A 121,896-nucleotide genomic window follows, 5' to 3' on the forward strand; every position below is an offset into this window, starting at 1 on the left:
TTATTAGCTGCATAGCTTTGAGCAAGTCACTTAGTCCTTCTGGGCCTCATTTTTCTCTCTAGAGTTCTTCAATTCCCTAATTTTGAAACCCGGCTGAACTCTGTCTCACTCTTCCTTGTCTGCTTCTGTAACCCGGATGGATCAGGCTCCCCAGTCATGCCTGAGTGGGCCTCACTCCTGGCCCTACCCAGGCCGCCCTGGCTGGGCATCCAGAGTCTTGCCCCATGAATGCCCATGAAGCACCAGTAGAGCTCCCGGTACCCGGGATGGTGCAGGGGAAGTTATCAGTATCAGCCTGAACAGTTCAGCAGTCATCTGGGTTGAGTAAGTGGTTTTGGAAACCAACTGCCATTTACACCTTAGCCCAAGGAAAACCACTGTAAACTGTAAACAGCATATAAACAAGTTCCCTCTTTCCTGGATGCTGGTTCTGGGGCAGAGGTCTCCAACCTTTTTGACACCAGGAACCGGTTTCATCGAAGACAATTTTTCCATGGACAGAGGAGCGTGGGTGGTGTGATGTGTGGCCCGGTTCCTAACAGGCCGCAGCCTGGAGGTTGGGGACTGCAGTTCTGGGAAATAAAGAGCTCTAGGAGTCCAGCTTAGGCTTTGGAGCATTTCTCCCTCTCCCCAAGACCATCTGATTTTTCAATCAGCCTGGCCTTTGTCCCAATTGTCCCAATCAAGGGAGGCTTCTCAGCCTGGCAACTCATCAAGAACAGCTGGGCGGATGCCAATGACAGTCCCTCTAGCACGTTATGAACAAGGTGTGAAGTGCTAATCAAACACACGTGGCATTTTGGTCAGTTTTGAACACCAACACAAAAAAGCACAAAGCCAATTGGAGAGATGAAGTCAATTCCTGCTAGAGATGAAAGAACAGAATTGCCAACATTCTCTTATTTGTACTTATTTCAAATGAGAGTCTTTGGGCAGGGCCAGGAATTTTATTTTATCCGTAGAGGGTATGTTCTAATGGGATTTGATCTGTATTTAAAAATAGTGAAGTGACAAATCTTCTAAATCCATGTTGTGCATTTAGGACTACTGTGTGTTTGTTTTGGTTTCCTTTGGTTTTGCTCTTGATTTTAAAGAGTTCGTGGACTGGCCTTGTTATTTGTGGAGTTTCCTGGGTGTTGTGTTAGAGTCCAGTGGGACCCAACACACTTGCAAGTTGCCCATTAGGTTCACCATCTAAATCAGTTGTCTTTCATGACAACACAGGATTCACAGAGCAGCAACCTGTTTTGGGGCCAGGCAGCAACCTTTATTTGTGCTCTACACTTAGCCAGCACATGGTTTTGTTGGGATATTTCTCCAAACCTGCTCCTCTTCTTTTGTTTCATGGCCCTTCCTTCTCCTCCTTCCCCACATCTAGGCAGTCCCCAGCCTGTGGCTTTTCTTTCTCACCTCCACAGCCACCATTGTCTTGCCCCTGCACTGACACCCCGCTCACCCCACCCCCTCTACTTCACTGTCACACAGCACCTAGAACCACCTTTTGAACACAATGATGTGGCCACACCATTTCGCTACTTAACACTCTTCAATGGCTTTGCATTGCTGCTAGGATTGAATCCCACAGCCTCAGCCTGGCTGCAAGGCCCTGCCTGAGTCAGCCTATGTCTACTTCAGGCTCCTCTCACAGTGCTCCAGCCACACCACCCTGTGTTTTTCAGTTTTTTCAGGGCTGATGGGAGCTCCTTTCCATCTCAAGGCTGCAGGACACACTGCTCCATCTGGTGCTCCCTGCCCTAGCCCCCAGACAGTGACCTTTCCCTCGTTCTCCAGGTCCTGGTTTAAAGGCCCCCTCCTCAGAGAAGCCTCCCCCCCTCCCCCAACCAGGGGATCACAACCAACCATGATCATAATTATAGTCAGGTAACTGTGAAATATTTCAGGCGGGCCTCTCCCTTGAGAGAGCAAGCTCCATGAGGGCAGGAGTATTCTGTCTTGTTCACTGCTGGGACTCCACACCCAGCAGAATACTTTATACCCTGTAGGTGCTCGATATATACTGACTGAATAAAACAATAGTTTCTCCTCTATGGTTCTGCTTACTCTCTGAAGACCACTGGTTATTTGTTTTACTTTCCCTCTACAAATTCATTTATTTTCTCCCTGACATGATTCAGTCTCCTCCTGAACTGAGGGGCCTGGTACAATTCCTTCGGGACTGACCCCTCTCTGGAGGAATGAATCGTCAGGGTACTAGTAACTCAACAGCATTATGCCACTGAGTTCCTGTTCCCTTTGTACCTCCTGACACAGGCAGCCATCTTGAGACCTTCGGGAACAACGTGTTTCAGCGTTGCAGGCCCCCCGAGGGCAGAGTTCTACCGCGGAGTCTGGCCGTTCCGCTGCCCCTGGTCTCCAGGGACCCACACCAGGGCAGGGTTAAATGGGGGAAGTGTCGCTTCTGCTCACACTGGCTTGTGACGTCTGCACGCCAGCTGCACATCACTCCTGTGCAGACATCGCAGAGTCCGTGCCCAGACTCATGGGCAGTGAAGAGTCTAGAGTGAAACTTTGCATTAGCACAGACGGAGATCCCATGGACCCTTGCCAACATGGCCGCCTGCAGCATGTATTGGACTTGGTGAACTTATGCTTCGGTGTTCTGACCACTGGCATGAGCATTTCCCCTAATGGTCATGATTCTTTTAATTCCTTGAGGTCTGTTTTCCCTCTAGATCATAAACTTCTTGAGTGTAAAGGATCATGCTTTTTCTTTTGTTTTTGAGACAGGCTCTTGTACTGTCTCCCAGGCTGGAGTGCAGTAGCGTCATCACAGCTCACTACAACCTCAAACTCCTGGGCTCCAGTGATCCTCCTGCCTCGGCCTCCTGAGCAGCTCGGAATGACAGATGTGCACCACCACGCTCGGCTAATTTTTCTAATTTTTTTATAGAGAAGGGGTCTCGCTCATGCGCAGGCTGGTCTCGAACTCCTGGCCTCACGCAATCGTCCTGGCTGGGCCTCCTAAAGTTCTAGGATTACAGGCATGGGCCACTGCGCTCAGCCAGAGAGCATACTTTTTTGGCATTTTATTTCCTACCCCACTGCGTGGCATGTGGTAGGTGCTTAAGTATTTATAAAATTGAAAAGTGTCTAGCAAACGGTGACAGACATGACTAGAAAATCTAGGCTGGGCAAAGGATTTCCTGTCTATGACTTCAATTTTGTTCAGGCCTATTAGGTGGTCCATTCCTGTTCAATGACCCCCCAAAATGGGCTTGCCGTCCTTAGCCTTTGAGTAGCTGCTCTTGTTTAGATTTCCCAGAGTTTTTCTTTACTTGAGGTTAAGTTTTACAAGTCAGAAATCTGCTCAGACAGCAGCGTCCCTAATTTTTATCTCTGTACAGTAAATTGCACAAAACTATTTCCATTCTACAGTATATACTGCCTGGGCAGACTGATTACACTTTTTGGGAAAACAATTCAGTTATCTTCAAAATCATTACCTCCCCTCCTGTCTTCCATTTGCCAGGCAGAAAAGAACTGGTCCCCAGTATTATGGGAGCAATTCAGAAGTACTCGAGTTCATTGTTAATGTCTGGAAATGTATGCAGATATCTCCATTTTTCTTTCATGTTCAGCCTATTTTTGTTACCCTTTGAGTGAGTACATTCATAATATCCTTAAAATTTGATGCAATAGCCTGTTCTCTAGTTTTACAGACCTTCAAAGGTCTCCATCGGTCACTGGATATTTAAATTTCTCACCCTGGAATTCAAGTGATAGGTAGCACATGGTGGTAATAGGTCAGACTCTGGAGCGAGACTCTCCACATCCACCACTCAGGTATGTGACCTCTATGCAAATTTTTTAAACCAGCAGAATTGGGATAGTACCTACTTCATTGGCTTGTTGTGAGGATTAAATGAGTTAATACATGGACAGTGCCTGGTATACAGTAGACACTGGGGACATATTAACTATCACCATCTGGTTCTGGTCTGTCAAGAATGTAAACTCCATGAGGGCAGGAATTTTTGTGTTTTGTTTATTACTGTATTCCCAGGCCTAGAATAGTGCCTGGCACATCTAAGACACTCAAATATTTGTTGAATGAATTAATCCATTATATATTTATACCTCAGCCAACCAGAAATACTCCCCATTCCCCAAATATTCTTAGTTTTCTTGCTCTTTTCTCTGACACTAACCACTTCTGTTAGGTTAGTCATAACACTCAATGCCCAGCTTAAATAGCACCTCTAAGAGGCCTTTCCTGATCTTCCCAGGAGGAAGTCATCTTCCCAGACCATGCTCTCATGGTACACCATATGAACTATTTAATACTTTTAGCATTCAAGTCTTATCTTTACTAGTTTATAAGCCCCTTAAAGAAGTTACCATGACATTACTCAAGACCAGAATATTACCTGACAGTGTAGTGTGCTTGCTGAACAAATGTACATGATTTTGAAAAATGAACAGATTTAATAACCCATTAGAGCATTGTCTTATTGTGGCAATCTTCCTAAGATTCCATCTGTCCCAAAGTCCTACCTGCAGTGGGGCGATGGGTAGAGAAGGTCAGAACCAAGAAGACAATTTTGACCCCAGTGAGTATGGTTAGCTTTGTACACAGAAAATATTTCCCAGTTACAGGATACACCTTTAGCTTCTACTAGTCACCCCATAGCCAGTGTGGCATTTGGATTTAGTTTTGAGGCATAGTAATAATAACCATATCTTACAGGATTTGTTATAATCAAATAAGGTCTTAAGTAGCAGTGTTCTGATAATTATAGAATATTAAAATATTGTTATTGAAAAACAATTAGCCTATTCACATAAATTTGGAGAGGGGTAGGTTTCTTGGTGTGCATGCTAATGACAGAGCAAGGCAGAGCCTCATGTACCTATGCAGATATCCTGAGTAGACCCACTCAAGTCTGAAGGACTACTTTGAATTGTTCAATAACAGTATGTCTCTAAACAAGATGATACTGAGAAAAGATCATGGTCATCTTAAAATACAATATTGCTTTTAAGGAATGTTAACAGTTTACCAGCTGCACTTACATTTTGTTTTGGTCCTCACAATTAGTGTCTGAGATGGTGTAAATTGTAATATTTTACCCGTTAAGGAGAAAAAGTTTCAGAGACTTCAAATCCCACAGTAAGTAAAGGCAGTGGGACATCAACTTGATTGAAATAATTTGCTTTTCAAATTTGCTATATTTAGCAGATAGAACTATGGGAATATTGGAAATGCTCAGACCTTGAGAATTTTGTTTCGATGGCTTTGGAAGACTAATAGGAATTTGGTCAATAATTTTTTGTTCAAATCAGTATTAATAAATTTCTTATTAAACAATGTCCTTAATTTGGCCAGAGCTTTCCACTCCATTCCAAATCAAAGATGTGCCCTCAAAGGGGAGCTTGGAGCTGGTTGTTCACACACACATACCCCGATGAAGCATCAGCTGTTTTCTGAATGGACAGTACATAAGCTCATGGTGGTTTTCTGAAACGCTCATAGCAGAATTCCACAGAAACTCCTTTGGCCTAGAATATAGAAGAGATATATTGTTGTTCAGTGGTTTGGATTGTAAAAGAACAACTAAATCTCAAGTCCACATTCTCTGCTGGGCAGTCCCACTGGGATTACTTTATAGGGCTCAAGAGACTTACTAGTGCTCAGAGACAAAATACCACGGCAAATGGTCTCCCTTCAGAAGATAATGCACACGTGGTTTCTGCAGTGTGACTTCAAGTTGTCTAGTGATCTGGTTGCTCCTCAACATGAGTCGTCCTATCTCATAAAATCTAAGGTCTTAGATCATGGTCACCCCAAGGATTAGAGTCTCATATAGTCCCGATCATCTGAGCATCATTTACATCCTGAGTCACAGCCCATCAGATGCCTCTGTTAAACTCTGGCTGCAGATGTGCTTACTTCTTCATTCAGTAGAAAGAAGTGCTTAAACACAAGTTGCTACAAGGCTCCCTGAAGGAGGAGAAATGACCTTCAGCCAGGTTTCCAAGGGCTGCATCACTGTGTTACTTTGAGTAGCTGGCTTCAGTAGCTCATGGAGTACTACTAAAATGCAGATCTTTTCCCTCATATTCTGCCACTTAATCCACATCTTTGAGAAAATTAATTTCTCTAAGTTGGGCAGATAGGCCATCATGTGAATTCTGTGTAAATCCACCTTAACACAAGAACCTGATCTAAAACTGAACACATGCCTTAAAAGGAACCGAGATGTGGCTTCTAGTAATACCCAACAATAAAAATTACAGCCAAAAGGTGATGTCTAACTCATAGATTATTTTATATAGGTTCTATGAAGGTCAGGGGAATTATAGTCTCATGATAAACTATACTTGGGAAATACGGGGAAAGGTATGTCACAACCCTAAGAAATAAGTTTTTTTTTTTTTGAGACAGAGTCTCACTTTGTTGCCCGGGCTAGAGTGAGTGCCGTGGCGTCAGCCTAGCTCACAGCAACCTCAAACTCCTGGGCTTAAGCAATCCTTCTGCCTCAGCCTCCCGAGTGGCTGGGACTACAGACATGCACCACCATGCCCGGCTAATTTTTTTTTTCTATATATTTTTAGTTGGCCATATAATTCTTTCTATTTTTAGTAGAGACGGGGTCTCGCTCTTGCTCAGGCTGGTCTCGAACTCCTGACCTCGAGCAATCCACCCGCCTCTGCCTCCCAGAGTGCTAGGATTACAAGCGTGAGCCACTGCGCCCGGCCAAGAAATAAGTTTTAAAAGGTTTGTTATATCACAGCTTTCGTATCCAGGTAATACAGCAAAACATACTTCATGTGTGATTTGGAAAAGCTGTAATACTAAATGTCATAGACTTCTTACCTGATTTTTGATTCAGTAAACTTTAAATTGAAAAAGACTGTTTATCACAAGTTTCTCATGACTAAAGTAAAGAGACTAAATGCCAACAGTTTAAAGTGGAATAGGCAGGGGCCACCATGGATTCCAACAGCATTAGCACAGGTGGAACTCTGGAGCCAAAGGAGAGCAACACACGAATTTACCCAGAAGAAAGCCAGGTTTTCAGGATAATTGAGGGTTGCCAGGACCAGGGAGGTCTGGTTGTTGTTAAGGAAGGTAAAAACATGTGACTGAGTCCTTGGGGCTGCTCTTGCGCAACCTCAGCTGTTAAGAAATGAAAATCGGGGGATTAAACATAACCCACCGGTCTACCGGCCACTCCTGTAGTAATCACCTAGGTTTCCTTTTTATTACTAGTTATTGTTCCTTCTTTTCCACTGAAAGACTATTTTCCTGCTTATTCCAGCTGGGCAATTCATTTACTGAGCTACTGAACTTTAATTTTGGGTCTTAGGAAGACCCAAAGAAATGTTATGTAAACTACTCAATACCAGCTACCAAGTAAGACTACTATACTTCTCAAATATTTGGAATGCTCCTCCAAATCCAAACATATTCTGAGTATTCTGCTAGATTCAGAGTTAACTTAAAGGTTGTACAATTCTGGCTTACAGGACCCAGGATGAAGGTGGACTCGTATTACTGGACTGCAAGCCATCCAACATAAAGTGCACTGCTCCTTGGAGCAAGTCCCCAGTAAGAAGTGAAATGTATAGAGACACAAGGTATGGTTTTGAGGTAAAATGTATGACCACCATAATTTGTAGTAGAAAAGGGAAACCATCAATTTCAAGCTCTACAAAATTAGTGTTCTACTAAATTATATGCAGCAAAATGTTTTCAGATTTGCCTTCCCAAAATGTGTCAACAATTGAAGACATTATACATATACACACAAAGAAATAAATCATTTTCAAAGACATGTCTACTTCTTATTCAAAGTTCAGGACCTACCATTTAAATTTATGAACATTTTTATTTATAAAACAATAAGTAATATTCATCACTACAAGTGTTCTGTCATTTGGAGACCATGAGAGAGTATTTTGGAGAAATAAAATCAAAGGATATTTTGTCATATTCTTCTCAATTTCCTCTGTGCTGTTACATGTAGTAAAGTCATTTAAGAATGAAGCAGACACAATTCTGCCTAGACACTACCATTGAGGGGAATGGTGTATGTGAAGAGTACAGAATATAAAGGTCAAAAAATTATACCCATACTTCAAAAGTTCTACATACCATACCTAACTTTAAGAAGCAAAACTAACCTTAAATTTAACCTGTCCACCAGTTATTACTGTAATCACCTTTATTTCTAGTACTTGTTCTACTGGAATACCATTAAGAAGCCAAAAAAAAAAAGTTTCAAATATCAATTGTTAAAAACAACGAAGAAGAGTTTAAGGAAAGAATGTATTTGAACCACATAAACAAACAAAAAGGTATTACATAAGAAAAATAATGTAACAATTTATGTAAGTACCTAACATATGAGCATGCTCTTACATCTAAAACAAAAAATAAAAAGGTAACATTGGTACTATATATATATATTTGACAAGTGTGCATTAAAGAATTCTCTAATATAAAACATTTAAAACGTGGAGAATACTTTTCAAGATACAGAAAACAATTGTTATGATAGGCACACCCACAATTCTTATAAAAACATGCTTGCAGAGATAAAATTCATCTGAGCACTCATTTCTCAGATGTACAAAAGCTATGAAATTGTTAATCACTGGATATTGCCTCCCACTTTTGCACTGTTTTGAGTTTCAACACTGATTGGTATGAATTCTGAATTACACAATTACTGTTATTTTTCAGTCTTTCTACCATGTTCCATATAGAATGCATCTATTTAATATGAATACTTAAAATAGCAACATTATTTGTATCAAGGTCACTTCCTTATGTTCATTTTTCTTTAAAGGCACTATATTTAGAAAATAGTTATTACAACAAATAGTGCTTGGAAGATCTGAAACTCCAAATCAATGTGCTCCATCTACTACAAGAACTAAGAAGCTCTAACTGAAAAGAACACAAATGTAAAAAGCTGACAGATTTAAAGATTATAAAATTGGTTTATTGTAAAAGCAATCCAAGAATACCCCGTTAAAATCTTATCCCAATGCTACCCAATACAACCAAGAAGCAATTATACACTTTTACATTAGGAACAAGGACATAGAACAAGAAAGACCACATCACGGCTGTGATTCAAACTCAGAGAAAGAACTCTTAGGTATCCTTCAGTCAGCACTGAGGGTACAAGGTCAAAGCACTGTGTCAGGCACCACAGTCCTGCTACAACATTGAGGTATGACTGGGCAAATTAAAGTCGAGGGGGAACAAAGATCTCCATATTCTTGTTTTGTGGGTGTACTTAAGTGATTGAAATTTTAGGAACAACTGCCTTCAATGACAGCAAGATGCAAGATAAGTCTTTATTGAAGAGAAACAGTTTATAAAGTTCTCCATCAAGGTCCCACTAAATCTTCAAAACCCCTCCCCACATCTTCCCACCCTCCCCCTAAACTAACACTATTCTGCTGATACATAAGATGCATTCTTAATTTGTGGCTTATTGGAAAATTACAGGCACTCCTTCCAAGTAGCTCTGATCTTCTGCACATTTAGGACCCCCCCCCCCCCCCCCCGCAACAACATGGTATCATCTGTATACTCCACTTTGCATCCTAGGTAGAATTTTATTATCACTCTAAAACTCAATGCATCTGCACAGAGGCCATTTCCCCCCAGACTTAATTCAAGATTTAATCTTTCTGTTGTTTTCTTAGTAAAAGCCTTGGAGTTAATTATTATGAACGACTGACCTATGAATTATTATATACAACACAGTGACTGCATTTTTTTTAGCACTGAAAGTACTTAAAATAAAACTTCTTACTTCCAACTTTTGCACTCCTCCAAATTGAAGGGCCAAAATACTTAGATTTTGTAACTGAAAAAAATCTATCTTCCTAAGCTGTGGCTTTTCATAGCAGCTCTAGCCAGGAAAGATTTTATATCTGTTATAAACCCTTGAAAATAAGGGCTTATTCTAAAAACATTGAAAGACCCTTAATCATAGAGGTGCTTAGCTGGTGCCACACTTTTAATTCACAACCATTACTTCATAGCTTATACTGAAGAGTTAATTCATGCTCATTTTGTTCCTTTAAAAAATACTCTTTGGAAACCATTATTACTCCAGTAGACACATACTCTAGTTATATCTCTTCCTGTAAAAATAAAGGTATAATCATGATTATCTCTATTTCTTTGCTAACTTCAACTACCAATATACATTTATCAATCTGATCACTTTACCAGCTAACTCATGACCTTACACTATTCTATATACTATCCAGGGTCAATTTTCAGCATACAGAAGTAGGAGCAAGTCTTATAAGTAAGAAGAATGTTGTAGGCAATATTTCAATCTAGTCTCTAATGTATTCATTACAAATGAGAAATAAAGTACTAGAATTTACTTCCAAAACTAAGGTGAAGGTAAACTCGCAAAGCTAAAGAAAGGTAAACCTCTATAAAGCTTACTTTTGTCATGTAAGTTATGGACCTACTCAGTGATTTCCCATCAAGACTCAAAATTAGTCCAAGGGAGTCTAAGGAGGAAAATAAAGCCATTTCTTGTTTGCTCCTTCCCAATTCATCAGATAGTATGTATTGTGTGCCCAGAGGGCACAGAGCACTATGTGTAGTAATAGCTCTTTATAGAACACTAAACTACTTTAAACATCTGCAGACTGCCCCAACCAGATTTAAACTACCTGTGAAATATAAACTACTAGTCATGTATTCTAAATGCATACATTCAAAGCTACCATTTTAAAAATAAATTGGAAAGTAGGAAAACCTTAAAAAAAAAAAAATTCTGCTATCACACTATTATAAACATTATGTGTGTGTGTGTATGTATACAAGAGAGAGCAGAGATAATCAAGATTTAAATAAGATGGTTAAAAAACCAGGAAATGTAGGTTTTACCAAAAACTCCAACAACAGTCCCAAGCTACAACTATAAACAGATTCACTAATATGGTAATTTGCCTAGGTTCTGACAGAACCAATCAATCGACGACAACAACAAAACACCCACCAAAATATCCACCAAAACCTATACTAGAGTATGTGGCAATAATTAATATATTTCTATGGAAATTGTCTCATGCCTTATAAGCTCCTAAGATAAAATCAAGGTCACTACGTGACTAATGATAGCACTAGAAGGAAAAGAAAACACTGAAAGTCAAACAGTCTTCAGCCTTGGTTTCAGCTATCTCTTCAAATCATCATTAAGTTCTTAATATCAGATACAACATTTTTGGCTTGTCAGACCAGTAAGTCATGTTTTTCCACTGGCCAAAGGCAGCTGAAGAAACAATTGCTTGAACAAACTAAATGCTGTGACATGAAGCATTTGACTTCCAAGTCTGAGTATTGAGTTAAAATGATTGGTGAACATCTAACTGGGCAAAAGGAATGGCATCCATCATCCAAACAGGCTCACTTCCCCCAGCCCCCAAAACGAACAGTAGTTATAATAGCAAAAGAAACAAAAGTTTTTTTTTTTTTTGATTCTTTAGAGCCAACTGTGAAAGAGGTCAGCAATATATTAACAGCAGCAATGGACAAGGAAGAGCAAAATAGTGGATGAAAGAATCTTGCTGGACGTTTGTTCATCTTTTTCTGTATTAGCCAGAAACTGCAACTGGCTTATTTGGAAATTTCAGGTATACATGTCTTATCTCCTTAGATCCTTCACAGATTTAGAATTCAGTCTACCTGAGGGCTCTATAACCATGTAAGAAAGCTTTCTTTATCTAGCTTGGTGGCAGCCAAAACAGACTCCATGTCATTAAGGATGTCAGAACTCAAAGCTTCCTGCAGACTTGGCATTAACTCCTCTCCTTCTATGTTCATTCCATCTCCTTCCAGTGTTCCAAGGTCCACATTTGTCCCAGGAATGGCTTCAAGGTAGTCTGGGAAACGGTTCTGCTGTGAGGGCAGGGTGCTTTGGTTAATAGTATCACCTAGTTGAACAGAGAGAGAGATAATAAGGTCCTTTTTGAAAAGCTAACATCAGAGATGTATCATATCAGCATACAGAAATGCATAGAGAAAGCAAAGCACTCCTAACCGACCTGAACTGATGATGCCCAGAATTTATTTCAGGCCAAACAACCCAATGATAACAAAATATCAATGCCAAGTTTACTTTTGTTTTAACATTTATCCAGATATTCAACCAATAGGTTGATTGCTCATTATTATGTATTGAGTATGGAAGACAATCATTAAAAAAAAAGAAAAAAAAAAACCCCACAAGCCTTGAAAAATTATATCCAACAGGGGGTGAAAGAATAAGTACCCTACACAAAAGCATCACTATCCTTCTGTCTTCCAGATATGCACCACCATAATAAAATTATATATAAAAATGAATGGTATGGACTCGCCTTGCCCTTACACACATTTTGGGAAGCACTAAAATAAAATAAAAAGACTGCATGAATACTCTATTTGACCCTTGGAGATTCATATTTGTAATAGCAAAACAAGCCTCCCAGAAGTCCTTGAATAAATAAATCTTACCTGTGCTTCTAGGTTTCTCAAATTTACCTGGCCACAGAACCTTTTTAGCATATGACAACATTAACATTCCTCAGAGCTTCAATAGAACATTCTTTAAAAAAACTAATATAAACTATTAAGTGCTATGGAGATTTAGTGGAGAGAGAAATGAAGATTGGGGGCTAAGGTACAACACCTCTAGGTGTTATACATGAGGCACAAAAGACTTGCTAAACACTTTCAGAAGAGAAGTTGTCAGCTAAAGAACTAGACAGCCAGCAAAGGGAACTACTTCATTTCCCTCCCGATACATGTGCTCTGGCAGTTGTCAAGTCCAGGGCAATGGTCATCAGGCAAGCCACAGAAGAAATGCTTCCTTAACTACCTTTGTGAGGGAGGTATTTCTTAGCTCCTGCAAGACCTCTACAACTATTCTAACAACAAAGTAGGTGCCCCCCCCCCACCCCAATCTACCCTTTCTCACCTGGTTTCCTGAGACCCGTAACACCTGAGCTGGACTAAAAACCCTCAGAGAAGAGAGGGAAGGTGAACTGAATCACATATAGAAATCTCTCTCCAAAATTAAGAACACAAATCTATAAGGATAGAGACTTCTAGTAGGGTTCTCAGTTGCCTTGCCAGTTAACATTAACATGCTAAAATAAATCTTGTTACCACAGTTTTATTCAAATAGAGCTAATATATCCAATCCATGATATTTAAAACTAGGAAAAGACTTAGATTTTAACCAGTTTTCTTCTGAATAATCTTTGCTCCCAATAACTTTTTAGACCTGGTGATAACATGACTACATCTGACTAAAAGACAGGTTATTAAGAGGAATAAAGAATACCAACCTGTATCCATTTCATCAACGCTGTTCAGAAAGTCATCTGGGGTTCGAGGGACACTGTAGCTGCTCATGCTTAGTCCACTGTCTGTACTCTCATCTCGAGAGTGATAGGTGCCACTACAACATATGACAGTTAAAAACCAACACAAAAATTTTAAAAATCAATTCAAGGTAAAAGTAAACACCTTGTGGCTACCAACATAATTCTCAGAGAGGATTAGTGAAAATTCCTACCCTGCAATGTCTGAAACAAGCACCCTCCTTCAGGGTCATATACAGCCCTTGTGCTATGAAGTAAGACAGACAAGTTAATCCTAATTGAAGCTGGCAGCTCGAAGGGGCCAAGAGCTCTCCTAAGGTTCTGCACTTGGTGACAATAAGGGCAAACAGATATACTCAGTTTTCCTAGCAAACAAAAAATTCTCTGTATAGGTATTCTCTCAGTAATACCATTTGAATCTGAAGGGTGGGGGCTGGGGGATCCACAGAGCTCACTTGTTGCAAAGTCTCAATTCCCCAGGTGGTGGTAGCACAGGCAGAGGTCAAAACACAAACTCCAGGTGGGCGGTGGGACAGGTCTGCACTAGACTCATGTTAAATTCCTAGCTCTCTTGCAGAGAACTTAAGCCAAGAAAAAAAAAAATCAACCCAAAATAAAGAACTAGAATTCCTTTTCGGACTGGCCAAAATAGATCAGTCACCGCTGATAAGACAAGAATACCCGTAGCTTGATCTCCTTGGTTCTGGTCTTGGGGGAAAAAACCCTAAATGCCTCAGCTCAAATAGGAGGGTGCACAGCTCCAGTTGAAGGCAAGATCAAAACAAAAGAAAACAAAAAACTACAAGGTATATCCCTTGAGAAAACATGACCCAAGATTAGATTTTTACTTTAGGCTAAATGAAAAGTCTCCCCGATTTGCATACAAGTATGATAAATATTCTCAGAACATGACTTTCATAAACAGAACACTTTCCAAAGCTAGTAGCACACAGACATCAGCTGGCACTACAGTAAAATTTTAAGTTTTACTAACTAGGCAATCTTATGGAAAAGTGTAAAACCAAGGTTACTATTATTCTTCTTAAGGGTCTCTGAACATGAATGTGAACTTTCCCAACAGCTTGGACGTTTATGCAGCTATTTGTTTAACTTACCTAAAAGTTAAAAAATAAAAAAACTAAGCTTTAAAAGCAAGCTTTTATAATACAATTGCTCAAGGTTAAAAACTCAGTCACTATCTCAAATTTTTGCCTTAATCAATGCATTTGCCTTGTCCTCTCTCCCCCACTCACTCTGCAATTATTGGTGTATTCTAATGCTTCTGCCACATTTTGGCAAGATTCAAAAGCCTCACACAGATCCAAGAAAACACAAATTTGTTTCTGAGACCACTTGTATACAATGCAGTCATGTATGAGAAGGCTTCAGGATGTGGTTTGTTTTTATTTTGCCTGCCCTGATCTGGGACAGGGCCTGGTCCTAGTCATCACTCTATTCCCACTGCTAAGCATGGAACACACATCAGACATTTGAGTCTGTCACCAAACTTACAGAGTTCATTCCAAACCACAGGGAAGCACATGGGCATTCCTGAGGACAGAGTTTACAGGGCCATCTTCCTGACTAGGAACTGCTCCCTACAAAAACCCACCTCCTGCAGGCCCCACTCATTCAATAAGCATTCACTGAGCATTTGCTACTGCATGACAGGCATTAGATAAGGCTTGAGGACAAAGAGGTTCACAACCACCACCATTCCTACCTACAAGTGATGCTTTTTGAGAGGCTCACAACTTCTGGGAAGGAGATGAACAAATACCATGATGAATCATATATAAGAACTATACGAGCTATGTGAACAAAGTGCTTTCAGAACAAAAAGGGAGCTTGAAACGTAAAGGGGAAAGGTTTCATGGACGAGGATGTCTGAGCTGGCCTTGAAGGATCTCGAGAGTAAAAAGGAGATAAGGAGATGTTGCACCACTATCAAGAGTTAACTTCACAGCAAGTTAGAGGAACAAGTGTTTAGAGTTTAAGGAATATGTATGTATAAATCAAGTAGTAATAGAGAAACCATCAAGAGTTTTTTATTTTTTTTAATTTTTTTTTTAAGAAAAAACCATCAAAGTCAGATATATGTTTTAGAAATTGGGGGTGCTATAAAAAGTAGATATATGATTCTGCCTTTAGACTAATGACATTGATTATCAGGCACTGTGATCTTCCCAGAAAACAGAATCTCAAACTACAGCCCAGCTCTCACCAGAAGTTTTAAGAAAGAATCTTCATAAACAACTGTCAGAAGGATATGCAGCTTATCCATTTATTAAAGTCTAACAGGCCTTCAATAATATAGGTACTAGAATTATACTGATCTGAAATTTTCCTTGTTGGGGGAGAAAAAAAAGTTCTGTGGCTATGACCTTTTCTAATCAGTCTAAGTTCAGAACTATAATCTTGTATAAATACACTTAATTTCAAACAGAACTTTAAATTGCATGTATGTGTGTGTCAGAAGAGTAAATAAAAGCTAAAATGCATTTTAGATGGCTTTGAAAATTAAACCTCCCAACTAGGCACCAGCATTAATTTTAAGACCAAGCAAATGGTGACAAATTCTATTGCACTAAATATATTTAATAGGATATTTTTTCTTAAAATCATGAACTTTTCAATTTAATTGATGAGGACTGAAAGGATGGCATAATAGTTTTCCTCAACCAAAATATGTTTAAATATTTTTAAAAGCATGTTGTTTAAGCTATGTTAATTACAAATACTGCCATTAATCTTAATGCATTTTTTGAAAGAGGCACAACCTTACATTTTATCTCCTTGAACTACCTTAAGAACATGAGGCCTCACAATGCTGCTGGGTGAAACCTCTCAGGTTGAATAGCTATATGGAAAATTCCTTCCAGTGATCCTTACAATGCAATCCTAAGTAAGTTTAAGATGCATTTCATTTGCTTTCACAGAATGGCATGCACATGTTCCTTCATGATTCTGTAATTTTAAGTAACTGTTAGTCAACAGTATAAAGCAGAAGCAAACACGTTGGGACTGAATAAATATCCTTTCTGCAAGTCTGAACAGCTCACTTCCTCTCATAGGAGACAGCTTTTTAATCCTCAACTTTTATTGTGCATGCCATTTGTGGAGAAATTCATTTACAGCTATAGTTTTTGGCCCACACAGATGTTCAAAAAAATCTACTAAAAGAGCTAAGCAGAATGGTCTTAAAGAGATGATCTTTTCCAGATATTCACCAGTAGCAACTCTCACCTGTTAAGGAAAGGATCTGAGCTATTGGTCGTCATTGTTCTCAATTCCTGAGACATCCCAGGAGAAGATACTGGATTTTGAGTCCCGCCATCCTGCTCCAGCGTTGGCAACTGGCTGCGGAGAGCTAATTCCTAAAACAAACAAACAAAACAGAATCAATCTGATTAACAAATTTATTGTTAGGTTTCAAGAAATAAAATGCAGATTAAAGCAACTGTGTACATACAAAGCTGAAGTATTAACATCCACTTTACAGTTAATACTCTTCCCAATAAAAAAAAAATACATTTTCCAATGAGAATGACCAAATTCTTCTATCCATTTCAACTGATTGAAAATTACATAAATTTAAAGTTTGTCTAGTTATATTAATCCAAAACCATATATACTTTGCTACTTAGTTTCATTTTCTTATTTTCTTTATTCTGGCAGATAGTCTCAAATACTCCTTTGAGGTAGAATGGCAAGTCTGGTGTTTAAAAAGTAATTCTTAAAGTTTATTTTTACTCACCAACTCTCATATGGTTTTGGGTGTTTGACATTAGCAATAAAAACAAATATGAAGAACAACATTTGATGATTTATTAGTATAAGACACCAATTCTCCCCTCCACCCCCAACATTGTTTTTACACTTTGCTATCAAGTGTCTCACTTAGACTTCAGGTTTTTCTATCTTGAGCTGGGAGAAAAAAGATAAAAAAGACATCAAAAGTAAAAACACAAATCCAAAGTTTCTCTGCCATAATAACCATCATATTTAAAATGGGGTAACATTTCTTCAGGGGCACACAACAATTTCTCAGCAGGATTCTACCTGGAAACCTGAGCAAAGGCTATGTGGGCTACTACTCTGATGGTTCCAGAAGGCCTACCTCAACAGGCTTCCAAACATCCCAGATTTCAGTCTATATTTGCCCAGGACTGCAAGGCCAGTTCATCTGACTCTGACCAATCCCTAACACCTTCATTACTACTCCGTCTCCTTTTCTCTCCTTTCCATCTATTCTCTGTTCCCTACCCTCCTAAGAATTTCCACTAGGCCTTTCCAGCTATCATAAATATCATCTCTGATAAAGCATCAGCTTCTTCTCCCTTCATTTTTTGTTTGATTTGAAATATGTATGGCTTCTTTTCACAAAGGACACTGGTCTTAACCTCTCCACCCCCGAAGCTTTCCTGAGCCAAGTCTGCTCACTGAGGCACAGCCCCACCATCTCCAGTACCCTTACTAACACAATCACCATAGGGTCCAGAGGTGTAGAAATATTCTCCTAACTCTATACTAGTGCTTAGAAACTATGCTTCTCTCTCCAAACACTTCTTTTTATTCAGGTTTATACCTTCTAGATACACCATCCTTTAAAGTAGAGTTTCTTAATGAGAGGACCATGAAAAATTTAGAATGTTGCTGAACTTAATGGGAGGAAAAATTACACCTTAATTTTTGCTAATTTTAACTTAAATTTTGCATTTTCACCAATTATGAATATAGGCAACAAACACAGTAGTATTCATTACACCCTAACTTTTCATCAAAAGAAGATACAGATACCTTCATATCACACTGGAGTTGTTGCAAATATCTTAATATACCATTTTGCAATAACTATTTCAATATTATAGCAGTTATAAGACATGCTTCTAGATGTGGTTATTTGTACATTAATAAAGAAGCACATTATATGACAGATTTTTATTTAATATTTTGTTAACTGTATCAACAAAATTCCTTTTCTTGGTAATTCTATATACATTTTTTTAAAACCTAATATTCTGAGGCAGGATCCATGGGCTCAGACAAATACCAGTTTGTGCTCCTCTCCCTCATAAGACTGACTGCTTCTTATACTCAATTAATGAACTTTTAGCTACTCCGTCTCATATATGGGAGAATTTTAAAGCCTGGTCAGAGCCTCTGGCCACTCCAAGTATTATGCCTTTTAACATGCTTCAGTATTAAGTGGACAATTAACTCAAGCTGACAGCTTCTCATACCTTCTGGATTCCAATAATGTTCACCTCTACCTACCTCAATCACCTATTTGCACAGCCAAGACATCTTGTTATTGGAAATCAAACCATCACTAAAATCTTAAGTCACGTTTGGGAGAACAATCAGTATTTCACTTCATTCTAACTGCATCTGTCACACTGAAACTCTCAACTTCCATGCACAAAATCCACACAATAATGCTCTGTTGAAATTCCTGGAGCGCCTTTAAATTGCAATGATACTGACCACTTCATTGCTGTATTTCAATCATTAACTTCCTCAGTCACACTCTGGAAAGGTTTAGAAATTTTTCTCCCAGAAATCTTACATGTACTCATCCCATTTTCTGATCATATTTTTTTTTTCTAACTAGTTCCTATATAATCTAACTCCCACTCTATCAGCCTTCCAATCTCAGAGACTCCAGACCCTTCTCTTCTTACTGGAATAGTAGTTTCTTACTTTTCTTACATTCTATAGTTTCTTACTTTTTTCTCCTTTCCTTCAAGATTGAACTCCTGGCCAATCATTTGAAATAAGCAGAAGCACCTTTCAGATCCCTGATATACATATAATTTTCTCTCAACCCAGCAAATCCCAAGCCTGAATCAATGCTAAAGTGTGCTTGCTTTTTTGTTGTTGTTGTTGAGACAGAGTCTCACTTTGTTGCCCAGGCTAGAATGAGTGCCGTGGCGTCAGCTTAGCTCACAGCAACCTCAGGCTCCTCGGCTTAAGCGATCCTACTGCCTCAGCCTCCTGAGTAGCTGGGACTACAGGCATGAGCCACTATGCCCGGCTAATTTTTTTCTATATAGATTTTTAGTTGTCCATATAGTTTCTTTCTATTTTTAGTAGAGACGGGGTCTCGCTCTTGCTCAGGCTGGGCTCGAACTCCTGAGCTCAAACGATCCGCCCACCTCGGCCTCCCAGAGTGCTAGGATTACAGGCGTGAGCCACCGCGCCCGGCCTGCTTGCTTCATTTTTATACTGAGATTGAGGAGAAATGCTAGGGGAAAAAAAAATTACACAATTATCCAAAATGTTATCATTACAAATTAATGGTCTTTGGCCTTGGATGGGCCCTTAATGGCAGTGATTGCTTTTCTTTCTTTTTTTGGCCTTGGCCAATTCTTTCTCACATCTCATGGTCACTAACTCCAAATGCTGCACACTTTCTCAAGCTCCTATTCCTGTCAAGTCTATTTCCATCTCTTTCTCATTTAAATAAGAACACTGAGATCATGAGACGTAATTTTGACTTTTTGGTTCCTCCTGTCACCTCTTCCTGCTCCCCTCAAAGTTATCTTCATTCACACTCATCTTTATAACTTTTTTTCCAGTCTTGGAAAATGAGTTAGTTTTCCCTTCTCCTGGTTATAGGCCAACCCACTCTCCCAGTACTTCTGGGGATCCCTTCTATTCGTTTTCTCTCTATCCTCTACTTTGGCCCCTTCCCATTCTTATCTTGTAAAGTGAGAAGTGACTTTAGAACAATAATAGTGCACTCCCCACAGGTCTGTAGAATGACACAGCCTCTCAGTACCATGTCTTTCCACATGCTGTACCTGTCTAAAACACTTTCCTCTCTTCCACATTATGAGACCTGGTGAAGGCATCACCTCCTCCAGGTAACGCTCCATGGTGATCCCATCTCCATCCTGAGATTAAATTAGATGCACAGATGTCATGTTTTTAACATCCTGAGCATAATTAACATGATCATAGCACTTATCACATGATACTGTAACTATTTCTTCTGTGCCCCCCAAGGGCAGAGTGAATGGATTGCTTTGGAGCATAAAACATAATTTCTAATACCTTGAAGAATCTGTATCACTTGAAACTATGAGGATGTATTTAGCAATAAACTTTATTTATTTATTTATTTTTTTTTTGAGACAGAGTCTCACTCTGTTGCCCAGGCTAGAGTGAGTGCCGTGGCGTCAGCCTAGCTCACAGCAACCTCAAACTCCTGAGCTCAAGCGATCCTCCTGTCTCAGCCTCCCAAGTAGCTGGGACTACAGGCATGCGCCACCATGCCCGGCTAATTTTTTCTATATATTTTTAGCTGTCCATATAATTTCTTTCTATTTTTAGTAGAGGTGGGGTCTCGCTCTTGCTCAGGCTGGTCTCGAACTCCTGAGCTCAAACGATCCGCCCACCTCGGCCTCCCAGAGTGCTAGGATTACAGACGTGAGCCACCGCGCCCGGCCAGCAATAAACTTTAAAATGAATAAAATTATGGCTCTGAATGAAGCTGATGCTTAGGGTTCTGTGACAAAATATAGGAGCATTTGAGAATATCCTAAAGACTCTCATTTGCTTTTTATCAGAGAAGATATGTTCATGTTTCTATTTGCCAAGTTTTGAACTCCTTGCAGCACAAAACAAATATATGACATTAACTAGTTAAGTCATTATTAAAATAACTGAACTGGCTATAATTTTCATGCTGTTTTTTACAACTTTTTATTTTAGCCTTTTTTTGAAACTTATTTTTCAAACTTATTTTTGAAGTTCCCACTTGATTCACCTAAACTAGACTTGAAAGGATCAATGAAAAAAAAATGCCACTTTATTTACTAGTGGTGGGAAGGTTTTAGCATTATTAATCAAAGAGTCAAGAATTTGGCATGAAAACAAATACAGTCAGTCCTCCATACCTGTGGATTCAACTAACTGGGGATCAAAAATATTCAAGAAAAAAATGGATGGCTGTGTCTGTACTGAAGATGTACAAACTTTTTTCTTGTCATTATTCCCTAAACAACACTGTATAACAACTTTAATATAGCATTTATATTGTATTAAGTATTATAAGTAATCTAGAGGTGATTTAAGGTATACAGGAGGATGTGTGTAGGTTGGTGCTATGAAAATACTATGCCACTTTATGTAAAGGACTTGAGCATCTGTTGATTTTGATATCTGTGGGAGTTCCTGGAACCAATCCCCCAAGAGATGACTGTATAATGTAACAAGGCCAATGATACAAATAAAATATATACAGATTATAGATGCCACACTCAAGGTATGAGTATTCACCTGAGTTTTGAAACTTCTAGTTACGGCAAACAGAACAGTATCGATTAAGCACCCTAAGTTTTAAAAAGCTTTATAGGTGTATAATTGACATACATTACACATAAAGTACACAATTTAATGAGTTTTGGAATTCATGTATACTTCTGAAACTAGCACTATAATCAAAGTAATCACTCCTAAAATTTTCTCCCACTACTTCTCACCTCTCCTACTTCCACCCTTAGAAACTAATGAACTGCTTTTTGTTGTTATAGATCAGCGGGTATTTTATAGAATTTGCTATAAATCAAATCATACACCATCTACTTTTTGACTTATGACAATTTTGAGATTCGTTCATTCTACAGTTCATTCCTTTTTATTGCTAACTAGTATTCTACCGTAAGGATATACTACAATTGTTTATTCACCTATTGATAGATACTTGGGTTGTTTCTAAATTTTGGCTTAGTGTAGATATATGCTTTCATTTCTCTTGGATACCTTAAAAATGTAAAAACCTTAAAATAGTGTGTCTCCAGATTACTGCCTTCTTCTACTGCCTTTCTCCTTATTTTTCTAAATGATGTGAACCAAAACATCAATTTTATATGGGGCCAAAATACTTTAACTACCATATGTATATGATCTTAGTATCTTTTTTATCCTATGGGAAATTATATTGCTATTAAAACAAGAGGAGGGAAATATAAGAATGTCCAGTGGCTTATGGCTGGGTCCTGGGTCCATAAAAGTCCACTATACAGAACAGGCAAATTCATGTTTTTCTTTTTGAACCACCATGGAAAGTTCCCTCCAGACCAAGCTGGGACCACTGATTTTACTTATAGTGCAGATAGCTCTGACTCCAAATGCATCCCAGATTAGCTAAGATTTATAAGTTCAATGGGAAAAGCCACCACATTTTTGTATTATTACAGAATAAAATGAGCTAAAAATACTTGCTTCATTTAGAAAAAGTCAAATACTCTAAAAGAACTATCTGACCTTTGAAATACAGAACAGAAGCATGATTAAGTTTTGGCTGAATTTCCTATAACTTGCTTATTTCCCCAGTGTTGAAAGTCTGTCAAACTATTTATTCTAGTTACCTTTGGGAAAAGAGAAGTTTGACAAATTTATATTTTTAGCCCAGTATTCTAATTTTAGGCATTGTGTTCAGGATAAAATAATTCAAAAACTCCTTAGAGATAGATGTAACTTTCAACTTAAAATGTTTCAACTGAAATCAGTTTTGTAGACAATCCAATTATGTCCCAAGGCTTATTTTTAAAATAGCTATGCCAGATTTACTCAATTACAAAATAATGTTCAAATTCATCCAAAATGTTTTGATAAAATTACTCTATTGCAACAGAATACGTATTTTCTACATAGGTAGATATATACCTATCCTACATATATATAGATATATATAGGCTTATTTTTAAATGCAGTAAAACAGAGAGTTTATATGGAATATATATTTTGATTTAAAAATTTAGGTTAACTTGATTTTATATTTATTCATATTAAAATAATTATTTTTTTCTAAGGTAACTAGCAAAATGTCTATATAGTCCTGAAACAAATTTTTAATATTTTACTCTAGCATTCACCTTGACATTTGCAATCCTTGGCTAAGGATACAAGGCATTATAATGCTTACCACAATGGAAACCCACAATCTAACTGTTCTTCCCTGGAAGCAGGACAGCTTATGGGAGAAACCCTTTTTCAGTTCTAACATCATGTATGCTCTCCTTCAAAATCTGACTAGGTAAAGCATAAAGTAGGATACATCCCTAAATTTCCATTTCACTTCTAAGAATCTGCCTTTTTAAATCTTAATTATCTGAGAGAGCATGTATGTATGTATTTACGTGGGAAGTAGCAGTTGCTGTTTTTCAACTACACTGAACTCCAAAAACATGTTAAGAAGGGGGAGAAAGGGATGGCCTGTTTTCTTACATAAATACATGCAATTTTCCTCCCCAATGTTTATAATTTCTTTCAATATCAATAATTTATGTTCCTTTTTTTTTTTTTTTTTTGAGACAGTCTCACTCTGTTGCCTGGCCGTCCAGTGGCATCATCACAGCTCACTGCAACCTCAAACTCCTGGGCTCAAGTGGTCCTCCTGCCACAGACTCCCAAGCAGCTGGGTCTACAGGCATGCGCGCGAGCCACCATGCTGGCTAATTTTTTTCTATTTTTAGTAGCGACCATCTCTCGTTCTTGCTCAGACTGGTCCTGAACTCCTGAGCTCAATCAAGTGATCCTCCTGCCTCAGCTTCCCAGAGTGCTAGGATTACAGGCGCGAGTCGCCGCACCCAACCTTTTATCTTCCTTTTTGAACCCAGTGAAAAAAATTATGTTCACTGCATATGAAAATATTAACATAACAACTGACGTGGGGAAGGAACTACCAAGTCAACGTTAATTGCTTTCTTAAAGTAATTTTGTCTTTAGCAAATACTGAGCTATATAAAAGTACATCCATTTTTGGATAATATATGGCACAAGTGAAGGATTTTCTTGGGGGTGTGGTGCTAATCAATTTGTTTAAGCAAGATTAGCTTAGTGAACTTGAAATCCAAATTTAGAAATGGAGAATAACTCTAAACATATATGTCTTAGAAATAATTTGTCTTAGTGATAACAGTTTATGTCAACAATTGTAAAAACAGAAAAAACTATTTTTTTTTCATCTGTTCAAGATAGGGGACCTTGCTATACCCCATTTTCCAACACATCTTTAAACAATCACAGAATATTTCATTATTTCTAAAGTCATTAAAACATTTAGCCAATGCTTTTTCACTTTTAATGTTTGTGCCATTTACCAAAGTATCTTCAAATTCATAACAATTTTTTTGACTAAAAAAATTATACCTGTGGATTTGGGGACAGTTATGAAAATAATATGATAATCCCAAACTCTGAAAAGTAAAATCCAAAACAGAGTTGTAGTTTGGTATTCCCAGCATTATGCTGGGATTTAACACTCTTTATGACAGGTTTCTGCAATTAGGTCTTTTGTGTTATATAGGTTTGAAAGTAATAAAAGTTATGATTCCATTGTTCAAATAACAAGGAAGAGGCAAATTCTGGTTAATAAAACAAATGAAATAACCTATAAGAGTATTCAGGGTGTGAGGCTAAGTTTCCTCCCCTATACAAAGTTTTCAACATACTCATTAAAAATAAAATATAAAATATTCACTGGAAAACATCCAAATGAATCTGACTTATTTAATATTAGAACTTGAGAGAGAAGAGAGATGATGTTAGGAAAAGCATTAACAGGATTCTGAAACAGCTTTCTAGAGTCTGCTAACATGAAAGAGTTTGGAGGGAAAAAAAACCAAAGTTTTTCTAAATTCAGGAAAAAAAAAGGGTTGTCAGTAATTGTTTTCACATGGCTCTAAATAGTAGTATTATTTCACTCTAGTTAACTAAAACTGTGAACATCTGAACCTCTTCACCAGTGAGAGGTAATGATGTAGTACAATATCCTAAGCAATAATAGGATTTTATCATTCATTAAACCAGTGACTGGCCCCGAAGTGTATTTATTAATACCCATAAAGAATGGCAACTACACATTATTCATTAGTTGCAAAATATTTAAACTTCAATTTCTATGTAGATTGAAGCAATTATTTGCTCAGAAACAAAAATATCATATCATACTTTTGACCACCTAAATTTGAATTACACTGGCTGCTTAGTTAAGATATCTTTGTTTTTATTTTCTGGGTAGTTTCAAGAATTCTGACAAGCCCACTTGGGGATGAATTTTGACCTAGGCCTTGTAAGAGAAATGAACAATCTTAATTGGTAAGAAGGGAAATAAACAAGTTTCTTACTATGAGAAAAAGCTCGTGAGTAGAATAATGGTAACAACGCAGCAAAGTGCACTCAGCTAATGGAAGAGTAACTGGCTTAACCAGCATCAGTGAGAGAGAGAAGGCTACTTACTGACCACAGACAAATGAGCCAGGCTGCAGAGTTTAGAACTGATCTCATAGGAATTAGAGAATCCTGATATTAAGAACTCATTCTTAGGCATAAGAAAAGGTAAAAATGTTCACACTCAGAGGGACAGACTATCTTTCCTCAAAGTGCTTCTCTCAGAAAGACCTTAAAACAGAAGCTGAAATGCATTCTTAAACCCACTCTCTTAAAATGTCTCTCCAACTTAAAGGAGCACTGATGTGTATGTAACAAAGAGATATGACTAGAAGATTGAGCATTAAATGCTCAATCTCAAAAAGCAAAGATGAGAATAGAAATTGCTTTTGAAATATAAAAATCGTGAATAATCAAAATGAAATTAAAATTTTAAGCTCTACAAGGACAAATTTTTCCAAAATTCTACTAACATACCATAATTAAGGTGATAATTTCCATATTTAAGAAGATAATGCATTTGAAGTTTTACTTTTCAAAATTTCGCCTTTGAATATCCTACAAGTCCCATCTCTTAGGATTTTTCATTAACCTCACCCATAATGACATTAGTGTACAAGACCACAGAATCCTACAATATAGACATGATTTGTTAATCCTACTGGAAATACTTAAAGATAGCTTTTGAAGTTAGTAATTCATACACATTTTGAAGTTTGGTATCTTCTCACATCCCAAAGCATATGAGATATATGATTACAAAATAATTACACTGGTTTCACTGTTGCTTGCTAACTCAGCGACACTAGTATCTATTAGAACAGTGAAACAAATAAACAAAAAACTCTGAACAAGGCACTCAAGTATTGAGTTATGCCTGTTCTTTGAGACTGGAATGCCCTTTCTGGCTTTGATTATCCCAGTAAAACCATCTTGGCTTAAGATATGACTCTTCTTTGAAATTTTCCCTTACATCTACCTTAAAGTCACCCAGAAAATAACAGGATGAAAAAAACACATACACATGCTTTCTTTATACAAATACCACTAGATTCTTTGTATCTGAGTTACTTCAAATTTAACCCTGTACTGGAATTTCATACATTACTGACAATTTTCATAATTGTACCAGGTAAATGCACTGACAACGGAAACATATGTAACCAATCAATATTTTAATCTCCAGCATATGAAAAGTAGATTTTTAAAAGTCTACTTCTTTCAGATTTCTTGCTCTGGCCTAGGCAAATCTAAGTAACTCTAATTTTAATATCTTAGAATTTTTATAACTAATAAGCTTTACCTTTTCTAAAGCTTTACTATTAAAAAAAGTCCATGAATTCCTGGTGATAATTTTAATAACAGCAACTATTTACTCCTTCAACTACGAAATAAAGACCTAGAAGGATATGATTTATTTACCAGATATAAGGTTTAAGATAAGTAGGAAAAAACAGAAAAAGAAATAATTTCAACACCCACTTTTGGCATGGAAGACTTTTTACTTGAATCCAAATCTCCTTTGAGTTAATTTCTGCTCCTATATTAGATTCCACTTCATTTATCATGAATAAAAGCCTTCTTTCAGAAACACTTCAGAGAAAAGGCAAAGAAAAAATATCTTCACTTTAAAGATCCAATGCTATGCTACTCTTCACAGTCAAATGTGGTATCAATGCTCCTCATCCTAAGAATGTCTATGCTCTCTGTTAGTGAAGATGACTTGTTATGAGTTACCCTTTACTTGGTCTTTTGACTACATGGAGATATTTATGAGACAGATCAAAAAAGAAGAGATTTTCCCTCTCAGAAAGTTAACTGGTCTCTATAAGGCCGGTATCTGACTTTATCAGCATGGTGCTCCAATGGACAAGTTAAAAGTATATAAAATGATGCAATTCTGCCAACTCCCACTTCTACAGCAGATTCTAAATCAATGCACTTACTAAACCTAGTGTAGAATGAGCTACACAGAATGTGAGGTGTTTTATGGTTGCTTCTGCCCAAGAGAAACACAATAATTCTCTAGCTCCCAATTTCTTCTAATCTGTGGACCCTAAACACACAGAATCTCTTTAGTTTCAAGAATGAGATTCTTTCCATGAGTCAGATCTGTGTTAGAAGAAAAAATGGCCACAATCTCTCCATCTAAATAATAAGATGCCTTCACAGCGAGTGCTTCCTGAGGTTCATCAGGGAGAAATGTTGATAAAAGCCAACAAGGAAACCTGAAACCCTATCCAGGCAGATCCTTTCTCTTTTGATAATTTTGACATTCTTCCTTTGGAATGTCCACTGGAAAGAATTTTTCTTTTCCTCACAGTATCATGATTCTTACTAAGATTTCCTAAACTACCCTACCCAAGTAAATAATCTGTACTACCTTTGTTATTGTTCAATTTATTAATTCCTTTAAATCATTATAAATACTATTTTAAGCTATTCAAATAATAATTAGGCACACCCAGAGGCTGACAGGATGCACAATTGAGATATAATACATTTCAAATATGAAATAAAAAAAAGACCTCCACAGAATCAAAATAAACACTAGAAACTCTCTGGGAGGAATGGGGAAAGAGCAGATAGTACAGACTTTCTGGGAACAGCAATGTTAAGTAAGTATTTTAGCAGAAAGATGGCTCAAGGTTATACTCTGGGCTAATCTTCAGTGAGCACAAGCCCCTGGAATATAAATTTCTCTCCTTCCTAATTTAATCTTTTTTTTTTTTTTCCAATGCTAAAACATCAGATGAGAGCCTACCTGACATTTTGGAGAATTTGCTGTGCTGGGATTGATATTCCGCATTGCCTAAGAGTAAAAAATAAGATGGATAAAAATTACTTTAAGCTACATGGTTGGGCTATGTAGGCTGACTTACAAATTGTATCCAGACATATCACCATAGCACAGAATTCCCAAGCTACCCAAGAAGCAGACTAAGGAAGATAGGAGCCAATGGAGTCACCACGTAATAAGACGAAACCTCAGAAGTTTTAACAGCATTGAGGATAGGACAGCAAGACTAAAATAAAATTTGATATTGGTCAGGTAGGTTCTTTGCTTCTGAGTATTAGATAAAGCAAGTAAAATACATTTGATGTTTCAGTATAAGAGAAACTGTCAATGGAAGTTCATAGGGAAGCCAAAAGACTTAAGATACATAGAATTTATACTGATTGCTAAAAAACAAAAACAAAACAAAGCAAATCTAAAAATAGACTATTAGTATGAGAATAAAGCAGGTCTATCACTTCAACATAAGAAAAGACAACATAGTATGTATAAAAGAAGAAACACAGAAGTTACCTTTAAAAGAAGTAAAGCTATTCTGTCCAGGACCCATCACCCAGAGTAGGAATAAGATTTAGAAAAATTCTTTGGAAGGAAGAGTTTTACAAGTAGCAGCGTTTTGCCCACCAAAAAACCCCAGGCTGATCTATAGCATACAACAAAATGATGAATAGCTCCATTTCTAAACTTTAAAAATGATCTTAAAACAGTTAAGACTTTAACATTAGCAATGAAAGAATTTTTCTTATTAAAGTTTTTTGATTTTTATAGTCTTCATTCATATGTGAAATTAAGATTTGTATTTATTTAGACCAACTAATAGTAACAAAATGAAAAACAATGAAAACAGGTTATGTAACACATACTGTTAAATTGCCTTATTTCTGCTAATAACCATGTAATTATATTCTTGATGGTGCTACTTTGTTCCAGCACCACTTTTATCTAAATGAAAAATACTCTTCCTTTATAGTAATTTGTTAGAAAGTCAGTTAGAGGTATAAAAAACTGTCAATATGCTTCCTCTCTCCATCTTCTTTATGGCAGATAAAGAAACATTTCTTTCAAGACCACTTTGTAGGAACCAAAGGAAAAGCTTCCCCTTCACCCTCTAAACGTCTGCTGAAAATGAACTGAAAATAGGCAGATTAATACAGAAAAAGGCATACAAATTTATTTAATATACATAAGCATGGAGAAATTGCTTAAGAATGATTACCCGGTAACTGAGTGAGGTCCAAATGCTTACACACTCTTCTTCATAGGGGAAAGGAGATGGAGGAAATGTAGTCATTTTGAAGGTAGTAAATGATTTTTAGAAGGAATGAATGGACCCACAGCACAGACAACAGTCTGTAAATAATTCTTTGGAAATTGAATGGGATCTGAGAACATACAATAATACTTTGGGCAAAATTCGTCTGGGCTCTAGGTGTGGTGCTTAATTTTCAGTCTTTTCTTCTGTGATATGAGTTTCAATCTTCTCTGGTTAACGAAATTTCAGGGAAGGGATAGAAGACAACTATGTTCCTTTTTGGTGGGTCTGGTTTCTAGGTAGATAAAGAAACTTTGGAGAACAGCCTCATCCTATACTTCGGTAGAGAACTTCTGGCTGCTGCTTTAGTTCATCATGTCGAAGCGCCATATTTTGGAGTAGCATTTCCTGAGCCCTGATAACTTCCTGACATTGTATGCTGGCACATACTATCTTATTCCTTCTATCAGGGCTTACCCTTGATGTCAAACACGCTAGAATTATACTGACAGAGCACAGTTTAAAAGTGAATCTGTCTAGGCTTCCATGGCTTAATTTAACTTCTCAGGTACTGGAGTTCCTCAAATCCTGATTGAGAGTTCACAGCTAGTATTGAGTTCATGTTATTTTCTTGGACACTCAAAGTGATACTTTTAAAATATGGCCCTTTTAAAAAATAGATCTTTAAATGCCTACATTCTGGTAACAGAAATGTAGGGCATAATGATTGCTAAATGTCCACAATGATTTAGGTAAGAAAAAATAGTATAGATACATGTATTTTATGTTTTTAAAGACATGTATATTTCTGGGGAGAAAATAATTGAAGAAACTCATAGTTATTTACACCCAGAGAACTAGGAAAACAGGGAAAAGAAGATTCTATTTTCGGTATACTTTTGCCTTTTGTATACTTTATCACTATTATATCATGTTTTTATAATCTACTCAAAAAAATTTTATATGGAAAATTTTAAATATCTATACTACTTAACGCAAGATCACATTCCTAATACCTGAACTTAGATTTAACCACTTTGAAACAAGATAAAGTAAAAATTAATTGTGAGATGAAGAATTATCTACGCTTATGGAACATAAAGACTGATAGTACTTTCTGAAAGAAAACTGACAGAAATGGTGATAAAGGGCTTCAAGCTCCCTAATGTTAGGTCCTACCCTTCTCAATATGAAAAATATCCACAAGCAGGTAATTTTTAGGTATACTGGCATCTTCTAAACTTGGAGATAACTTTTATTATGTTTTAGATAAAAACTCTTAGACTCAGAAATAGTGAAATATATTTGTCATTTGAAAAGTGACATATTGGTATATCCCACACACAAAAATAATTCATTTAAAGTAAAAGGCGTTTTTCCCCAACTGATGTCCCGGAGTTTCTCCCTTAGTGAAAATCCTCAGAAATACAGTAACCTAAAATTCCATGTATATTTGAGGAGGCATCCTTCTTTCCTTCAATTTTTGCTCAACCACATGACCACAGCCAAAACAGTTCTTTATGATACAGGTTTGTAAGATACATTCCATGTGGTCAAAGGCCAGTCAAAAAACTTAAGACAAGGACAGAGCTGGATAGAATGCTTCTGCGTGTCATTCCAGTTTTACAGAGAATAGTCCTCTGTTACTAATAAATACTAAAATGAAATTTGCCCACATTATGTAGGAAAACAAACCCCAAAAAGTGGAAGGCTGGTTTCTAACCTGTGGCCTCACCTGCCGAAGCAGTTCTTGCTGTTTCAGTCGCAGTCTCTCTTTCTCCATCTGCAGTTGTTGCAGCCTCATCTGTTGCTGCTGGTTGGAGTTGCCGCCACCCATGACGCCCCCCTGTGGGCTCTGGGGAGCCAGGGGCGGTGGCTGTTTCACTGGGGCACTCTGGCTGATTCTCTGGTTCATGGCTGAAATGAAAAAAAAAAAAACAAACAAAAACAAAACCTAACAGATCTGTCCTAAAAAACTAGTTAAGGAAGAGAAATTGATGATTTAGTTATTCAAAAGCAATTGGGATATTCAATGTAACTTTTTTTGGTAGTAAGATTGAAGTAACTTAAAAATTCATCAATATCACAATGGCTACATTAACTTACTATTGTCACCATCATTGTTACAAGATACAAGGCAGTTGTAAGAGCAAAGAAACAAGAGATACTTCTAATATGCAACGATATGGAACAGTTTCTAAGACCTTAAGTTAATAGTAAAGTGCGGAATAGAATGTGTAACAAAAAAAAGGGGTGGGGCATATACATTGCCTATCCAAAGGATATGAACTGAAGAACAACTAAGAAACAACTAATATCTATTGGCTCTGGAGATGGGAAACTGATGACTAAAAGACTAAATTGGAGAGACTTACTTAAAACTTTTGAAGTTTCAATGATGCAAATACATTACTTATTACAAAAAATATACAAATTCAGTTAGAAACCCATCCCCCAAAGCAACTGAGAGAGCATTCTGAGCAGTAAATCCTATCAAAATAATCAATGCTTAATATATTCATATTCTATATGTATATCCATAATCAAGTAGATCAAAATGATTTGATGCATGCTTGTATCAAACCGAGTCTACAAGTATCTGGATGACAGAGATATATCTCATTTGACACCACTGTATCACCAGCATACAGCCCAGGTGGTCAAAAAGAAATTTTTTTTAGCTGAATCTGTAATACATCATTTAGGAGTTAGAAATGGACTGGATTTTTATATTGGAGAATTTCTGTCACTGATATGGCTGGCATTGATCAAACTGTGGATTAACCTCAGAGCAGATGGAAGTTTTATGTGAAAATGTTAGTAAGAATGATATACCTTTACAGACACATATTCAACTTTTTAAGTTGAAATTTTTGGGACATTTTCTACTAAATGTTTAACACACACACACTGACCAAAGAAAACCCCAGACCCAAATGGCTTCAAGGAACTGCCTGGGAACTTTTCCATTTTGTCTACTAACATTTCTTATTTGATTCTAATTTTCTGCTTATAAATTCATATAACTCTCCTACACTTGAGTGCCACAGGAGTGAGGGCAGTATCCTATTCATGTATGTGTCCTCAGTGCCCAGCACAGCATCTGGCACAAAGTGTGTGCTAGAAAAAAACAAAACAAAACAATGAACCATTTCTATGTAAGTTGAGTATTTATTCACTGAGGCAGAAAATTAACTATTTAAGACCCACGGTACAGAAATCCTAATTTCTCTTTAGATTGCCAAACTCTTTTTTTTTTTTTTTTTCCCTCCCTCTTCTTGTATCACTATGTTGCCCAGGCTGGCCTCAAACTCCTGGGCTCAAGTGATCCTCCTACCTCAGCCTCCTAAAGCTTGTAGCCAGAACTACAGGTGCATGCCACCATGCCTGGCTCAAGACTACCCAAGTCTTCTATGAGGCCAGCATTAACACTGATACAGAACCAAGGATACTAGAAGAAAGAAAAATTACAGACCAACCTCTCTCAGAATTCCTTAGTTCAATTCGATTTTCTGAGCCACTAGTTAATATAAGATGGCACTATTAATTTATTTCTATTTTTCTGTTCTTAATTTTTCCCTCCAATTTGTCTACATTTTCTAATTTTTGAGTTGAACTTACCTAGTTTAAATCTTCTGTTGGAGGATGTCAGTCAATAACTTTAAGTTCTGCTTTAATTCATGCTATACATTTTGAAATAGTATAATTCAAAATTGTTCTATTCCAAATATTTATAATTTCTACTGTGACTTACATTTAACTCATGAGCTATTTAGGAAAATATTTTTATGCTTCTTGGCTGAGCGCGTGGTGGCTCACACCTGTAATCCCAACACTTTGGGAGGCTGAGGTGGAAAGATCACTCGAAGCCAGGAGTTCAAGACCAGCCGAGGCAACATAGCAGGTCTCTACAAAAAATAAAAAAATCACCCGGGTGTGGTGGCACACGCCTGTAGCCCTAGCTACTCTGGAGGCTGAGGTGAGAAGATCCCTTGAGCCCAGGAGTTTATGGCTTCAGTGAGCTATGATCACCCCAATGCATTCCAGCCTGGGTGATAGAGCTCAACCTCATCTAATTAAAAAAAAATCCTTGTAAATGTCTGTACTAGGCCAGGGCCAGGTCAGCTGTATGCCTGGCTTTTATCATTGAGCCTGTTTATGTATTTCTTCCTTATTCCTAACACTTTTAGTTCCTGATATCCTCAGAAGCTGAACCTGGCAGCCCTCAAGCACCATGCTCAATGCTTTTTTTTTTTTTTTTTTTTTTTTTTTTGAGACAAAGTCTCGCTTTGTTGCCCGGGCTAGAGTGAGTGCCGTGGCGTCAGTCTAGCTCACAGCAACCTCAAACTCCTGGGCTTAAGCGATCCTACTGCCTCAGCCTCCCGAGTAGCTGGGACTACAGGCATGTGCCACCATGCCCGGCTAATTTTTTGTATATATATATTTTAGTTATCCATATAATTTCTTTCTATTTTTAGTAGAGACGGGGTCTCGCTCTTGCTTAGGCTGGTCTCGAACTCCTGACCTCGAGCGATCCACCCGCCTCGGCCTCCCAGAGTGCTAGGATTACAGGCGTGAGCCACCGCGCCCGGCCCATGCTCAATGCTTTGTGTGGTTTTATTTTCTGACCTATAGAGTTAAAAAAAAAAAATTATTACCTGTTGTGTCATTTTGGTTATCTTGTTTTAATATTTTTTATGGAAGAACAGAGAAGGGATGTCAAAACATGTTATACTGCTCAATCGTGTTCCAAGCCTTATTAATCTCTTTCATGGCAAAAATAAGATCATACTGACTCATGAAGACTTTGGAAACATCTTTATAAAAAGAATAAGTGGCTAAAAGTTTCATTCTCATGGTTTATAGTTTAGTATTTTATAGGGGAATGGAGAGGAAAAAAAGCCAACAATTTTTGAGAGCTAACATTTGCCAGGCACCAACAACTTCATTTAATAAAACTGCTTGTATCTGTCACCAACATATATGTATAAATGACAAGTACCATAGTATAATATAAAAAAGATGGCCATTAGAGTCAAGCAAAATGGATTACAGTTGGGTATACCAATTCAGTAACTCACTCAATCCTCATTTTCCTCAACTACACCTGAGGATACTAACATCTCCCTTTTGGAGCCATGATGGGGACTGAGTATTCCATTATATACCTGGAACAGTATGTGCTCCATAAACGTTCATCTGGCTCTCTCCTCCAGAACAGTCCTTTCTAGTTCTTTCTGTAGAAAGACTTCTGCAGATAATCACCCATACTTTGATGATTCCCATACCACCCTGGAATTTCCATACTTCCTTCCACCCCCAGAGAAAGACAGATGGGCGGGCGCACACACACACACACACACACACACACACACACACACAGTCTCCCCCCCACTCCCATTTATCATACCATTCATTGTTTCCAAGTATTCCTATGATTCATGAAGACATGCATGCACATCTTTCCTATAGCACTTAAATAGAAAAAATAGGCAGTAGAGATTGAGCTAATGGGATCTTCCTCTTTTGGTGAAACATGTTCCTGCCATTTCAATAGAACACTCAACATATTTCCACATAGAGACATTTTACACACTGTGCTATGTCAGGTTTGATAGCATGAGTTAAACATGAATTGGGAGACTGATCTGAGACACATTACGTATAGTGAACATGTCATAAATTGAGGCCTAGAACAAACAAGTATTGGGGAAAAAAATTTTCAGTTCCAAGCAATTTACATTAAAAAAATAAAACTGTGAGAAAATACGCTATTAGTAAACTGAGGAGCACTGGAATTATAAAACATGATTGATTTCAAAACAGATCCTAGAGCTACACATTGTTAAATATTTCATCCGTTAAGAAACATTAGAAAAAGCTTTTGAACTTTTCACATTAGATTTTTTATTAACATTTAAGGAATTATTTATAAAGTAATATACATTCTTTGTGAAAACAAATTGGACACTAACAAAAGTGCATGAAAATAAAGAGGTAAGTATCCTTTGCATCTCACCGATTTCCCAGAATTAGATACCATTAGCAGTAATCATTAATGACAACAGTCATTGCTGATGACAAACTGAATTGGTTGGTAAGGTCTTCTTCAAATCTAAGTGTATCTGACTACTCAAAATTATAGAATGAGAAAAATTAAGATATCAAAATATATCAAAAGATGGAGGAAGAACCAGTTCACAGAATTAAGCAGAAACTTGCACAAAGTATGTACCAGAAATAGTTTGGTGACTATGGTGAGCACTTTTGGCTGTGTTTACCTAAATGTTGTTACCTATGGATACAAACAGTACTACAAGGTTTCCATATAAAGAGTTCACTTAAATGACCAGTTCAAACAACCTTGTTTATATACTGAAGCTGGGGTTTATTCCTCTCCAGAAGCATCCAGTTCTTTACCTTCTGAGTAACTTAAGCATTTCAACAAAGCACAGAGCAATGCACCCACATGGGGTGCAGCAGAGACCTCACAAGCAGGCAAGAAACAAAACAGGCTTTGTTTCCTGGGGAAAGGGGGCAGGGTAGCTAGAAAAGAAAAGAAAAGGAAAGAAAAGAAAACAGCATTACCAACTTCTTCCCCTGGGTAATCAACTGCTGTAATCGCAATGTTTCCAGTTTTAGTAAAATTTCTAAAAGGTAAAGAGAAAAAAAACCAAACCCTACAAAATGTAAGAATTCAAAAAGTTATAATATGCTATATTTTTAAATGCAAAGTCTGTGCTTCTTGGACTATGAAATAGTAACTATTTTAAGTTTTACTTAACAAATCAGTACTGACAGCTTTATGGTAGAAAACCAAGGACTCAGCAATTACTGAAAAATAAGAGACTTTCTCAAAAAGAAAAGAAAAGGGGTCATCACCATAGATCTCTTCCCAGGTTTCATTCTAAACATGTGAATTTCCAAACTTCAGAAAACTTTCAGGTTTACATAATTTGTAACCTCAAAACCTTGAAATATTACAAAGTATTACAGATCTGTTAGTGATAAACTTTGGGATAATAAATCCAATTCTAGTAACCTTAAGTATAAATTTAAAATTAGAAATAATTTTCAAATTATTAATCTATGTAAAATCTCTCACAACAAATGCACTTTTTACTTTGTTTAATATTTTATCAAATGTCAGACATTGCATATTTACATGTAAGTATAGCTTTGTTCACAATATTTACAAACAAAATTTGGTTTTCCCCACACCTACAAGTAAACTCAAGATTATAAAACAGACTTACTAAAAGAAATGAATGCTTTTCTAAAAACACAAACTAATAGGCCATCTGTGCATTTTAGAATAGTTAAAAAAAAAACAACACAGGACACTCATTGCTAGCTCCAAGTGTTTACTATATGACCTCAGTGACTGAATCATCTACAAAAAGTTACTATAAATCAGCATAATTTATCTACTTAAGTATCATTTTCCCTTTTTCTTTTGTTTTTAAATATGATTTTAATGATAGTTTTTTAGTGAAAATTACTATTTGATTCACAGTAAAAAGCTGTCTCTTACAAAAAGAGCAAAAGGCCTAATGACTGAATACATCTTTTTATCATCAATATGCATAAGATGTTTCCCAACTAAGTTATGTACCTAAATGACAATGCCATGCCCAGGAATAGTTTTTTTTACTGAAATAATTAACATAAAATTCACTCTTGTAACAGGTACAATTCAGTAGTTTTTATATATTCATAGAACTCTACAGCTATCACCACTATCTAATTTTAGAACATTTTCATCACTTCAAAAAGAAACCCCCATATCCACTGGCAGTTTACTCTCTACTGTCCCTCCCCACAGTCCCTGGCAACCACCAACCTACTTTCAGTCTCTGTGGGTTTGCCTATTCTGGATTTCATACAAATGGAATCAAATAATACATGGCCTTTTGAGACTAGCTTCTTTCACTTACTGTTTTCAAGATTCATCCATGTTGTATTAATAGTATATAACTGTATTACACTCCTTTTTATTGACAAACAGTATTATGTTATATGAATATAGCATATTTTGTTAGTCTGTCAGCCGATGGACATTTGGGTTATTTTCACTTTTTGGCTATTGTGACTAATAGTGCTAGGAACATTCACGTGCAGGTTTTTCTGTGGACACATGTTCTCAATTCTTTTGCATATATACCTAGGAATGAAATTGCTGAGTCATATGCGAATGTTATGGTTAACTTTTTGAGGAACTGCCAAACTATTTTCCAAAGTGGCTGCACCATTTTTCAATCCCAACAGCAATGTATGAGGGTTCGAATTTCTCCACATTCTCCAAAATAACACTTGTTATTGTGTCTTTTTTATTTTAGCCATCCTAATGGGAGTTAAGTGATAACTCACTGTGGTTTTGATTTGCGTTTCCCTAATGACCAATATGTGGGAACAGTTGAGCTGCTCTAAGATCCTGCTTTATAGGTCCTCTCACAAACAAAATAATCTCTCCCATCATACTTTGCACTTCTCTCCCTTCCCAAACACCCAACCCCCGAAAAACTGGGTTACAGTATTCACATCTTTGTGCAAAAATATTGATAAATATTATTAAGATCAATCCAATTTCTTCCTCCTTCAACCATCTATCAAAAGATTAGCATAAAAATTCATTGTAATGGTATATTTCAAACAATACAATTGTGGATGGAACTAAATGAAAAAACCCAACTGAACATTTTCTCTTCATCATCCCAGTAAGCAGTTTTTGGGGGCGGGATACAGGGGTTGCTAAATGAGGTGAGGCAGAAAAGGGAGAAAGTGTTAACTAGCTTTCAGCTCTCTGTCCCCAGAGTAAAACCATGTTTTTCCCTTCCACTATGAAAATAAAGTTTAAAGTCTAGTTTGGAAAGAAAGTTCAGATGATAAGACTACTGCTCTAAAGAGAAGGGGAGTTCCATTTAAAATTTACCTGCCACCATGAATTCATGTTAATGAGTAAACAGGTCCATTAATAACAGCTTCCTTTATAATTTCATATATTTTATTACTATTCATGCTCTTTCACTGGGGGAATTTATAATTTAGAAGAAATATATACCTTAGAGTTTTTACTGATAAACACAAAATTGGTCCTTTCATACAGTCTGTAGTTTGACTGGCTTTTCATCCCTCAATGTCCCTCTTCCTAAAAACCTTCCTTGACCACCAAGGTGCAAGTAGGTTCCCACCACCCTACCTATTTCCTTTCACAGCACCTCTTTTTATTATGTTTTATTGTACTTAACACATTCTATAATGATTTATTTACTTATTTAGTAGGTTGTCCCTGACCCCATGGCTAGTGCAGTGCCTGGTATGAAATTGGCACTCAAACATTTGTTGAATAAACAAATCTTGAAAGAGTTTCTTTCCTTAGTTAGTATTAGTAGGATGCTATTAGCAATACACAGGAGAATCTCCAAGTGGAAGCAAGCCCACAATTAGATCTAAAATGACCTCAGCAACTAGGGTAGCAGAACAAAATGAGTGTAAAACAAAACAAAAAATCTGAACCACTCTCCAATTTGACTTTTCCCTTAGAAACTCCATACTCTCTTTTTCTGTTTCTTGTATCTGAATCTCTGAGTTGGCAGAAAAGGTGGCAAGCAACTCCAAATGGCTCCTCTTCTCCAGCATATTTTGTGAGATGCTTGTTGTTAATTCAGAGCTAATACAAAAAAGCAACTTGAAACATAGTTTTCTTTTAAAACTTAAGTAAGGTTTTTTTGGTGTGTGTTTGATAATAGGGGCTTTAATAACACAAGCCATTATTAGTTTAAATTATCATTCGGTGACTTTGGTGGTCTTAAACTTTTTTTTTTTTTTGAGACAGAGTAAATCACTCTGTCAGCCTAGGAAGAGTGCAGTGGTGTCAGCCTAGCTCACTGCAACCTTAAACTCCAGGGCTCAAGCAATCCTCCTGCCTCAGCCTTCCAAGTAGCTGGGACTACAGGCACGCACCACAACACATGGCTAATTTTTCTATTTTTAGTAGAGATGGGGTCTCGCTCTTGCTCAGGCTGGTTTGGAACTCCTAAGATGAAGCACTCCTCCTGCCTCAACCTCCCAGAGTGCTAGCATTACAGGCCTTAAACTTTTAAGTTTTAAAAATCCCGTGTGAATGATGTACTCATTATGTAAACAAAAACATTTCTTCACAGTATAATTAACTATTTGCATCACAGAAATTACATACCAATTTAAGCTCATTAAACATATGTCTACTCACCCTTGGTGAGCAGAGAAATTGTTTACCATTAATTAATAAACTATTTTGGTACTATCCTACTGAATTGTTTTTCCTGGCTAACCAAAATATTAATTTTTAAATAAAAACTAAACATTTCAAAAATAAAAAGCTAAATTTAAAAAAACACACACAGTTGAGACATACTGTACAGAGGATATAACTAAAGGTGTTTACTTTAGAATATATCCTACTGAATTTAACATAATTTTTAAAAAATGAATAAAACCACGGAACTCAAGTATTGAACTAATTTTGATATTTATTCTATAATCTTGTGTATTAAAATATTCATTTCAGCAAATGCTTGTTTTTTAAATTAAAATGTAGTGAGAGCAACAATTAGCAACAATCTCTAACAGTATGTATTAAATCAGATATAGCTGAACACAGCCTGAAACTATGTTTCAAATCTGCTTATGTGAGACTTTCTGTCATGACAACTTTATGGGCATTCTAAATTTTAGACATAAACTACTAACAATGCACCATCTCTAAGGTAGTAAAGCTGAACCCTGCTAATATGAGCATGTTAAATCTGCTATATGCTTCCAAGAGTTTGAGAGTGTGGACAAAGCTTAAATATCCCACCCAGCACTTCCCACCCCCCCCCCATCAGATTTATCTGCCTGGGCATACTCACCATGTGATAAGGCTTATCTTTAGATTAAAGGTTGAAAGATTTCCCTGTCTCCTCTTCAAAAGTAATTCCCAACTGTGACCAGAGGACCAAAAGCTAAACTTAAATGGTGCAATAAATAGTTCAAAAGTATCTCTGAAACCTCAACACACTCAAATCAAAAAGGCTATTGAGAAGTAACCTTAAGCAGGGGTCCAAAGCAGTTATTGAAGAATTCGAAATCTAGCATATTATATTCAGTTAATTAAGGACTGAAAATATTGTTAAGAGCATTCAGTCTAACCCAGTCAGTCACATTTTACAGATGAGTCAAATTAAGTCAAGAGAAGTTAGGTATCTTTCTGAACCAGTTGGTTACATTGTGATACCAGAAGAACTTGGGTCTCTTGATTCCCGATTCAGTAGGCAATTTTTTCTAAATCATAATTTAATTCAGTTGAATCATGTACATTGTATAATTACCACATGGAAAAAGGATGCTAGCCTCTACTGTAGATTTGAAAAATGGATTTTTGGAAGGCATAGAAAATGCCAGGTCAGAGCAATGTAGTAACTATTTTTCTCACTGGATACTGTATGCATAAAATACCACAGAATATCACATTTAAAGAGGTACTAGTAAAATGAAAGACATGTAGAGGTAAGTGAATTGGTAAAGAGCATAAAACTCTTAAGACATGAAAAACTGGAGAAACCACAGTTAGAAAAGAACACTGCTGGGATTAGAGCTGTATTCACAAATGTGAAGGAACATAAGATTTTGGATAATAAAAGGAAGCAAACTTTCCTTATGTAGAATGGACTACCTTATAATGCAGTAAGCCAGTCAAGGGAAAGGTCAAAGCTAAGAATGAAAGACAATCTCTTAAGAATATGCTAGAAGTGAGGCATGAATTGCATAGACAATTCAACTAGATGGCTTCAAAGTCTGTTCCAATAAGAGATCTTATTAGAAACTCATTACCTATGGGTAATTCCCTTAAGGTGAGTCACAATATAGGATACAAGGGCATTAACCATTGTCATCTTCCTCCCTCTGAAATTTCCATGTATCAGTATTGATATATTAGGTATGTTTATAAAAGATTAACTGCATTCAATCTAAATTTCTTATAAATTATAGGTGTCAAAGTCAAGTTCAGATTTCAGTTCTGTCACTTAACTATATAACCCTGGATAGTTTATGATTTCCCTAGATCTCAAAGGAGCTCAGATTTTGGGAAATATTCCCAACCTCTCCCAGGATTTTTTTTTTTCTTTTTACTATGTGTTGGTAATTTGGGGAGTCACAATGACCAGATGGCTGTATGGCATTTAGTGGGCCAGAGATGTTGAATGCCCTGCAGTGCCCAGAATAGTAGCATTCCCCCCACTGAAAAATGCTGATTAGAGGACTCAAATTCCTTTTCAGGGCCAAATTTTATAAGGTTTATCTGTTAATAATTTTTAGTTAGCAATAGTTCTTTTATCTAAAATATACATCTTTTCTTCTCTATCTTAATTCCAAAACCAAATATTGACAGTTCAGGAGCATCAGGAAAGATTTAAAAGAGTTGGCAAGTGCTGACTCGGGAAAGGGGGGGTGGGGAAAAAAATATGAAACTATTGTTTTTAACTTGCACTGTTCACTTAATAATTTATCATGAACATTTCCCATATTATTTCATATCATTGTACAAGAAATAATGTATACATTATGAGGACATACTGTATCTAACAAGATATACTGTTAGACTATTTGATTCTGTAAAATTAAATAAAAAAAAAAAAAAAAAAAAAGAGTTGGCAAGGAAAAAAAGAAAAAAAAAATCAAGAAACAAAAAATTTGTTTTTAATGTATGTTTTCATCAGGGCTTTTACTGGAAAATATCCTTATGACTGTATTATATAAAACAATAATTCTATAATATACAAGGTAATGTTTAAACTTGAGACTATTCATGTTTATCAGTACATCTCTAGGAAAAAAATCTCTCACGTTTATATGAAATGACTTAATGGTTTTCATAATACTCAAGGACTCATTTTCTTTAATACAGAGTAAAAACATTCCTAATACGATTCCTTAAAAAACAAAGAACAAAAAAAAAGCCCTCTTTTTTCCAAAGCTCAATAAATATCAGTGCATCTTTATTGCTATTTGATATCACTTCATAATTTACTACAAATTACTAATTTCTCTAAAGCAATCTAAATATCAAAGATATAGTTTTTAAATGTTAAAGAACAAAAAAGTCAGATAAAAAAAGAATCAATCTACAACTATTTAATTTCCTAAAATTACATAATTTATTAATATCAAGTGGGATGTGAAGGACTGATAAATTTTTCTAAATATAGCCATGCATTGCTTAACAACCAAGATGTTCTAAGAAACATGTCATTAGGCAGTTTCACTGTCGTGCAAACACCATAGAGTGTACTTACACAAACCTGGATGGCATAGCCTACTACACACCTTGGCTGTATGGCATAGCCTGTTGCTCCTAGGCTACAAACCTGTACAACCTGAATACTGTAGGCAATTGTACCACAATAGTGAAATATTTGTGTTTCTAAACATATCTAAACATAGAAAAGGTACAGTAAAAAAACGATATTATAATCTATGGGACCACTTGTATATGTGGTCCATCACTGACTAAGCCATCATTATGCAGCATATGACTGTATTCTAAATATAATTAATCTTAAAGCATATGACTGGATTCTAAATATAATCTTAAAGCATCTGAAAAAAATAGTAATATAAAAGGTGTTGATGGCTGAAGGTGTAATAAAATTAAGCTTATACAAGGGTGTACATCCCATTCTAAGATGCCAAAAGACACACGTCTATTTGATTTAAGCTGAGAATTGATAAATACTTTAATATAGATTTCAAGAATATAGGAAAGCAAACTCTACAACCATGAAACCATTTGTTTATATTTGCATGGCCCAAAGGGTCAGAAATAAGGGGATAGTTTATATTTCTTTGGCAGAGATAAAACACAATCCACTACATAGAACTTCAGATTTCAAGGAAAACTTCAAATCCAGCAGCTAACAGCCTGTCTCTATTTGCTGTCACTCTAGATCAGAGAAACCCGCACGCTTTTTCTTTGCTGCACCCCCTTCAGTTACACTTGAGCTCTCTGACTGAAAAGGTCTGGAACAGATTAAAAGTCGGGCCACAAAATAAAAAGCTTTGGCATACTGTCAAGCCTGTCTGGAATACACATACACAGTGGGCCCAAAAAGGGAAACTAAATGCAATAAGAGAATTTTATGAAACTTTTGAGCATAACTAATTGTAAGCCTGTGTGTACATACGTGTTGGAGGTAGGGACGGAGTATTCCCCCCTCAAAACAAAAGACCAAGCTATGTGTGTAATCAATAGATCTATTTAAGCTCAGAGCAAAGTTGTTTTATTTTACCATTTTAACAAAGACTATTTTTTTTTAAAAAAAGCTTTGTTCTAATTTTTGATCTCTGCAGTTAGTAAAGAGGTAATCATCATCTTTCATAACCCTATGTTAGAGAAGAAAACTACTGCACCATTGTTTAAAATTCCCAAAATGTGGGCAAACTGAATTCATTTCACTAAAGATGATTTACGGAAACATGGTTGTTATTGTTCCAGTCCATACAAATGGCAACATTTATTAAATTCTCTACCTTACTTGGTTTCCTGCTTCAACCACAAGGGCTTATTCAAATATTAAAGAGAATCTAAAGTTGCAAATTATTAACATGCCACATTACTTTTTTAACACCCAAACAGGTCTTGAAGCTCAAAAAGCCAGCATTTAAACCAAACCGGATATCTGTCAAAATGACAGTTTCTGCCCTGACCCCACCTTTGATTTTATTTGAATAGGAGGTTAAGTCAGTCCATAAAGCTAACCAGTCAGTCAGTTTGGGGCAAACCCAAATAGTGTTTGTTTCTTTAAGGTATACATAAGACACAGGAGAACTGTTCATAATGTTCCTGACAGGGATGTTATTTTACCCAACCAGCTCCAGATAGAGTTTTTCTTTTTTGCCCCCAGGGTTGTGTTTTGATGGCATTCACAGAGTTAATTCCTCCCCCCACCCCCACCAAGGGCCCCGCAGTTGTTGTTAGGTCAACCCCTGTAAAGCTTCAAAGGTTCTGAGTCCCCTCAGTCTGACCTACTCAGTGATCTGCACACTGTTTTCATTTAGCTGCATCTAGTCCAAAGTTTCAAAACCACAATTATCTGCTGCTTTTTAGATCCATTTTCCATGGCTTTGGAAAAATATCTCTGAAACACAAATGAATAAACTGAAAACAGAAAAAGAAAAAAAATCCTACATATATATATAAATATATGTAGATAGAGAGATAAAAAGGTAACAAAGAACTAGAATATCCTTATCAAAATATATACATTTGGGAGGGGAGAGTTCATTCGGGCAAATGGTGATTTATTCTTATAATCTGGAGGGGAATATGGTTTGCTTTTTGTTTCCTAAATGAAAAAAACAGAAAAGGACTTTTATTTTAAAGAGAGAAGGAAAGACACAGAAATAGAGGGAGACACAGTAGAAAGAAAGTGGGGGGAGAGAGGGGAAATTGCTTTCACTGGACCATTTCTGGGGTGACATTCCCCCTTGCCCAAGATGGGAGACACGACAATACCCAGGCATGGGATGGTACTCATCACTCACAGAAGTTAAGCAGAAGCAGACACCAGGTCACTGACAAAAGCCAATCCAGGTTTTAGATGTTGCATGACAGCCTGATTATTACTGCAGCTAAAAGATCATTTTAAATAAGATCACTGTGACTCCCCCAAAATGTGAAAGGGAGAGTGATTCTGGCTAGTCAGCCACTACAATATTCCCCCACCCTAACCCAAGGAACCCAGACTAAAAACCTGATTTAGATATAAATCTTTCAAGTTTTAAATGATAAGTATAAAAATAGTAGTTGTAAAAGTTGGGTGGGCAGTCATTTTCTAATATTGTAAACCAATGCAATTTTATTTAAATGTGCTTTCTCAAATTCACATACAAAAAATAGTAATTAAAAATATCTAAAAAGGTTTTGAGATGAACCTTTACCAAAACGAGGGTCAAGCCTTGGGTCTAGCCAAGAGGTGGTCTTGTTCTTATGGTTTATATAGTAAATTTCTCCATCCTGAGTCATGGCTTGTTCCCATCCATCAGGAAGAGGACCTATAATACAGAAAAAAAATCATGGTTGGTTTTTATTTGGTGTACCTAAAAAAAGTGGAAGGGGTACTAATTTAAAAAGAAAACACATCTTGACACAAAGCAACTCATTAAAACAGATTTAAGCCTGTGTTCAGAGAAGAAAGGTAAACCTATATACCTGATTCTTCTCCACTAAAAAGAAACCATCCAATAATAATTGACATCTCTAAAGACACAAATTAAAAAAAAAAAAAAGATTTTCAAAAAAATCCTTTTGGAAGTTATGACCAAAATAATTATTATTACTGTTAATACAAGACATAAAAGTGCTTGCAGCTCAGGGACCACCCACCAATCCAGTTTTGTGACAGTACCTTCCCTGGAACTCGAAGTTCTTTAATAAGGAATACATGCAAGTATTCTTAGAATATCTAAAGTATCATCATAAACATACAATTTATTATATAAAGCACACCTTAGCTAAAACTGCCAAGCTCCATTTATTTCACTCTTCAGGTGACTGGCTTACATCAGGAAAACTGTAATATCAAAAACTACAGTCCAAACAAGGCTTATTTTTAAGTAGACCAGAAATTGCTAGGAGGTGGGGGTTATGGTTAGAAGTTTAAGTTTCTTAGAAACTTGGAAGGGGGTAGCAGTGCTAAAGCTTCTGGAAAGCAAATTACTCAGGAAGAAAACGGGGAAAGATACCATTTCAAAGTTGTAGAGTGAGGAAACATCATATAAGATGGGACTGAAGTTTAGTTAACTAAAAAGATTTTTTTTACTTCTATGGGGGTAGGGAAACAAGATGATTGCTTTTGGGAAGTAACAGCAATGAAAAGAGAGGCCCAGAATAAATTACTAAAGTATTTAAAAATATTTCTTTCTTTTTTTTTTTTTTTTTTTGAGACAGAGTCTCGCTTTGTTGCCCAGGCTAGAGTGAGTGTCGTGGCGTCAGCCTAGCTCACAGCAACCTCAAACTCCTGGGCTTAAGCAATCCTACTGCCTCAGCCTCCCGGGTAGCTGGGACTACAGGCATGCGCCACCATGCCTGGCTAATTTTTTCTATATATATTTTAGTTGGCCAGACAATTTCTTTCTATTTTTAGTAGAGATGGGGTCTCGCTCTTGCTCAGGCTGGTCTCAAACTCCTGACCTCGAGCGATCCACCCGCCTCGGCCTCCCAGAGTGCTAGGATTACAGGCGTGAGCCACCGCGCCCAGCCCATATTTCTTCATCTCCTTGTCCCTCCCAACACCCCAACTTCCCATTACCACCAGGAGTCAGGAGAGGCAAGGCAAGAGGTATAAACTAGAACAGAGTACAAGTACACTACTAAAATCTTTTCTTCTGTGGACTAACATGAATTGAGTACTTACCACGTGCCACTGTTCTATGTATATTATGTACATTAACTCATTTAATCCTTACAACAACAAATGACATAAGCAGTAGTACTATTTATTCTAATGAGGAAATCAAGGCACAAAATGGTTAAGTCTGGTACAAGATCACAAAGCTGGTTGGTATCAGGGATGAGACTCAAACCCAGGCAGCCTGATTTCTGACCAATCGCTATTCATGACTACACTTCTTTTCATTCATCTCCCAAATTCAAGACTATCCTGTGCAAAAATGGAACAAGTTCCTTCTTTCTATATGGACAGTCCAAGCCAGCCTCATGGGCAATGCTGAGTAAGTAACTTTGGTTAAACTGACCACTCACACAAAGCCTATGGGACCCAAAGCCCTAATTTTAGGCCAGTTTCATTGGTATTAGGAACAGATCAATTTGCTACTGTATTGTCAAAAGTCTGCTTTAATGGAGCAAAATCCTATTAGGAAATGCAGATGCGTGGAACTGGAATAGTCTGTATGTCTAGAGTCCATAGGGGGAAGCCTCCCACCCCCTGTCCTGGATGTGGAGCTCTATATGATGCTAACCAAGTTTAGAGTTAGAATTTGCTGTAGGCACTCTAAGTTTACTAAAAGATGAATGGAAAGCAAAACTGTTTAACATATATAAACACACATATAACACATACAAAGCGTTTCTCACTGGCCTTCACTGTCACTTTAGGCTCTATTTCTCCTCCAGGAAGACAGAACTCTAAAACTGAAAATTAATGGTTTGCTACTAAAGATGGCTTGATTATAAAATGCTTTTGAAAAACAAGTAACTATGTTTAAAATTTAAGTTCCTAAAATACCACATGACTACATGATGGTGAGCAAATCAACAGTCACTGAGCGACTTTGGGAGCCTCAACTCGACTACCCTAAGAGACCTCATTATAGCCTTCAAATCTGCTTGACTGTATGGATTTTTTTTTTTTAAGATGGGGATCTTCCTCTGTCACCCAAGCTGGAGGACAGTGGTGTAGCTCACTGCAGTAGCTCACTGCAGCCTCGAAATTCTGGCTTCAACCGATCTTCCCACCTTAACCTCCCAAGCATTAACAGTTGGGATTATAGGTGCAAGCCACCAATGTGGCTCCTATCTTTTGTTAACAGCATCACTTTCCACTTCAGTTGAGTTAGAAACACAAGAGCTAGCCTGGATACAAACCAAACTTTCCTACGTGTTGCACTCATTCCATACTGTAGAATCATTTACATTCTGATTGGTCTGCCCCAGTCCACCTCTAAGAACTCAGCTATCAATACTTACCAGCTCTTTTTCTTAAGTGATATAGAGCTTCCTTCTTCAGTGACTAACTTATCTCGCCTCACTCCAGCGTCCTCTATCAAACAGCCACCAAGGTTTTCTTCTTAAAATACTTCCTAATCAACTTCTATGCCACTGATTTGCCCTACTAAAAAACATTTCTATTGCTCTCTACCATCAAGAGGAAAATGCCTGCCCAAATCCTTTACCAGTTGGACTCACTTAAATCTTCAGAATCCCAATTTCCCTACCAACTTTTCATAAAATCATACCATCTTCTTGTACATGCTGTTCCCATTGTCAGACATCTTGCACCCCCCAAAAACTCATCCTGTAAGAGACAGCTCAGATGTCACCTCTTCAATTCAGTCTTTCCAGATCACTTCAGACAAAAATTTAGTTTCTCCTTCTATTCTCTATTAACATTTAACACAGAACTGTAATTACTTGTTTACATGTTTGTTCTGGTAATGACTAGGTCACTCATCTTTACAAATCTGTAGGCTCATTCCTGAATAGTTGCTTAATAAATGTTTAATGGAAGAATAAATGTCCAGTCTTTCAAGTAATACTTTGAACTTTCTATAAATAAGATTAAAATCATGTAGTACACATATTATTCTCAATTAACATGTTTCTAAACAGAATGAAAATGACAAATGTTACTAGTCTGATGTCTTTTGCCCTTAAACTTTTATGAGTTAATTTTTACACTTTGTTTAAATTTAAAAAAAATCCTTAAACATTACAGAAATGCATAATAGAAAGCAAAAGTTCCCTGAAATCCACTCCCCAGCAAGAAAATGGAAAATTTCCATTTTTGTGACATGCTTCTGGATTTTTCTCCTGTGCAATCTGTAATACACGCATACACATTGGTATGTGCTCTACCTGTACCATTCCTGCTTTATTCACTTAATATACTATGAGCATCTTTTCTTGACACAACACATTCTTTTTTAATGGCTTCATAGATCCTACTGTACCGATACCCTAAAATTCATTTACCCCTTTCTCCAGCGTTGGATATCAAGACTGTTACTAAATTTTTTTCTGTTATAAACAGTAGTGCAACACACAACCCATGGGGCAGTTACGGCAGCAGCTCCTCCACCATTAGTTCCATTACCACCATCATATCATGATGACACTGTTACATTTAAATCCACACAGTGGCTCCATTCACTGGGTACTATTCTTACATTATACAGATGTGGATTACACAGTGTCACAGATGAACAGTGATGCTAAAAGAGGTTTAGTAACAAGGTAGACAATTAAATTTAGAGCCAGGACTTGAACCCTGGTAGTCTGATTTTAGAGCTTCTGCTTTCATTTTAACTCATACAATATGCTGCTTCCTAAAGATATAAATACATCATTACAAAACTTATGCCAGTGTGTCCATAGATTAAATTCTCAAAGTGGAATAGTGACTTTATCTTTTATACCCAAGTCTTAATCATTAAGTATTAATTTCACTAAAAAAAAGATTTCAAAAATTAAATTCAGGAAACTTTTCACCAATACGGTTCTATAATGTAAACAATCAGAAACAAACCTCTAAACACACAAATTTTGGATAGGAATATATAAAGGAGAAATGAGCTCAGTACAAATCAATAGTGTAGTGACCATTGCTTATTTTCTCATCATATTCCCAATTAGAGAATTACATGTGTATATTTTAGAGTAATTATACAAATAACTGTGTGAGCACTCAAATTTATACCAAAATATATACGCCAAACAGAAAAGAACACTTTATATTTATTTATGTCTTTCATTTAACACTTTCTGGGTAAAAATATAATGTTATGTGGAGAGATGGCCCAAAATAGGATGGATGCTTTCCTAAATTGAAAGAAAGTGGATCAAAGGCAAGGACTAGATCTTTAAATAGCTTTGCTACAGCAAAGTAAACAATCAACAAAGTGAAAAGACAACCTAAAGAATGGGAGAAAATATTTTCAAACTACTCATCCAATAAACTACTTGATTAATATATAAAATTATACAAGGAACTAAAATATCTCAACAGCAAAAAAAAAAAAAAAATAAATGGACAAATGATCTGAAGAGACATTTCTCAAAAGACGACATACAAATGGCCAATAAATATATGAAAAAATGGTCAACATCATTAATCATCAGAAAATGCAAATCAAAATCACAATGAGGTATCATCTCACCCCAGTTAGGATGGCTATTACCAAAAAGACAAAAACAAATGCTGGGGAGGATGTGGAGAAAAGGGAACTCTTATATACTGTTGGTGGGATTATAAACTATTAATAGTACAACCACATGGAGAAAAGTATGGAGCAGTCCCTCAAAAAACTACAACACAACTATCATATGATCCAGCAATGCCACTACTGGGAATTTATCCAAAGGAAAGGGAATATTTTTATTGGAGAGATATCTGCACCCTCATGTTTACTGCAGCACTATTCACAATAGCCAAGATATGGAAATCAACCTAGGTATCTAACAATAGATGAAGGGATAAAGAAAATGTAGTATCAAAAAAAAAAAAAAAACAAAAAACAGAAAATGTAGTATACATACACCATGAAATACTATTCAGTCATTAAAAAAAATGAAATCCTGTCATTTGTGGCAATGGAACTGGAAGACATGAGTAAAACAAGCCAGGAACAGAAAGTTAAACACTGCATGTTGTAACCTGTATGTGGAGGTTAAAAAAAATTGATCTCATAGAAGGAAGAAATAGAACACAGTATACTAGAGGTTGGGAAGAGAAGGACAGGAAGAGATTTGTTAAAGGATGCAAAATTATAGCCAGACAGGAGGAATAAAACTCTAGTGTTCTATATACCACTTTAGGATGACTACAGTTAACAATATGTAGTTTCAAATAGCTGTAAGGAGGATATTGACTGTTCCCAACACAAAGAATGATGATCAAAAACAGTGCCCTCAAACTTCAGCATGCATCACAATCACCTGGTGGGTTTGTTAAAAGCACATGTTGCTGAGGCCAACCCTATACTTTCTGATTCAGTAGTTCAGGGGTTGGGCCTGAAAATTCCCAGATGATGCTGATGCTGCTGGTCTAAGGAACACACTTTGAGAACCACTGATTTAAAAGAACCATATAGAATTCTTTAGCTGGTAAAGAAATGCCTCTTGAATTTATCTAACTTATTCACAACTACATCTACTCACTGTTGGGCACTTCAGAGATCAATCTATTAACATCTAGGTATGGTTCACTGCCACGTCCGCTAGGATGAGGCAAATGTCTCCCATTTATCAGGATAAAGCAGTCACAAGACAGGTGGCACTTTTTCTTTAAAAAAACAAAAAACTTGAATGGCCTCAAGCCATTATTATGAAGAAAGAGACCAAAATTCATTTCACAATTGTCCCCCAATTATCAGATGGAAATAAGGAATAGGTGTTGGGAGGTAAGTTGAGAACTCTTCACTTTCTCAATGCAAATAAAGAGCAGCACTTTCTCTGTGCTGCCAGAATATTTTCTTTATACCTATTTCCTAGCATTTATAATTTTCTTTCTTTCTTTTTTTTTTTTTTTTTTAGAGACAGAGTCTCACTCTGTCACCCAGGGCTAGAGTGTCATGGTGTCAGCCTAGCTCACGGCAACCTCAAACTCCTGGGCTCAAGTGATCCTCCTGCCTCAGCCTCCCGAGTAGCTGAGACTACAGGCATGTGCCACCATGCCCGGCTAATTTTTTTTTTTTTTTTTTTTTGTATTTTTAGTTGTTTGGGTAATTTCTTTCTATTTTTAGTAGAGATGGGGTCTTGCTTTTGCTCAGGCTGGTCTCAAACTCCTGAGCTCAAGCAATCCTCCTGCCTCAGCCTCCCAGAGTGCTAGGCAGGATTACAGGCATGAGCCACCACACCTGGCTATCATACAGTGTTATTTTCATTATATGTGTTTTCTTCCAGGCTAGACTAGAAGGCTAGTGTGTGTGTGTGGACCGGGCAGAATAAGCAAGGAATGCGGTACAGTGGTTCACTTAAGTTTTTAATGATCAAGAATCTACTAGAAAACTTTTCATTTCAACTAGTAAAGGGATGAATGGGTAACATTTAACGGGTATTACCATTACTAAATGGTAATTTCAATTCCCTGGAATTTATGGTCAGAATGGACAATAAACATTTGCATCCCAAGTCACTTTTACATACTCTAAAGCTAGGCCTTCAGACATGGAAAAGATGTGGGAGCTTTTCAAGGCTGGGTTATCATGCCTGACTACCACACCAAAGCCTGCTAGGGAAGCAGAGAAGATAAAAAATAGGCCCTGTATCAAGAAGAGAGAGAGAAAAAAGGCCAGCATTTTAATGAGATGTAACAAGGGGGAGAAATCTAAATTAGGATGAGTAAAAGAAAGCGGTAGGATACAATTAAAATAATTTATAGATTAGAATTACTTATCCTTGGGCAAAATAAGTTTTTATGTAGGATTTACTACTTCTGCTTGATCGATAACTTATCTTCTATAGCAAATATTAACTTCCTGCAATATTTTAAAAACAAATAAAATACCCTATGTCATAATACTGAAGATGACTCAACATCAACTTCCTGCTCTTGCCTAAGGACCCTCTTGCATTAGTAATGACTAACTAAAAACCATTTGCAATGTCTACTCAAACAAGAAAATCTTGATTAACTGAGATCAATCTCTTCCTCTCACCTGCCCCACAATTCAGGAATAAAAGAAGTCACCCAGGACACTGAAAGTTTACTAAACACACCCTGAGTGGTTCAAAGTACAGGACTATCAAGTAGTAGTTTCCTTAGTACATAACAGGAGTAGCTGGAAAAGTAGATTCAGTGATCTTTTAAAGGAAACTAATTCTAAAATTCTGATCAATTTTGGTATTGAAATTCTGGTCTCATGTATTTATGATGAGTCATAAACTGTTCTTACTATATGCAAGGTATTGTTCTAAGCTCTTTGCAAACAAATATTAACTCATTTAATAATCCCATGACGTAGGTTCTACTATTATCCCCACTTTATAGATGAGGAAACTAAGGCAAAGAAAAGTTAACTTGGCCAACATCACTGAGACCAAGTTAATAAGTGGCAGAGCTGAGATTCAAACCCTGACGGTTGAGCTCTCTAGAATTCATGCTCTTGGGTACTACACAAACAGTAATAACAAATTGTTCTGTTTTTAAAAATATTTTCCTGGGACTTTCATGAAATTCCATGGCTTCAGCCATATACATGTAGATGACTCCCACATCTTTTATGCCTCTCACAGGGTCACTAGTCCTTCTCCTCTACTAACTGGACATTGACACTTCACAAAATGTGTCCCCATATTTTGAGTTTTACTTTAAAACATCATTTGCATTTATCCTTCAAATAAAACTTTAACGTAAACTTTCACATTTCCATGACTAAATTTTAGCAAGTAGCCTCCAAACTGATATTATTCAACTCCAACATTAAACATTGTATGTACCACAAGATCATCTTGCCTCACCTCCTCTAAGGAAGTAAGTAGCTCTCAGATTCAGGGCTTCCTAATTCTCACAGGAAAAATTCTCAAATTTTTAGTGGGTTATCCTCTGTAGTCCAGCATTCAGAGGTACAGAAAGCATCCAACACTTCAGGCTCTACCTATTCCTCCACGATCATTTCACACTACTCATTCAATCTTCTTTCAGTCCCCCTAACTTCTCTTTCTCTCCCTGCTCCAGAACCTTCAAAAGTGCAGTTGCTCCCTGAAGGAACTCTTTTCTCCACTCTTGTTTTCTTAGCTAACTCCTACTCATCCCTTCCACTTTGAATACCACTTCCTCCTGATGCCTTGCCTACATATCATTTCCTCTCATACTGCATCGGGTGCTTTCTCTTTAATAAGATGCCTCCATCACTTTATTAATTTAGTGATTATAATTTAGTAATTCAGTCCTCCCAGCTGCATGGCTTGTTCACTCTTATCTTTCTGATACCTAGCAGTGTCACACACTTTCCACTTCCACTTACATTCTCAATGTGCCCACCCCTCAGAGCCTGCCTCCTCCTAACCTCCATTGCTTTCAATCCACTGAAATTCTATTCAACTCTTTTTGTGAAACTTTTCTCAATTCTGTCCCACTCTTCCCCACCTATACATTGAAACTGCACTTGTTTTGATTTCTTGAGTACTTGTGACATACTGTCTTGTGTTCACTCTTTTACACTGAGTTTAACTATAGGCCATGTGGGTATTATGAGAAGAACTTATTCTGCCCTAGAATCCAGAAACAAAATTCTCCTTTTTTTTAATGAGTTGATTTACACAATTTTGCAAGGTTGCTCAGGACAAAGATGGCAACATTTATTAGAAACTACGCCAGGTTAGCCTGTGTTATTTTGGTCTGGAACCTGTACAGACTTGTGACTTTCCAAATATACAGAAACTAAACATATTCAATGGAGTCTGTTTACAGGAGTCTGCCATAAAATATAAAGTATCTGAAATTCATATGCTTAACCATGTAAGCCCTAAATAATCCTTAATAAAGTTCCACTCACACTACTAAAATTTTTAGGTAGATACAATGGAAGAAGTCATCACATAAATTTGAGGAACTTTTAAATACAGTCATGTGCTGCATAATGTTGTTTTAGTCAACAATGGACCGCACAGACAATGGTGGTTCCATAGACTTACACTGGAGCTGAAAAATTCCTACTGCCTAGTGACATTGTAGCTGTCATTAACATTGTGTTGCAACGCATTATCTTTTCCATGTTTAGATATACAAATACTTCCCATTATGCTATGATTACCTACAGCATTCAGTATAGTTAGGCACCGTACAGGTTTGTGGCCGAGGAGCAATAGGCTATACCATATAACTTAGGTGTGTAGTAGGCTATACCATTTCTAGGTTTGTGTAAGTACACTCTATGATGTTTATGTCTGCACAATGACAAAATCACCTAACCACCCATTTCTCAGAACACATCCTGGTTGTTAAGTGGTGCATGACTGTATTATAACTTTTTTTGTGGCCTTAGTAAGCCAAACATGGAATAACAAATGCATTTATTGAAGAAAAAGTAGTTTATAAAACAAGTTTTGGTTAAAAAAAAAAAGGATTTTTCTTCTGGCTTCCCAAGTAATTGCTTTATTCTCAGGGGGGAACCTATGGCCTTCTAGGTCCTTAAGTGCAGCCTTTTGATTGAATCCAAATTTTACAGAACAAATTCTTTTATTAAAAGGGGTACAGCAGAGAAAGAGCTTTTCTTGCCTCCTTTGATGCTTAAAAAAGAACCATCTTGAAATCAGAAGGCTGCAGGTTCCCCATCCCTGATTGAAAATCAGCTTCAAGCAAACAAATACGAGAATGGTGGCCAGCCCATTTACCCACCCTTTAGTTCAGGTGTTCCCATATATTATAGGTAGCTAGAAGATTCTACCACCAAACTACTAGAACATGCTGATGAGTCCAAACCCCTTCTAAAGCACAATGGGCAGTGTAACTGATTATGATAAAACTCTAGACCATACATCTGAAGTCTCACGTTGGAATCCTGGTACTACTACTTAACCTGTACTCTACTCATTAGTATACCATGTGCCCCAATAGCTGTGCTCAAGTCTCCTTTATAGCAGATGCCTCACTGTACCCTAACCATTTGCCTGCATCCTTCTTTTCTCAGCAGGCTCAAAAAGGTCTCTACTTCAAGAGCGTAGAGTCTTTGTTTCTCCAGGGCTTAGTACTGCCACCAAACATAAAAGTTTTAGCTGACATGATTGAGAACTTATCTGTGGAAAGAATGATTGGTCTTTGTCTAGTTAAAATCTCTCATATCCTTAGTTTGTGCTTTTATAAATCACAGATTTAAAGAAGTAGATAACTTTTTTGCAGTTTTTACATTAAATAAGTGTCATGAAATGATGTAGTCATTCATTTGTAGTAGGCACTCAGTAAAAGTTCCATTCCAGCCTAAAATAGGAAAAATAATAGGAAAAAAAAAGATCGCTAATGGTATTTCTATGGCTTTACACTTAAACCATTCAAAAGTCTTCTATCTGTACAGTCCGTGAACCAACAGTATCAGCATCACCTGGAAACTTATTAGAAATGTGGAATCTCAGGTCCCATTATTCCTATTGAATCAGAATTACATTTGAACAAATACCTAGGTGATTCCTCTACACGTTACAAATTGAGATACACTACTCTAGAATACAGGAAACTAATATGTTCACTTGTTTGACTAAACCTTTCATAGAACTACCACTAACTCAAACTTTACAAATATAGCAAAAGTACCATTCACCAGGTTACTTGGTTAAAAAAAAAAATCTTTGATACATTATAAATGAAATTAAATATGATTTTAGTCTCATATTCAACTCTAGAAGACAGCATAAGTTAGAGACCAACTATAAAGGGTTTAATTCAGACAGACAGGTTCAAACCTTGGATCTAATATTTATTAGTCTTCTAACCTTGGGCAAATTCCTTAACCAGCTTGATGCTCACTTTCCTTATCTATAAAATAGAGGTTTAAACAAGTGGTGCTTGACACAGGTCATGGCTCATAGTAGGTACTTAAAAGTCAATTTCCTCCTCTTTCCTGGAATAGTTCTATGATTTTGTTCCAATACTACATTTAACTTACTAAAATTCATGTACAATATATATAAAGGGACACGTTTAAATATAAGAAAATGAAAGATTGGGTCTCAAAGATCAATGACCAATTAACAAAAATAGGGAAAAACCACAGAAGACCCCCTATAGAAAAGTCATATTTTTAATGGTGTCTTAAAATTTTCACGATAAGGCTCAAACTTCTCACCTAGCTTATACACGAAGGCAACCGGAAGATGTCTTCAGCCTCATATCCCCATCATTCTACCCCTAGCTATATGGTGCTAGGGGTTTTAAGCCTCAGCAACCACCCCTAGCTATATGGTGCTAGGGGTTTTAAGCCTCAGCAACCGCCCAAACACTGCTAGCTACTTTTTATCTTCCCTTCCTTTTTCTTCAACAAACTTAACTCTAATTCATCCACTAAAACTCAGGTCCTGAACCCAACCATACCACCATCCCCACTTTGGTCATCCTCTCCCCTGGTTTATTACAACTGCCCCCTAAGCTAAGCTCCCTATTTTTTTTTTTACTTATTTTTTTAGAAATGGAGTCCTGCTCTGTTGCCCAGGCTAGAGTGTAGTGGTGCAATTATTGCTCGCTGCAGTCTTGAACTCCTGTACTCAAGCAATTTTCCCATCTCAGCCTCCCGAGTAGCTGGGAGTACAGGCATGAGCCACTGCACGTGGCCCTAAAACCTCCCTACTTTTAAAAAACTTACTCAGATCATGTCACTCCTCTGTTCAAAACCTACAAGAACCTATGTAATATGGTCTCCATGGTGCCTTTCACTGACTGTACTTTAGCTGCAGTAAGCTCCTTGCTTCCCCCCCCCCCCCCAACACGCCTCAGGGCCTTTAACTGACTACTGTGTTATGTATGGAACATTCCTCCCCTTTACCCCACATATTCACACGGCCCTCACCCTCAGTTCATTCACATTTCTGCACAAAAGACATCAATGCACAAAAGCCTCCACTGGAAAGGCTATCAAAAATATCATCTCCCTCCATCCCCAGCCAATCACTCTGACCCATAAGTGGCTTTTCTTCCTTTCACTTTTAAATATTTGACACATTGTCCATTTGTTTATATTCTTTATTCTCATGAGTTAGAATAGTGCCTGGCACACAGTAAGTATTCCATATTGTTTGAGGGAAACAATGAACCTCTGCCTCCTTGAAGAAGTCTTTACCATTCTCCCTCCTCCCCACTACTGACTCATGTGTTCCTCCCTCTCTACAGTCTCACCACTCAGTACATAACACCTGCCATAACATTTGTTATGATTATATAGAGTCTGTCTTAACTCTGCAATCCCAGTGGCCATCACAGTGCCTAGCACAAAGTAGTGCATTTGATATTTGTTGAATGAATGATATAGGAAGGGGAAAACACAATTGTCTTAAGGTAAATCTAGGAGACAAAAAATCATTTTCCTGTTTGTCATGTTACAGCAGTATGAACTTCTTGGAATAAAAGGCCAAGTATAAGCTCAGAGAACCTTCTAATTATGCAACTCTTCCGACTTTCTTCAGTACAACTTCAGTCTTTTAGATTTTAACTTAATGAAATGGCTTAGAGTTTAAGTAAGTTTATAAATGATCAATTTTCTGTAAAGTTTTACTGAAGCAAAAAACAAATAGCTCATTTAGACTTCAGGGTGCTCAAATTAAGCAACCACCTTTCATTAAAATTTTAACCTAAAGCAAGTTTTACTACCTCCTTACCTTACTAACATCAAAAGAAAATCTTATTCTGGAAAACTGTGACTATTGTGGCAGGACTTATTTCTTTTCACTTATGCTGCCTATATATGGTAGTCTATGGATATCATTTTAAAAGAATTAGCATCTTAATGTTTCACACAAATATTCCTCCAATGAGTCATAAAATTATCGTAGGAATAGAGTAACTAGGAGGATTTAGAAATCACTGGGAAAGACAAAAATAATATTCCAACACTTATCAAGAGAAGAAATAAAACAGGCATTCGATTTGGTTCTTAAATATAAATAATTTAATCTTTCTCATTTTCTCTTCTCCACTGCTGAGCAAAGTTTCCAAAAATCTACAAATAATCACTGAAGGAAAGCTGAACACAGACACTATCATCTTTATCCTCCACTATCTAGTAAATCACTTTACTAAGAAAGCTGTTGGTAATAATCCTCATACATCTAAACATTTTTATTTATATTCTTTAACAATATTGTCTTACTTTTCTAAATTAGTTTCTTGGTTAAAATAACAAGTTTATGTCCTTTTCTTCTTTATTAGGTTCAGTATTTACACTAAAATCTTAGTAACTTTCAGAATGCAAATGAACTTTACTTCCCCAAACGATTACTCCAGAGACTTCTAATAGATTTTTAAAAAATATTTGTTATTTTTGCTCTAAGATCAGGTCAAGAGAACTCAATAACCTTGAGTTTGTGTGTATTTCCCCTTCATTTAGAAGATAATCTCTAAAATAAAGCAAAAAATACAGGAAAGAATTACCTTACCTGAATTAATCAACCATACAACTAAGTACATAAACACAGTACTCCCTAAAACATTTGAGATTTAGATAATTATTTTGGATTTCATGATTCTCAAATTGAAATTATCTTTGTAAAAATGTAGCACTATAAAAATACTGATTTGAAGCTACTGAAAAACAAAGTATCTCTATATACTCACCTCTCAACATAATTTCGGTTTCTTTAAAGAAGGAATGAAAAATGAATTTTTTTAAAAATTATGACTAGAATCAGGTAACATCCAGAGTGATCCTCGTGGAGGAGTGACACGCTCTCAGCATCAGAACAATATAGAAACCACTAGCTGCCCTGACATGAGTGGCATGCTTCACTTTACAGCAAAGTCAAGAGCCATGATTTAAAAGTGCCACAGGTCAGCCACCATTGGGTTTAACAAAGACTTCAGAAGAATTCCTACATTGGAGTAGATACAATAATTGCAAGCTAATGTCATTTGCAGTCTGACTAGATGTTATCACTGAATTACTTTTTCTATTTCACAAATTTTTTAATCTTCACATTCTCTACATGTTACTTATCTGCATCTTTTATTAAAATGAAAAGGATTGATCTACACTTTTAAATAAGACAAATGGTAGTTGTTTCTATATCACCAACCATTTTTCAGGAACTTAATCATCAAATAAATCAAGCCACCAATTATATAAAACAAACCAAACTTCTTAAGGGTTGATTATAGTGATTCTGGATTATTGTGCTTTTTCTTTGACTATTTTCCCTTTTCCCACAGTCATCTTTTCTTAATTTAACTGAATTTCTAGATGGGAAAAAAGAAAATGGCGATTTTGTTTATATTTGATCTTAGTCAAAAGGCTGAAAAGTAACAGCAATTTTGTTTCAAAATGAAACTTTCGAAAATTTTGTTTAAATAACTTTTAAAAAGATATTTGGGATAGGAGATTGAGAATAACTAATGAAATATACTGTGTCTCTTTCTCTTTATTGCTCAACTTTGGGCTTTATTTGTTATAGTTCCACTCCTATTTGATTTCACTTTAGCGTAGTCTTTTTCCATATATCATGATTTCAGATTGACAATTTCCATCTTATAATAATCTAGAACTTTCGGAAGAATCGGGAAAATTCACTTATGTAAAAGAAGAAAACTGTATTCATATTTAACACTGTACCACCTATACCAAATAGAAACTCTAAGTGAATCTAAAAGTCAGAAGATAACCCAATACTTGGATAAGAGTCACCCATATTTGATGATAGAAAGCAAGCTTGCAGAGGATAAACATAGCCTTAAAGACAGTGTGGTAACATTAAGTAACAGTGGCTCCTAGTTATCACAAACTGATTAAGTTGTGATCTTAAAGTATTAATATCAGATCACATTTACTTACCTATTATATATGCAAAATACCATATCAAGCACTGTATATTATTGTTAATAAATTGTAACTATGTCTCAATCTCATATACGGATTGTGTCATTTAATCCTCACAATACCCCTATGAATTCAGTGTTATATTATCATTGTTATTATCCCATTTTCCAAGTGAATAAACTGAGGCACAGGTAGATACAGTAAGTTGTCCAAGATCTCACAGGCAATTAAGTGACAGCTGGGATTCAAACCAGGTCCACCTGACTTCCAAGAGCCCTTGGTCTTAACCCTTATTCTAAATTGTCTCAGTTTCAAAGGTGAAAAGCAGAATTTCAAAGTTTATGAAATGCAACACATAAAGTAGTAATTATCAACACCTAAAACCTGTTGGCTCTGCAACTTATCAGACATCCTTACTTTCTCTGTGTTTTTTAAAGTTAAAAATCTTATATCAATGTTTTAAAATTGTCCTTTTTACATTTCACATCTATTCTCTAGCTTTGTCATTTTTCTTGGTGACAATCTCTCTTTCCTATTTGGTCTTGTGTGCTCTCACAGGGATTACACAAAGCAGGAGTAATACAACAGGCAAACATTAAGGCAGCTCTATACTACTCACTTTGCTTGCTTCTGAAGAACATTTTTTCCCCACTCCAATGAAGGTTCTTAGCACATTCCTCTAACATGCATCACCTTTCACAATCAACAGTGCATTTTCTCCACCCATCTTGAGGTATTTCCTAGGAATTCCATGCAATTTTTCATAATAGAGAAATCTGACAGTGCTACGTTGGCAGATTTGGGAATTAGTCAAATAAATGTCAATAATTTCTAACTTTAAAGCAAAAAAAAAAAAAAAAGAATCCTCTAAAACTGCGGTCCCCAACCTCAGGGCCAAGGACCTGTACCAACCATGGCCTGTTAGGAACCAGGCTGCACAGCAGAGTTGTGAAAGGCAGGCAAGCCAGCGAAGCTTCCTTTGTATTTATAGCCATTCCCCATTCCTCCCATCACTGCATAAGGTCTGCCTCCTGTGAGATCAGAGGCCGCATTAGATTCTCACAGGAATGTGAACCCTACCCCCTACCATAAATTGTGCATACATGCAAGAGACCTAGGTTGCATGCTCCTTATGAGACTCTAATGCCTGATGATCTGAGGTGGAGCTGAGGCAGGGATACTAGTGCTGGGGAGCGGCTACAAATACAGATTATCATTAGCAGAGAGGTTTGACTGCACAATAAATGTAATGTGCTTGAAGCATTCCGAAACCATCCCCACACCTTCCCATCTGTCAGTGGAAAAACTGTCTTCCATGAAAGTGGTCCCTGGTGCCAAAAAGGTTGGGGACTGTTGCTCTAAAATATACCTGTAATAAGACATTTTGGCTTTAGACTGATACCAAATACACATTTTTCCAAGCAGATAAATGGGTTAATTCATTTTGCTTAATATAAATCAAGGCGTATGATTTTTAAATGATCCTATATAGTTATCAACCCTTTGACAGACAGCGATTTCTGGATCATCATAGAGTACAGTTTCTTGACTTTACTATTACTTTAAATTTTAACAATCTTACGGATCAGTATTAACAAGCTACTACTAAAAAATTTAATATATTATCATATAAATAGAGCCAGTTCAAGGAGAAACATCACTTTTCTCTCTCCAGGTCCTTAATTTCTAATGTCAAACACAAAAATCACTAAATGTTTTCCTTATATGTAAAGAACTAATTTCATATGGATCCCAAGCATACATCAAAAGGTAATTAATGTAGTACAAGCATCATTACTTACTTATAATAAAACTTTTAAAGGGCAATCACCTCAAATAATTTAATAGATTAGGGCGTATATATACATGTACATATACTATATATTTAATATAGGATTAAGTAAAATAAAACTATTATCTTACTGAATTATTCACATTTCCTTTTTTCTTTTCCTCACATTTCAAATTCCTTTCACAAAGTTCACTGTCATTTACCTGCCAATTAAATGGCACAGTTAAAGAATATGAATTAATCTTGTTCATGGGCTGTACTGTCTTGCCTTTAGAATGTTTTCCAGGTGCACCTAGGTTTTAGGTGATTTTTCTCAATTGCAGATATTTGGAAATTTGCCCAATTACAAACCACAGATCTCCAGTCTAGTAATGAAATCTAACATTTCAACCTCATATTTTGAAAAAGAACTTGTAAAAACAAAACTAAACTCTGATCATTTTTGCTAAACAGACTTAGACTTAATGAAATAGAATTTCATAAAATCTTAGAATTGAAAAGAATCATAAAAGATCATTGATCCCAGTCAACCATTAAAAATTATGCAGAAAACAGGTTTGAGGAGTCTAACAAAAATGACGGTATTTTAAGGGAACTAGTCTCTTTAGAAAGAAGTCAAAGCAGAACAGAAGCTAGACTTAAATTTTGAATGAGAATTCTTTTTTTAAAAAGAGCAAAACTAGAAAGTTCTTGTTAAATTAATGAGTAATAAAAATGTAAATCAAATTTCATTTAGCTTACTTAACACATTAAAGCGCTTCAAAAGAGCTGTGTAGCTTTCTTTTATCTGAAGGCTTTTTGTGTTAGCAGATTCAGAAGGCATTCCCTTCAAGGTGAAGATTTTCTGTAGGGTAGGCTGGTTAACCGGAAGCCATTTCCTGCTTTGTTACAGTGAATGCCCTCAAAATTTACTTAGATGCTGTCAAAATTCTTGTTCACTGTCTCTAGGCTTGAAAAACTCTTAAAAGATCTTTTATTCCAAGCAAAGAAGTATATCACTCTAGCTGCTTTTCTCAAAGAGATAAAGTCACTTCTACATTCTGTGCCATCCCTAACTTAGAGTAAGATCACTTTTTCTTAAAGCTATTTAGGAAATTATGGGGTACCCCATTGGAGAGTACACAGCCACCAAACACCATGGCTGTTTTCCAGATGGAGAAAGAGAAACCCCTAGATTGAAAACTTATTAACATGACATTATGGCTATAGTTTTATGTGAACATGAGGCATATCAAAGATTACAGTTCCCATGACATTCATTCCAAAGCATGTCAAAAACATGTAGAAGAGTCCTCTATTTACTCTTTTTTTTTTTTTTTTTCAAATTTTTTTTTAGTGACAGAGTCTTGTTCTGTCACCAAGCTGGAGTGCAGTGGTGTGATCATAGCTCACTGTAGCCTTGAACACCTGGGCTCAAGAAATTCTCCAACCTCAGCCTCCTGAGTAGCTGGGACTACAAGAACATACCACAGTGCCTGGCTAATTTTTAGAATTTTTTGAACAGTCTTGCAATGTTGCCCAGGCTGGTCTCAAACTTCTGGCTTCAAGCAATCCTCCTACCTCTGCCTCCCGCCTCCCAAAGTGCTAGGATCACAGGCATGAGCCACCATGCCTGGCCTGTTTATTCTTAAATATCCAGTGAAATGGGAGAAAGGAAAGACAACAAACAAGTGCCTATAATTCGCAGTGAAAAGAGGCATGCACTACATAGATATTACCAATAACCTCAGCACTTGATTTAATAGCTAAGCCTCCATTTGCATTTGTGACCGAATTCAGAATAATCCAAATACAAATTTGTCTGATTTGGGGAATTTTCATATATACTTAATATAATACCTTATTCTCATGTTGAAACTTTTTTTGGTGATTCTTTTTCTTCTTTAGGATCAGTTTTGTTGTTGCTATTCCTTTAAAAAGCTTTATGATTTCACCATATCTGTCAGCCCATCTCTTCCTTTCCTAACTCATCACACTGTCTGACCATCCCCCATGGAAGGCAAGGACCTAGCATGTTCTCTTTAAATATTCTCTCCTCTTTAAGGGACAGTATTTTATTAAAACCAAAGCCTCCTTCAACAAACACCATCTCTACATCCACCACCTTCTGGAGAGGCAGTTCCCCGGTACATCTACTAGTATTTTTACAGTCTCCAGTGCATTAGTAGGTCCTATCACCTTCTGCTTTCTCTCAGGTTTTAACTCTGTCAGGTATTCTATCCCTAGTTAACATACAGATTAAGAGCATGGGATCTGGAACCCCATTACCAAAATATGAATCTGGCTTCCACCACTTAAAAGTAGTGTGAGTTGGGGAAGGTTACCCAAATTCTCTCATATATTAAGTGTGACTAATTAACAGCACCTAGCACCTAACAAACGGCCATTATGAGGATTAAATGAGATAAAGCAAAATGACCTTGCAGAATGCCAGTGAAGTAAATAAGAATTATTACTATTACCATTATTAAATATCTTCTACCACCATTTAAAGATTTTTTTAAGTCTCTTCAGGAATGGCTTTTCCAATTTTAGTTCCTCCTTCCAACTCTCTCCCCACAATGCTCTCTTCATGCTTTCTCTCCCTCACTCTTAACCCCCCATAGTTGTGCTTCTGGCCACTTCACAAAATTGTGCCGAAGCTGCCTCTTTACTAAATACTAAGTAAACATGCCTACTAATTTTTATGTAGTATATTAAAACATTTCATATTTTACAAACAAGACAGAGCTGAAGTTAAACATCCACAATTATTTTAAAACCCATTAAAACGAAGTTGATATATACCTTTGATTTTAAACAAATTTGAGGCCAAATTCTCTCATTTCCTTATATTATGACCATCAGAAAATGAAATAGGACACAAACAATGTTCTAATAGAATCACAATCAACCTTGTTAGATGCAAAATGCTGAATCTTCCAAAATACAGTTTAAATTAATGAGTTATATGTTACTAATTTCCTAGGTATACTTTTAGATGGAGCATGGCAAAATAAATAATGTAAATCATCCTTTTTGGAACATAAATACAAGGCAGATTTCACAACTTTATTTGAAAATTTGGTAATTAAAAAAATAGTTGCCAAGTAAAAAATATTAATAATATTCCCACATAATTTTTGCCTTTAAATTTTTAAGATTTAAATTAAATGTCACATTTTATAAAACAGATTCTGAGAATAAGTAAATGTATTCACATTATGAGTTAAAATAAAGATTTAAGGAATTAATTTTTCTGTAAGAGTTTATATAAATAAAGCTCAATTACCTTGTTCTTTGTTTTTTACTCTTAACTCTTTAGAATGCAAGTGTGTTCAACCCACCAAAAGCAAGAGCAGAGAGTTACGGAATAGCAGAAACTTCTGATATACTGACATCATCTTTGGGAGCAAAAGGATATTTCAAGTTCTGTGAGCTTTTCTAATCAACAGACCCCCTTTGTCAACTAATTGTACCACCCTCCCCATCCTCAACATTCCCTTGCCAAAGGCTGTTGTATAAGAAAATCTATAGTGCCGCTAATATTATATTGGTCAGTTTACTGGATAGGGAAAATGGATGGGCTGTGAAGAAAGCCATCAAAGTCATGTGAGCTCCCCCACTTACTGTTGTTGTCATCTGTGCCCTAAACTAGGGCACTCAGTAGGGGGGTAAAGTGTGAGGGAGAGGGGAGTGATCAGAAGAAACCCAGTCCAAATGCTCCAATCCCTGATGCCAGGAATGGGGTTACATCTTCCCAGAACTACCTAACAACAGAGAAAGAGGCCAGACAATATCTAATTGACCAGGGAAGATAAAGAAACTAAATTTTCACTTAGTACTGATTCTGTAACAGAAGCTTATATATACTGTATTATTATTTCCTTTAATATCTTCCCCTCTACAGTAAGGGGCATTGTTACACACCATTATATAGACGAGAAAAACTGCAGGTTCAAGTAAACTGCCAGAAAAGAGGCAGAAAAAAAGATTTAAATATCTTCTGTGAAAAAGGCAGAAATGTGTTTAATAATATGTGTTAGACATATTATTCTGGGAGTAAGAAAGGTTCTTTGGGGTTTGTTAAGTTACTGCCTTCCAGCTATTTTCAGGGTAGAATGAATAACTGCTTTTAAAGTTAGATTAAGAACACCATAGCTTGGCTTTCCATCCAGATCACAAAAAGAAGTGGGAAACTTCAACTCTAAGACCTCAGACACAAGGAAGTAGCAGAATAAAACACAGGCATGTCAAAATTAGCAAAACTAGGAATTTGAGATACTTATTTCAGAACCAAAACCTTAAATATTGTTGGCTTTCACTTACTGGCCCCCTTATGCATCAATGACTAAAGAAGGCTACAATACAGCATATGCTTTTTTTTTTTTTTAAATAAAATAGGTCTCCTACATGAAACTAGACAGAACATATCACCCATGCTCCAGTTTCCTTAAAAGAATAATGACTATTTTCCACAGAAAGTTTTACTAATGCATAAGCATTACTCCAAGCGCTCTAATTATAGTGTCTCACTCACCTGAGGCTGAGTTCATCATATTCTGCTGTACTGGTGGACTGGTGGGGGCTGTAACATTCATCTGAGAGAGCATGGCCTTCCTGGGGTCCTGCCATGTTGTTGTCTGATCGATGTGACTGAGACAAAACAAACCACTGCATTAGGTAACAAATACGAGGTCCTAAAAACAACAATTCTCCCTATCACAATAGGGTACATATGTAGGCTAATAATCAAAGGGCACTAAATGAGCTCTGTAAAAGCAGCAAGTCATGTCATCTCACTGTTCCCACACTTCCTCTATAACAGAAAATTTTCAACCTTAAATCACTCAACTTTCACCTCTTAGATATTACAAGTGCAAAATTTGAAAAACTTATGCCTGGAATTTTAAATGAAAGAAAATCATCTTCACCTAGCAGATAATGACTACCCACTTCTAACTTAAAGATACAATGTAGTCTGTAAATTAATCATCTAAAACAGTTATCATATGACTAAAACTCAAGATTCACAAAAGAATCACCCACTTATTTTCTCCTAGAGCTAAGAATACCAAATAACATAATTGTTAGGCCTGGAACTCTTTTTAAAAATAAAACACACACACAAAAAATCCCCCAAAACTTATTATAATATATACTCGAAAGTCAAAACAGAAAAACTTCATCTGCAAGTTTTCATTTTCTTCTATGACTGTTGAATAACATGTTCTTACACAAAGCCCTTTGTTATATGCTGAACATGTTCTACATATTGTTAACTTACTGCGAAACACATGTACGCATACAGATTTCTTCATCTATAAAACTGGGGATGAAAACAGCTAAACATAATATGAAATGTAAGACTAACAAGGTATCCAGTAAACTATCTGGTAGGTAAGCATTCGATAAATATTAGTTTTCTCCTTCCATCAAAGTTTCATTGTTTCAGTGAAACAAAAACTAAATATATTATACAAATAAAACTATCTAAAAGATTAGCCTGAGCAACCAAGCAAGACCCCGTCTCTACAAAAAAAAAAAAAAAAGCGCCAGGTGTGGTAGTGCACACATGTAGTCCCAGCTACTCAGGATGCTGAGGCAGGAGGCTTGCTTGAGCCCAGGAGTTAGAGGCTGCAGTGAGTTATGATGATGCCACTGCCCTGTAGCCCAGGCAAAAGAGCAAGATCCTGTCTCAAAAAACAAACAAACACACACCCAAATCCTGCAGTAATAGCCAGAGAAGTACTCAAAGATTCATACTATCATTTGTAACAGTAAAACTTTGAAAGCCAGCATCCCAATAATGGGGGATTGGTAAAATAAATATACTTACATATGACAGAATACTATGCAGCTATTGAAAATATTTATCAGATCATTTAACATGGAAAACATTCATAATACAGTTTTAAAAAGTAGGTTATAAAATAGTATGTACAGTATAAGGCTAACTTTGAAACTATACATGCACGTGCATTGAAAGAATAGACATCAAAATGTTTTAACAGTGTTTATTTTTGGATGGCAAAATTATAAGAAAATTCTACTTTGTTAGGTTTTCCTATTATTAAACAATCATGAACTCCTATTATTTTTGAAATGGGAGGAGAAATGGAAATAAGGATTTTCTTAAAAAAAAAAAAAAAAAAGAACCCCCCTCAAAGCATTTTTTGTTGCTGTTTAAGTTCCAAATCTGAGTTCTCTCTTTTTGAATCATCCCATGATAAATAACCACATAAATGGTAAAGAAATGAAACCCTGTGTCATTAACTATCCTGAAATGGAACTAGGATGCTAGTGGCATCTGGATGCACAGTGGCTCATGCCTGTTATCCTCGCATTTTGGGAGGCCAAGGTGGGAGGATCTCTTGAGTCCAAGAATTCCAGACCAGCCTGAGCAAGAGCTAGACCCTGTCTCTACAAAAAATAGAAAAATTAGCTGGGTACAGTAGTGAATGCCTATAGTTTCAGCTATATACGAGGCTGAGGCAGGAGGATCGCTTGAGCCCAGGAATTGGAGGCTGCAGTGATCCTGCGACCTATGATCATGCCACTGCACTCTAGCCAGGGTAACAGAGCAAGACCCTGTGTCCAAAAAGAAAAAAAAGAAAGCTATCTCATCAATAATTTTATCTTATCATTAACACAGTAAGAAAGGATCATAGACTCTAGTTAAATTTGGACTCAGATATTTGCTGGAAATGGGAGAAGAGTACTTTCAGCTCCTAGGCAAGCACAAAAGGGATGAAAATAGTAATGATAATGGTACCTGTCACTTCAAGGCTATACAAACCAACTATAAATATTCAGAGAAAATATTTATTTATTTAGTAGAGTATATAAGTAACTTACTAGCACCTTCCTCCACCTATCCCCCCACCCCCCGGATATATCTGCTTTTTGGCAGCAGACTATTATTTGCTCAGGTCTAGACAATATAGGCAACAACTTACTCAAATCTTGCTATCTAAACACCTTTTTCCAAAAGATCAAGTCTTCATTCAGCTCAGTAACTGCTTATTCTTCCTCCTCTTCAACCTTCCATATGAACCATTGAATAAATTAAACCATAAAATGTTCTCTAGACAGTGATTCTCATGCTTGCAGACAGATGTAAGCAATACACATGTGATAATTAATACAGTTATACTCAAGGAAAGAAGTTAAAAATCCACAAAATGACCAAAATTTAAGGATATGTTTCTCATTGCCTGTTACAACATTAAGAAACTAGGAAAGAAAATGGCCAGTGATTCATTACTATCGGCTCTTAAATTTCAACGGTATGTGCCACTGCCTATTCCTTGTTTCCAAAACTTTCTTAAATCCCTGATGTGTGGGAGTGAAGAAGTTCAGGATCTTGTCTGTGAAGGTTTTCCAAACACCTAACAGTAGAATTTCTCTGAAAACTAACCCATAATATAAATCATATTAACCCATCTTTTAATGTTGAGTTCTTGAAGCTATGTCACATTAGACAGACCTCCATCAGGGGGTTTTGGAAGACCCCATTCTGATGACTGAACGTAACCACCACATGAATCTTTCCAAACAATGAAGTCAATCCAAAAATCTGTTCTTTCCCCTTTAAATAGAGTTGTGAATATAATGCAAAGAATGTATAGTTTTATTGCTTGCAAAAGCCTATTATTTTGCTAAAATGTTACTTAAATATATAAATGCTAAAATTTCCCCTCCTAAAAAAGTTGCTGAATCTCAGTAAGTTTAGAACCCAAAAGCACTGTACTATGTTCCCTCGGCTAATGTTCCACTTACTTAAAAAAGATCTACATCTCTTTTAAGGAATAAAGATACCATTACATAAATTTCCAACTATGAACACGTGCAACCATTTAGGTGTCAAAGGAAATGTGAAAATTAACTTTAGAATATTGTTTTCATTTATTCTATAAGGTTAAATCATGAAAATTGCTGTTTTGTATCAATTTTTAACATTATACAGTTGACCCTTGAACAATGCAGAGGTTAGGGGAGCCAATTCCCAATCCTGTGCAGTCAAAAATCTATGTATAACTCTTGACTTCCCCAAAACTTAACTACTGATAGCCTACTATTGACCAGAAGCTTCACTGATAACAGTAGATTAACACATATTTTGTACATTATATACTGTATTCTTCCAATAAGTGACCTAGTGAAATGAAAATATTAAGAAAATCATAAGACAAAATGCATTTACAGTACTGTATTTATTGATACCATAAGTTTATGTCATCTGTTTACAAGAAGAATGGTCTGTCTGAAATGGCAGGCAACAGCAGCTACAAACCTCAATATATACGGTACTATCAGGCAATTCAACTTTTTCTTGTCGTGACTTCTCTCTGTTTCTTGGGAGCACTTCCATCATGACTAGTGGCACTTCCAATGGGTCCCATGTTATTCAAGGTTTATAATATTGCACTAAACACAATAAAAAATACTAAAGAACCCCAAAAGATACCTTTATACTGTGATATGCAATTTACTGGAGAGAAGACTAGCTCACATGGAGATGATTAGCATTAAAGGGTGTTTTAAGCAGATACTCACAATACTTGAGCTCACCTCAATAGCAACAGGAGGTGGCTACACAATTATTACAGTAGTACACTATGTACTACAGTTAATTTTATGCAGTTATGATTTAATACTGCATCTTTATGCTTATTTCTACTTCTCTCAACTGCAAATGGCACCATGTACAGTCTTTCAGTGTGTGCGAGCATAAGTTTCAATAAATTTTAACATTTCATAATAGATTTGTGTTTTATGGTAATAAATAATAGGCTAGTATCTACATATATTTTATGTATTCATGACATACTTAACTTTTACTTAATTTTTCTCATATTTCTAGGCTATGAAATTCATCTGCAAGTTTTTCCAATATATTTATTGGAAAAAAAATGTGTAAAAGTGGACCTGCTCAGTTCAAACCTGTGTTATTCAAGGGTCAACTGTACACAAAAATATCCAGTCTTCCCTTTTATCACAAGAACAAGAACTCCATAAAAATATTTCATACCACAAAAAACTATTTTTGCTAAGACCAAATAAATACCTTGCCAGGCCCACTCTTCTGCCAGATACCTGCATGGTACCCTTTCTCACCTCCTTTCCGTATCTGCTCAAATATCACTTTCTTAGTGAGGGCTTCCCTGGCCATATCATCTAAAATCTACCCTACCCAAACTCCTACTTCTTCTTCTCTGCTTTATTTTTGCTTGACAATCCCTTTATCATTATCTCACACATATTTTACTTATTTTGTCTGCCTGTTTCTAACTAGAACATAAACTCCAGGATAATAGGGACTTTTGTCCATTTTATTCACTACTGTATCTTCAATGATTGGAAGAATGTTCAATAAATATTTGTTAAATGAATTAAGAAAAAGAAAGTTATTTTCTTCTTTCTTGCCCTAAAAATATCAAATTGTCTCTAAAAGTCCTTGCAGCCTTACTAACTTTATCAACATCTGCCTTTTCCAAAAATGAAATTACAAGTAAGGATTGCAGATCTACTAGATTCAGCAATATAGAAATTATTGGTGACACTGGCAAGAGCAGTTACAATGGCACAATGAGGGTATAGTGACTAAGAGGTAAGGAAACAAACAAGTTTAGCTGTGCAGGAGGAAGAAAGCAAAACTCAAGTGGATGGATAGGAGTTTGTGTTTTCAAGAGGAAGAGACACAAGTGTTTAAATGTGAATACAAACAGTAGCTGAAGATATGCAAAGGGATTGATGGGGCACAGACATCCTTCAGAGAGTGGGAAGAAACAGGATACAAACACTGCTTTCACTGTAATAGGAGGTAAGAAAGAAAGGATGGTGCAGAAGGAAGTAACCTCACTGGCTGGTGAAAGCTAAGCAAGTTCTAGTGTGATCGTTTCTACTCTCTTATTGAGAAGTATAACATTAAGATGATTAACGAGGCTGCCATTGGTATCCCTGCTATGCAAACAGAAAATTGAAGGACTTGCCTAAGGTCACACATCCAATATTCAGAACTGCATCCAGCACAAAGGAATTCTGCAACAATTTTCTGTATCAGACATATATGTGAAAAGAACAATACTGAAAAATGAAACTTGTTTGTAATATACATTAAACAACGAAGATATGTAAATACTGAGGAGAATAAAAATGCATGGGTATTGAGGATTCAATGTTAAAAGATGCCAAAACATTACAAACACAATTTCTACTACTACTAGATTATAAGAGTCATGAAGGAGGTAAACCTGGAAGAGTGCCTGGTACACAGTAGGGCCCAATAAATATGTGCTGGATTAAATGAATATTAAAGTATTATGCACTATTTAATAATGTTGGAGATTATGTGCTCACAAATACTAATATGAAAAAGGAATGGGGAAAGAATTTTATCACTCAAACTATACCAATCTCGCTCTGTTGCCCAGGCTGAAATGCAACGGCAGAAATCACAGCTCACTGTAACCTTGAGCTACTGGGCTCAAGTGATCCTCCAGCCTCAGCTTCCCGAGTAGCTGGAAATACAGCATGATCTGCTGCACTCAGCTTGAACTACATCAATACTAAAAAAAAAAGTCAAACTATAAATAAGACAATCAAAATACATAAACCAAGGAGATAAAATTAAAGAAAATGTATAAAAAATAGTATTTGCAGAGTTAAAAATGAGTGTCTATATATAACATAGAAAATAATTAGAAAGATTAGTTTATCTTGTTCATAAGGATAGTCTAATAGTCTAACTGGAGAACAGGAAAATAAAAAATGTGAACTTCTACAGCCCCTTCAAGACATGTAAATAAGTTATTCTCTGCTATTATTTTGAAAAAGAAAAGGCAATGGGGTTTATGACCAAGATGAACTCTGTGATTGCACTCTAGAGCAGCTAAGGCTAGGAAACAACAAATTTGTCAAAGTTTAGACTGATGAAACACACAGCTGTACTTTGACCAAGGTCTATGTCTAGCAGCAGTCTCTCCTGTGTAGAGAGTCATCTCTCCCTGTTGGCTTTTGTCTCTTTATTTCACCCTGCAAAGTGTGGTCTTTTATGCTGGATAACTTGGCAAAATATATGTAAACCCCCAAAAGGGGGCAGAAATGCTGAAGTGAACCATTAGAAAATTAACTTTTTGCATAATTCCACTAGTTCATTAAGGGTATGGCATACAGAAATATTTAAAGAACTTAATATCATCCTGTGAGATGTAAATCCTACAAAAGTCAAACCTGGACCTTCAACCAGCAAGGGGTCTGGCCTTATAAAGAATAACAATATTGTCACCATCATCAAATTCCAGAGGAAACCACAAGAACACTAAATGCTACCTGAAACTACCAGGGGGAGACCGAAGGTGTCATCTTCCCAGAACCAGAGTTTAACAAGGAGGATGATAATGTGACATTGTTTCCTGAGTCTCTCACCGGAGTAGAAAAAAAAAAATCACTTAAAAAAAAAAAAAAAAGAAAGATCTGTAATTTGTTAAGATTAAGAGATGTGTCAGCAGGGCTCAGTGGCTCACGCCTATAATCTTAGTACCTCTGGGAGGCCAAGGCAGGAGGACTGCTTGAAGCCAGGAGTTTGAGACCAGCCTGAGCAAGAGACCCCTTCTCTACAAAAAAAACAGAAAAACTAGCTGGGCGCAGTAGCATGCGCCTGTAGTCCCAGCTACTTGGAAGGCTGAGGCAGGAGGATTGCTTGAGCCCAGGAAATTGAGGTTGCAGTGAGCTATGATCATGCCACTGTACTCTATCCCAGGCAACACATCAAGACCCTGTCTATCTGTCTGTCTGTCTGTCTCTCTCTCTCTTACACACACACACACACACACACACACACACACAAGAGAGATGTGTCCAAGGGAAGATGACCAGTATTGTAGAAGAGCTGGGATTTAAACTTAGAACTGACACAAAACCTGCACTCTTTCTACTATGTCAGATATTCTCTTAGGTTGTGAGAGCATTTTGGGTGTCATTGAGAATTCTTAAAAGACTAATTTCTAAAATCATCACCTTTCCTCCTCCAGCCCTTGCAATAATCAAGTACAAGGAGACAGGGATCACCTCTGCAACAACACCCAGTAGTCCAAAAAACCCAGGATCACACATCTTTTTTATCTTTCCCATTTAAAAACAAAAGGAATTTGGTAGTTGAGAAAAGTTCCCAGGGCTTTTAGATGGACCAATGATAGATAAGAGTATCTTCTCATATGGATCAATCTTAAAAACCTGGATACTCAGGGGCAAGAGCCCTCTATGTGAATTCTAAAGTTCAAACATCCCACAGAAACCTTTCTACATATTATATACATGTGCTGCCTCTTCAATGAACCCCTAGGGTTAACTTACAGGACAAAGTTGCTAACTTCTGGTAACTCCTCTCAGGATGCTATGGCTCTTCTGAGAAGCCAATCACAGAGGACAATGAAAAGAGACTAAAGAATCTGGTGTGGAAATGGTGAGAAACAGAGATTGGGCATAGTCAAGACTTCCCCACCTAAGATTGGTTCTCATTCACTTCTCAGAACAATCCTTTAACAAATGAGGACACAGAGGCTCAGAATAATTGAGTAAATGGTCTTCAATCACACTGTAAGTGATATTGCCAGGATTAAAATCGTGTCTTTTAGCTTCTAGCTCAGTATTCTTTTCACTCCATCTTACTGGTTTCAAAATAGAAAAGGATTTTCTAAACTGATAGTTTGCTACCAGCAGAGTAGAATTTGTATAGGGAATATAACTAGAAGATAAAATCAGAATCCTTTTAAATGCTGTCCTTTTCTAATCGGCAACTATTAAGACCAATCCAGAACTAGCACATGAGCTCTGCTGTCAGAACAGAAAGCTATCTTCCATATATAAAATACACAATCATTAGACAATGTTCACTGATTGGTTAACTGATCGTACTGGTAAAGAGATAACTTAGTTAAGGGAGCATTATACTTACTATTTCTACTCCTTTAAATTGGTTTGAAGCTTTAAAAAATTATGCTGGTTTCATGTGCTGAACTAAGATTTCTGGCACTGGTATAAATTAAGATGCAGGTATGATAACCCGCAAGTTGCCTCCCTGCCTAGACATTGTCTTGTTATATTACAGCATCCAATCTCCTGTAGCAGTGTTGGTTTCAAAGACTTCTATGAAATCATCTCTCAGAATCACCCAGAAGTGACCCTCCCTGCTGTTTACTTCAATATGTATCACCATAATGGCTTGTAAACAAACATGGGTTTTAAGATGCGTAGTGAACCCACTTTGGAAGTGGGTCATAGAGAGATGGCTTGGACAACGTTTGTTGCTTTATAAAAAGCTTTTATGTAAATCAACAGTGTTGTCAGCTATAAAAACTTAATATGAATCTTTGATTCTTTTGAAATATCTACAATTATTGAGGCTACTATTCTTCTGCAGGTAATCTTTTTCCCAACTGGCCCACAAAGCACCTAATTATCTATGTAATCTTTTAAAGACCTAGATGCCTCCTTTTAGAAGCCTCCTCTGGAAAAGTAAGGCAGACATATAATAAAATCCTACCTCTGCCAGTGATAATCTGGACTGTGCAGGCAAGATTTATCAATCTGCTCCATCTTCAGTAAAATGGGACTGATTTATTTACTTACTTCCCAGAGTTGTGAGGATTACGTTCAGTAACGTATTCAACAAAGACTGTAGCTCCTGGTACACAAAAGGCCAAAGTATTTTTCCTGACTTCACTCCTTTGCTAGCCCAATTAAAATAGGAAAAAACCTCATGGTGGACTGGCCAAGAATGTGTTTTTTTTGTTTTTGTTTTATGAATAAGATAAGAGTTCAGTGAGAATGAGATCCAGGTAAAGAGCTTTAAAAGGAGTTTGGTTTTCAATGATAGATGAGATGAGGAGATACAGTAGGTAGACTCTACAGGTTTGGGAGCAGGGAACAGGAATGATAAAAATGTTTCTGGACCATTACTTCAAAATGCACAGAGCTATCTGCTTAGAGTAAGAATGAACTAGAAAAGGAATCCAACAAGTACAGATATACTGGCTCCTAGGGAAAGAACAGCATAATAATTAGGAAATAAAAAAAAATCTCATTCCTATAACCAAATGTCTCAAAATATTCACTGTTGAAAACCTCTCCATACAAAACAATTTTTACTTAAGTCATAAGATGGTCAGTTCTCAATATAAACCAAGGCAAAGAATAACCAGTATATCTTATGTACTAGCCAAAGCCCATCCCAATAAATTCTAAGACACTCTTCAAATTCTTATATTTTATTTTCAAATACTGAACACCCATAATCCATATTTAAGGGACACTATGTAATATAATCAAAACGGGTTTTATAGTAACAGAAAAACACCGATGACTTTCTTACACCTATCCTCAAAGTTTAGGATTAACTTTATGGGCTAATTTGTGAAAGCACTAAAATTAAGCTAATGTAGGTTAGTAAAAGAAATTTAGTGATTAACATTGACACTGATGAGAAATGGATAACTTATACCCCTGCTCCCTGAGTATGGGCCTTGGGCCAGCAGCATTGGCAACACCTGGAACTTGTTAAAACTGCAGAACTTCAGGGCTGCACCTAACCCACCTGCGAATCTGCAGTTTAACAAGATCCACAGGTAATCTGCATGTTCATTAAAGTCTGAGAAGCACTGCCTTAGATACTACTTTGAGACCTGATCACCATGCTATTTCAAGGATGACAAATACTTGGAGGCTAAATACTGTGTGTACAGGATGTACTATATAGTTTAAATATAAGACTTAAAGAAAACAAAACCAATAATCTGAGGAGTTAAGGGTCTTCTCAAACTCTCAATTTGTAAAATGATTCAATCTTGGTTAAAATCTAGAACTATTATCAGTAAAATGAAACTATTATAAACTTAAACCTAACTATATTGTTAGGTTTTATCCCTTTTTTATAACCCACTTTTTAAAATGTTTTTCTTCTAAACTAAAACACTTGTAAAACCTGTTTTTCACAAAATCTCAGCAGCGTAATTTTGAATTGTTTGTACCTATCTATGCACAGCTACCTAACAAACTGGCTCTTTCCAATTCTAAGAATCTGTGATGTAAAATGGCACAAATTAGGCACAAGAATTTAACAATATAATCTATAAACTTCACGAATAGAAACTTTTTAAAAATGCAGCTCTCAAGTGTTTAGGCACACATCTTTAAGACCTTCATGTGTTGCAAAAGAAAACACACATATACACACATACTTTTGACAAGAGTGAAGTGGTCAGACACTGATAAAATGCATCTTTGCTGCCTAGACTTGTAATTCAACTACATTATGAGAATTATTTGAAATTCCTAATTTTTTTTCTGATAAAGGTGAACAAAGATTAAATGGTAGAAATGTGCTCTATGTGCCCAAATGAGACATTTGGGCAACCAAACCCCCTTCCCTGAAGAAAAGTGAGAAAATTTTACTTAAATATATATATATAATACCACAAACCTAAATATCTAGTAAGAAATCAAGTAACCAAACTAAAGATTCATTTTTATCAAGAAAAGTTAACTTTTAGGAAACAACAAGAATAAGGTTAAAACTGGGAAGTCAGGAATAATACAAAATGGATGTGAAGAACGTTTTAATTTTAAATTTCTGTTATTGCTGTCAGGCCCTCAAAATACTATGATGGCAGTATTGGGAGCGGGCAGCAAGCCCAGATTTACTGCTCACTTATCAAGCCCATGTTTGTTGTGAAAGTGTTATTTATAGAGTCACATGCTAGAGACTGTTCCCAAACTAGCTAAACCTACACGCTTAATTGACTCTAGGAACAATAATACATTGTTCAATCTAATCCTCCTATGAGCTACAGTTCCTAAGCCATAACCATGTGCGTGTTATATTTGTACACGTCTATCAGGGACTATTTTTAGAACCCTCAAAAGTTCAGAGATATGCACATACTATAATTCCTTGATAAGGATGAGAAGACTTACACATTTTGCCTCCATAACATAGTTTTTATATTACTGGAAATCAAAATCTTACATTGAAATTGAAATAACTGGGCTACCACTGAAGATTGTTAATGAGTTAAAATTATGAACAAGTGTAGGCAGAAACATATGAAAGCAAACATTGGCAATTAATTATACTCTACAAATTGTACATCACACTGTAATCTGATCCTACAGCTTTAGGTTTAATAAAATTAACATCTGCTTACAAGTAATGAAACCAATTTAAACACAACTTAACCATGTTGACATGTAAGAGTGACATGCTTATATAGAGCTCTCCCTCAGAAATGATTATTCCTTAAGGAAGGAGCGAGGATAAGAATAATGCCAAAACTCAAGTGGAAGCTTTCTGAAACCAACATACAGTTCTTGTAATCTTGATCCCAAATGGCTCTTATCTGAAGTTATATTTGGCATCTTTTTCATAATGCCATAGTAACTGAGAACATTTATCCCAAAAGTTCAAAAACTTTATTCTTCCTGATTTCATGATACAGAAAATACAGATGTCATCATAGTACGAATTGAGAACAAAGACCAAAATTCAAGTCTCTTGATTCCCAATTCTATGGTCTACTTAGCTCTTTTCATAAGAGTCACCTTAGAGGGGGAAAAAAAAAAAAAAGTAAAGAAAGAAAAAAGAAATGGGAGAACTGAAAAAACAAAAACAAAAACAAAACAAAAAACAGGCTGGAGAAATTTTAAGTTACAGGAAGACCACTGTAAATATTATTCAAACTGTGGTCCTTAAACAACTTGCATCAAAATTACATGGGAGATAATCTATCATGGGATTAGAGTTTGAAAAAAAAATTACCTGGGAGATTTATTAGCTCCTGGGTATTTTCAAGAACAATAAAATTAGAGAATAACTGACCTAGCAATTTTACGTATTGTTTCATAATCTGAGATCCTTACATAAAATAAGACACTTATTTACCCAAAAGAGCCAGATTGGGAATTCAACCTTTTCAAAAGACGGTTAATGGTTTTCTCATATTCCATTGTTTTGCTTAAACTGATATTCCTGAGTAAATATTGTTTTAAAAAGAACTACTTACTACATGTCAAATATTAAAAAAAAAAGTGAACTTTCTCATTCAAGTCAAAGATATTGGCAGTATTATCCTTTCATTTTAGTCAGTCTAGGAGTAGAAAAAAAAAACCTGTGAATATGAGGAAACAAATGTGTTGAGTACTTTGACCTCATTTGCCACGACAAACATGACAGGCCTAAGGCCCTGAACCAAGGACCAGAAAGGAAGACAGGTTTAGGTCAAACAAAACTATAGTCAGCTTTCTGTGGCCACATCAAATACCAGAGGTTTCCAAATAAGGATCTGTTCAATCTGTTGGCTCATATGTCTACTGTGAGGAATCATATTTAGTTACAAACCTAGAACCATATTCACTCCATATTTACGGCTACATTCAAGTTTTCAATTGTTAATCAACAGAACAGGGGTTCAGCCACCCAAAATATTAGTACAGGATGAGTCTAAAAGCCAGGGAAACATTTCCATATATGGAAATTTTAACAAAAAGAACTGCTGATACTCCCCATACCTCCAGCCATTTGGATGAAAATAATACAAAACAGTGAAAGAATCTTATATATTCTTTACCACTTATTTTCAACAAGTTTGACAACACTATAGAATGTTTTCAATCATCCAAAAAGATTCATATCAAAGTTAGCAAAATATCTTGGAGAGAGATCCCCAAAACCTAAAATAATTTTTACATATTCTATACATTTTTAGGATGAACAAATAGAATTCATGTCAAACACTGAGAGATGGTTTCCATACAGATTTAAATACTAAGCATAGAGTCTTACTTAGTTGTAACTACTCATTAAAAGGCATATAAAATCTATTTTATTTTGATGTTTCACTATTTAATAGTTAGATGTCACTTTAGAAAATGCTGTTTGCATAACTTTGAAATTTGGGGCCTTCAGGAGTTCCACAATCAGAAGAGAGAACAGGATACTGGTGAAAAGGCACTAGATTTACTTAACTTGAGACTTAAGTTACCCAATCTCAGTCAAGTTATTTGACTTTTCTGGACCTCAGCTTCAGGAGCTGTGATATATGATAGACCTCAATTAAGCTAGAAAAAATACTTCACTTACTGATTGCCTACTGTGCTATAACGAAAGATTTTTATCCATATAACCATTTTTAATTAAAGCATAATAAATAAAATAACATCTGATATCAAAACTGTTCAGTCTTTTGGCTCATATGTCTACAGTGAGAGAATCATATTCAGTTACAAACCTGGAACCATATGCTTATTATGCATATTTAAAGTTGCAGTGAAGTTTTCACCTGTAACCAACACATTGGGGCTTAAATTATAAATAAGTAACAAATTAACTAAAAGGGAGTGATGGAACCACTTGGCTAAATTACGGTTACCGGTGATAATAATAAATAAATGAATAAATTTTACGTATAGGACTACTACAGATATTAAGGCGGTTTGCCAGACCTGTGTATTTTGTATGTGGCAAAGGAGTAGTGGGATTCTTTCATTCTTGGCCAACTAGTCACCCACCATTCTTTCATCCATTAAATTCCCTTTGTATGATCATATACTGTCTTTTTTTTTTTTTTTTCTTTTAAAGAAAATGAATGCTAAACACTCATCCAAATCAGGCTTACAGGGCTTGCTTACTTAGAACAGTTAGTAGTCTTTCAAAACTAAATTATAAATATAGATTAAATGCCTCCCTTCTGTCCCCTCTGGGTTTAATATGTTCATTAAAAGAGAGAGAGAGAGAGAGAGAGAAAATCATTTTGTAAATTCCCTAGTTCACCAGAATCAGAACATTTGTTCAGGCTGAAAACTAGGATTCAACTTGCAACAGAAATGTGATCCTGTTAGTTAAAATACAGCTTTCTTCTTTGAACTTTTCAAGTTAAATGACTATAAAATACAATTACACTATGAAATATATTATCACCTTTTTGAGGGGGATTTTTATGGATACTGGTAGAAAATTTTACAAATAGTCACAGTCATGGTCATTAAAAAGAAATTAATAAAAAGGTTATACTGTAAACACTAAGTAACATGATCACTTAAGGACTGCCTCAATCTGAGAACCATGCTAGCAGGTTGGATCTTCAGTGTTACATGAGGATTACCCAAAGGGTGGTTTCATAGGTTTCTAGGTCTTAGGGATTTTTTTTAAAAGAGACTTTCCGTAAGGAGAGGGGCATTCCTCCAGTCTCCCATTAAAATGCCAAACACCCAGCAGCTCATTAAGAATAAATCCAAGCTCTGGGAATCTAAAAAGTAAGTGAAAAGGCTGTTTACTAAATTGGAAGAAACATACTTGAGTGAAGCAAATATATTAGGAGTTTCATTGAAATTCTCATTAAAATTCTTTCAGTAACTAAGATTAATTACTATTGAAAAAGGTTCCTGAAGAACTCAAATTGATTATAGAACTCATTTTGTTCAACTTTTACTTCATATATACACACACACACAGAAAATAACTGATACTTTAATAATGTATCATTACATTTATTATTATATTAATAATGTAATATAATATTAAAATATTAGATTTTAAGGTGAAAAGACCAAATATCTAAGAATCATAAAATAAAGATTTCTTTGTATCTTAAAAAAAAAAAAAAAAAGGAAAAAGACAACAAACCACTACATGTGTAAGAGTTCACATAAACTATTTTGTCCACTACAACTGTGGTGGGAGGAGCCATGGTAGAATGGGCAGTAACTTTTGCCTATTATGAATCACCTTTATCTGTGATATTGTGGAAAATTTTGGTCTCTACTGCTCAAGACTGACATAACGTAGCTGCTACACAAAGATGAACTATTAAAATGACTTGAGGAATGGAACAAAGACTAGGGCCAATTGAAATTGGAACGCCTTAGTCTATAAAGATGAAGTCCAAGTGGAGATATGATTAAAATCACAAGTGGAAAGGAAGATTCTAAAGTTCTTAAATATGAAAAACACTTCACACCTGAAGGAAAACTTCCGCCATTGATCACTATTTCATGTCTCCATGACTTTGCTCACACTGTGTCTCTGCCTTCAATTCCTTTTCCTCCCCTACTCCTCCCCTGTCAAGTCTTTTAGGCTAGCTCAAATGTCCACTTGTAGAAAGGTTTCCCTGACCTCACCCAGCCTCCACACGGCCTCTGACAGATCAAATGCTGCCTCCTGTATTTTCACAGAAATTTCTTTACAGGGCTACAACTATACTGATTTATAAACTCATTAAGGCTCTAGACTCTCCATATATAATATACGTTCATAAATGTTTTACAGAACAAAAGAGGATATTCATGGAATCTTTCTGTAGATTTATGACGCTTTATGTAAGTGAGGCATTATGAAAAAAGTACTATTCCACCATAACAAATATTAAGGCAGAGAATAAATCTAAGGATCTGACAGCTTTATTAGTATTAGGCCAATTTCCGATTTTTATTATATAAATTATTTCAGATGTATACATTAAAGTAGAAACATATCTGTATCATAAGGGCTTTTATGTGATGAGCCAAGTGGTATCAGGTAGAAGACCCAGTATTTGCTAGAAGAGTTTAAGATTTCAGAAATACTTAATTCAACATACTCATGTTACAGATTAGGAAACTGACAGACAAAAAGTAAAACTCACTTGTTTTACAATCAAAGATGTCTAAACCAGCAACGTGACAAACAAGTTTCTGTGGCTGAGGAAGGTAAGAAAGGAGGTGAATGAGCTAGTTCAGGCAACCTCTAAAATCATGTAAAAGCCATGAGAAAATCATCAACACAGGTAGCATTAAAGGATCTGAAATCTGGTAGGCTTGGTGGTTCATGCCTATAATCCCAGCACTTTGGGAGGCAGAGGCAGGAGGAGCCCTTAAGCCTAGGGAGTTCGAGACCTCCAACTCTACAAAAAATTAAAAATTAGCTCGGCATGGTAGCATGTGCCTGTAGTCCCTGCTACTGGGGAGGGTGAGGCAGGAGGATCAATTAAGCCCAGGAGTTCAAGTTCGCAGTGAGCTGTGATCATGCCACTGCACTCCAGCCTGGCCAACGGAGTGAGACCCCATCTCTAAAAAAATAAAAATAAACAAAAGAATCTCAAATCTTCTCCTCCTTTTAATAACCTGTTTGGGCCTGTCTCATAAAAAACCTTAATGACTTCACCCCTTAATAATCTTTTCTTTTCCAAAACTGTTATAGTTGTCACAGTGTGTTACTTATCCAATCATTTAAACGTTCAATTTCCCAATACTAAGCATGGTACTAGGTGCAGGGAAAACAATGATGACTAGAAATGTTTTAATTTTGAGGGATTCAGAGATTTTAAGCCTACTATGAGACAACTGTACAGCTAGCTTATTTCGCCAACTAGATTATAAACCATTAACAAAACTTTACTTTCTCGTATATTATGTTCAAAGTACAGAACAAACTCAAGTCATTCATTAGTGAGGGGGTAAAAAACAATATGCATATTTCCACGATGAGATGTTAAAGTTTCCTTTAAATCACCCAAAGACAGCACAATTTACTTCTACTAATTAAAGCAAATTCTAAAACATATTCAGATTATTCAGTTATGTTCCAGGCATAATTAATGACTTCTTTTCAATGGCTTAATTTGGTGATTAATAGAAATAAACGAATCACTGAAATCAAAGGGCAAACTTACACAGAATAGTATAATATTAGCACTAGAAAGAAACTTAAGAGGCCATCTGACCAACTGTTTCATTTTACAGATAGGAAATGGACAAACAAGTCATTTAATTAAATGCTTGCAATGGCACTGTAACACATTTTCGGACTCACAGAGCAGCATGGTGATCCTTAGGCAAAACCCAGACTTACCTCTCAAATCAAGGGCCTGGTGTATAGGCACTTTTCATGAATGAAAGGTGCATGGACACTGCCTCACAGTCACCTGCCCAACAACTGCTAACATCAAGGTCACTGGTAGAAGCACCATCTACAACTGCTTTGATGCCAATGACTCAGAGGTTAAAAAACAACTCACAACAAAGCTATTCCATCAGCATCTTACAGCTAGGTTGTCATTAGCCAAGTGAGAGATGCTTACTGAAGACTGTGTCTGAACCAGAATCAATACAACAATACTTCACTTATCCAGGTCATCAGTAAAGCAGACAGCGTCACCAAAAGTTCATTCACAGACATGTGAAGAGGCCTCTTCATTTGGACTCCCAGTGCTTAGTATTTACTATTAACTACTGTTTCTAATTTGCTCCCTTAAATTAAGGGGAAAATATCTGGTAGTTACACTGAAGCCTCTTCTGTTTACTCTTAGATACACAGCTGTGTTAAATAAGGTTGCCTGGCCTCAGTTAAGTGGTCTGTGATATAATACTTGCAGGTTGAGTGCTCTTCTTGACCTTGTAGCCCAAATACTCCCTGATTCTATAGATGACAGAATTGAGACTCATGATGGTCACTCAACCATCCTGAGGTCATGACACCAGTGGGTGGTAGAGGCAGGACTAGAATTCAAGTCTCCTGTCAATCAGCTTTTCTCTCTTCCACAACCTCAACTCTCTCCATACTACTAAATAAATAAATAAAATAAAACAGAGGCCGGGCGCGGTGGCTCACGCCTGTAATCCTAGCACTCTGGGAGGCCAAGGCGGGCGGATCGTTTGAGCTCAGGAGTTCGAGACCAGCCTGAGTAAGAGCAAGACCTCGTCTCTACTAAAAAAATAGAAAGAAATTAGCTGGACAACTAAAAATATATATAGAAAAAATTAGCCAGGCATGGTGGCGCATGCCTAGTCCCAGCTACTTGGGAGGCTGAGGCAGTAGGACTGCTTGAGCCCAGGAGTTTGAGGTTGCTATGAGCTAGGGTGACACCACGGCACTCTAGCCCAGGCAACAGAGTGAGACTCTGTCTCAAAAAAAAAAAATAAAAAAATAAAATAAAATAAAACAAACCACTAAACCTAAGCCAAACAATATTATCTGAGCTACAATTCATCTAAAGCTGTGGTTCCCAACCCCTAGCAGCTGACTGGTACTGGTCCTTGGCCTGTTAGAACTGGAGGTGAGCAGCAGGCAAGGGAGCAAAGCTTCATCTATATTTACAGCTGCTCCCCTCATATTCCCATACCCCATCCATGAAAAAATTCTCTTCCAAGAAACCAGTCCCTGATGCCAAAAAAGGTTGGGGACTATTGATCTAAAGCACTTACTGAACACCTAGTAAGTGCCAAGTACTAAGAGCTTATCTTCTAGTGGAGAAGATCCTTAAAGATAAAATTTTAATACAAAATGACAGACAGGAAGCTCAGTGTTTATAGAAAGGTTATTGGTCCAACCTAGGGAAACAAAGGAGGACACATAAAGGAGATAACCTCCAACCAGAGTACTGAATAATCTGTAAAATTAGCCAGTTGGAGAGGCTGGAAAAGCATTCCAGAAAGATGGGGAAACATGGGCTAAATCATAGAGGTATGGTTTTTGTACCACTTAAAGATGTCTCTAGACATTGTCAAGTGTCCCCAGGGAGAAAAGGAACAAAATCACCCTTGTTGAAAAGTACTGCTCTAGTCTTACGAATAAAGATCATGTTCCATTCATTTTTGTATCTCTAGGCCCTAACACAGTCCCTTATACATTCAATACTATTGCTTGAACTAAGCTATCAAGAAAGATTACTGTATAACTAACATGTTATATTAAAGTATATCATTTAACAAATTTAGGCTAATATATATAATAAAATGGGAGGATTAAAAAAAGTAAGAATAGATTTAGGAATACATCAATCACCAGGATCGAGGATGTCTATACTTCTTTAAAGAGCATACTATCTGTAATATTAAAATCAGCTATGTTCAATTTCCATTGCCACATGAAAGATTATTAGTAAGCACTAATGATCTTAATACTTGCTTATTAAAAATTAAATGTTACAACTTTGATTCCGAATTTAGAACTCCCTACTACTTCTATGTGGCACAAACATTTACTGATCAAAAAAACCCCAAATGCTCCCCCATACTTTCTATACCCATTACAGCAAGGAGGAATCTAGTGATTAGTTCACACCAATGGGCCATGAGAAGTGGTACGTTTCACTTGCAGGCCAGTGCACAAACAGGTGTAAATATTCCATGTTTCTCCTCTCTTTGTGAGATGACAATGAAGGCAATGTATTGAAATGAAAAAGACACAAGAGAGATACAACCAGAATGCCTGAATTGCCACTAAAAAGGAACACTCCGGAGAGCCACCAGATCACAAAAAAATATTTTGTAAATGAGAAATAAAGTGTTTAGCCACTGAGTTTTTTGGATTGTTTGTTATCCAGCATAACCTAGCCTGTCCTAATACAAAGTACAGAAAAGTGCTGCTAGTATCTGATGTATCTATTCAGATGTTTAAGACATGATAATACTTTCTGAAGAATTTTTATAGGTTCTAAATTTCTCATATACCACACAGAAAAAAAAATAGAGGTTCAAAATTTTCACTATGATTACAATAATTGAAAAGGTTAAGGGAAAGACTTGAATAGACATTTCTCCAAGCTCATGAAAAGATGCTCAATATCACCAGTGACTGGGGAAATGCAAATCAAAACCACAAGATACCACCTGGTACCCATTATGATGCCTACTGCCAAAAATATGGAATATAAGTGTTGGCGAGGATGTGGGATAACTGGAGCCCTTGTGCATTGCTGGTGTGAATGCAAAATGGTACAGCCACTGTGGAAAACAGTTGGACAGTTCCTCAAAAAAAATTAAACGTAAAATTACCACATTATCCAAACATTCCATTTGTAGGTAAATACACAAAAGAATTGAAAGCAGGGACTTAAACAGATACTTGTATACTAATGTTCATAGCAGCATTAGTCACAATGACCATAAGTGTCCATCAACGAATGAAAAAACAAAATGTGGTATATACAAAGAGTGGAATTCAGCCATTAAAAAAAAAGTCTGTTACAGAAAAGGATAAATATTGTATTATTCCATTTATATGAGTTAACTAGAATAGGCAAATTCATACACAGAAAGTAGAACAGAAGTCACCAGAGGCTGGAGGAAAGCCAAGAACGAGGAGTTATTATGTAATACAATAATACAGAATTTTTATTTGGAATGATGAACACAATCTGGACATAAATATTGGTGATGGCTGTGTAACACTGTGAATGTACTTAATACCACTGAATTGTGTACTTAAAAATAGTTAAAATGATAAATTTCATATTAAGCTACATATGTATGCATGTATCATGTATATATGTATGTTAGGTATCACAATCTTTTTTAAAAAAAGGTAAGGAAGTTAATCATGCAGACTATGTGTTTCTTTTTCTTTCACAGCCTGAGACCTGGTGAAAATTCTTCTAAATGTGCTACCGAACCAGATTTTCAATCCTGTCTGCCAAGAACTGCAACCACATTGAACTCAAAGGAAATTCAGTGAACCTGTTTGCATCTTAGTAGGTATAGGGAATATTCAAAGGAAAATATCAAGATCTCTGTGGAACTTCTGTTGACTTCATAAATACATTTGATACCACTGGCAGATCTGGGCTTTTGCAGCTACAAACAAGTATGGCAAGCAAGTAAGGCAGGAGATACTCTTAATGAATTGAAACAGAGCTATAAACAATGAGCTCTACCCACAAAACTAGAATGGCAGAAAAAGCAGCCTTGTGAACAATCAAGAATGAAATACACCCCCCTTTAGGTAAAGGCTTTGAGCTTATTTCAAACCCCAAGAGGTATAATTTTAATTGACTCTGAATACAGTGGATTTGGTGACAAGTCAAAGTAGAATCTTAAGCTGTACAGGGTGGAAAAGATTGGATACTTTGTTCTGTGACACTCTTACACAATCATCAAAATCAAGTAAACATCTCCTAAATGGAATCCTAAGCCATTAAAATTGACAAGCATGAAGACTATATGCACTTAAAAAAAGTCTGATAATTTCATCATGGTAAAGAAAATAAAATTTCACCACATGATGATTACAACTATATAAAAGAAATATTATTTGGATGTATGTATTTTCGTAAGGAAATGTAGAACAAAATTTTTTTGTTATTTAAAGTTCTGTTAACATTCTTAATCTTATTTATAAAATAAAAACTGCTTTAAGGATCAAAGCATAAACTAGTATACACATACTTTTAATTACTATAGGCCAGGCATAATTCTATAGACTCTGTGGGACTAACAAATAAATAGAAAAGGACAGAACCCCTACTCTCTTGAAAATGCTATCTAAAAGGAGGAAAAGATTTGGGTGAAACTATTAGATAACCAAATACATTATATAATGCAGGTTTTATATAACTAGGTAACTAAAGCTATTTATTAGATTTTATATCTCAACAATTTGCCATGCAAGGTAACTGAGCACTAAGCCATCATTTTAAAAGGTCCCCTGACACTGGCTGGCAATACTTCACTTGGCTAAAGATCAAAACATTCTGAGACTTCTTGCTTGGCAGCAAAGACAAGGGACACTAAAATGACACTCTTAAGGCGTAAAGAAGGAAGCACACTGCGCACAATCTCTTTCTTAGCAAGTAACAGTAGAGGAGTTGAAACTCCAGTAATCTATATTCTTTCATATACTCAATTAGTTAATGAATGCTTCTGAGTACCAACTATGATCAAAATCATCATGCTGGGTGATGTGAAGTATAGAATAAGGGAGACCTAGTCTCTAACAGAATCCAAAGTCTCAACAGAACAAGGGCTAGAAGGGAAATAGATTTCACATAACTGAAAACAAAGGTATTCATCTTTCCTTTCCCAGACAAGTTATTCCCACTTTTCCATGATAAGAAAAGCAATAAAGTCATTTACGTATCATTTCTTTTTTTACTCTCTATACTCAGCAATAACAAGTTTTGTCAATCATTTTACATACACCTTAAAAGACAACTCAACTCCTTGCCTCACAAGCCATCCTCCACATAAGCTGCTAGACCAGCTTCCCTCAAACACAATTCATGTCTAGTCTTTCCCTGTTCTTTACAACAATAAATCTGGCTTCTCCTTTCATCCATTCCCTGGCTTAACATTCATTTTGAACCTCCTAGCTCAGCAGCTTTTTTTTCTCTGTTGTAGATATGCTATCAATTTTTCTTATCCAGCATATATATCACACTCAGCTTATCTCATCCTCCTATGCAAATCACGCCTCTTCTTTCTCTTATCCTATAGCTACTTCAAATTCTGGTTCAAAAACATAGCTCGGCCGGGCACGGTGGCTCACGCCTGTAATCCTAGCACTCTGGGAGGCCGAGGGGGGGTGGATAGCTCGAGGTCAGGAGTTCGAGACCAGCCTGAGCAAGAGCGAGACCCCGTCTCTACTAAAAATAGAAAGAAATTATCTGGCCAACTAAAATATATATAGAAAAAATTAGCCGGGCATGGTGGCACATGCCTGTAGTCTCAGCTACCCAGGAGGCTGAGGCAGTAGGATCGCTTAAGCCCAGGAGTTTGAGGTTGCTGTGAGCTAGACTGACGCCACGGCACTCACTCTAGCCCGGGCAACAGAGCGAGACTGTGTCAAAAAAACAAACAAACAAACAAAAAAAAACCAAAACAAAACATAGCTCATCTAGGAAGTTGTAGATTGACACTACTGGCTGGTCATCTCCTATCTGAATGTGCTCAAGTTGTACAGCATTAATATACCTTTAATTTATTGCTTTATAGAAACAATCTCAAGTTTTCTTCCAAATCCTCCAGTATGGCATTTTGCCCAGAGTGTTCACTTTAATAAACTAAAGGAACTCATACTTCAAAATGTAATATTAAATAAAAACTACACAGCAGCATATGAAGAGGTAAAAGATATCAGAATACCACAAAAAACAATAAAAAATGTCTTTTTTTTTTTTTTGAGACAGGATCTTGCTTTATCACCTAGGCCGAAGTGTGACGACATAGTTATAGCTCACTGTAGCCTTGGACTCCCAGGCTCAGGCGATCCTCCTGAGTAACTGGGACTACAGGCATGCGCCACCACTCCTGGCTATTTTTTAAAATTTTTTGTAGAGATAGCATCTTGCTGTGTTGCCGAGGCTCGTCTTGAACCTGGGCTCAAATGATCCTCCTCCTGCCTTGTCCTCCCAAAATGCTGGGATTACAGGCATGAGCCACCGTGCCTGGCCCAAAATATCATATTCTAATAGGCTGTATCATAGAGGAAAAATAGTTATAACTTTAATAAAGCTGTTTGGCAACATTCAAAGAATATAGTGCAAATAGTCTGAAAATATATAGCCATTATGTTATCAATGAGTGATGAGATCATGAGTAATTTATTTGTTCTTTTGGCCTTTCTGTGTTTTCCAATTTCTCCCCTTACATGAAACCTCTATTATCTGTGCAATAAAAAGTATAATTTGTATTTGTTTTTAAAAGTAGATTAATATAATTACCAAGAAAAGTCAGAAAATGAGTAAAGGCATTTCAGGCACTGATGTGTTGTCCAGAGAACAGTTAAGATACTATTTAAAAATCATATCAAATAAATAATTTATAATGGTTTATAATGGTTCTAATGCTGTATAGCTACCCCAAAATTGGCACTTGGCCGGGTGCGGTGGCTCACGCCTGTAATCCTAGCACTCTGGGAGGCCGAGGCGGGTGGATTGCTCAAGGTCAGGAGTTCGAGACCAGCCTGAGCGAGACCCCGTCTCTACTAAAAATAGAAAGACACTATATGGACACCTAAAAATCTATATAGAAAAAATTAGCCGGGCATAGTGGCGCATGCCTGTAGTCCCAGCTACTCGGGAGGCTGAGGCAGTAGGATCGCTTAAGCCCAGGAGTTTGAGGTTGCTGTGAGCTAAGCTGACGCCACGGCACTCACTCTAGCCTGGGCAACAAAGTGAGACTCTGTCTCAACAAAAAAAAAAAAAAAAAAAAAAAAACCAAAATTGGCACTTACCAATACTAAGTAAGTATCATTAACTCTTATGGATCCTTAAGCCAGTTACATTAATGCCATCCAGAAACCGTCAGTGTGTGGCACACTACAGGATTTACTAAACCGAATGAACCACTGCTAAATGTAGGCTTAGCTGTAGGTCTTGATTTTTCAGTTCTTATCTACTACAAAAGATTTTTCAGACAGAAAAACTGAATCCAAACCTACTTTTTGTGGAAACACAAGAAGTCATAAATGTACACTTATTTAAGCTTTCAAACCAAGGACCTTCTTAGGCTTCCCAAAAGCCCTGAAACCATATATTTATAGACAAAATAGATGTTTACTTGCAAATTTAGAAATCAAAACTGTAATTTCTCTAACAAGTCAACTAAGAAACACCGAAGTTTCCCAAGTTTAAGCATGCTCTATTAATTTCGTATGTTACGAAATGGGCTAGAATTTAAAAAGAACTAAAACCATTCAAAATTCTTAAGTTTCCAATACAGACTGTACTCCGTGTTAATCTTGGTAAATAACTGAGGAGTCTGTGTTAATCTTAGTTAAATAGCTAAGTTAGCACAGACTTAAAAAGTTCACAGAGATTTTTAAAAATCATTCTTAAAGCTTTAACAAAATTCCACAATATGCTCAAATACTTTCTAATATCTACATAGTAGACAATTTTCTTCTCCTTTTTCATGACTATCATTCTAATTTCTTTACTATACCAGTTTTTAATAGTCCATGGTATCGCTGCAGAGAAACAATGTGGCTAATATTAAACACAAATACATAGTTGTGAAATTTCTGGTAATAGCTGTTGAATATAATTAAATTATACGAAATAGCAAAAGATAACTGATAGCTAATGATTGAGTTTTAGGATAATTCATTGGTAGAATAAAAGGATGGTGGGGGGAAAAAAGACTTCCTAAAAACCCTAAAAATAAAAAATACCACAGAGGATCTCCCTATTTAGAAGTCATTCTCAGAGGCAGATATCCACAGCTGAAATTTAATTCAGCCTATGCTTCTTGTTCCATCAGTTGGTCAAGTTATTTAATCTGTTTGAACCTTACTTTCTTCGTCTGTAAAAAGGAATAATGCCCACCTACCTTAAGTATAGAAGGTGCTTAATGTCAGTTCATTTCCTTCAGGGTCTGGATTTATTTTAGCAATCAAATTTAATAATCTCAAAAGGTAGGAAAGATTAGAAAGATCATTTTAACAACCCTCATATTACAGCACATACACACAGGAACTTACTTTATCGTGTTTATCTCTTTATAGTATCAGAATAGGGACTAGAATTTACACTTAAAGATGACTACTGGAGTGTTCTAGCAGATTACATTATAAATCCTTGTGGGGCTGTAATGAGGATTAAATGAGAAGTACGGCTAAAGTACAAAGCACATGCCTGGTTAAATAAATATTCAAATATATTTTAGTATGTAATAGTGGTTAAGAGTATGGACTTTGGAGCTAGACTAACAGAGACCTAGATGATACATTTACTTCATGTTTCTTTAACTTGGTTATAGTTAATGTAAAAATGAACATTTCTTTCCACAATGTCTTGCCACATTTGATAACAACTTCTATGGGGTAGGAGCAGAGGCAGGTCTGTCATATGAGTGGTATTGCTGATATGCTAGAAGTCCTTCATGAACTCTTTTGAGAAATTATTCACAATGTACCTCTCCTTCTCCCTATAAAGAAATACTTGCTCATCCACTCAAAACATACAAAGCCAACTTGTGTATCTGGGATTCTGACCCATTACTGGAGAACACCATAAGCACGGAGTTGAACTCTAATCATTAAGCAGAGCACTTCTATTCTTAGGAAACATCAGGGTTTGGTTCAGTTGGCAACATTCCTGGCCTCTGGATCAAGAGGTCATAGTCTCACATTTCACATATGAACTCCAGTTTACAACCCTTGCTAACACTCCTTCAGAATAATTCGAGGCATTAAATGACAGTGCCATCAAAAACCAAGTATCCAGTAAAACTTCAAATCTAGAAACACAGAAATAAATTTGACATGCTGATCTTGCTTTTAAACAAAAGACTTTGTGCTTAGAAATAGTTGAAAGAGAGAGGGAGGGAGAGAATGTTTTGGCCAAAGGTAAGATAAATGAATTATATTGCATAACTACATTGACACATGTTGTTAAACACTGACCTATTCCAAAAAGGGTAAGGCAACATCTACAGTATTAAAAATAAGCTTCTAGCCTCTGAATATTTCTATTAAATAATTTAACTTCATACTGGGATGGTGGGCTAAAAATATAGAAAAAAAATTTTTGCAGAAATGAGGGGTCATATCAAATGATTTCATGTGGACAATCCACAAGCACACAACTCAGACAGGGTGGCACCAAGTGATTAACAGCCCTTTATAAAAATAGATAAATAATGTTGCAATACATGAGCTCTCATTTGAAATACTAGGCTGAATTCCTGAAAGCAGAAGCTTATTCTGTACTTTAAAAATAGGCATCCTAGTAAAATCAATAAAGCACATTTAAAATTCATACAATAGGTTACTTATTTTAAATAATACCAGAGGTCCCAAAATGCCACAAAGTAAATTTCCTTAAACAAAAGTATTTTTTCTCTAATTAAAATTATATGATTGAATATGCATTTTACTCCCATAGAACTAATTTGGCCCTAAGATCATTACAAGAACTACATAACCTGAACTAATTCTATATACAGCTGCAAAAACCTTACTGGGATTTCTCTATGTGTGTAGGTATAAAAAATCTTTTCTATAATGGCAAGAATTTTCACTTTTCATTTCAAAGGGGCTTATCTGGTATTGCTATTTTCAGTGTTGAAACAGCTTTACTTATGGACTCTGGATCACAATCTGGAGCCAGAAGGCACCCAAGGAGGTCATCCTGTCTCTTCTAAGGAAGAATTGCCAAGGCAGTAACGCTCTCTACAAATAACTGTCAGCCTCCACATTTGCTTAGTCTTCTTTACACATCTTAATGATGAAGGCCACTTTTATCTCAATCAGGTACCGTGATTCAGGAATCATTCCTGTTGCTTATCATTCCCAGAAGTGGGAAATTCCAACTACGACAGTTCCATTAAGGAAGTTATAATTAATAAATGACCACCGATTTGAACTTGCTACTATTTTCAGAGTTACCATATAAAAGCAGAGCAACACGAACATAAATGAAATCTTTATCAAATTCTAACCCAGCCAGGCACAGTGGCTCATGTCTGTAATCCCAGCACTTTGGGAGGCTAAGGCAGGAGGATTGCTTGAGCCCATGAGTTTGGGACCAGCCTGGGTAACACAGTGAGATTCTGTCTCTGTCTATGAAACCTCTCTTCCTTTAGTGCGTATATACTATGTGACCTGCTGTTAGCAATAAACAAAGCCAGATAATAAAAGACAACATTTATATGGCCCTTTAGAGTTTATGTAGTAGGACTCTCATACATTATCACATACATGCATAAAATAATAAAGGAAACTTAAAATCTATCAGCAGCCAGTTGAAGGCTGGGGTTGGAATTTAGTACTTGCTAAACCGTGAATGTTTCTTCATCTGTAAAATGAGGATCCATCTATGTCACAGCCTGATAGATGTGTTTGATGACATGGAAGAGTATAAAACAGTCATATCTTGAATCTGAAAAGTCTTTTCAATTCATTCAACTATTTGACAAGTGGATGCATACATCAGAATCACCTGGTGAGTTTTTGCACCAGTAATTAATTCATCTTTACCGGTGCTATTTCTTTTAAGGAACATGGTAAGCACCCCAGTTTAATTCAGTAAGTATTTACTGATTACCAAATGAGTATGCAATATGAATGAGATACTACGGTAAATATAGTGTAGTCTATTATTTATCTTAATTCAATCTATACAAAAACTTATTCAAGGACAAAAAACAAAAAATTAAAAACCTTTAATGGCTGTAAACAGGCAGCAATAGATTAACAAATTGCTCAGGCTTTGGAGTGACAGACCTAGATGGGTGAACCCTGATAAGTTACTTTACCTCTCCAAAGCAGACTCCTAATCTATAAAACAGCTATCTATGAAGAAGATTAAATGCGATAAAGCATGGTAAGAAACTAGCATACACATAAGCAAGTATTCAAGACATTGGTTGCTCTCACTTTAAGGCAGTAATACCAACTGCAGCACATAAAACAAATTTTAACATGCTCAAATGGAAGTTCCTTTAACATCCAATTACTAGAGAAGTCTGAAAACATATTATCACATTAACCACAAATGTTTTTCTTTGAAATTAAATCTAAGTATAAATCACTACCCTACTCATAAAATATTAACATTCTTCCATACACATGAATGAAGCAACTAATCATCAGCAATCTGCATGATTGCCTACAATGGGTTAAAAAATTCTAAGTTATATTTGACAATCAAAACAGTCCAAAATTAATAATGATTGTAAAGAATAGATGCTGAAAAATATGGAAAGAGTCTGGCTACACCATGGCTCTGACATCAATGAATAGTTCTTCTCTCAGAAGACTGAGTCCCCCCCCCCTTTTTTTTTTTTTTGGCTCTCAGGGATGGTGACTGCCTCTCAGTTTTTGTGCTAACAGAGGAGTACAAATGAGAAACAGCTGGAAGTTAAAATATCAAATTTCTTTTATTTCTCTTTTACAGTTTGATAAATACACAATTAGTGATACATTAGTATTTTCTCAAACAGACAAATATTTCTTAAAATCAGTTTGCATTCTAATCAAAAGTACAGCCAAAAACTAATCACTGATTCTTTCTCTGGAAAGGTTGGCCCTTGCTTTTCTCTCTTTCAACCCTAAATATCAACTCCATCTTAATTTAAATCCTATAATGTCACTGTTAAAACTTTTACTTTTCATTTTCTTCCACAATATCAGCTAAATCACACTAAGAAAAATACTTCCTCTAAAAATATTCCTACTGCCAACATTACTAAGTATTTTTGCTTAATGGCAGTATTTACATATTAAACTTAGTATATTTTATTCTAAATGAAAAACACTATACATGCAACACTGTCACACTAGAAAATACTTAATTTGATATTTATATGTAAACCTGGGAGTTCACAGGAAATTTTTGTTTTTCATAGCATTTTAGAGTTGGAAAAGTTCTTAGAAATCATATATATATTCCAATCCACTAATTTTACAGATGAGAAGACCAATGCTCTAGAATTCAGTCAGTAAATGAGCCAGCTAGCCACATTATTAAACATCTATTATATGCCAGACATTATGCTAACTGCTTGAAACAATGGTAAACCCAATAGACCTTGTAACATCTAGTGGAAGAGACAAGCAATCAGCAGCTAAAATTCAAATAAGAGAGTACTGGTTTTTTAACCAGATGCAGAATTATTAAACTTATATGTTGTCATTATAAAACCATTCACATATTAAAGCAAAGTCAACAGAAGGATTCAATATAGCATAAAACCCAATTCTACCTAATCTTAACAGTCCTTCAAATACAACCAAAGACCAAACTCCTCCATAAACCTCCAATAATTCCAACACAGAAATCTCACCTCCCTCCAACCTCCCCCCCTCCCCGCCCTGAGTTCCTAAGGTATACTACTTAAGGCTTACCACATTGTTTATTAGTCAACTAGGCAATTTTTTCATGCCGCATCTTACTGCTTCACCCACATTGCCTCCTAGCTGAGGACTGGGACTACACTGCTCTCAGTCCTCGTCCCATAGCTCTGAGCACGGTGCCAACGCTTTCTTTATGAAGACACCAAAACAGAAGAAAATAACTCAATGCTTCTTAAATGATGGGAACAACATTGAAAAGCGGTTCTCAACATCTTTTTGGTGAATATCTGCAATGTATTATGACTATGCTAGGTACATGGGATACAACATCAAGTCTCAAGTGAAAACTTTTACTCCCAATGCAGTGTGGTTAATGGAAGGCCAGAAGAGAGGACTCCAAGGCTGACCTGGGGCCAGGAAAAATCTAAGACTAGGGGAACTAACATCTGAGGTGAATCTCGAGGAATTTGTTATTTTATTTAAGTAGTTCCTGGAAAGGCAGAAGTAGAGTGCAAAGGTGAGGCAGGACCTTCAAAGAACAGTTCCCAAAGGCCACCATTTTAGTGAAACAAAAATGTCCTTAATCTCAACTTAGGTCACAGAACTAGAAAATTTCTCGCAATTTTAACTTCCACAGTTAAGAAACTCACTATTTTACTTAATCTGACTATGAAACTCCAGAGATTATTCAGGAACTAAGGTGCCATTTTAAAGGCCTAGTAATTTGGGACACATCCTTAATGATACTGTTCTTTTTAGTCTGTGTTCCAACCATAGGTGGTTTTATTGGGGGTGGTGGTTTTTGAGTCATAGTAAGTGAGAAAATACTTACCTCTTATAGGTAATGTCCATATGACTAGAAAAATCACTTTAAGTATCCTGGATTATTATAATCAAATATCAACACTTTCAAATAATTTTAATTAAAAGCAGATTTTAATTCTTATAATAATTTCTGATTGTATCAACTGATTTCTTGAAATTAAAATTATAGGTATTGATAAAAACCAATTTTCTAGTAGTCACTTAAAATTTTCCTGAAACAGTCAGACATGATGGCTCACACCTGTAATCCCAGCACTTTGGGAGGCTGAGGCAGGAGGATTGCTTGAGGATAGGAGTTGAAGACCAGCCTGGGCAACATGGTGAGACACCATCTCTACAAAAAAATTTAAAAATTAGCTGGGCATGTGCCACGCTGCAGGAGGACTGCTTGAGCCCAGGAGTTAGAGATTACAGTGAACTATGAACAAGCTACTGCACTCCAGCCTGGGCAACAGAGTAAGACCCTGTGTCTAGAATAAAATAAATAATATTTGTCTGAAATTGAATCCAAAACAATGGAAAAATACAGATTTGTTTTTTACAGGGACAGAGAATACCACACAACAATGCCCAAACTTTTTAAGCTATCAGACTACATACAGAAAAGCTGCTATGTTTTAAAAATGTAACACTGAAAAGTGGAAAGGTTGTAAAATTCACAGGCTAGAAATACCCTGTTTAAGACAAAACCCCTATTAATTTTATCCTGGGCAGACTGAAGCTCATTGGTTTTCAGTTCACCATGTGCTGATACCTAATCAAATATAATTTCCCAGCCAAATTCAGGTAAGCCTATATCACTCTTTGATGACACAACCACAAATGAGACCATTTTATTTCATTTTCTATCATTATTTAAAAAAATAAAAAGCCCCACACAGAAATGAATATTTCATAGGTAAGCAACAAAGTCATATAAAATCCAAAAATCAAACTCTCCCTAAACATAGATCCCAGATCTAAAGGATGTAATTTCTTTAATACACAACCCAACATCTGTTTTTATGAGCTTATACAAAACTGTTGGACAAATTCTGCATTGATAACATAATCTAATTTAAATAACTAAAACGGAGTGGGGGGTGGAGGAATCCTTGTATTCTTAGCTGCTGAACAATTTCCTGAAAACTAAATAACCAGCACTATATCCTTAAAACTGTTAATAATCTACCAACTAACAAAGTGGGTTTAGAATGCTTGAAACCCTCCTGCTCTTTAAAAAGTAGGCAATTGATAAAAATTGGAGAAGGGTAAACTTTGCACAGCAGTAGTTCTGAACTCACTCCACACAGGCTGCAGGGTGGGGGCTTGAATGACTGTTGGCCTGCAATCACTGACTTGCTCAGCAACTTTGCTATAATAGCTTCAAATTGCAGGCCTGAGGAAATGCTCCATAAATAGCTGCTCTTTTTTTTTTGTAAAGCCTCTTCATAGACCCAATACAACTCCACTACCAAAAATGGAGGCGTCACCACAGACTTTTTTCTTTTTTTAAGTCAAGAGAACAACTAGGAATATACTGCTAATCACGTTACTCATTTTGGAAGTATGAATCACAGTACTGAAAATCTGATTCACTGTTTAAATTCAACTTTTAGGTAACAAAAAATTACAATGGATTAAATCAGTTTTTATAATCACTCCATTTCACGAAGAGGAAGTTTCAATTGTTTCTATAGGTTTTTTCTATAACATACAAGCTTAGTTTTGAAATTAAATGTTTGAGAATGTCTTCATTATCTTCCAGTGAAGCAGTGCTCCTTAAGTGTCCATTCACAAGACAACAAAACCTGGACCCATGTAGTGGGATCACAGAAACACTTTTGAGAAACAGGAACAACATGAATATAAACAATTATTCTAAAGTCACTGCAAATACTTTCCTCCTGCATTATTTTACCTATTTTCTGTGTATGTAAACACACATATACATATAAAACTTGATAATTCTGATAATTTGCTAGTCTGTAAATTAACCCAAAAATTCAAGGAACAGCAAATTAATAAATTCTAATCCATTAGCAATAACAATGAACACTTTTCTCAACTCACACAAACTCAGGGAGGGAAGGAAAGGAACAAAGTAATTAAATGAGGCACAGGTACCAGGAAATCCAGGCTTCATTTTTGTTACAGTTTTCCATGTGAGTTCATACTTAAATTAATCTAGGGATAAGTAACTTAATGTGAGACAGGTTTTTTGGTAAAATATCAGAGTCAAATTTTAGAGGAAAATTACAATTAAGTGTCAATTAGAATTCATAGTCTGGAAGATAAATGCTAAATTGTAACTGAAAAGGCCATATTCTGTCCAATCTGCCAAATGGTCTAAAAATAAACTGATTAATGTAATGAAATCTCAAGAGGAAACACCTATCAAATTTATATTAAATTATCCGTAAAATGAGACTTTACATCTTAACAGTATAAACTGTTTCCCACTGTCATGTTCTACTCTCATTTTTTATGCCCAGATGATAATTCATCTATCGTGAACATTATTTAATAAAACTTCCAATTCAAGTGCAGCTGATTTAAAAACACGGACACAACGTTTTGCAGTTCCTTTCATCAAAAGGCACAATCTACTTCCCAAACCCTTAAATCTGGGCTGACCTAAACACTTGCTTCAACCAACAGAATGTGATAGAAATTAACATTGTACAACGGCCTCAGGCAGCCCTAAAGCTTCTACCTTCATCCTCTTGGAATGCTCCCAACATATAAAGAAGCCTGAACTAGACAGCCAAATGATGAGAGCTTGTGGAAAGAAAGGCCTAACTGGGCTGGCACCAAGGACCCAGACACTTGAGTGTCCTTTTACCCTCCAGCTCTAATATAGCTGTAACTGCCAGATACAGTTGTATGAGTGACCCCACTCAATATCAGGAGAAGAGCTGCTCAGCTGAGCCCAACCCAAAATGATAGAATTGTTTTAAGCCACTAATTTGGTGTATAGTCAGTTAATGCAGCAATAGATAAATACACTGAAGGAAAGAATTTGGTTCAACCCTTCCACCTTTCAAAAAAACCAGAAGTTAAAGACAAGCTGTGTTATAAACACTTTTAGAAGATCTTATAAGGTTAATGAAACTCCATGACTGTAGGGGGAAAAAAAAGCATGACTGTAATAATGTGAAATACTTAGAACTGGATCAGCCCACAAGAACATATTTGCTATTATTTTCAATAAAACAACCTAAAAAGTCAAATTCAACTTGTCTTTATTGTGACTTAACATGTGGCGGAGAGAAGCAGCAAATTCCTTTAACCGTTATATAGTTTTCATATATATTTTTTCCTCAAAATGTTTATTATGAAAATTCCGAACATACAGCAAGATTGGAAGAATTTTACAGTGAACATTCATATACACATCACCTAAATTCTACCTATATAAATTTATTTTGATGAATTTGTTAAACTAATAAGCTTAACTTTTTTAATACCAAGAAATGATACTAAAATAACATTATGTGGGCACTCCATTTAAAAATGAATATCCCACAAACTTTAAAGAGACAGATGCAGTGTAATATTAATATAGCAACTTCCATTCACTGAGAGATTATTATTCATTAGTTTCTATGCTATGGGTTTAACATGATACCTAATCCTTTTAATAACTCTGCTTGGTAAATATTACCATTTGTTTTATATGGCTTGCCTGAGGTCCTAAGACAATAAGAAACGGAACTAAATTTTCAACTCAGATCTTATGAGTTCCAAATCTTTAGATTACTATAACTTTGACATTAAGGGAAAAACGGAGGTGTTTATACCATCTTCATAGATTGGAAGATTTAATAGTGTAAAGATGCTGATTCTCCAATTTTTCTATAGAGTCATTGCTATCACAAAATTTCAAGAGGTGGAACTTGACAGACCAATTCTAAAATTTATTTGACTACAACAAAGAATGGCCAAGAGAGGACAAAATAAAAAAACTTTCTCCACTATCAAGACATATTTTACTCTTACAGTAATTAAGTCAGTGCTACCGGTACAGGGACAGAAAGAAAACAAAGAGGACAGAGTAACAGATTTATATATCTATCATGGACAGAGGTAAAACTGCTCATCAGTGAGGAGCAGACTTTTCAATAAACTGGATATCCACTAAGGGAAAAAAAAATTAACCCAGACTCCTATGCTCATACCATTCATAAAAGTCAATTCCGAGAGGATTAAAAACCTATATATGAAAGTTTTTGAATATGGAAAAATAGCTATGTGTCTTGGTATGGAAGGATCAGTAAACAAGCACTCATACAAGAAAGTGGGCAAAACTTTTGAGTAGGCACTTTAGAAAAGAGAATAAATGGGCTAGATGTGGTGGCCCACACCTATTAATAAAATTCTAGCATTCTACAAGGCCAAGGAGAGAGGATTGCTTGAGGTCAGAAATTCGAGACCAGCCTGAGCAAGAGAAAGACCCTATCTCTACAAAAAATAGAAAAATTAGCCAGGTGTGGCACTCAGCTATTCGGGAGGCTGAGACAGGAGAATTGCTTGAGCCCAGGAGTTTGAGATTGTAGTGAGCTATGGTGATACCACTGCACTCCAGCCTAGGCGACACAGTAAGACTCTGTCTCAAAAAAAAAAAAAAAAAAAAAAAAGTAAATAAAGGGCCAAAAAGTACATGAAAATATGCTCAGATCTATTGGTGATCCAAGCAATCTTATGTTAAAACCACAAAAGGATACTAGTGTAAGCACAGAAGGCTAGCAAAAATACCAAGCACTGGATTGTCAAGCTGAAGATGCACATACCCTGTGACCTAGCAACTCCATTATTATATATCCTAGAAAAACTCTTGTACGTGTACACAGAGAAATCCTTGATAGAAGACATGTATAATACATGAATGTCCACTGTAGTATCATTATATAATATTCCAAATGTTCCTCAATAATAGAATGGATAAACTGTGGTCTAGGTAAACTATGTAGCAATGAAAATGAACTGCATCATGATTCTCACAAAGTTGATCAAAGGAGGCAAATCCCAAAATATTTGCAGAATTACTTCATTTATATAAAGTTAAAAATTGGGAAAAACTGATTTAAGGACTGTGGCACATTAAAAAGAACCACCGATTCTTTACTATTCTTCCAAAAATACAGTCTAATTCCTCTGGTTTGAATCCATGTTAGTCTTAGTGATTGGCATGACCAACAGAATGAGATGTCCAAGGTTAGGCTGTAAGAAGCCTGAAACTTCTCCCCAGGCCTCTTAAAGTCCCCTCTCTAGGAATCCTCAGCTGCCATTTAAGAAATCCAGCTACCTTGGGGCTGCACTGCTGGAAAGGTCACATGTAGGCACTCTGGTGGACGTCCCAGCTGAGCCCAGGTTCCACTCACCACACCAAAGCACAAGACCTGTGAGTGAAGCCATTTTTGGATGCAGTCTGCCAGCTGAATGGGACTGAGACACCTCCACTGATGCTACATGGAAAAGAATCACACATTGTGCCTTGACTAAATTCCTAACCCACAAAATTGTAAGTCAGAATAAAACTGTTGTTTTAAACCATAAGTTTTGGGGTAGTTTGTTATGCAGTAGTAGGTAACTGAAAGAGGTAATACATGTAGATGGTAAAACTAAAAATAAGACAAAAGTCAGGACAGTGGTTACCTCTAGATGAAGGGAAAGGGATGCGATCAGTGAGAGGCACATGGAAGACTTCTAAGGAATCAGCAACATTATCTTTATTAACCTGGATAGTGGTTACACAGGTATTTGCATCATAATCAATATTTAAAGTGTGTTTTTATACATTATTCTATATATTTTTTTAATTTTTCATAGATTAAAAAAAGGAAAGACATGAAAGCATATTAGGACAAAGTACGTATCCCTAAATAATATGGACAGCAATATTAAGATGCAAAAAACTAATCTCTCAATCATACATCTGCACATAATATACATGCTGTTTAAAAAACAAAAAGATATTATAGAATCAGGGTCTTGCTCTGCCACCCAGGCTGGAGTGCAGTGGTGCAATCATAGTTCACTACAACAACCTCAAACTCCTGGGCTCAAGCTATCCTCTACCTCAGCCTCCCAAGCACCTAGGACTACAGGCGTGTGCCACCATGCCCAGTTGATTTTTTTTTTTTTTAATTATTTTTTGCAGAGACAGTGTCTTGCTATGTTGCCCAGGCTGGTCTTGAACTCCTGGGCTTAAGTGGATCCTCCCACCTCAGGCTCCCAAAGTGCTGGGATTGTAGACATGAGCCACCACACCCGGCCATTATCTTTATATAATGTGCTACTCTGGCACCTTGAAAGGAGAAAGCAAAAGGTTTTCCTACCAAGTCAATTCCAAGGAAAGTGAGAGTTCCTTGATAATATCACCTAAATAGATAACCTTACAAACAGTTAAACCAGTATAATGGACTAAATGTCTATGTTCCCTCCAAATTCAGTTGCTGAATCCCCAAATCCCCAATATGATATTTGGAGATGGAACCTTTTGAGGTAATTAAGGTTAGATGAGGCCATTAGGGTCCTCATGAAGGAATTACTGTCCTTATAAAAAAATAACACAAATGACAACTGAGAGCTTTCACTCCTTCTTCTCTAATGCACAAAAAGAGGTCGTGTGAGCACACAAAGAGAGCCACCTACAAACCAAAAAAGGCCTCAGAATGAAACCCACCTCACCCACATCTTGACCTTGGACATTCTAGACTCTAAAACTGTGAGAAATAAATTTCTGTTTTTTAAGCTGCTCACCCTACAGTATTTTGTTATGGCCGCCCAAACTAAGATAACCAGTAACAGTGAATGACCTCCATGTGACTTACCATAAAAACAGCAGAGTCGAAATCTTAACAGCATAACATGTTGCTGTCAACTATATTAGTTTTTGATTATCAGCATTCATGAAAACTCTTAACTTCCTTCCAAAAGTATATTAAACTCTAAGTTTAAAGAATTTTGACTGCTGTGCCATCAAAGTTTTATTAATAAATTTTAAATCCTAGAGTGTTTTAAAAACAAAATTCAATTTCCATAGTAACTTATATAATGGTGATAGGCAGAATACTATAAGGTTTTACAATTTATTTGAATAAAGTTGATTAACAAACAAGTTATCAAATATTTGGTTTTGGTAATTTAAAATGGACTAAGCCATTTGATTCTGTTTTTATAAAACTATTTCAAAAGCTTATTTTAAAAATTCTTTAAATTTCTGAAAGTAGATAAATTTCAAACTCCTTCCCTATGCAACTTTAAAAAGTAAAAAATTATAATGTTTTATATATTTTACCATTAATTCAATTTTGGCAGTGATAAAACAAATAAGGTATGAAAAAGGTTTATATTCACTTTTCATAATTCTATTAAGTTTACTTGGTAAACAAATGAACAGTAAGCTAAATTTAAATAGTACCAGATAATGAAATGAAAACAATCACTTTCAATCAGCATTTTCTGATACATAATACTGTCAAAAAGTAGCAAAAAAAAAGTAAACAGGTGCTAACATCAAAATAAACCTTTTTAAAATGCATACAAGATACAATTGTATTTGACAAAGTTCATATAATGCATGATTCTTACTTCTAAACAATTTGTTTCAAACAGTGAATAAAGCCAAGCCATTTAATGCTTGTTTAAGTGTTGTGATACAAGAACTGTGTAAAACATGGAAAAAAAAAAATTGCCCAAAGTCAAAGTGCAGAGTTAACTATGATTAACAGCATCAACAGAAGACTCTCTCAAGATGCAATATCATTCAGAGTGTGGTGGGCAAGTCCTTTGGTGTTACCAGAAAACCTTTTTGCAACTCTGTCTGACTTTTCACCTCCTCTATCCTCACAATCACTGAGTTGAAAATGCTAATTCCATAAGCATGACTTGAATACTGTCTCTTCTCTTGGGTCCCTTTGCACCTACCACCTCATTACTTTCCCCCTGAACTCCCACAGTTGTCTTGCTCACTGGCATCACTTTTACAAAAACAGAATTTTATTGCTTATTCATTTAATTCTAAAGCACTCAGATATTCACTGTCCATGGAATAAAACTTATAACACTCTAGAGTGAAACTATTGTTAATTTATATCCAGGGCTGGGCACGGTGGCTCATGCCTGTTATCCTAACACTCCGGGAGGCTGAAGCGGGTGGATTGCTCGAGGTTAGGAGTTTGAGACCAGCCTGAGCAAGAGCGAGACCTCATCTCTACTAAAAATAGAAAGAAATTATCTGGCCAACTAAAAATATATAGAGAAAAAAAAAATAGCCGGGCATAGTGGCGTATGCCTGTAGTCCCAGATACTCGGGAGGCTGAGACGGAAGGATTGCTTGAGCCCAGGAGTTTGAGGTTGCTGTGAGCTAGGCTGACGCCATGGCACTCACTCTAGCCTGGGCAACAAAGCGAGACTCTGTCTCAAAAAAAAACAAAAACATAAAATAAAATAAATTTATATCCAGAAAACAAGTAGTACCCTTTTTTAACAGTTCCAGTTATTTAAGTTTAAGAATCTCAAACTCATAAAATTAACTTTAGAATACACAAAGTAAATACCCTAGTTAGCATGCTTTTTAGCACTAAATGAGCATATGTAATTTATCTTCCAAAGTGGGATATATTTAAGACTGAAAAGAGCATTAATAATTATGCAGAAACTACAGGCATCAATCAGGGTGACTACTAACCAATGGACTCTGAAATAATGAGCAGTCTAGAGGATGGCATCTGCCAATAAATATATCTAGAACTACACATATAATGCTGAACAGAGAGTGCAAGATCTATCTTTACTGAGCTTGTAGTTAGTTATTAGTTAGCCTCAACAGTGACAGACAGACAGCAATGAAAAGGCAAACAAGATGACTTATAGTGGAGTACTGAAACCCAACCAGTCAGTCCCTCAACAATGACATATTAATTTTGTTCCATTCCAGAGGGTGGACCCCAACAAATCCTTTAAACAGTGCCTGCTATGTAGAACCATGACATAGGTGTTTATAAAATCAAGAGAACACCAATCACATATAGTGAGTCCAAAGAAAATAACAGATAGAAGAGCAGGAACCAACTCAACACACATCATCCAGAACCAAGTAGGTCTTTTTTTGAGAAAAAGCACCCAGTGTTTGAGGGAGGAAAGGGAGTTAACCTACTGATAAGCTGTGCGAATTCTTACCTGTAGTATTATGGGCACTACCTCAAAACTGAAGAAAAGACAGGTACACAAAGGGCATACTTGGTTCTCCAATTCAGAGGACAATGACACTTATATATCATTGTGAAGAAATAGTGACTATTTTCTCACCCATAAGAAGAGATCTGTACTAGTCCTAACAGGAAAGTCTGTACATCCTCCAGCTGGGAGGGGTTAAAAGTGATCCTATTACAGCATTTGGAGCCCATCCAAACTGCATGATTTTAGAAACATAACCAATATCAGTCTGAACATGTGTAGAGGAAAAACAGAAACATCTGTATTTGGACACTGCTTCACTAGTTTTTTTAATCTTTAAAAAAAAGTTATCCAGGAGAGCTTGGTAACTGTGATTCTATAACTGATAAGGCAGCGTCTCAGAAATCTCCATTAATTTAGCTCATTTCTAACTTTACCACTTAAACATGCTTCCTTATTTTACATGTTTAAGATATACTGATTCTGTTCCATCCTTCCTCACACCATTCAAAATTTTAATGCCTTTTATGATTCACAAGTATTCACTTTTTTGGTAGCATTTAACACTCTTCTCTGGTTGCTATACAATGCTCTGATCTGGTTTGCTTTGGTCATCAAAAATTTTATGCAGTTTTAAAAAGTTTGCTTCCTCTTTTTCCCTAACAGATTTCCATATGTACCCACTTTTTACCTAAATAAGGAAGAGAATGCTGGAAAAACAGACCTGGAGAAATTCAACTTGAGATCAAAAACAACAAAGTGTCCTAATATATCTCAGTCGGCAACTATGGGTGAATGTATTTTAACCTAAACCAGTCTTCATGAAATTCTAACTTAGTCCCTAAAAATACTTACACGATCATACAACAGTACATAGGGGAAAAAAATAATATTCCATGACATGGAGAATGGCCTGTTAAAGACTGAGCATAGGCTACTTTTCTGAGCTACCTATTAAAAGAGCAATAGCCAGGAAAAGAAGCAACCTAAACTGAGACAAAACCCAGTTATATGCCTCTTGGGGTTAACCTATGCACGTATACTACATATTTATAACTACTGAATCAATTCAGATATGCATATTTTTCCTACCATCTGTACTGATGAGAGAAAGAAAAAAGATACAGAAAGAGAGAAGAGAGCGGTATGCTGCTAATTCTATAAGGCTGTTTTACTTTAAAGCCCTAATTTTTAAAGCTGTGCATACTAAAGAATTCTGAAATGGCACACAGAAATATCTCCACTATCATATATAAGAATAGGAATTATGTTTCCAGTCTTTGTGCCCCTTCAAATTTTTTCAGAATCCAAACCCTCTGCACAAAATTTACACACTGTCCAATCAATGCCAACCACCTCATGTTAAAGTCTATAGTTCTCTTTAAGAAAATCTAACATGTAAAAATGCGGTCTAAAACTGACACTAATGGGGACAAATACACTTGATTTAATCATTTGCCTTGTAAAAGCATTTACTTAAGGATTCAGTAAAAAAGATCTTCTAACATACAAGTCAAATCATATGAAATTGCTAATAGTAACTGGGGCTTAGAAAACCAATAACTTTTAGTCAGCCTAATAATTATAAATTGAATTCATAAAAAATCAGTTTACATTTAACTTCTTAAAAACCTACTACATACCCCTCTGCCCAGCTCAAGCAGAAGATGGGATTTAGGTTCCAGAGAAATGGACCCAGAGGCTCTGGATTCAGACACGTGGCACAGCCAAGGGCAGAGATAAAGCCTAACACTGTTCAGCCCTAGAACACTGGTAGTCAGTCTTAACACCCATCGCCACTGATGCTCTCCAGAGAGACTGGCAGATACTATTCTACAGAAACTGGCCCCTACGGGAGGAAATTACTAAGATACTGACAGGTAAGGTCCCCCCATAACTTTAGGGCTTGGTCTCTGTTGTATTATTCTCCAGTGAAGCCCACTTAGACAATGAAGGCAGAAGAAAATTTAAAAAGAAACACCTCATATAATATTCTCAGAGAGATATTATATTACTACATCCATGACATAAGAACAGCATGTTATTAAAAATAACAAACAATGAGCTCAGAAAAGAGCCACTGGAAATTAAGAATGATAAATGGCTTTTTGAAAAAATAATATCAACTAAAAAATTAAAAGTTAAAGTTGAAGGGATCTCCCAGAAAGCATAACAAAAGGCCAAATGCAGTAAAATAGTAGGCAAAGATAAGAAAATGAAAGAGTTATTTTGACTAGCAAAAATACCAGAAAAAGAGAACAGATAAAACAGACTGTAAAAAATCACCCAGGAACTAATAAAAGAAATGTTTTCCAGGACTGTCCTTCAGTCCTTTAGGGCAACTGTACTGCAAGTTTAAGGGGCATGATTCATATTGAACACTGAGTTTCCAGACCATTCATTCTTTACAATGAATTTTAAAAGGCCCACACCCAGGCATATCATGAAATTAGACCTGCAAACATAAAGAAAATACTAAAAACCCTAAGGGAAGCAAATTGGACTTAATTACTCAATTAGAAAACTGGAACCTAGAATAAAATGGAGCAAAGGCTTCAAAATTCCAAGGGAAGATAATCTTAAATTCTACAACCAAACTACCCATTAAATGTTAACAGATAAAGATATTTTTAGACACAAAAAATCTTGACAGTTACCTCCCGTGCACCCTTTTTCTCAGCAAATTTCTAGGAGATGAGCAAATTCTTAAGAGCAAATCAAGAATGAAAAAAAATAAGAGTATTCAACCAAAAAGAATGATGCAGGGACTCCCTGGGACAGAGCCAAGGATGTCACAGTATGACAACTCTGAAATAAGTCTAGTCCAGTGCAGGAAGACAAAGGACTCAGGGATGCCTCCAAGGGGGCAAAAAAGCAACAGAAACATAAATGGAAACAAACAGACAAAAAAAAAACAAGGCAATTAATAATTGCCTTACCAAGAAAATATGAAAGTTGCTGAGAAAGCCATAGTATATCATACGATTCAGCTGCAGGCAAAACCTAAACAGTCAAAAAATTATATTAATTATTCGGAGAAGATAAATAAAAGGAGGATTTGAGGGGTGAAGAAAATTCAAGAAATAGGAGTGTAGCATATTTTATAAATACAGAGTTTTCCCAAGTACCAAGGGAAAATACATCTAAAAGGAGTTTAAAGTGTTTGCCCCTGGAGAATGCAAACCAGAGATCAAGAAAAGCAGGCCACTGCTCTTTTTCTTTATGTATCGTATAGTATTAAGGAAATTTCTAAATCGATGTATATGTTACTGCCCTAAAAATTAAATTTCAAAACATATGTTTATACACGAGGCTAGGAAAACAAGTATCTTCAAACACCTCTCACTGGTAGAATCTGGTGCTTCCTCGCCTACTTCCTCCTTTCCTGAACTTTCCAATTCTCTCTAATAAATGTTACTTTTATAATAAAAAACATATACCTTATTAAAAGAAATCCATAAAGATGCAACAGTCCTCCCTTACCCTCAGGGGATACATTCCAAGATGCCTAGTCTATGCCTGCAACTGTGGATAGTACCAAACTCTGTATGTACTATGTCTTTTTTTTCTTCTTAATACTATGTCTTTCTGATGACCAAGATGGCTACTAAGTGACCACTGGACAGGTAGTGTAAGCAGTGTGGATGATTCACATCCCAGACTGGATGGCACAAGATTTCATCATACTACTCAGAAGAGCGCACAATTTAAAACTTATGAATTGTTTATATCTGGAATTTTCCATTTAATATTTTCACACTGCAGTGGACCACATGTAACTGAAATCTCAGAAAGCAAAATCATGAATGTCATGGGAGAACTACTGTATGTGAAGAAAGGACAGTGAGGGAGAATGGTTTTGTAAACATAAAACAAGAGAACCCCACATTCGTGTCTTGCACAGAAAAAAAAAAAAAATCCCCATCTTGTCTCACCTTCTAGAGGGTAGGGTTTACTTTCATTCCAAAAGCCTGTTCCATATTACAGTCACTTCAGGATATGTGAGAAGTTGAATTTCAAACGACTTTCTATCCCACAGTTGATTTTGTCAAAGCACACAGTAGCACTCTAAAGGCTACCAAATCAAATAGTCCGAAGTAAGTTTTCATGTGTGTATCAACAGGCACATCTCTCTAATCACATTTACTGGACAAATAAAGCCCTTAATTAAACAAACAAACAAACCCCCTCCCCCATTTAGGTTAAGTAAGCAATTGCAAGAGGAAGAAGGAAATGTCCCCTCACCTGACACCCCCAAATCAGGACCCAGAAAAAGAATTTGAAGTCTAGTGACTAACATCCCAAGAAGAAATAAAGATGCACATTAACAGCACTAACCACAAATAAAGTGTTAAAAATATTTGGTGGAAGAAAACCTGAATAATAGATACTCCCATGGGCATTACGTTATTAATTTGTAACATCATTCAGAGATACAACAGCTTATCATTTGGTGTGTTAAAGATTATGATTCTTCTCTTGCTAAGAGCCAAATGAGGATAAAACTACTGACCATTTTCCTTGTCTAGCATATTAATGGGGGAAAAAAGGACTGTTGTGATTTATAGCAAACTTCTTTGTTTGCTTTTAGAAGGGGTCAAGGCCTACGTAAATAAAAGTGCTTCCATGGTGGCAGTGCTTGTTCCCAGGAAACTTGGTGCTACAGTACTTGAGCAACCAGAACCATGAAGCAATTCTTCTTCATAAAAACAGCAACATCCCTTTCATGACTTGAAGTTCTGATTAATCCTAGAATCAGAAGCCCTTTTTGTAAGAACTGCCTCACTTAGTAACCACAGTTATAGAACCACACAGCTCTTTGAGACCTCCTTTTATACAATGCTACTCAACTATTATTAAACTTTCAAGCCATAATTAACAGCTAAATTATGCTATTACAGAAGGCAGCAAATTAAGTTTGAATAATCTTAAATCTTAACAACTGATTTTTAAAATGACTTCATTCTGATTTTGTCCTAAGCCTAAACTTCAATATACATTTTGGCAACTAAAAGGTTAGGTTTAGAGTTTACCTCTCCCCAAAGCCCTAAGGTAAAAGGCAGTGCAGAATCATGACAGCATTTTAGGATGCTGATGTATATTATTTGTCTAACTACAAAATAAAATATTTCTTTACATTACAAAAGGGAACTGATCTCAGGGTTTCAAAAAAAATTTTTTTTTAAGTTTCAACTATTCAAATACTACCTGGGGTTTTTTGTTTGTTTAAATGGTTAACATGAGGCTTTTTAGAAGTATTTTTTGAATGTTATTTTTATTTCTTTTACTTTTTAGATTCCTCTCAAAATTCAACTTGAAGAATGTAACTTTTAGAATAAAATTAGCCTACCATCTTGCAGCCAATTGCGTCTGCTGCAGTTAAATATCCAGTTTCTTAATTAAATATCTTTCTTAGTTCACACTAAAAATAGTCCATATTTTCCCTAGGGAATAAGTTAATTTCCACGTTCTATTTACTCTGTCACATCTACTGTCTTCCAACTGTTTTTCTTCTGTTGAATACAGTCCTCCAGAGTTTTTCTCCCTAAATCACTGTGGTACTGCCTGCCTTTCTTTCCTGGGATGCCCACCCACTGAGTAGAAACAAGCTTTTTTTTTTTTTTTTTTGAGAGCTGAGAGTATACTTTTATCTTCTCACTCCTCTCAGCCTCAATGGCAAGACAAACAGGCAGGGGCTGGCCCTCCCCTCAGATAGGGAAATACTTTGTAACTGCAATTTGAACTTTTTTTGTTTGGGTGGGTGGGTGAGTGGAGTGGGGTGTGTGTGTGTGCAACTTTTAAAGGCAAAATCACAAGCTTTTCATTTTTAAGGGGAAACCATTTGGGTTATACTTGATATAACAAGAAATAGCAGTCTTATTTCTTATGAAACTGTTCCTTTTTAAAACATCTCATCTTTATTATGGTAACAACACACACTGTATGCATTTACAGTTTTCTACTGGGCAAGGGTTTGAGAGGGGCAGCATAAGATCAAACTGGAACAAGAAACTTTAATTCATACATTTCTGGGGGAGCTTTAATCGGGGCAATGGAACATTAATTTCTAAAAAATATATGTAGCAGAAAAAGAAACTATAGTGATCAATTACATCTGCAAGGCAAGTTCATTTAATGTTAGAATATAGCTAAGTTTTATGCCAAGCGATGACAAAAGTCTCTGAAAAAATACCCTTTTTAAATTGTGGATCAAGATACTCAATTTGACTCTTAATCAAATCATAGCCACAAGAAACCTTGAATTTTCACAGACTAAAAACCTAAAAACGCTGAGGCCGGTTATTCAGAAAATGATAAATAATGGAAATGAAACAAAACTATCCTTTAAAAATTATTAAAAGAACATTATCAAAACAATGCAAATCTACAAACTTTTAAAATCATTGGATCAGATTCCTTAAATCAAATTTTAAGGTCCAACCCAGTACATTATGTATAAGGAGGTCTTTGTAGGTGGTAATAGTTACGAGGTATCAGATTCAATAAAATAATCTGACAAGTAAAAACACTCCTTGTAACCAGGGATATTATAGAATACTAATTCAGGAAGTTATTCAGCAGCTTATAAAGAAATAGGAAGTTGTTGACCAACTACTTGAAGAACTATTTCCTGTAGGAAAACTATAAGACAGCTGAAGAAGGCAATAATTTACAGAGTCATAAAGAGAATGAATTCTTTTGAAATAGAAGCTCAATGTACTATGTTTAAGAAATTAGTTTCAAACACTAAATTCAGTAGAACACATATATGTAGTATACAATGACTAAAACTTTTTTATGTACTTCAAAATCACCCCACAGCTTGAATATGTATCATTGATAAATGTAGCTAATACCATACTTCTACCATACGATTTGCCAAAATAAAATCCAAGTCTTCTCCGGAATATCTCACTGACCTACAGAGGGCTTTAAAAATACCAATGATTGCCTGCTTATAATCCTTCAGTAATTATGCTGCCTTGAAACTAGAGGATGGGCCAACTGACTTCAAAAACTTATTCATCTATGGTCACAAGGCAACAATTAGTTGTTTCCAAAGTCAACATTTTTAAGTTTTCTCTCAAATTACATCACCTTGCATGTTTAGACCATTTATAGTCAGAGTTCTTTATGTCAAATATAAATCTCCGTAAGTTATTAATATATACTTTGTAACTTAAAGATTAGTTCCAACAATTACCTAAAGAGATGTATTAAAATATAATATTTCACTGTGGAAATGAGTGCAAAGTATGCAATTAGTTTAAATCTTCATTCTACATCTAGCTGGCAATAACTTTTCTTTAGACACGAGAAGAAAATACAAGGAGAAAAAGTGTTGATTGCCGAGAGTCTGATTTTAAAACATTAAAACTAAGTAAAAAAATGAATTTTGACAATAACAACTTGGTACCATAAAAGCTTAGTTTATCATCATCTTTGACTCATACTCAGGATATTAATCTCACTTACCCGATGAGTACACAAAAATAAGTTGTTTATGATGACATACTACCTATAACATCATCAGAGTAGCTAACAACTGCAGGTGAACTAATATTGTTTTATTAGCATTTCCACAAATTGCATTATCGTTCATAAAGCAGATACTCTTTAGAAGGATATGAAATTTTATAAGCCCACACCACCTACCTTCCGCATCCAGTGCTTAGGGGCCCTCTATAAATACAATCCCTGACAGGTACCACCTAATACATGACTTCATTTGCTTTTAATGACCAAGATTTTCTTTTCTGGGAAAATCCTTCTAAGTTCTGAAAAGTTTGATATAAGAAAAGTCTTCCATGGAATCAAAACTCCTCACATTTCTTATACTACAAAAAGACTAACCTTACTTTCACATGAGAGTCCCAAAAATACTGAAAGAACAACTATATCTTCTCTCTCCTCTTTCCAGTTTTTTCTTTCCCAGTAAACTTCTCCTCAGCCCTGCAACTATTTCTCATAATGGCATTATTATTTTGGCCTGGTTTACCTTCCTTACAGGGCCACAGGTGACTGGGGTGAATGAGGTGAGTGGGGTGTGTGTGTACATCCTTCATTAATCCATCCATATATTAATACCTTTATAAGGGAAACATTTCTTTTCAAAGGAAGAATCATTGGAAACTTAAAAAAATAAACACGGTCGTCCCTCAGTATCTGTGTGGGATTGGTTCCAGGACCTTCTGCAGATACCAAAATCCTCAAGTCTCTTATATAAAATAGCATGGTATTTGCATATGACCTATGTGCATACTCCCATATACTTTTAAATCACCTCTAGATTATTTATAATACTTAACATAAGTAAGTGCTATGTAAATAGTTGTTATACTGTATTGTTTAGGGAATAATGACAAGAAATAATGACATCCTTTAGTACAGATATAATTTTTTTTTTCAAATAGTTTCAATCAGTGGCCTGTTGAATCCAGAGATGTAGAACCTATCAATACAGAGGGACAACTGAATATTTATTTCAGCTCAAAAAAGATCACTCATTCAAAATAATAAAAACGCAGACAGATGTCACCTACAGGCAATTATTAAAAGATACAAAAGACTAAGATGAAGAACATAAATGTTGCTCTGTGCTCTTTAACCTTATACTTTTTGCCACAGCATCAACCAAAGAAAGAAGGCAAGCAGGCTATTAAGTTGTTTAAAAATCTCCCCAGGTCAGCATGTGACCCAGCAGGGAGAAGTTCAAAAAAGTGCAGCCTTTCTTTTTCTTCCTAACAACCTGGTTTGTTTCTACTCCTTTCCCCTTCAAGACACATCCCTCACAGCTAGAAGCTCTTTCAATCATTTACTTTGGATGTGGGATTGAGAACAAATGATCTTGCTCATGCAGATGAGTTTGCCAGACTTGTGTGTACTTTCCAGTCTCAGGCCCTTTATTGTTCTGGTTGAAACCTGACCCTTTGAAATGGATACCAGGACACCAAAAAATGAATTTTAAAAAGTAGAAAAAGCTGCAGGAAAAGGGCAAAAAACTATAGAAACTTTTCAAGATCAAACCTTTTCCTCTGCTCTTCTAAATAAGCCTGTCACAAAATTTTCTTACATTATAAAATAACCTATCTTGAAAGACAATTAATATAAAACACATATAAGACTCACACAACAAAACATCACCAGTAATTGTATTATCGGACCTAATAAATAAATGTTACATCTGCCGTAGGAATAGACTGTTGAGACAGATCTGAATCAACACTTGAATTGTTTTTCACTTTATGATCTCAATCCCATTAAATACTATTAAGTGAGCATTTTTAAGACATCAATTTCAGTCTATGATAATTAGTTTTAGACAACATTTTGTATACACTTGATCCAAACAAGTCAGATAAAATTAAGGTCTTATCTACGATTTCAAAATTAGAGGAGAAAACATTCTATTTAGGTCTTTTCAGCTTAATGCAATTTTGCCATTTTGTTTAAGACAAAAAGGCCCATGAAAATGAATAACACGATGGCCTTCTTTGTGTTTTCCAAAGAGAGATTCTGTTTTCAAGAGCTGCTAGTTTTTAAAGAAGTTTGCCACTGACTGTATATCAAACCTAAAAATTTATATTCCTTTCTTTACATTTTGATGAAAAAAACTGAAAAATCACAAACTGCAACTAAAGTGCCTGTCATTTCACAATTTAAAATACTGTAAAATTCAACTCCCAGAAAAACCTAATTTTGTAGTTCTTCTCTACCAATAAAATATTTATTTCAAAAGATACAAGTAGCACTATACATACTTCATAAGACAATGCCAGTCCTATAATTCTCAGAATTTTAAAATTTTTATGGTGCTCTGTTTTTTGCCAGGCTAATTAACAGGTTTGGCACAAACCCAAAAAGAGACTATCCAAACTGCCTCAAAAGAAAAGACTGTAAATAGTCTATTTTATTGAACCAAGAATCAATTAAGCTTTCAAAATATTACCCATGTTAAAAGAGGTATTTAGGTTATGTCAAACTGGAAAAACTTATAAAAGATATAACTGAGCTTAACATAAATATTAAGTAAAATATAAAAATAAATGACATTCTATATCTTAACAGCACTCCACTGTTTTCTAATGCACATTTTTCTCAGATAACTATCACCCACCATTCTTTTCACTTACTTTAAGAAGTATCTCTGACCAGAAGATGTCTTTGCCATCTCCCAGCCTGCTGGCAAAGGTACATCATCGGGTATCTCAAAGGAAGACTGTCGAAGGTGTTGAGCTGTGGGTGTGGCTGCTGGGCCAGAGACTACTCCAGCGGGGTTCAGTGTCCCAGGAGAAACAGCTCCCAACTGCAGGGAAGCTGGGGAGGAATGAGCTCGAACATGCTGTGGAGTCAAGGCTCCTGCAGTGCCTGCATCAGTACTGGCCTATTAGGAATATTAAAACGAAAATTTAAAAAAGAAATCTTTTTAGAGAGAGTGCCTTTTTATTTAAATTTACCAGAAAAATTTCATCACAACCAAGTATCTAAGTACCAAATGCAAATTTCAATATTTAATAGTTGACACTGGGGAACACAAGTTTTTCAAATGAATACTTTTAGTTTCATGTAATTTTAATATACAGTTTTTATAAACATTTGTAATTTTATTGATGGACAGTCCATGTAAATGAATTTCTACCTAGTACACATTAGACATGCCTTCTACATCTTTTAAAAGAATACAGAATGAATAAAACATTCCTAATGTTTTAATAATAAATGTAGAATTTTAAAACCTAATTTCTAAAAGGTCAAGGCAGTATAAGTGCTTTTCCAAATTCTAAAATGTTTCAGATATAAATATAACCCAAAGAGGAACAATGTATTTTTAACTAGATTTTAAATAATGTTTTCTAGGACAAACCCTAGAAAAAATGAGCTCTTTTCATTCTTTCTCACTATGAACAAATGCCATCAATATAGCAATCATCACAAGTTATACAACTTTTAATGAAAGCAAAAGATACAGAACTGCCCAAATGTTCTTAAAAGCCATCTTATTAATGGAATGAAAAACCAACCATATCTTTGCATCTAGAAGAGAAAGATGTTATCAGCTCAATTACAATATAACTTAAGAACTTACAAACATATTTACAACTATGTAATAGCAGAAAAAATTGTGAGTTCCAGTCCAAGGTGCCTGGTGTGGCACTGAACAAATATCTTAACTTCCATGTGCCTCAGTTTTTTCATAGCTTTTTTCATGATGGAAAAATGGATATATATTAAAGAATTTATAGTCAATAGTGTGTGAATAGTATTTACAACCCAGATTCATAATCTGCATAATCTAGCATAATTTTTTAAATTCCTTGATTGGAATTAGGGTTTGATTATCAACAAATTAGAATTTCTTAGATTCATATAGGCAAATAAAGGAAACTGGAAGGAATCAGTAGTCATTTATACCTTAAAGTCACGTACATTTCTGAGTTTCCAATCAGAATTAAATTTCCAAGCAGAGCAAGTATGATTTAAGCAATCACTGGCAGAAATAAAAGTTAAACTTACATATGCAGAACACTTAGTTAAAAATCTTATCAAAAACAAAAACTATAGATTATGAATAGTGTGAATTTGCAAATTGCTGGATATAAATTTTTATGTAATTATTTGCTAGAAGAGTAAACACTTTTAAGTTGCAATTCTTTTTGGCTGACAGATGCCACAAAACGGCGAATTCAATCTCCTATTTGTATTTTACTTTCAAAACATATTAAGTAACTAAATAGTAGCATAGCTGTGCTGTCTGTAGGGTGCATGCCAACATACATTTACCCGTAATGAGTCCATAAACCCACTTCCAAGGGTAGGAGGAAAAAGCATACCTAAGTCTACTTCTTACAAATTGAAGTGTTTAGGCAAGCAGCTAAATTGTTTTTCCTTCCTCCTCCTTAACCCGGGTTTTTGTCATCAGGTTAAGTGAGCTTTTCTGAGTTCCAAAACCCGCTGGTCTGCTACAGAAGAATATACAACAGGCCCGCAAATAGAAGGGGGAATCAGAGTGGGGGCGGTAATTCTTCTTCCCACTCAAGTTACAGCCCGAGTGGGCTAACTACATTGCAGTATTTGGAAAGCCAATTAACTTTTGGGCAAATTTCCTATGCTGAAGTTTAGCTTGAAGCAAGTTCTTAAAAACAAAAAAAAGGAAAAGAAAGAAAAAGAGAACCCTTAAGTAAATAAATCCACTGGGACCTATCGGAATGTTAACACTTTCATAATGAATACTTTCACTTCAATGCTGAATCAAGTTGGCAAAATAACCAAACGTTGTGTATGTGGAAAAGCAGCCATGTTCATATCCTCAATAAGAATTAAAAAGCAATGGCGATCCTGGAATTAGTCATCGCTTCCCAAACATTAACTTTTAATCACAGTTGAACTAGGCAGGACTTGGCCTATGAGTCAACCTGCAGTGTACTATCAAAGGCTTGTGTTAAAACCTCGGTGCTGTAAAGCGCAACTCAGTTCCTGCGCAACGTACAGATGTGGCTAATTCAAAAGCATTTCAGCAGACTGTAAGTGATAGTCTACAGTTGGGAAACCAACACGTGAACCTACTAAGTTTGATAAGAGCGAGCCTGCCCGAGTTCCAGGGCACAAGGGAAGCGCAGGAGTGAAAGAACTCCATAAACAACTTCCAGGAAAGTCTGGGCAGGGGAAGCCCGAATCCTGTATTCTGAAAGCGCCAAGCCGCGAGGAAAATAAATGCTTACAGGAGGAGGAGGGGGAGGAGGGAGAGAGGAGGAGGAGGGCTGGGGGACAAGGGGGAGGAGGGGGAGGGGGAAAGAGCAAGAAACTAAATGGACCGGTTCAACCCCCACCCCTAATCAACACTGGAAAACAAGAGAACAATTATTTGACTCCCCAGGAGGCTGAAGTGGACCGAGAGGCCCAGAAGGAAAGGGGGCCAAGGGCTCAACTTCACAAACTCGGCCGCCGCTGGCAACTCACCCACACACAAATGCCAGAGGCCCCCCTCCCCCTTTCCCGGCCCAGCCCGAGCGGGAGCGAAGGTGCGGAGCGCGGAGGCGCGCGCATTGTGCGAGCCCACCGCGGCCCCGGCCCGACTCTCCCCACCCCCTTCCTTCCTCCCACCTCCCCCTCCACTCCCGCCAACCTCCCGGGAACCCCGGGAAGAAAGAAAGGAAGAATGGGGAAAGTACGCCCCCCCGGGGCTGCAACCGCAGAGAGAAACGCCAAGAGGAAAAACAAATCTCGGCCCCGGACTCCGGGAGAAGTGGGGAGCCGGTAACCGCGGCCGAAGGGGCGCCTCCAGTTCCTCCACTTCACCGCGAGATCCCCTAGCCCCCCTAGAGCTCCCAGAACCCCCCTCCCCTGGTCGGAGCTGGCGGCCGCGGCTCCCGAGCGCCACCCGCCCCTGGGGCCTGCCCGACGAGGAAGGGGGGAGAGGGGCGGCTAAGTTACCTGTCGGGAGTGGGATTTGGGCTCTGGCGGCTTGAAGAAAGAGTCAGGCAGCTTCCGGAGCCTCATGGGCACGGTCTGGGGCACGTTGGCCGTCTTGGGGTTCATGACGGCGTTGAAGAGAGCCTCCAGGTCGGTCTCCGAGTCCCCCCGGACGTGCACGATCTGGTGCCCGGCGGGGGGTGCCTGTGGTGCCGCCTGGGACGCCGGGGGTGCCGGCTGCCCCGGCCCGGACGGCGGGCCCTGCCCCTGGGGGTTCTGCGCGGGCGGCTGCCCTTGGCCCTGGGGGGCCGGCTGAGGCGGCTGCTGCTGCCCAGGATCCATGGCTTCTGCCTTCCCCGACGCGCACCCCCTGACCAGGCGAGCGAGGACTCCGCCCGGACGCCCCGGCTCGACGGGTCGAGATGGGAGAAGAGGCGAGGGCGGCGGGCCGGGTGGCGCTGGGCGGCGGGAGCGGCGCTCTCCTCGGTCTCAGGGCCGGGGGGCTGCGCCGCGGCCCCGCATCCCCCGCCCCAGAGCCTCCGCCCCCGCCCTGCGCCCCGGCTCCACTGGTCTGGCGGCTGCGCCTCGGGAGGGGCTGCGGGAGACTCGGACCTGTGGCGCCGGAGAACTTTTTTCCTTCAACTCCCTTGACGGAGGCCGGACAGCTAGTTGCCTTTCCCCTCCCCCTTTCTCTTTTATTTCCTTTTCTTGTTCCTTCCTTCCTCCCTTTCTTTTCCCTGGCGGCGGCTGCGCCCGACTGAGACAGAAACTCGCCTCAGACGCCAAAACTAAAGTTGAGAGAACTGCCCGCCCGAGCCACTCGCCGGCTCCGCCTCCTCCCAGCTCTTCCTTCCTCTGCGGGCCCGCCCGCCCCGAATCTGCGGCCGGCCGCTGAGGGAAACTTCGCTGCAAGTTACTACATTCCTGCAGACTCCCGGCCTCCAGTGCCTCTCCTGGCCCCACGTGACCCGCTCGCCCTCGCTGCAGTCCTCCCTCCGCCCGCGCTTCACCGGGCAGGGGCCGAGTGCGTGCCTGCTGCTCCGAGCGGCCTACCCTGCGACAAATGCTGGGTCCAAGCTGGGTCGGAACACAGGTCTGCGGAGAACGCGGCCGCCCTTGGCCGCAGGAAGTCCTCCCGCCCCGCCCCGCCCGACCCCTTCCCCGCCAGCGCCTGGGAAAGGCTCTTCCAGCTGCCTGGACGTGCGAAATGGTCAAGGCCGAAAGAAGTCGGGAGAGGACGTGTAAATCCACTTACACCCTCCCCGCGGTAGCTCGACTGGACCGAGCCGCTAGGATCGGTTGGAGTTAAAATAGATAACAGGCACTGATTTTAATAAAGGTCCATTTTTAAATATTAACTTGATTTCATT

The 121,896-nt window shown here is 36.6% G+C and overlaps 1 protein-coding gene across 12 annotated transcripts; it reads right to left on the reverse strand.

Annotated features, from left to right (window-relative positions):
* Nucleotides 1-8,947: 8,947 nt before the first annotated feature.
* On the reverse strand, nucleotides 8,948-121,327 carry YAP1 (Yes1 associated transcriptional regulator). Of its 12 annotated transcripts, none has more exons than XM_069470926.1 (9): nucleotides 120,548-121,324; nucleotides 117,250-117,500; nucleotides 67,127-67,242; nucleotides 45,561-45,680; nucleotides 31,330-31,523; nucleotides 28,322-28,369; nucleotides 16,624-16,754; nucleotides 13,342-13,454; nucleotides 8,948-11,943 (listed from the first exon to the last, which is right to left on the reverse strand). In XM_069470926.1, the coding sequence occupies exons 1-9, from the start codon at nucleotides 120,866-120,868 to the stop codon at nucleotides 11,705-11,707; spliced, it is 1,533 nt and encodes a 510-aa protein (XP_069327027.1). In that variant the 5' UTR covers nucleotides 120,869-121,324; the 3' UTR covers nucleotides 8,948-11,704. The 12 variants fall into 12 exon arrangements, with proteins under 12 accessions (XP_069327027.1, XP_069327029.1, XP_069327028.1 ...); XM_069470928.1 differs by having other exon boundaries at nucleotides 31,342-31,523; nucleotides 120,548-121,322; XM_069470927.1 differs by having other exon boundaries at nucleotides 45,567-45,680; nucleotides 120,548-121,321.
* Nucleotides 121,328-121,896: the final 569 nt, after the last annotated feature.

Source organism: Eulemur rufifrons, chromosome 6 (assembly GCF_041146395.1).
Source record: "Eulemur rufifrons isolate Redbay chromosome 6, OSU_ERuf_1, whole genome shotgun sequence".
Taxonomy (NCBI): domain Eukaryota; kingdom Metazoa; phylum Chordata; class Mammalia; order Primates; family Lemuridae; genus Eulemur; species Eulemur rufifrons.

Excerpts from the sequence above, each read along its gene's own strand:
- YAP1 (XM_069470926.1), bottom strand. The coding sequence starts at position 120,868 with ATGGATCCTGGGCAGCAGCAGCCGCCTCAGCCGGCCCCCCAGGGCCAA. Across the intron at positions 28,370-31,329 it reads TTCGGCAGGTGAGGCCACAG|GCAATGCGGAATATCAATCC; the intron begins GTTAGAAACCAG and ends TTTTACTCTTAG. Across the intron at positions 13,455-16,623 it reads TCAGATCCTTTCCTTAACAG|TGGCACCTATCACTCTCGAG; the intron begins GTGAGAGTTGCT and ends CATATGTTGTAG.